The sequence below is a fragment of the Mustelus asterias genome, chromosome 5 (genome assembly GCF_964213995.1).
Source record: "Mustelus asterias chromosome 5, sMusAst1.hap1.1, whole genome shotgun sequence".
NCBI lineage: Eukaryota > Metazoa > Chordata > Chondrichthyes > Carcharhiniformes > Triakidae > Mustelus > Mustelus asterias.
The window spans coordinates 137,697,754-137,821,835 of NC_135805.1; the positions used below are offsets into that span (position 1 = coordinate 137,697,754).

At 44.8% G+C, this 124,082-nt stretch overlaps 3 protein-coding genes across 6 annotated transcripts in view; 2 read left to right on the plus strand and 1 right to left on the minus strand.

The window, feature by feature from the left end:
• Nucleotides 1-17,138, plus strand: part of LOC144493810 (katanin p60 ATPase-containing subunit A1-like) — a 29,405-nt gene extending 12,267 nt beyond the window's left edge. For all 4 annotated transcript variants that reach the window (XM_078213341.1, XM_078213340.1, XM_078213343.1 and 1 more), the window contains 8 exons: nucleotides 415-604; nucleotides 1,639-1,757; nucleotides 2,014-2,119; nucleotides 4,491-4,649; nucleotides 7,858-7,984; nucleotides 11,006-11,140; nucleotides 11,658-11,784; nucleotides 13,546-17,138. In XM_078213341.1, coding sequence (XP_078069467.1) covers nucleotides 415-604; nucleotides 1,639-1,757; nucleotides 2,014-2,119; nucleotides 4,491-4,649; nucleotides 7,858-7,984; nucleotides 11,006-11,140; nucleotides 11,658-11,784; nucleotides 13,546-13,744 — 1,162 coding nt within the window. In that variant the 3' untranslated portion in view covers nucleotides 13,745-17,138. The remainder of the gene's footprint in view (nucleotides 1-414; nucleotides 605-1,638; nucleotides 1,758-2,013; nucleotides 2,120-4,490; nucleotides 4,650-7,857; nucleotides 7,985-11,005; nucleotides 11,141-11,657; nucleotides 11,785-13,545) is intronic.
• Nucleotides 17,139-18,690: 1,552 nt separating this feature from the next.
• capn9 (calpain 9) lies at nucleotides 18,691-90,003 on the minus strand. The gene is made up of 20 exons (XM_078213354.1): nucleotides 89,717-90,003; nucleotides 68,256-68,325; nucleotides 66,648-66,766; nucleotides 64,348-64,481; nucleotides 61,911-62,079; nucleotides 61,028-61,111; nucleotides 56,373-56,458; nucleotides 54,597-54,674; nucleotides 49,568-49,728; nucleotides 46,315-46,484; nucleotides 45,203-45,411; nucleotides 44,529-44,565; nucleotides 42,521-42,604; nucleotides 40,830-40,887; nucleotides 37,748-37,812; nucleotides 35,621-35,689; nucleotides 35,451-35,529; nucleotides 27,440-27,556; nucleotides 23,468-23,526; nucleotides 18,691-21,331 (listed from the first exon to the last, which is right to left on the minus strand). Exons 1-20 carry the CDS (start codon nucleotides 89,939-89,941, stop codon nucleotides 21,305-21,307), a joined length of 2,100 nt encoding a protein of 699 aa, XP_078069480.1. The 5' UTR covers nucleotides 89,942-90,003; the 3' UTR covers nucleotides 18,691-21,304.
• Nucleotides 90,004-94,537: 4,534 nt separating this feature from the next.
• Nucleotides 94,538-115,846, plus strand: LOC144493821 (angiotensinogen-like). The gene is made up of 5 exons (XM_078213360.1): nucleotides 94,538-94,659; nucleotides 96,949-97,708; nucleotides 109,193-109,445; nucleotides 112,582-112,729; nucleotides 114,833-115,846. Exons 2-5 carry the CDS (start codon nucleotides 96,973-96,975, stop codon nucleotides 115,013-115,015), a joined length of 1,320 nt encoding a protein of 439 aa, XP_078069486.1. The 5' UTR covers nucleotides 94,538-94,659; nucleotides 96,949-96,972; the 3' UTR covers nucleotides 115,016-115,846.
• The last annotated feature ends 8,236 nt before the right edge of the window (nucleotides 115,847-124,082 follow it).

A 124,082-nucleotide genomic window follows, 5' to 3' on the forward strand; every position in this document is an offset into this window, starting at 1 on the left:
GTTTGCCAGTTTGATTGAGCCAGTCTGTATGAAAACCCCCAAAATATTATTACGTTGCCTTTGGTCCAAACTCCAATAATTTCTTGTTGAATGTACCGACCAATTGTACAACCATTATTAGGGGGCCTACAAACATGCTTTTTCTAATTTCCCATCTATACTGAACCATGGCCTTTCTTTTGTCCTTATGTCATCCTGTCTTCCTTCATTATCAGGATCCTTTCCCATTCTGCCGTACTTTCTTTTCCAGACTTGGTCACCTTGTAACCATATCTCTGTAATGGCAATTGGATCTAAACCATTTATCTTTGTCTATAACTGTGCAAAAAAATACAATGAAATGCAGCTGAACATTTGTAGAGATCATTATCTAGCTTAGTCTAAACAGATTGATTTGTATTTCCCTGAATGTAGACCATCACCACATCCGAGAAAACGACAGTCAACTCCTTGTAATGACCTCAGAGCTCCTCAGAAAGACCGTATCGGAGCTCCAGTTAGAGGTTCTAGCCGTCCTGTGCCCCGAGCAGGAAACAGTGACAGAGCCAGAGCGAACAAAGGAAAGGAAAAGAAAGAAAATCAAAACAAAGGAAAGGAAGACAAGGTAGGTTTTATTCCATTCAAATAAGTAATTCTTAAGGATTAAATACAAAAAATAAATTGCTGTGACTAAGAGTCTTTACTCCTTTAGGTATTTCTAAATGAGTTAAGATTTCTGCCACAGAAGTGTTTGCTGTCAGAATAATAAGCTGCAACCCTGATTGTCATTAGCATTCTCGACTTTCCTACTAGAGTTTGTCTAGTAAACCTACAGGGGAATTGATGATTTATGGAAAATCAAATGGTACTAGGTACATGATCGACAAAGATGACTTTGTTGTGATATTACTGTACATTATTTTTCACTAACCATACAAGCCCTGATGCATATTTTCTATATACATAACACATGCGGTATTTGGTGAGGTTTTCTAAAGTAAGAATAGAATTTGAAATTCAGCTGAAGTGCTATCACTGTTATGCAAGTAAAAATAGCAACCAACATACACCCAGCAAGATCAGACAAACAGCTGTTAGATGAATGATCAGTCAATCTGCTTTTGTTGAGGGGGCAGGGAGGGGGGGGTGGGATTTTGGCAAGGAGAAGTTCGTCTTGTACTTCATGAAGCTTCATGGGATCAGTTGTGCTCAAGTCCCTCTAGTAGGGCTTGAATCTATAATGTTCTGACTAAGGCCAGATTGCAGCAAGTATGTTAAGCTGACACTTTTGGCAGTTTAAGGTTTGTGTTGGTTATTGCAGGTCTTTATGGTTTATTTTGTGTTTCACACCTCTTCTTGCACTTCATTTGATAATTCACAAACTACAATATATTCTTACATGCATTTTATTGCTAAATATTATTACAGATATCTTAAAGATGGGAAAGCTTATTCCGTTCCCTCAATTCAGCCCTACTCCATGTACATTTCTAATAGGAATTGCTTTTGTTTTATGAAAACTTGGATAGAAATATATTCCCAATAATTTATGTTGAGCTCTAGATTTTTGCCAAATAATTTTTTCAGTGAGATGGTAAAAGTCAGAGAATCTCTCTGAGATTATGAAGTAATCAAATATGTTCATCTAAATTACTCTAGATAAGACCAATTGATGCCTCTGAAAGTGAGCCAAAAAAATTTGATGGTTCTGGAAATGATCGCGATTTAGTAGAAGCTTTGGAGCGAGACATAATATCACAAAATCCAAATGTTCGATGGTAAGTAAAATCATTACTGTCTGATTCTTTTTAAATCTGATATAACTACTGAAACTGTTCATATACCACTTCTGATTTGAAATAATGAACTGAGACCTTTTTTAATAGCTAGGTCAAAGATGAAAGTTATACTTGTTTAATTGTTTTTTGTGCAATGTTACCAAAGACCAATTTTGTTTTCTAGTCCTAAAGGTAAACAAGAGTAACAATTGTGAAATACTGTGTCAGCAAGTAACTCAACCTATTTTGTGTTTAGGGATGATATAGCAGACTTGGCAACAGCAAAGAAATTACTGGAAGAAGCAGTAGTTCTTCCCATGTGGATGCCAGATTTCTTTAAAGGAATCAGACGACCTTGGAAAGTAAGATCATATTCAACATGTCCTGTTAAAGGTTATCCAGATGTCTCTGGGTAATACTCTTACCCCATTGACAAACATCACTACTTAAATTATGGAATAGCAAAAGTTTACAAGGCCATTCGGCAGGTTTAATGCATCTTGTACTGCCAGGAATTATTATTACCGGTTTACTTGCTCACCTTGCACAGCAATATAACCACAGTGAATAATAAAGTAAAACCTCTATAAAAAGTCAATCTTAACATTACTATCCAAACACTCTACTTTTAACTTTTACTTTTTAAGCTTAAAACTCGGTCCCATACTTAATCCTATTATCCTTTTGTAAGCTCCCAATATGCTTATGAAAGTTGACTGGCCAAAACTGCACCCTCCGTATGTGGCGACACTGATAAATTACACAGAATTAACATAAACTAGTACAGCTTGTAATAAAATTCCTCAAGGCATTACAATGCCAATGGCATTCTTAACAATTTTACATGACTTATTTCTTTGAGTGAATAATTGTTAATCACAAATTAAACTTTACTTTTTCCACATCTGCAAATCAAAAACCAACCACTATGTTTGTGTTTCATGTGCAAATGTATTTTTTTATTCATTCATGGGATGTGGACATCACTGCAGCAGCATTTGTTGCCCATCTCTAATTGTCCGTGAATTGAAAGGCTTGCTAGGCTATTTCAGAGGACAGTTAAGAGTCAACCACATTGCTGTGGCTCTGGAGTCACATGTAGGCCAGACCAGGTAAGGTCGGCAGATTTCCTTCCCTGAAGCACATTAGTGAACCAGATGGGTTTTTACGACTATCGACAACGGTTTCGCGATCATCGTTAGATTTTTAATTCCAGGTTTTTATTGAATTCAGATTTCACCTTCTGCCATGGTGGGATTCGAAACCAGGTTCCCAGGGCGTTACTCTGGGTCTCTGGATTGTTGCTCCAGTGACAATACCATCACACCACTGCCTCCCCTTATTGATTCAAATTGTACTTCATATAACATTCCTTTCCATCTACTTCCCCCAGAATGCTATCAAATATAGAAGGCTCCAGTAAGAATTAAATGGTCTAGAAGTTTCTAGGTAAAATTAGAATTATATATAGTTAAACAGACATTTTTATTCTACTACTAATTGTTCTATCTTGCCAAATAAACCAATCTTGAGTGTTTTTGTAGTTGAAAAGTTTTCTTTGAGCTCTTCATGTATGGGGTATATGTGATCAACTAGGTTACTTGTAGTCACAACTATGAATGAAAATGAAACCATCCTTATTCTGCACATTGTGTATTAGGTACTGTGTTTGTTCAGCAGAGTAAGATTTGCAAATTTGAGACTAGAGTTACTTTTGGATGAATTTTAACTTGGGGAAGCACCTAAATTTTCGAGAGGGAGATGTTAAGCACAGGACTATTAACAATATTTATGTTGCTGGGTTACTTTTACAGCTGGCAATTTAAATGTCTGATCTCCATTTTGGAGCTGTGATCAGCATGGGTGCCACTTACGCTCCAGAAGTTGCTCCTCTTGCTGTTGATGATACTGGTCGCCTTGGTCCTCATCTGAGGCTCAAAATAGAACAGCATAATTGTCACTTTGATATTATGTATTTAGTTTGATTGGCAAGCACAATATTGGCCACATAGTTCCATGAATTTGGACTTAAATCAAATGACGCAAAGAAGAAGGATGTGTAGGACAGGATATTTAAGCTTAGTAGAGAACAAGCAAGAAAGATTCCGAAGGACAATGAGAAAATTATTTTTTAAAAAGAATGCAATGAAGAGGGAGGACAATTAAAGGCTGGAGGTATTCAAATGGCTTGCTTATCAAATAATCAGGCTGCTTTTTTGTGCCTTGTCCAGACGTGCGAGAGAGGTGTGAGAACAACCCTCAATATGTTGGAGCAGTATTCAACTTTTGGATGTGACTACTTTTCCGATCCCAGAATTCCTACATCATGTTGACTTTGTTTTTTCCTAGTTTTGTGGTTGCAGTCGAGACAGATGTAACTTGTTCCATCTCTGTGATGAAAACCTTTAACAGGTTTTGCTGTTTGAATCTAAATTTGAGATAGGGATAATAAATTTTGCCGGGCCAGAGTAGAGACCTGGCCACTTTTGTCTGCTCGGGACTATATTGGCTCCCTTCTGGACTCTTATCAGCTCCCCTTCTGCACTTGAATTTGGGATTCCTTTGCTAAAATTGTTTTTTTTGCAACTGTTGGCACTCTTTGTGCCATTTAACTGCATCACATAGCAAAATAAGTTGGACTTTGAACAGGTAGAGGAGAGAGTAATGCTCTTCTAGGTTATTAGACACTATCGTCATGGATTAGAGTTTGAGAATATATACACTTGTTTACAGGGAGTACTGATGGTTGGCCCCCCAGGAACTGGAAAAACAATGCTGGCTAAAGCTGTAGCAACTGAATGCGGAACAACATTTTTCAATATTTCTTCATCAACACTTACTTCCAAGTATAGAGGAGAATCTGAGAAACTTGTCCGTCTTCTGTTTGAAATGGTAGGTATTTGTACAGGTATTTGTGTGTGACACGTGATATTGATCAATGGCGGGTTAATTTTCAGTTTGCAGCTTGGGAAAGTAGCTCAAGAAGCAGGCCCTAAATCTCAAAATAATGCCTCCTCCTTGCTAACTCCTGCACAAAACTTTAGAGTAGCTGATGAAGTAAAATACTGTCTTAACAGGCAAGAGCCGAAAAAGAGCTGTCACCCAAAGGACCTAATCCTTCATCACTTTGCATAAGTGGGAAAGCTCCTGTCCTGGCACCTGACACCCTCAGTAAACATGGAACCATTATTGAAGAGTAAATATTTGTTATTCTGTCCCACTGACAAATACATTTCCTGCACTCTCGGTTGACTCACGTTGTTCTGTGGCATGGCTGTACATTTTCCTCCCAACGTCCAACGAAAAGTTTCTTGTTCCCAATGAATTGCAACACACAGCAAACCCTAGGTCCTGGCTCTTGCAAATGTGCCCTTCCTTACACTAGGACTTTTGTGGGATACCAATACTTCGGTCTCAGCAGAGACTGACTCAAGATGTACAAGGCTGTTGAAGAAGAACTTCAATAACTAGAACCGCCTTCCCTCTAAGGAAATGTGCTAATGTGTGGTATGACCACCTTTCAACAGCTTCATCAGTTTCTAGGGTAGATAAACCCCAGTTACATTAGCTAGTGCCTTACTATCAATACCCCAATAAGCACAAAATGCAGCAGGATGCACTGCCCCGAAACACAACACAAACAAATGTTGAAGTGGCAAAGATGATATAGGAAAGATGGAACAAGAGGGGAGTTGCGTTTTTGATTAGGGAAAACATTACGGCAGTACTGAGAGGGGATATTTCTGAGGGTTTGCCCACTAAGTCTATATGGGCAGAACTGAGAAATAAGAAAGGGGAAATCACTTTGATAGGATTGTACTATAGGCCCCCAAATAGTCAGCAGGAAATTGTAGAGCAAATGTGCAGATTACAGATAGCTCCAAGAAAAATAGGGGCTAATAGTAGAGGACTTTAACTTTAGAGTGAAGGGATAAGGTTGGTAGAAGTAGGAAACCCTGGATGACTCAGGATATGGAGGCCCTGGTCAAGAAGGTGGCACATGACCTGCATAGGCAGCTGGGATCAAGTGGATCTCTTGAAGAGTATAGAGGGTGTAGGAGTAGAATTAAGAGAGAAATCAGGAGGGCAAAAAGGGGACACGAGATTGCTTTGGCAGATAAGGCAAAGGAGAATCCAAAGAGCTTCTACAAATATATAACGGGCAAAAGAGTAACAAGAGAGAGAGTAGGGCCTCTTAAGGATCAACAAGGTCATCTATGTGCAGATCCACAAGAAATGGGTGAGATCCTAAATGAATATTTCTCATCAGTATTTACTGTTGAGAAAGGCATGGGTGTTCGGGAACTTGGGGAAATGATTAGTGATGTCTTGTGAAGTGTACATATTACAGAGAAGGAGGTGCTGGAAGTCTTAATCCCCAAGACCTGAAGAAGTGTACCCCGGGACGTTGTGGGAGGCTAGGGAGGAAATTGCGGGTCCCCTCGCAGAGATATTTGAATCACCGGCAGCCACAGGTGAGGTGCCTGAAGATTGGAGGGTGGCAAATGTTGTGCCTTTGTTTAGAAGCTGCAGGGAAAAACCTGGGAGCTACAGGCCTGAGCGCCTAACATCTGTAGTAGGTAAGTTGTTGGAAGGTATTCTGAAAGACAGGATCTGCAGGCATTTAGAGACGCAAGGACTGATTAGGGACAGTCAGCATGGCTTTGTGAGTGGAAAATCATGTCTCTCAAATTTGATTGCGCTTTTTGAAGAGGTAACCAAGAAAGTAGATGAGGGCAGTGCAGTTGATGTTGTCAACATGGATTTTAGCAAGGCCTTTGACAAGGTACTGCATGGTAGGTTGTTGCATAAGGTTAAGCTCACAGGATCCAGGGTGAGGTAGTCAAATGGATACAAAATTGTTTTGACGACAGAAGTCAGAGGGTTGTTTTTCAAATTGGAAGCCTGTGACCAGCGGTGTGTCTCAGGGATTGGTGCTGAGTCCACTGTTATTTGTTATTTAGATTAATGATTTGGATGAGAATTTAGGAGGCGTGGTTAGTAAGTTTGCAGGTGACACCAAGATTGGTGGCATAGTGGACAGTGAAGAAGGTTATCTAGGATTGCAACAGGATCTCGATCAATTGGACCAGTGGGCTGACGAATGGCAGATGGAGTTTAATTTAGAGATGATGCATTTTGGTAGATCGAACCAGGGCAGGACTTATTCTGTTAATGGTAGGGTGTTGGGGAGAGTTATAGAACAAAGAGATCTAGGGGAACAGGTTCACACAGCTCCTTGAAAATGGAGTCACAGATGGACAGAGTGGTGAAGAAGGCATTGGGCATGCTTGGTTTCATTGGTCAGAATACAGGAGTTGGGACGTCTTGTTGAAGCTGTGCAAGACATTGGTTAGGCCACACTTGGAATACTGTGTACAATTCTGGTCACCCTATTATAGAAAGGATATTATTAAACTAGAAAGAATGCAGAAAAGATTTACTGGGATGCTACCGGGATTTGATGGTTTTGAGTTATAAGGAGAGGCTGGATAGACTGGGACTTTTTTCCCTGGAGCATAGGAGACTTAAGGGTGATCTTATAGAGGTCTATAAAATAATGAGGGGCATAGATCAGTTAGATAATCAATATCTTTTCCCAAAGGTAGGGGAGTCTAAAACTAGAGGGCATAGGCTTACGGTGAGAGGGGAAACAAATGGGTCCAGAGGGGCAACGTTTTCACACAGGGTGGCAAGTGTCTGGAACAAGCTGTCAGAGGTAGTAGAGGTGGGTACAATTTTGTCTTTTAAAAAGCATTTACATGGGTAAGATGGGTATAGGGGGATATGGGCCAAACGCGGACAATTGGGACTAGCTTAGTGGTTAAAAGAAAAGGGACAAGTTGGGCCAAAGGGCCCGTTTCCATGCTGTAAACCTCTATGATTATAAGGTATTCTGAATTATGATAAAGTGGGTCGGTGTTACCTCTGACAAATTATCTGGGCTTTCCCTATTCAAACCATTGTTCATTGCTCTCTTAAAATGACTATGAAGGTTTTTCATTGCTGAATGAAGTAATCTGAAAAGATGTGGAGTGAAATTACTGGAAGTGATGCTAAGGTGTAACCTGACGGTGCATTCCTGTTTCTTGTTTTCGAGGCCAGATTTTATGCCCCAACAACCATTTTCATTGACGAAATTGACTCCATTTGCAGTCGTAGGGGGACAGCTGAGGAGCATGAAGCTAGCAGACGAGTGAAGGCAGAGCTACTTGTTCAGATGGATGGTAAGTGCATTCTTCTATTGGTGATGGGACCTTGCACAAATGTTAGCTGGTTATTTAACCATGGAAAATATCATAACCAGCCTTTGTTCAGCATCCACATTATCAACACTTTCCAAAGGAGACTTTGAATTAGTTCATATCTTTTTTTCGTTTGTTAGCCCCGGTCCAGGTGAACTGAGGCCAATTGTGGCACAGAAACTGTTGCCCTAACTAAAAACAGAAAATGCTGGAAATTCTCAGCAGGTCGACACACGGTTAATGTTTCAGGTCAATTGACCTTTCATCGGTGCAAAAAGGTGGAGATGCTATCAGTTTTAAGCAAGTGCAGAGGCAGGGAATGGGAGAGGGAAAGTCTAGGGTGGAAGACAGGAGAGATTGAAATACAAAAGGGATGAGAGTACATGGTAAAAACAGTTGGTATTTAGACAAGTAAACATTTAGGTCCAGAGGCAGCGTAAGTGGGAATAGAAAAATAGACAGTTATCTGAAAAATGGGGTCAGAAGTTATGATCTGAAATTATTTAAATTCATTGTTGCCTCCAGATCACTATCAAAGGCCTAATCACAAGCTGAGGTGCTGTTTCTTACTTATGCTGAGCTGAATTGGAACATTGTAGGAGGCTGAGAACAGAGTGTTTGCAGTGAATGTGGGGCAGAGAATTAAAATGACAAGCGAGCAGAAGCTCAGGATTACACTTGTGGACTGAGTGGAGGTTTTCTGCAAAGCAATAACCTAATCTATCTTTGGTGTCTCCAGAATGGAGAGGACTACATTTGAGTATGAGTAAAAGTACAAGTTAATCGCTATTTCACTGGAAAGAGTATTTGAGACGCTTGAACATTGATGAGGTAAAAAGGTGGATGTCGCTGTTGCATGGGAAGAAGAGGGGGTGTTGGCAATGAGGAGTGGACCAGGGTGTCACAGTAGGATCAGTCTCTTCCGTTGGCCGAAAAGGGAGGGGAAGAAGTATTTGTTGGTGGCATCATGCTGGATGTGGCAGAACTGGCAGGGGACCATTACTGAAAGACAGAGACATGTCAAAGCCTTTCATCTTGCACTCAGGATGCTTCACAGGAGTACTAATATAAGGGGAAAACAGCAATTTGTACTGTATGAAAAGAATGTGCTGATTGATTTAAGGGCAGAACGGTGGCACAGCAGTTAGCAGTGCTGCCTCACAGCGTCAGGGACCCGGGTTCGATTCCTGGCTTAGGTCACTGTCTGTAGGGAGTTTGCACATTCTCCCCGTGTCTGTGTGGGCTTTCTACGGGTTCTCCGGTTTCCTCCCACAGTCCAAAGATGTGCGGGTTAGGTGATTGGCCATGCTAAACTTGCCTCTTAGTGTCAAGGGAACTAGCCAGGGTAAATGCATGGGGTTATGGGGATAGGGCCTGGGTGGGATTGTGGTCAGTGCAGATTTATGGGCCGAATGGCCTCCTTCTGCACTGTAGGATTCTATGATTGGCAAATAGACTCTGATTAGTAGAGACATTATGTGGAGATGCCGGCGTTGGACTGGGGTAAGCACAGTAAGAAGTCTCACAACACCAGGTTAAAGTCCAACAGGTTTATTTGGTAGCAAATACCATAAGCTTTCGGAGCACAGCTCCTTCGTCAGATGGAGTGGATATCTGTTCTCAAACAGTGCAAACAGACACACAAATCAAATTACAGAATACTGATTAGAATGCAAATCTCTACAGCCAGCCAGGTCTTAAATGTACAGACAATGTGGGTGGAGGGAGCATTCAACACAGGTTAAAGAGATGTGTATTGTCTCCAGACAGAACAGCTCGTGAGATTCTGCAAGATCAGGGGGAAAGCTGTGGGGGTTACTGATAATGTGACATAAATCCAACATCCCGGTTTAGGCCATCCTCATGTGTGCAGAACTTGGCTATCAGTTTCTGCTCAGCGACTCTGCGCTGTCGTGTGTCGTGAAGGCCGCCTTGGAGAACGCTTACCTGAAGATCCAAGGCTGAATGCCCGTGACTGCTGAAGTGCTCCCCCACAGGAAGAGAACAGTCTTGCCTGGTGATTGTCGAGCGGTGTTCATTCATCCGTTGTCGTAGCATCTGCATGGTTTCCCCAATGTACCATGTCCCGAGGCATGGTACATTGGGGAAACCATGCAGACGCTACGACAACGGATGAATGAACACCGCTCGACAATCACCAGGCAAGACTGTTCTCTTCCTGTGGGGGAGCACTTCAGCAGTCACGGGCATTCAGCCTTGGATCTTCAGGTAAGCGTTCTCCAAGGCGGCCTTCACGACACACGACAGCGCAGAGTCGCTGAGCAGAAACTGATAGCCAAGTTCTGCACACATGAGGACGGCCTAAACCGGGATGTTGGATTTATGTCACATTATCAGTAACCCCCACAGCTTTCCCCCTGATCTTGCAGAATCTCACGAGCTGTTCTGTCTGGAGACAATACACATCTCTTTAACCTGTGTTGAATGCTCCCTCCACCTACATTGTCTGTACTTTTAAGACCTGGCTGGCTGTAGAGATTTGCATTCTAATTAGTATTCTGTAACTTGATTTCTGTGTCTGTGCACTGTTGGAGAACAGATATCCACTCCATCTGACGAAGGAGCTGTGCTCCGAAAGCTTATGGTATTTGCTACCAAATAAACCTGTTGGACTTTAACCTGGTGTTGTGAGACTTCTTACTGTAGTAGAGACATTGCCATGGAAAATGCACCAAATAACTAACAGTTAAATATTAAGCAGTGTTTGAAATTTAAACCAGGCAGTTTGACCCTGATTGGTCAGAGCATTGCTTGTGAGGGATGAACCAGCAAATGGCTGTCACTTATTTTATTTAGCTTTATTTACTTTGTTTCTCTTTTTAGTTATAACTCTTTCTCATTTTGCTTCTGTTCTTTCTCCCATTTTCTTTATTGGTTCTCTGCAGCATAAACCAAATTGAACTTGAAACGGTGTGGAAGTTTTAATTTGATGTCATTTACCGGTTATATGAAATAAATTGCTTGTTTATTTCCCTGTATTAGGTGTTGGAGGTGCATCAGAAAGTGACGATCCTTCCAAGATGGTAATGGTTCTAGCAGCTACAAATTTCCCATGGGATATTGATGAAGCTCTAAGGAGGCGTCTAGAAAAACGAATTTACATTCCTTTACCTTCAGGTATTGATAGTTTAATTATGCTGAAGTGTTAATGCAACCAGTTGATATGAGACATAAAAATTGAAGCCTGTATGTGCAATATAAGCTTGGCCATTCTAATCTTTGTTGGAAGAAGTTGTGACTAGATTATCATTCAGCTTTATGGATATTGCATTCAAAATTTGTAGAGGGAAGGAATCATAATTTAACATAAAATATTTTTGATTCTAAGGAATTACAGATTCCTTGATACATTTGTCATCGAATACTATCACATAAATCTTATTCCGGTTTTATTTAAGACTACAGAGTGAACCCTGATTAATGCTGTTTACATTATCTATAATCGATGCAAAGCAAATGTGAAAAGGAGCAGCGGGAAAATCTTGACATTTTTACAGTGTAAATTCAGTACTTTGACACTGTTGGCGCTAGGATTGAATAAAGACTCCATTAGGTGTCACCATTTGTATGTAATAGCACTTGTCTGGCAATATATACCAAAATAAGTTGAATACAAATTCAATTTTTATTTCAGCAACAGGCAGAGAGGAGCTGCTGCGGATAAACCTCCGAGAATTGGAGGTGGCAGATGATGTGGATGTCAAAAAAATAGCTGAACAAATGAATGGGTATTCCGGAGCAGACATTACCAATGTTTGCAGGTTTGTTTCAGTGCCAAGTACTGGATTCTTATCTCTTGATGCTTTCTTAACCAAAAAAGAAATTGATGCCTTAAAAATTACATGAAAACCAAAGACATTTATTACCTCGGGCAAGTTCTGTGTGATGGTAAATGTTGCAATGAATATGCAAAAAAGACCAACTGCTCACATTTCACTTGCTGTTTGTGGAATCTTGGGATGTGCAAATTGGACTCCCTTTCACTTGCAGAACGACAAATACTCTGCCAGTTTTGAGCAGCATTGGGATAGCTTGAGATGTGAAATGCAAGCTTTTTTCTTATACTTATACCCCCCCCCCATCTACTTATTCTGCACTGATGCTCATACTATCCCTTCCACACTCAGTCATTTGCTTACACTCCTCTCCCATGCTCGTACCTCGTATTTAAATATAATTTATTTATATGGATCCTGTTCCTATACTGATACACAACATCTTGCATTTATCTAGCACATTAAAGTCTTGAAGCATTTCAGAAATGGAAATAGACAGCAAACCTCTCTTCCAAATTTTAGTGATCATTTTGAATTGATGACCCCACTTTATTGACTCCCCAAGTACTGGAAATAATCTTTCCCTAATTTCTCCTATCAAACTTTTGTATATTAAAACAGCTGGATCAAATTTATTCTTTATTTCTACTGGATTGGAGAAGATTGTCTAAACATCGCAAGTATATTCTCATCACTAGTTTCTATGACATTCTTAAATGACCAGATCTGGAAGCTTTGGGCGGCACGGTAGCACAGTGGTTAGCACTGCTGCTTCACAACTCCAGGGATCCGGGTTCAATTCCCAGCTTGGGTCACTGTCTGTGTGGAGTTTGCACATTCTCCTCGTGTCTGCGTGGGTTTTCTCCGGGTGCACCAGTTTCCTCCCACAGTCCAAAGATGTGCGGGTTAGGTTGATTGACCATGCTAAAATTGCCCTTCGTGTCCTGAGATGCGTAGGTTAGAGAGATTAGCGGGTAAAATGTATGGGGGTAGGGCCTGGGTGGGATTGTGGTCGGTGCAGACTCGATGGGCCAAATGGCCTCTTTCTGCACTGTAGGGTTTCTATGATTTCTATGAAACTAATTTTGCTGAATCGATGAAGATATGAAACTGCATCTTCTGGAAGAGAATATCTGCAATCAGCTGTGGCTCTAGATGTTAGATGGAACAGGCTCTGCTCAGAGATGGAACTGGCCTCTCTGAAGATTCTGGCCTGCCTGACTGTTAGTTCGAAAACTAGCCTCTCGGGCTGTGAAACTACCCTGCTTCCCAGAGAGGATGCTAGCAATTATACCATTTAGTTGCTTTTATGTGCTACACTGTGGATTAAGATATATATCTCTCATATTCCTTGCATTTCGAAATCATCCATTGTATAGCTCCACTGATCTCTGATAAACAGTATTTTATTGATATAGCAATTCATACCTCAAGTTCTCTGAACGCTTGCTAATCTAGTTACTGGGTAAATCACATCTCTAGACGCCTGCTAGTTTTGTTACTTGCCTGTTATGTTTTCGTCAAGTCCGGCTGTTAATCTCTAACTTCCCCAAATTCTTGACATTACAAATGGAGAATTTAAAGGCTCTTTGCATTGGTATTAGATGTGAAGGTGGAGTGGGCAGGTAAAATTATTTTGATACCATTTGTTTATCGATGCTTCACTCTCGGGAGTCATAGCCTTTTCCTGTGCTCATACCCCACTCTTGCTCTCTCTAATTATATTCAGTTTTTAATTTTCTGCAGGGATGCCTCCATGATGGCCATGCGACGTCGCATCCAAGGACTTACTCCTGAGGAAATAAGAAACATCTCCAGGGATGAGTTGCAAATGCCGACAACCATGGAAGATTTTGGAATGGCCTTAAAAAAAGTTTCTAAGTCTGTTTCTGCTGCAGACCTTGAGAAGTATGAGAACTGGATTGCAGAGTTTGGTTCCTATTAATCCATGTGAGACACATTTAGTTAGTACCAGCTAAATACTATTGAGTTCACTCAGGTAAGGTAAAAGATTGACTTCTTAAACCTCAGGCCAAAAATTGTTGCCTACAGTGCCCTATTTAAAAGTGACTTGCTGTCAAATCCTTACTTCTGTCCATCTTTCATTTCCTACTCTCTAGAATGTTTTTATTTAAACAGGGGATATTGAGAAACCAAAGTAAAGATGTGGAATCTGTTTTTAAAAAAAACAAATCCGAGCAAAGAATTCTGTTTAATTCTAACATTTTGTTTTTCTTTACCTATGTAAGTTTATTTTTGTTAGCATTGTTTTATTTAATATCTTCTGGAAATTTTTGAATCTGCCAGTATGAGTTAACATTTATAGCTGATGTTGAAGCAAGGATTACTGATGACTATCTATTGTAACTGTATAAATACAACTGTTGGGATGCTTCAACATCAAGCATTCCCAAACTTCATTCAGGTGAGTCAATTGTGTTCACTTCCGAAGAGAATTGCAAGTAAGCATTAATCAGAATTCTTTGAATTAATATTTTAATTGCATTTTGATGATGGGATTCCCTCTTATTTTTGTAATGGGTTAATTTCTAATAGGCACCATAAAACACATTCTTAAAATGCAAGCTACCTGCAAAATGAACACAATGAGAAGTTGAAATCATGTTCTCCTTTTCTCTGTATTCTTGTTCTTATTCATTTCAACTTTGTTTATTTTCTTTGTGCCTCTTTATTTTACGCTCTACCTTGCCCTTTCCTCTTTCCATCTTATCTCGGTGTTGCCTCGATCCTTTATTTATGTGAAGTTGCTCCATAAAGTACAAAAAAGCAATCTTAAAAATGCCAAAAAACTTGAGCACAGCAATGTTAGTAAAGCAGTCGGACCCACTGCATTTCATGCACACTTTTGTGACCCGGTTGGATTTTATTAGCACGTTATACAATCCATAAAAGTGATCTCAGAATATTTTAATAAATAGTCACTAGTTGCAATCCTAACTCTGTACCTACATGTGCTAACTGAATAAACAATGTGTGTTATTCTAAGGGGCGGAATAGCATTCGACACACCTGCCTGGGCAATCATCTGATTTCTCCCCATCTGTGTGAGACGGCTAATTTTTAGTTCTTTACTTTTACTCCTGTCAGATCTTTTTGTTGTTTCCCACATAGCAAATGTTTGATTTACCTATTGGTTTCTGTTTATTTCTCAGTTTAAATGCTGAAGAAAATCTTACTCGAAGATTGAGAGGGTGATTTTGTACATTTTTACTTTAATTGCTGATTGGGTCCTTAATGTCAATTGTGCAAATCAACAACGTGCTCTGCCCATTTTTCGTTAAATTAAAAGGTTGGAAATCCATGTAGGAGTGAACTGATGCCAGCTTCTGGTTTTAAAATAAGTCAAATGCTTCTGTAGAAGACATCCCACCATTTGTTCTTGCAGCTTTTAAATTGTTGCACCACTTCACTACTCCAGAATCAGCACAAGGATTTACTGGATCCGTCATCCTGCAGAAAATGATGTTGGCTACAAGAACAGTTAAACATGAATGATTCTTCTGGGTACAAAAAAATCCTAGATTGACACCAACCCTATTCCCAGGTTGAGGACCAATGTGCTATAGTGTTGCCACTGGTCTCATTTGGCATGGCTAGCATATGGTTCACCTGGATTGTAATCCAATTTCTTGACCTCCATGCTTGAAGGCATATAGGCCAAATGGAAAAACTTCATCCTTGTGTTTCCACAATTGCCGCTTAGATCCATTGAAATGTTCTTGTTCGTTCTTACCTTAAGTTTTCTCCAGTAATCCTAATGTAATAGTATGGTCCACCAATTCTTGTTTCTTCCATTTAGTTTGTGTTCAGATAGGCCAAAATAATTAAATTAACTTGGGTAGTTTGATTTAATTGGGAACAAGACTTTAGACAAATCAGCTTGATATTTTGTGTGGTTCAGTGAATGTGTCTCTTTAGCTTGCTCCTCAATAGATCAGCATCCTTTCAAGAAATGTTTGATTTGAACTCATTTTACCTATGCATTTGCCACTTATTGGGTTTGCGAAATTCTCTGTAGTTTAACTAAGAATGAATGTCTGACCCTCCATGTCGGTACTTCAAACTGACCTGAAATTTATGGCCTTAGAATCCTGCCTTTGGTACACTTGTCATTGTATGTGGAAATGGGAAGAATGTCCTTTTGCCTTTTCATTTATCTCCACTCTTGGTTTAGCAAAACAAGATACACTCCACAGAGCTGCCTTATTTGAAATATTTACTTAGAAGGAACTATGTCAGTTATCTTTCCACCAGGGCAGAATGGTACGACTAACTAGAGACCAAAGTTAATACATGTTCTTATTCATTTTTTATTGATTAGAAACTGAATTGAGGATTTTAAATTATGTCCTTGGATACATAACCAATTGTGCAAGATGATTACAAAATGGAATCTGGGGATTAGAGATCACTCGATGCTGAACCATTTTCATATCAAGCCTATAAAGAGAAAGATGGAGAATCCTGGTGGGATATAAACCAAGCGTAAGCTGAAAGAATGGCCAAACACTTCTAAAATCAATTTTTTCTGCATACTTGATAGTCCAGTACAATAAATTGTTGATTTGCTAACCACCATTTCTCTGTAGCAGTTAAATATTCAAACTCAGCACTTGAAGCATCAATAACTTTCCATTTTCCCTCTCTAAAATAAATTGAGATGTACTCACTGGAGTACAGTATTTTTATTATAGATTTTATACAAAATTAAATATTTGTACTTCAACACTCGAAATACATTTTACTGTTTGTATAAGGACCTGCCTTCAATAAAAGGACACTGCTGCAAGCATTTTGATGTGCATTTAGTTCTGCAATTGACGATTTGAGTATTTTTGAATATATCCTTTTACACTGCAATTCCACTACTTGGAAGTGATGTCCTCAAAACTGGAACTAGCAAAACCAGTGCTCACAAAATACACTGCTGTTCAAACAATGAAGAAACAAATGGTGCAATCAAAAGAAGTCATCTAGTCCCAACAAAACCGAATGGAACCATGTCAGCTGAATCAGAGCAGTATAGAGGCTCCAGAAGACAAATTATAGTCTTGAAGATCCAATAAAGAAATGCAACCTGCTGCAACCAATCTAAACAATGTAATTTGTCCATAAAGAAATGGAAATGAACTTTCAACTTTGCTAGTCCTGACTGACAACGAGGAAAATCTTGAGTCCAGGCTGGTAACTGCACCAAGTGGTGACTTTATACTGTCACAGATGAAGGAGCTCTGGTTTTTCAGTCATGGATGCAGGAGTCCTGACTATGCAACTAAGTGCAAATGCTTGAAGAGCTATCATTAAAATTTTGTACTCCTGCTATTAGTCACTTGTTTTGTTTCTGTTTAATAACTTGGTTTGGCAGTTGAAAACACACACCATATTATTCTGCAGCTCTTTGAAGATTAAGTAGGTCAGTGGAAGCAAAGGATTGAAATCCCAGCTGCGATCCAGAAAGGGTGCTTTAGTCACTCGTGAAGAATGCTGCGGTATTTTTCCTAGCTCTCTGGGCAAGCAAAAGCCTTTCCAGTGATTGAGAGAGCTGGGATTTTCAAATATCTGATCCACACAAGGAGCCCCAGAAATTTAACAATTCCCTTCATGGGTGCTAACGATCACCATGTCAACTACATGAAGGCAGCTTGGAAAACCCAGCCAGTCATACTCCGACACCCCACAGGTTGTACCTAGCACCAAATCTGGGGTGGAAAGGAGAGGTTACAAAATTAAATAGCACAGAAACAGGCCATTTAGCTCAGCTGGTCTGCCATTGTTTCTGCTCCACATGAGTTTCATCCCATCTTTTCATATCATCATATCCTATTTTATCAAATGCTCATCGGGTTTCTCCTATAATGTACCTATAATACTTTCTCCAACCACTCCATGCAGTAGCAAGTTCAACATTCTACAAATATTCCCAAGGAGAAACAGCAATTTGCTTGTATTTTCAATTTAGTTTACTGTATTCGCTGCTCACAATGTCTACACTGGAGAGAGAAAATGCAGGCTGGATGACTGCTTTGTAGAATGTGTCTGTTTAGTCCACAAACATAACATGCGACAAGAAGCTTGGGGTTATTTTGATTGTCCACCTTGATCCCACTCCTCTGCAGTGTTCCAACTCAGTGAATGCATCGCAGTCTTGACGACCAGTACCTCACCTTTCAGCTAGGCACTTTAAGGCATTCTAGACTCGACAAGTTCAGACCGCCATTCCTGTCCCATTTTGATTACTTTTACTTCATTTTCATCCCCTCCTTGTTTCTCTTATTTCCTTTCAAATGGCAGTGATTCGGGATATTGTCAGTTACACCTCTTCTAGACACATTGTTTCTTTACTTTTCCCATAACCCTCAGACCATGAAACCTTTTGTCATTTAATCTTTCCTGTCCTCCACCCTATCACATACCATCCCTTTTGTACTTTTAAGCACCACCCTTCCCTTCACTTGCTGAAAACCTATTACGTTTCAGAACTGGAGCATTAACTTTGTTTCTCTCTTTACAACTCCTGCTGAATATTTCCACCACTTTATGTTCTCATTCTATGTTCTATCACTGGGTAAAGAGGTTTTCCCTGAACTCTATATTTTTAATAAAAGCAAATTACTGCGGATGCTGGAATCCGAAACCAAAAGAGAAAATGCTTTGTCAGAGTCATCTGGACTCAACATCAACTCTTTTCTCTCCTTACAGATGCTGACAGACCTGCTGAAATTTTCCAGCATTTTCTCTTTTGGGTTCTGTGACTATCATATTAATGGGCCCTGATCTTACATTCCTCCTTCCTCCCTCCCCCCAGTATTGAGAAAATGATGCAGGAGTTCTTTATAAGGAAATAATTGAAATGCAAACAATGCAGAGGCAGGAAACAAACATGGTATTGGCTGTAGACTTTATTTCCATTATCTCCACATCAATATAAAATTGATTTAAACAATATAAAATGCAGAGTAGAATCAAAACTAAAGGTTAAAAATGACATGGAAGCTCTTTCGCATCTTTGGGTGAATGGGAGTTGATTTTTTTTATTGGATTTAACTGGCAATTCAGTAACATCTTGTAGTAAAACAATGGAACGAACATTGCACAAGGAAATGTGAGAAACTAAAACTCTTCTGGTGGAGACAAACAGGTTAGAGAGAGACTATCAATTTATAATGATTGAAATATATATTCATTTTCAAGCCATCACTGATGTACTGTAAGAATAATGCAGTATTGGCACAGCACTTATAGACACTGGGACAGTGCCTGATACCAACAGGAAGAGTGCTGGCTCAGTCTGGGCCAGTATTGACACAAACTGGGACAGTCTTGAGTCAAGGAAGCATCACCCTGTGATTAGATTAAGTGGGAATATATTGGGTGAGATGGGAGGGGGAGAGAAAGGAGTGGATATATTTAGGTTATCCATTAAAATTCTTCAGGTCTTCTCATTATTTATAAAGAGAATTTTCATTCTTTCTCTTCACGTGCTATACTTTTTATGCAGAGTAGCACAGTGGTTAGCACTGCTGCTTCACAGCTCCAGGGACCTGGGTTCAATTCCCGGCTTGGGTCACTGTGGAGTTTGCACATTCTCTTCGTGTCTGCGTGGGTTTCCTCCGGGTGCTCCGGTTCCCTCCCACAGTCCAAAGATGTGTGGGTTAGGTTGATTGGCCATGCTAAAATTGCCCTTAGTGTCCTGGGATGCGTAGGTTAGAGGGATTAATGGGTAAATATGTAGGGATATGGGGATAGGGCCTGGGTGGGATTGTGGTCGGTGCAGACTCGATGGGCCGAATGGCCTCTCTCTGTGCTGTAGGGTTTCTAAGATACTGGTCTTGCAGTTTATGGCAGTGTGCAGCTAAATGCAGTCTTGCTTCAAATGGTTTAAAGGCACATTATAGTTCTGATGGAAATTTCCTCTCCACCAACATAAGATGGTGGGATCAGCTTTCATCTTTTAAATAAATACTGTGGTTTTTGAACTCCCACTCATTTTTTCTGTTGAGTATTGTGACAGTATAAACTGGCAGTATGTCAGTGCGATGAATGTGGTGAGGTACGGAGAAGATGTTGCAAGGCATGAGATCTGTACTGTACCTTCACAAAAAACTTGAGGTCAATTAAACAGAAACCAAGTTGTGTGTCCAGTGAATGTTATAAGACATTGTACAGCATCAACACAGTCCTTGTACACTCTTATCCTAACAGTTAAACTGTGATTCTCAACTTAGAAAACCATATTGATGTGCCAGTCCAAATTTGCCATTAAAAGGCTAAATTCTTTAAATTAAAAAGCCCTCAGAAATGACAAAGAATTACCCAAATAGTGTTAACGAGTGTTGAATAGCTGTGTATATACTACTGTTTATGCCCAATAGACTGCCACTCATCTTACTTCATCCAACCATATCAATATATTATCTATTCCTTTCATGTACTGATCTAGCTTCCTCTTAAATGCATCTATGCTATTCACCTCAGCCACTCATAAATGGTTTCTTCCCTCGAACTTTCAACACGGTTATCTTGGTTTTTGGTGAGATGACAATGATAAAATAATCCATGTTCTTAGCAAGAGTGAAAAATGGGGAAAATAACTAATTCAGGTAAATAAAATTGCCTTCAGTGGGAGAGTTAATATAATTGTAGGGCAGCCTTTAATTGGTGAGTTAAGGTACTAGATGGATGACTTTCAATGGGAGAAAACTGCAAAACTGATGGACTGAATGGGAAAGTACAATGCAGGAAAGAAACAAGTATTTGGCCCAACCAATCTGCATCATGTTTCTCCACCCAACAAAAGAATTATAATCATATTTAACCAACCAGTGCTCATATTCCTTTGTATACTTTTCCTTCATCCAATATAATCTTGAGTATTGGCAGTTTCTGCCCAAACCACTGACCCTGGAGGTGTATTCCACAGCCTAAACGTGGAGGGCCTCAATGACAGAGCTGATATTCTGGAGGGATGGATACAATGGGAGATTTCATATTCCTGATCCTTGGAGTTCAAAGGGAGTGTTAATATACCAGAGGGATGGGTTTTGATGAAAGTATTAGAAGAATCAATATAGAACAATTAATGTACTAGTTAGATGAGCTTCAGTGGAAGATTTAATGTAAAAGTCAGGGGAGTTTAGATGCAAGGGATGAGATTCAATGACCTGTTTTTTTCTCATCTCATGAAGAGGTTGCAATGATGGTATGAATTGTTCTAGTCTCAGAACACAAAATACATGTGAAATGCATGTAAATGTTGGTCTCAGAATGGAGGAATAGCAGAGCAGATAAATCCCTAAAGCAACACCATCAAGTAATAGGAATGTTCTTCAAAACACTTACAGCAAGGACAAGCAGACATACTGAAGTACAATACAAAGTAAACAATAAGACCTCATTCTGTTACACAAAGTACCCCTGATAATGCTGAAATCAAGATCTTTGTGATGGCAGAATGCACAAAGTGCAAGGATTTCCAATTCCATCTTCAAATGCCCATGGTCATGTAGAGCCACTGTTGAAAAAAACACAGCAACATGGGTTAAACAGAATGAAATAGGTCCTGATTTTGTATCCACCATGTAAAATATCAGCAGCTGAAATTAACAAAGTTAAGAAAAGCCCAGATATTAAGGAAAGGGCATTTTTTTAAAGTGTATTTATTAGTGTCACAAGTAGGCTGACATTAACACTACAATGAAGCCACTGTGAAAGTCCCCAAGTCACCACACTCCGGCACCTGTTTGGGTACACTGAGGGAGAATTTAGCCTGGCCAATGCACCTAATCAGCACGTCTTTCAGACTGTGGGAGGAAACCGGAGCACCCGGAAGAAACCCCACGCAAACACAGGGAAAAGGTCAGTCCCCAAGCCAGGAATCGAATCCGGGTCCCTGGTGCTGTAGGACAGTAATGCTAACCACTGTGCCACCGTGCATTCCCTGACTCAAACTGTTCCACTTTGTGTCAATACTGTCCCAGAGCGGGAGGACAGTGGGTACAAGGGCAGTACACTGACTGGGCACAGGAGCAGGGTGCTGATGAATAAAACTGGGGAACTGACTGGATACATTATGGAAAGAATATCATCTGTGCAACAGAGCAATAAAAGTGCAACGGCACATAGCATAGTTCCTGTACAGTGGGATCCTGCTGTTGGTTGAGGTGGGGATTTTGGGGAGGGGGGTGGTTAGTGATAGTGACTGAAAAGAACTCCCACCTCACGCAATCCCCCAAGAGGGAGAAAGTAAAGTAGTGACAGAATTCAACTCGGTCAGTGATCTTCAAACACCCACCAAGATTGGCTTTTTTTTCACAGAATGATCAGTAATCTTCTTGAAAAGGGAACCTTAAGAAAACAGCAACTTAATGAATAGCTTTGTGCAACCTTTCTCACCTTAGCTGTAATTGAAAATGGTGTCACTGCCCATGACAATGAGATCTCATGTCAGATGGTAATACTGTGGCTCAGTAAGGCTCACCTCTGAATCAGCAGGGGATAGGTTCAAATCCCACAGCACATAGACTTAAGTACAAAATCTGGGCTGATTCTCTAGTACTGAAGTGTGCTGCACTGTTGGGTGTCCTGTCTTTTGGGTAAATTGTTAAACCAACATTTATTAAAGACAGGACGCCAAATGAGAAGTGCAAATATAGTAGAATTTAAAAAAAAGTTATGTTGCAAAATTGATTTCAGAGGACAAAGTATCTGACTGGAAATAAACTGATTTTGTTGGAATCTGTTACTCAAATAAAATGACTTCTCTTTCCACTTGATGATGCCATGGTCAAGTATATCACTGATGTGGAGATGCCAGTGTTGGACTGGGGTGGGCACAGTAAGAACTCTCACAACACCAGTTTAAAGGATGAAGGAGCAGCACTCCAAAAGTTCATGATTCCAAATAAACCTGTTACAAGTATATCCCAACATTCGCCTGGAATGTTAACCCTATGGGTTTTTGGACATGTGGTTTTTGTGGTTTCCATTCCCATGTACATGCAAATGGCCTGATATTGTTTGTGTTTGGGGCAGTGGTTCACAACTGGTGGGCTGTGGCACACAGGTGTGCTTTGAAGACTTCCTCCTCCACCCCCCCACCCCCCCCCCACCCCCTCTCCAAGTGTTCTGCAAAAAAAGATTCAAAATGATACAAAATGTATGTACTTAAACTAAAGCTAACCTCCGTCTTCAGCTCTGGGGTCAGTGATCTTGGGCCTGCCGCACATGCGCCGGTTGGGAAAGAACCACACGTGCGTGGTTCAGATATTTTACACTGGTCAGGCCCATGCACATGACCAGCAGGATTTGGAGCTGAAGAGAAAGGCCCCATGTGCCCGCACAAACTGCAAAAACTCAACAAGGGTGCAAAAACGTTGGGAGAAATGGGAGAGATTGAGGCTAAAAAACACAGGCTAGGGGACAGGGAGAAGTTAAAAACTAAGTTCTCAATAAGAAAGAAGAGAAAATAGATTTTTTTAATAGTATAGAGGTGTGCCATGACATATAAAAGGTTGGGAACCACTGATTTAGGGGCATTCATCCCGGTGTAGGTGTGTGTGGCCGGGTATAAGGATTTGCACTAAAAACTGGAAGTGCCCATCCCAGAGTTAAATTCGGACAAAGTGTTGATTGAAGCGTCATTTCTTACCTGCATCAAGTTCATTGTCACCTCACCAGTCTGCCGGGAGTCAAATGACTTAAACAGCCCTGTTTTTAAAATAAAATCCACAATGAATACAATGGCACATAACACACGACTGCTTTCGTTTCAATGATTTATTCATAAAGGCATGAGAAATTTGCCTTTTGATTTAACGAAAGACAAATCTGGGTGGCACAGTGATTAGCACTGCTGACTCACAGCACCAGGGACCTGGGTTCGATTCCCAGCTTGGGTCACTGTTTGTGCAGAGTCTGCATGTTCTCCCCGTGTCTGCGTGGGCTTTCTCCGGGCACTCCGGTTTCCTCCCACAGTCCAAAAGACGTGCTGGTTAGGTGCATTAGCCAGGCTAAGTTCTTCCTCAGTGTACCCGAACAGGCACCAGAGTGTGGCGACTCGGGGATTTTCACAGTAACTTCATTGCAGTGTTAATGCAAGCCTTCTTATGACACTAATTAATAAACTTAAAAGAAATACTTAACTACAAGTAGTTGGATTTAAAGGTCAGTAAATAAGCTTATCCGCTCCCTGGGATTAAATTGTAGTTGGTAAATGCCTGAGCCCACACAGCGCAGCCTTGGTCTCTTTGTTACAGACCAATGAGCTGTGATTGTCCTGCTGATTTGAGTGGAATCAGAGTTTGGGCCTTTATCCACTTTGTGGACCACAGAACAACAAAGAGGACAGACACAGATCTGATGGGACTGGACAAAATATGGACAAGAGTATATCCAAATTACATGCAGATTGACCTGACCAATACCTGTTTGTGTTTCTGCATTGGTCCAACATTCCTCCCTGTTCGGTGAAATCCCAATTGATAATTTTCCTCCTTATTCAAGGTCTCCCATTAATGAAATACTCCCTCATTACTCAAAATCCCAATTCCTGCTATCCTATTGTTTTCCCTGAACTATAAGTTGCACCAGCTGTGTTAAGAAAAGCTTCAAATCAGCACTCCAGTTTTGGTTAAATATATAACAGACATGGAATCAGCATAGCATAGAAGGAAAATATTTTGTTCATTATTCCCGTGCCTGCTCTTTGTCAGAGTTATTCAATTAGCCCTACTATCCCTACTCTATCCCAATAGCCCTCCACGTCTTTGCTCTTCAATATACAATACTGTTTTGAAAGTTACTGTTGAATCTGCTTCCACCGCCCTCTCTTAAAGTTTATTTATTAGTGTCACAAGTAGGCTTACATTAACACTGCAATGAAGTTACTGTGAAAATCCCCTAGTCGCCACACTCCGGCGCCTGTTCGGATACATTGAGGGAGAATTTAGCATGGCCAATGCACCTAACCAGCACTTCTTTCAGACTGTGAGATGAAACCAGGGCGCCCAGAGGAAACCCACACAGACATGGGGAGAATTGCAGACTCCGCACAGACAGTGACCCAAGCCAGGAATCGAACCTGGGCCCCTGGTGCTGTAAGGCAGCAGTGCTAACCATTGTGCCAACCACAGAGAGCCATTTGCGATCATAACAACTTGCTCTATGAAAAACCTCCCATCACACTTCTGGATCTTTTGCCAATTATCTTAAATCTTAATGGGCGACACAGTGCCTCATAGTACCAGGGACCCAAGTTCAATTCCAGGCTTGGATCACTGTCTGTGGGGAGTTTGCACATTCTCCCCTTGGCTGCATTGGTTTCCTCTGGGTGCTCCAGTTTCCTTCCATAGTCCAAAGATATGCAGGTTAGTGGATTAGCCATAGTAAATGAATGGAGTTATGGAGACAAGGCAGAGTGGCTGGCCTAGGTGGCATGCTCTTTCGGAGAGTCACTGCAGATTCAATGGGCCGAATGGTCTCTTTCTGCACTGTAGAGATTTTATAGATTCCTCTGGGTACCAATCCTCATGCCAATGAAAATAGTTCCTCCTTATTTATTCTATCAAGACCCTTCACAATTTTTGAATACTTCTATTAAATCTCCCCCTAACCTCCACAATCCCAGTTTCTCTAGCCTCTTCACGTTTCTGAAGTTCTTCATGCCTGGTACCACTCTGGTATGTCTCTCTCTCTCCTAGACTTTGATGTATATACGCTTATATTAGTATTTATTAGTGTCACAAGTAGGCTTACATTAATACTGCCATGAAGTTACTGTGAAAATCCCCTACATGTACTGCAGAAAGCGCAAAGCAATGGAATAAGACTGATTCTTGTGTAAAAAGGATGGGATACAAGGAAAGCAGCTCGATGGCTTAAATGCATGGCTGGATTAGTCCTTTACAGTGGCAATGGTTCTTTCGTTTAGGTTAGCAGGCACGGTGGCACAGTAGTTAGCACTGCTGCCTCACAGCTCCAGGGACCTGGGTTCGATTCCTGACTTGGGTCATTGTCTATGTGGCGTTTGCACATTCTCCTCATGTCTGTGTGGGTTTTTTCCGGGTGCTCTGGCTTCCTCCCACAGTCCAAAGGTTTGTGGGTTAGGTTGATTGGTCACGCCAAAATTGCCCCTTAGTATCCTGGGACGCATAAGTTAGAGGGATTAGCAGGGTATAAATGTAGGGTCATGGGGATAGGGCCTGGGTGGGATTGTTGTCGGTGCAGATTTGATGGGCCGAATGGCCTCCTTCTGCACTGTAGGAATTCTATGATTCTATGACTTGCAGTAAGCTTTGAGCCTGCAGCAGCAAGATCACCACAAGGTGGCAGTACATTGCTACCTCTGCAGACTTTGGTGCCTTCAGCAACCTTAAGCAGGTCAAAACAGCCCAGGTCACCTCACAATGTTGTCAGCCAAAATTTGGCAGGCGCACAGCAGGTAATATTAGGACAGGTGACCAAATGCTTGGTCAAAGAGGTGTATTTTTAGGAGTGTCTGAAAGGAGAGAGGGAAAGGTGGAGCGATTTAGGGAAATAACTCAAGAGGCTAGAGCCTAGGCAGCTGAAGGCACGGCTGTCAGTGGTGAAGTGATGGACATGGGAAATGCTCACGAGGCCAGAATTGGAGGAAGGCCGAGATAGTGGATGGTTAAGTGGCTGGAGAAATAGCGAGGATTAAGGCTGTGGAGGGACTTTTAACACAAGGATGGGAATTTTAATTTGGAGGTGTTGTCTGGCCAGGAATTAGTGCAGGACAGTGAATGGGTGTGATGGATGGAAGTTAGTGCCAGTTAGGATAGGGGCAACAGAGTTTTGTAAGATCTGAAATTTATGGAGAGCAAGAGGTGTGAGCCTGGTTAGGAAATTATTGGAATAAAGTCCAGTCTTTCACTGTCACTGGGTCAAAAACCAGGAAGGCCCTCCTGAACAGCACTGTGGGTGTACCTACACCAGACAGACTGCAGCAATTCATGAAGGCAGCTCACCAATTCTTCTCAAGGACAATTATGGATGGGCAATAAATGCTGACCTAACCAGTGATGCTCACACCCTGAGAAAATATTATAACATTTTCTGTCAGGGGTACTGTTTATCACTAGCCAATAGCCAACCTCAGCTAAAAAAATACAGATTATATAAACATAGAATACCTACAGTGCAGAAGGAGGCCATTCGGCCCATCGAGTCTGCACCGACCACAATCCCACCCAGGCCCTATTCCCGTAACCCCTCATATTTATCCTGCTAATCCCCCTGACACTAGGGTTAATTTAGCATGGCCAATTAACCTAACCCTAACATCTTTGAACTGTGGGAGGAAACTGGAACACCCGGAGGAAACCCACGCAGATACGGGGAGAACGTGCAAACTCCATACAGATCTGCATGATCACATTGCTGTTTGTGGGAGCTTGCTGAGCTCAAATTAACTGCCATGTTTTCCACATTACAACAGTGATCAAGCTTCAGAAAGTAATTCATTGGCTGAAAAGTAGGATGTCCAGAGGTCGTGAATGGTGCTATACAAATGCAAGCATTTCCATTGAAAGATCAGGAGGTTGTCTTGGTCAGTGAGGGACTGCAAGTATCTTTTTCTGATAGTTAACAAATTAATACTCACTGAATGAAGTCTCCAATCGAACCATGCAACGGAGGAAGTTATCAAAATCAACTTGTAGGTACTCGTCTGTGTATCGGAGGACCAACAGCTGCAGTAACTGGTTGTTGATGTGAAACCCTGGGGACCAACAATTGCAGTTTAATTACAATCAGAGCTGAATTGGAAACCAAACCGTTGAGAGACCTGACACCTGGAATTTCACCCCAGCACATTGGACAGAAGCCAGGAGACACAGATCTTGTGACCACTTTCCTCTGATGCACATTCACTCCACATTTCTCATTACACAAAGCCCCCTTCATGTATCTTCTGTGGCTGCAGCCATGTTGTTTTACTCCTGTTGGTCACTCTAAACCTCTCCAGTCACGAACACTGAGCTTAGAATGTCTGAATAATTACTACCACTAATAATGATGATATAGGATTCTGGAATGTTTATCTTTTACATTTTCTGTTAAGGCACTGACCTGGAATCCAGTTACACTTGGGTCACTATTCGTAATCCCAGTAACACTGGGATCACTATTCCTGATCCCAGTAATGATGGGATCACTATTCCTAATCCCAGTAACACTGGGATCACTATTCCTAATCCCAGTAATGCTGGGATCACTATTCCTAATCCCAGTAACACTGGGATCACTATTCCTAATTCCAGTAACGATGGGATCACTATTCCTAATCCCAGTAACACTGGGATCACTATTCCTAATCCCAGTAATGATGGGATCACTATTCCTAATCCCAGTAATGCTGGGATCACTATTCCTAATCCCAGTAACACTGGGATCACTATTCCTAATCCCAGTAACACTGGGATCACTATTCCTAATCCCAGTAACACTGGGATCACTATTCCTAATCCCAGTAATGCTGGGATCACTATTCCTGATCCCAGTAACACTGGGATCACTATTCCTAATCCCAGTAATGCTGGGATCACTATTCCTAATCCCAGTAATGCTGGGATCAGAACTCCAGATCCCAGTAATCCTGAGATCACTATTCCTAATCCCAGTAATGCTGGGATCACTATTCCTAATCCCAGTAATGCTGGGATCACTATTCCTAATCGCAGTAATGCTGGGATCACTATTCCTAATCCCAGTAATGCTGGGATCACTATTCCTAATCCCAGTAATGCTGGATCACTATTCCTAATCCCAGTCATGCTGGGATCACTATTCCTAATCCCAGTAATGCTGGGATCACTATTCCTAATCCTAGTAACACTGGGATCACTATTCCTAATCCCAGTAACACTGGGATCACTATTCCTAATCCCAGTAACACTGGGATCACTATTCCTAATCCCAGTAATGCTAGGATCACTATTCCTGATCCCAGTAACACTGGGATCACTATTCCTAATCCCAGTAATGCTGGGATCACTATTCCTTATCCCAGTAATGCTGGGATCAGAACTCCAGATCCCAGTAATCCTGAGATCACTATTCCTAATCCCAGTAATGCTGGGATCACTATTCCTAATCCCAGTAATGCTGGGATCACTACTCCTAATCCCAGTAATACTGGGATCACTATTCCTAATCCCAGTAATGCTGGGATCACTATTCCTAATCCCAGTAATGCTGGATCACTATTCCTAATCCCAGTCATCCTGGGATCACTATTCCTAATCCCAGTCATGCTGGGATCACTATTCCTAATCCCAGTAATGCTGGGATCACTATTCCTAATCCCAGTAATGCTGGGATCACTATTCCTAATCCCAGTAATGATGGGATCATTATTCCTAATCCCAGTAATGCTGGGATCACTATTCCTAATCCCAGTAATGCTGGGATCACTATTCCTAATCCCAGTAATGCTGGGATCACTATTCCTGATTTCAGTAATCCTGAGATCACTATTCCTAATCCCAGTAATGCTGGGATCACTATTCCTAATCCCAATAATGCTGGGATCATTATTCCAGATCCCGGTAATTCTGGGATCAGAACTCCAGCTCCCAGTAATCCTTGGATCATTATTCCAGACCTTAGCAATGCTGGGATCACAGCTCCTTGTGTTTTTGCTTCAAGCCCCAATCTCTTTCATTATTCAACCTGTCCAATGTATTTCAGCACTGAAACACCAACTCCAACTAAAAGTTGGAATTTACCATCCTTGTTGATGGTATCAGCTGTGGCTATGTCTGTAGCAATCTTGTCTCGGAGTCAAAGATCATGTGCTCATTGTATAGTCATATTAACAGTAAGGGGATAGGAACTAAGTATAATGAGGATGTACTTTCCGGGTACCACAATCCACTGCTGCCCTGCAGTAAATTTTGGCACTAACAATGTACCTGCCTATCTGATCCTATCTCGTCTGATGTTCTGACCCAGGCTGGGCGAGATCCAGGCAGCACAGCTGGTCCCGAGGGCCAGTAACAAAGCCCAGTTCCGTCAAAGTGAGGGAGGACACTTGAGGGAGTGAGGGATGGGGGAGGAGGTCAGGTCAGAGGGAGCTAATCCTCGGGCAGTTGTGGGGGGTAAGAGTCGCGCCCACAGGGAGATGTGGTGGGTGAAGTCCCATGTGGATGGGGGAAATCCCACGTGGGTTGGGGACGGGAGTGGGGAATACTGTTGAGGGTGTGAGGGGGGGGGAAACAGTCCTGTTGGTGGGGAAGGGGTTGGTGGGCTTGGGGGTTGGAGGTAGCCTGTGTCTTTACAATAGTTACCCAGAAGTTAGAGGAGGATTATATTCTTTTAACTTTTCCACAGCAACTTGGTGTAACCCTGTCGGAACCACCCAAAGTTTGCAGTTTAAATCGCAGGCCAATTGCCCAGGGAAAGTCTGAACTTGCTGGCAATTGCCATGCAAACCCTTGCCTGGGACATTCTGAGAGGGGTTCCCCACCAATCTGACACTGGGGAACTCAGAGGTTACAGCCCAATGTCCCGAGTACCACTCCAGAGTTACAAGTACATAATTGATGCGCGATATAACTCACGAGGCTAGAGGTACTCGGGGAAATAAAGGCTTTTATTGACTACAACAATAGAGCTACCATATATAATACACGATCCCAGACTAAAGGCTCCCAGACAGAGTAGTGACCTTTATACCTCTCCCAGGAGGCGGAGCCCGACTGGGATGTACCATAAGAACTATATTACAGGTAGAACAGCCCAACCCTAACCCCAACAGTAACATGTAGAACAGCCCAACCCTAACCCCAACAGTAACATATATACAGACTCATAGTACTGGCCAGACCCTGGCTCAGCACTACCTGGTGGGAACCAACAATGGTTCACCACATTCACCCCTCCTTTGAAAACAAAGGCCGGCGGGGTACAAAACACAGAACAATTGTTCATCAGTCTATAAGTTCAGACAGTCTGGGGGACCGCACCGTCGTTGTGACCTCCTCAACACCGGCGATGACACCGGTGTAGGCACTCGCGGTGGCGTTCTCCCCAAGGCGGTATCCAACGGCTCCTCCAATGTCTCACGGGCCGGTAGACCCCGAGGTGGTGACAATCCGCTGAACTCGTGCACGCCTTGAAGTGGCGACCATCTCCTGGACTCAGGCAAGCTGTACACGGGAGTAAAAGGGTTAAGTGATGGTCCCAATGCTGCCCGCGCCATGTCAGGAGGGGAAACAATAGTTGGGGGGTCTCTAACAGGAGGTATGGGAGCGACAGGGGTTTCCAAGCCCCCTGCTGGCGCCAGGTCTCGAATCGAGACCGTGTCCTCTCGCCCGTCAGGGTATGCCACATAGGCATACTGAGGGTTGGCCTGGAGGAGATGGACCTGTTCAACCAAAGGGTCGGACTTGCGGGTCCTAACATGTCGCCGCAGGAGGACAGGTCCTGAGTACGTCATCCAAGACGGTAATGAGGTCCCAGAGGAAGACTTCCGAGGGAATGAAAACAGTCTCTCATGGGGAGTAGCGTTGGTTGCCGTACACAGGAGTGAGCGTATGGAGTGGAGCGCATCAGGGAGTACCTCTTGCCAACAGGAGACTGGAAGGCCTTTAGACTTCAATGCCAGTAAGACAGCCTTCCAGACGTTACCATTCTCACGTTCAACCTGTCCGTTACCCCTAGGGTTGTAGCTCGTGGTTCTACTAGAGGCAATTCCGTATGAGAGCAGGAATTGCCTCAAGTCATCGCTAATGAACGACGAGCCCCTATCGCTATGGATGTAACAGGGGTACCCGAACAGGGTGAAAAGATCACGAAATGCCTTGATAACCGTGGCAGCGGTCATATCGGAACAAGGAATGACAAAGGGGAATCGTGAGTACTCATCAACCACATTAAGGAAGTACACGTTCCGATCTGTCAAGGGAAGGGGGCCCTTAAAATCTACACTCAGTCTTTCGAATGGACGAGTGGCCTTAACGAGTTGTGCCCTGTCAGGTCAGTAGAAGTGCGGTTTGCATTCCGCGCATACCCGGCAGCGTCTGGTTATAGACCTGACATCCTCCACCGAGTAGGGTAGATTCCGGGCTTTTATGAAGTGGAAGAGCCGAGTGACCCCCGGATGGCAGAGGTCATTGTGGAGAGCCTGCAATCGATTCTCCTGCATACTAGCGCATGTTCCACGCGACAGGGCATCCGAGGGCTCGTTGAGTTTCCCTGGACGATACATGATGTCGTAATTATAGGTGGAGAGTTCGATTCTCCACCTCAAGATCTTATCGTTCTTGATCTTGCCCCGTAACGTGTTATTGAACATGAACGCCACGGACCACTGGTCCGTGAGCAGGGTGAACCGTTTTCCAGCCAAGTAATGGCGCCAATGCCGGACGGCCTCCACAATGGCCTGGGCCTCCTTTTCCACCGCCGAATGTCGAATTTCGGGGCCTTGGAGGGTGCGAGAGAAAAAGGCGATGAGTCTGCCCGCCTGGTTAAGTGTGGCGGCCAGGGCGAAATCCGATGCATCACTCTCCACCTGGAAAGGGATGGACTCATCGATAGCGTGCATCGTGGCTTTCGCGATGTCGGCTTTTAGTTTTTCAAAGGCCAAACGAGCCTCTGGTGCTAGGGGAAAAGAGGTAGACTTGATGAGCGGACGGGCTTTGTCCGCGTAGTTGGGAACCCACTGTGCGTAGTAAGAGAAGAAGCCTAAGCATCTTCTCAGTGCTTTTACGCTAGTGGGCAGGGGAAGTTCGAGGAGGGGACGCATACGGTCTGGATCAGGGCCAATGACCCCGTTTTCCACCACGTATCCGAGGATAGCTAGGCGGCGCGTGTGAAATACACACTTCTCCCTATTGTAGGTCAGATTCAGGCGAGATGCAGTGCGTAGGAATCTAAGAAGGTTGGCATCGTGGTCCTGCTGGTCATGGCCGCAGATGGTGACGTTATCCAGGTACGGGAAGGTAGCCCGCAGTCCGTTATGGTCCACCATTCGGTCCATAGCACGCTGGAAGACCGAGACCCCATTTGTGACACCAAAAGGAACCCTTAGAAAATGGTACAAGTGACCATCCGCCTCAAAAGCCGTGTATTGTCGGTCCTCTGGGCGAATGGGGAGCTGGTGGTAAGCAGACTTTAGGTCGATGGTGGAGAACACCCGGTACTGCGCAATCTGGTTGACCATGTCAGATATGCGCGGGAGGGGATACGCATCCAGCTGCATGTATCTGTTAATGGTCTGACTATAGTCTATGACCATCCGGGGTTTGTTCCCACTCTTGACCACCACGACCTGCGCTCTCCAAGGACTAGCGCTAGGTTGTATGATCCCTTCCTTGAGGAGCCGCTGAACCTCAGATCGAATGAAGATCCGATCCTCAGCGCTGTAACGCCTGCTCTTAGTCGCGATGGGCTTGCAGCCTGGCACGAGATTCTGGAATAAAGAGGGTGTGGTAATCTTAAGCGTCGAGAGGCTACAGATGGAGCGCGTTGGGCAATTTAGAGGCTGCGAGTCTCCCACTGAAAGCGGAGGGAGTGGCCCACCGTACTGTAGGGTTACACTCTTCAAGTGGACCATGAAATTTAGTCCTAGGAGTATTGGCGCGCAAAGGTGCGGTAACACCAGGAGCTTGAAGCTCTCGTAAACCGTGCCATGCACCGTCAGATTTACCACGCAACTCCCTAGCACGGTGACAGACCGGGACCTTGACGCCATCGAAATTGTCTGCTTGACAGGCTGGATCCAGAGGCCACACCGCTTCACGGCGTCTGGGTGAATGAAGCTCTCCGTGCTCCCGCTGTCAAACAGACAATAAATCGTGCGTTTGTTTACCTGTATGTCCATCATGGACTTGTCGAGTCTGTGAGGCTTTGCCTGGTCCAGGATGATCAACGCCACCGTTGGTTCGTGGGCGCCACTGCAGGCAGCTGAGATGGATGATGACGACCCCTGCTGGTCATTCGTGGTCGGTGCCGACCAAAATGGCTGCCCCCATAGGTCGCACGTGGGCGATGGTGCCAAAACCAGCGGCCCCTGGTGGTCGCGCGTCTCTTGCGACTCCGTCGTCTGGAATGGCGACGTCCTGGCCTCGCACGTGGAAGAAGCCCTTGATGATGCCGACGACGAGGAAACCGGCTCCGGGGAGTCACACGCCGCACTGCTGTTCCTGGATGAAAGTTTGGATCGGCATACCTTCGAATAATGCCCCTTCTTGCCGCAGGCGGAGCACAACACCGCTTTAGCGGGACATCGCTGCCGAGTGTGTTTCACTCCCCAACAGAAGTAACACCACGGGCCGCCTGGAGCTGCTGCCGTCGTCAGGCCCAAGGGTGGGAAAGCAATCATGCAGTTTTTCGGTCCCGCTGAATGAAGTGGGGTCTGTGACTGCCCCTGACACGCTGTCTCCACGTGGTCGTCGGGGTACATCGCCAGACTTTTGGAGGCCGTTTCTAGCGCATCCGCTAGCTCTATGGACTTAGTGAGATCGAGATTACCTTGCTCCAACAGCCGAAGGCGGATGTAAGACGAGCCGATTCCCGCCACAAACGCATCTCGAGCGAGGTCGTTCATGTTCTGGTCTGCCGACACTGCTTTGCAGTTACAGCCCCTGGCTAGCTGTAGGAGCGCGTACGCGTACTGTTCCGTCATTTCGCCGGGCTGCCGCCGTCAAGTGGCTAAGAGATATTGAGCATGCATCTCGTTCGGTGGTTTAATGTAGCGCTTCTTAAGAAGCTCGAGGGCCCCTTTGTAGTCGGTGGCCCCACGGATCGCTAAATATACAGCGTCGCTTACCCTCGCGTGGAGGACCCGGAGTCTGTCGGCGTCGGTGGTGACCGCTGTGGAGGCTTCGAGGTAATCCTGAAAGCATTTCAACCAGTGGTCAAAGGTGTTCGAGGCGCCCGCCGCACGTGGGTCCAACGTAAGCCGTTCGGGTTTAAGCATTTGCTCCATGTTCTCTGTGTTGTTTTTTTTTCAACGAAGAGAGTTCAATTGTAGTCAATAAAATTGATGCGCGATATAACTCACGAGGCTAGAGGTACTCGGGGAAATAAAGGCTTTTATTGACTACAACAATAGAGCTACCATATATAATACACGATCCCAGACTAAAGGGTCCCAGACAGAGCAGTGACCTTTATACCTCACCCAGGAGCCCGACTGGGATGTACCATAAGAACTATATTGCAGGTAGAACAGCCCAACCCTAACCCCAACAGTAACATGTAGAACAGCCCAACCCTAACCCCAACAGTAACATATATACCGACTCATAGTACTGGCCAGACCCTGGCTCAGCACTACCTGGTGGGAACCAACAATGGTTCACCACAATAATCAAGGCTGAAATTCCAGTGCAGCATTGAGGGAGAGCTGCACTGTTGAGGGTACTCAAATGGCCTGAGCAATACATATTCTCCAGTCAACAATACTGAAAGACGATTTGGTCATTAATACAGTTCTGTTTCTGGGAGCTTGCTGTGCACAAACTGGTTGTTGCGTTTCCTTCAAAAACTGTACAAAACCCCCTTGGCTCTAAAGTGCTTTGGGATGTCCTGGGCTTTGAAAGCCGCGATATAAATGCAAGTTCTTTCTCTTGGCTCTCCTTTTTGACGTGTGCGCCCCAGTTCCTTACCTGAGTTTTTGGCAGCAATTCGGAGCTCATGGGCTGATATGGTCCCTGATCTGTCATGGTCGCAACTCAGGAAAGCACTCTGCAAATGGAGGAAATTGGGAAGCAAAGTGAGACCTGACAGATTAACCAGATGGGAATCGATAAAGGCTGACACATCAATGCTTCCTTACCTTCCACTGCTTCATTCGATTCCAGAATATCTTAAATTCATCAAACCCAAGTCCTTCAGCATTGTTCCTCTGTGTTTGAGGAGCAGTCAAGGAATAACTCTCGATTTTGTAATTCTTTACACTTTTTCTGCTAACACGTCTCTCTCAGCCAAGAACAAAAACTCAGATTGGAGTCTGGTTGAGTCTGACCAGCCTGTGAAACATTTTCTACATTAAATGTATCTAAGATATGTCAAGCATTCCCAACGGCAAATAAACTTGTTAGCAGACAATTTAAGAATTTGACGTATGCTCCACACTCGATATACTATTTGCCTGGTGTTGGTGCATCAATACGCTGACATTTGGATGGTAGTTATACATTTGATGGGGGCAGTGCATCCATGAGGTTCCAATCAATTGGTTTTGGTCATCAGGAAGCTGAATGTGTGGCCACCATGTGGTAGCACTCTTGCCTCTGAGACAGAAAATTGTGGCTTCACTTAGTCCCACTCCAGAGATTTAAATACCAAACCCAAGCTTATACTTGTGTACAGTACCAAGAGAGTGCCACACTGCTGTCTTCTTGTGCATGTTATATGTACAGCACTTATGCAGGCATTTAGTATGTTTCCAAACATTACATCTACAGTATTTCAAATGTGTTTAAAATAATTCTAAACATTATGGGTGCGATCTTTCCGCCCGCTGTGCTCGTCGATTAGCTTGGCAGGCGGGAAATTTAAGCTGAAGTCCAATAACGCAGATCGCACCCAGGGGCGAGACGTTCGCAATCCTCCCAGGCCATTCTTGCTGACGTAATCAGAGGCTGATTTAAATATTTATAAAATAATTTAAATGTGATCAGTGAGCCCGGGACACAATAGCCCAGGCTCACTTAGCTTAACGGCCTCGCCGGTGGAGGTTCTCACTGGCGGGGATCACGTACGGTCCCCACCAACGGGGGACCTGATGTGATGGCCTCGCCAGTAGGACCGGAGGCCATTGAGGCAGCCCCCAGGAGGTTGGGGGCAAGGCCAACACTGCCTGCCTGGGATCCTGGTACTGCCAGCCTGGCACCCTGGCACTGTCATTGAGGTATGGCCTCATGGGGTGGAGCAAGACAGGGAGTGGTGGGAGAGGTCCGAGGAGGGGAGGGAAGAGGGGAAATCTGCATTGTGAGGTGGGGTGCTGATGGTGTGGCAAGCAACCAGGGGTCAGGGCAGGCAATCGGGGGTAGGTAGGGGCCGCATGTACACAGTATATGAGAGATCAGGATGCATGCCTGGCAGTCTACAGCCGGCTTCCCTAGTGTGCTTAGGCTCTGCCCCCTCTACCAGCATGAAACTCCCGGCTACCAAACAAACTCACAGAGCATGGGAAAATATTGGAGTGAAACATTCCGGCTTCCAGACTTTTGTGACACTTTTGGGAAAATTCCACCCTATAGAGGGTGCAGAGGAGATTTACCAGGATGCTGCCTGGTTTGGAGGGTAGGTCTTATGAGGAAAGGTTGAGGGAGGTAGGGCTGTTCTCTCTGGAGCGGAGGAGGCTGAGGGGAGACTTAATAGAGGTTTATAAAATGATGAAGGGGATAGATAGAGTGAACGTTCAAAGACTATTTCCTCGGGTGGATGGAGCTATTACAAGGGGGCATAACTATAGGGTTCGTGGTGGGAGATATAGGAAGGATATCAGAGGTAGGTTCTTTACGCAGAGAGTGGTTGGGGTGTGGAATGGACTGCCTGCAGTGATAGTGGAGTCAGACACTTCAGGAACATTTAAGCGGTTATTGGATAGGCACATGGAGCACACCAGGATGATAGGGGGTGGGATAGCTTGATCTTGGTTTCAGATAAAGCTCAGCACAACATCGTGGGCCGAAGGGCCTGTTCTATGCTGTACTGTTCTATGTTCTATATCTACAGTATTTTGTGCGTGTTTAGAATGTTTCTAAATATTACATCTACAGTATTTTAAATGTTCAGAACATTTCCATATGTTTAGATACAGAATTTTCAGATATTTGCCTTGTACAGTTTTTTAGTAAATGAGCCCTAATTTTGTAAGAAATATTATTTTGATGATCGTGCTTTGCGGGTCACTAAATATTGACCAGGTTGAAGAAGGAAAGAAATTCCAGGATACATTGTAAAGAGACACAATACTGCGGCAAGTCTCAATGTCAAAACCATCGGGCGCCATTTCCTTTTCTGTAAAACAAAGGTAAATGATGAAACCAAAAGAGAAAATGCTGGAAAATCTCAGCAGGTCTGGCAGCATCTGTAAGGAGAGAAAAGAGCTGACGTTTCTAGCCCAAATGACCTTTTGTCAAAGCTAAAAGGCACAGAAAATGGGAGATATTTATATTGCAGGGGGAAGGAATGAAAGATGAGTCATAGCCACAGAAACCAGGGCAATCAGTTAATAGCTGTCCACAGAGAGAATAAAGGGTGCGAATGGCCAAACGGCAGAGAAGCTAAAATGAAGATGTTGGGGGAGGGGGGAGAAAAATGGATGGGACAGAGGTAAGATTTAGAAAAGGAGAAGCAAAGGGGGAGAAAAGGTAAGGGAAGGGGCGTAATGCAGGGGAAAAGAGTGTGAAGAAAATTGAAGAAAGACAATAAAGAAATAAAAGATAGAGAGCAGTAAAAAATTAAATAAAATAGAATTAAAATAAAGGGGTCGAGGTGGGGTAGAGCAAATCATCTGAAGTTGTTGAATTCGATGTTGAGACCGGAAGGCTGTAAAGTGCCCAGCCGGAAGAGGAGATGCTGTTCCTCCAGTTTGCGTTGAGCTTCACTGGAACATTGCAGCAGGCCAAGGACAGACATGTGGGCATGGGAGCAGGGTCGTGTGTTAAAATGGCGAGCAACCAGAAGGTCAGGGTCCTGATTGCGCACAAACCGAAGGTGCTCAGCAAAGCGATCACCCAGTCTATGCTTGGTGTCTCCGATATGGAGGAGACCACATTGGGAGCAGCGGATACAATTCACCAAATTGAAAGAGGTGCAAGTGAAACGCTGCTTAACCTGGAATGAGTGTTTTGGACCTTGGACGGTGAGAATGGAAGAGGTAAAGGGACAGGTGTTACACCTTCTGTGATTGCATGGGAAGGTGCCATGAGTGACGGGAGAGGTGTTGGGTATAGTGGAGGAGTGGACTCGGTTATCCCGGAGGGGACGGTCTCTGCGGAATGCTGACAGAGGGAGTGAAGGGAAGATGTGTTTGGTGGTGGTATCATGCTGGAGTTGGCAAAAATGGCAGAGGATTATGCTTTGCATGTGGAGGCTGGTGGGGTGAAATATGAGAACAAGGGGACTCTATCCTTGTTCTGGGGGGGAGGGGAGGGGGTGCGGGAGATGGACCGCACGCTGTTGATGGCCCTGTCGACAACTGTAGTTGGGAATCCACAGTTGAGGAAAAAGGAGCACATATTAGAAGCACCACTTTGGAATGTGGCATCATCGGAACAAATGCGATGGAGGCGAAGGAACTAAGAGAAAGGGATGGAGTCCTTACAGGATGTAGGGTGTGAAGAGCTGTAGACCAGATAGCTGTGGAAGTTAGTGGTTTTTGTAATGGATATTGGTAGATAGTCTATTGTCAGAAATGGAGACAGAAAGGTCAAGGAAGGGAAGGGAAGGAAAGTTTCTGAGATGGACCAGGTGAAGGCGATGGAGGGGTGGAAACTGGAAGTGAAGTTGATGAATTTTTCGAGGTCTGGACGAGAGCATGAAGCGGCACCAAAATAGTCATTGATGTACCGGTAAAGGAGTTGTGGGAGGGGACCCAGGTAGGCTTGGAACAAGGAATGTTCCACATAGCCCATAAAAAGACAAGCGTAGCTAGGACCCATGCGGGTACCCATTGCTACTCCTTTGATTTGGAGAAAGTGGGATGAGTTAAAGGAGAGGTTGTTGAGAGAGAGAACGAGTTCAGCCAGGCGGAGGAGAGTGGTGATGGATGGGAATTGTTCAGGCCTCTTTTCAAGAAAGAAGCGAAGAGGTCTCAGGCAATCCTGGTGTGGGATGGAGGTGGAGAGAGATTGCACATCCATGGTGAATAGGAGGCGGTTAGGGCCTGCGAACTGGAAGCTGTCAATATGATGCAGGGCATCAGAGGAATCCCAGATGTAGGTGGGGAGGGAATGGACCAGGGGAGTGAGGATGGAGTCAAAGTAAGAGGAAATAAGTTCAGTGGGGCAGGAGCATGCTGACACAATGGGCCTACCAGGATAGTCCTTTTTGTGGATTTTGGGAAGTAGGTAGAAGTTGGCTGTCCGGGGTTGGGAGACTATGAGGTTGGAAGCTGTGGGGAGAAGGCATCTGGAGGAAATTAGGTCGGTGATGGTGTTGGAGATAATGGCTTGATGTTCAGTGGTGTGGTCATAGTCCAGGGGGAGATAGGAGGAAGTATCTGATAGTTGGCACTCAGCCTCTACGAGGGAAATGATGAATACCACTGCCCCCCTACGGATGGGCAACATTCAGTTCCTGTAGAGACACCTCCTTAGCACACATAATCCATCAACTACGACTCCCTCTTATGGGGGAATATGACCAAGCTTAGCCATTTTAGGCAGATCCTGTACCCCATTGTGATAACCCCCCATGGCCTGCACAGGGAACCACTGAGTGACCTCCCTGTAGGATTTGTTGAATATGAGGTCCCTGGGGATTGGTAATTAACTCATCGGCTGGAGCTCATATACCGAGCCCTGTATAAAGCAGGACCTTGAGTGGGTCCATTATTCGATTGTCCGGATTGGGACCTGTTTGTGTTCACCATGGGCTTGTGACTTTGCTTTACTTTATTTTGTGCAATAAAAGCACTATTTCTTCACAGCTGATTCCTGGAGTTATTATACCCATGGGTGATGAAATTGATAAGAATTGAATTATTTTTGTACAGACCCCAAAGGAACAGGGACTCCCACCCAAGTTCCGCACAAGTAATTTGGGAACCCTGCCTCAACACACTTAGCTGGACTCCCACCCACCCCCGCAACCTACTCAACTCTGACCACACCTGCCCAAACCGCACCTAGTGTGGCTCCTGTCAATTTATTTATACTGTGGCCCCTCGATATGGGAGGGGGTTGGGCACATTTACCACAGGAAATGGCTGCATAGCCAGTAGCCTCCTAAAATAGACCCCAATGCAGCATTAAACTTCCACACAAACAAGAAGAACTCCTGTTAGTCAAAGCTGTAGGTGGTGAACTCACGTTTAGAGAACACGGTATTTAAAACATCCTGCAGTTCGTAAGCATTGATTTCCAAATCCTGAAAGAGAAGAGTGCGAAGGATAAGGTGAGGCATTGGATGTTATGTCACAACAAGGCATCTTCAGAAGGATCCATTTTATTCTATAGAACGTTACACCTGACAGACCATTCAGCTTGACCTTTCTATAACAACTATTATGATCCACTCTTGCCTACTCTCACTCTTCTTCATTGATTAACACATCACAAAGAAAGACCATCGCCACTTTCTAGATTTAAACGTTAGGAAGTAAAATGCAGGGAAATGGACTAAACACCCCATAGAACATATTTCCAACTCCGAGTGTTTCCTGAGCAGCTCCTTCGAAATCCACATGCTCCACTCCTGAGATTGTAAGTACACAGGCTCAAGGCACCACATCTGCCCCAGATTCCAGGATTAGGAATGATTGGTGCAAGTCCATCACCACTTCCAAAAAAGGAGCATTGACCTCTGCTGGGTCAGTCTCCTGAATCTTCCGTGTTCCCACTCCTGAATCTCCCGTGTTCTCGCTCCTGAATCTCCCGTCTCCCCCTCCTGAATCTCCCGTCTTCCCACTCCTGAATCTTCTGTGTTCCCACTCCTGAATCTTCCGTGTTCCCACTCCTGAATCTCCCGTGTTCTCGCTCCTGAATCTCCCGTGTTCCCACTCCTGAATCTCCCGTGTTCTCGCTCCTGAATCTCCCGTCTCCCCCCTCCTGAATCTCCCGTCTTCCCACTCCTGAATCTCCGGTGTTCCCATTCCTGAACCTGCTGTGAACTGGTGAACATTTCCCCCTCAAGCCTGCTCCACTGTTCAATAAGATGATGGCTGATCTGTTGTGGCCTTCACTCCACTATGCTGCCCGATAACCTTTGATTTCCTGGTTTGTCAAGAATCTACCTGCCTCTGCGTTAAAAATATTTAATGGCCCAGGCTCCACCAGTCTCCGGAGAAGAGTGTTGGAGAGACTCACGACCCTCAGAGAAAAAATTTCTCCTAATGTCTATCTTATATGGGAGCGCCTTTATTTGCAAATGATAACACCTTGTTCTAGTCTCTCCCACAAGGGGAAACATCCTTTCAGCATCCACTCTACAGATCACCTCTCAAACTCCAGTGAATTCTGGAGTTTGATACGGCCGGTCCAACTGTTTCTCATAAGATAACTCCTTCATCTCAGGAATCAATTGAATGAACCTTTTCTGAACTGGCTCTAGGCAACTCATTTCTTTCTTAAATAAGAAGACCAAAACTGTGCACAGCACCAAGATGAGGTCACACCAATGTCAGTGTACAAATGCAGAAAAACATCCCTGCTTTTATATTCCACTCCCCTTGCAATTAAGAACATTCTATTTGCCTTCTTCACTTACTGTACCTGCATACTAACCTCTCATATACCAGGACACCCAGATCCCTCTGCACCCCAATCTTCCTCCATTTAAATAATATGCTACTTTTCTATTCTTCCTGCTTAAGTTGACAAGTTCATATTTTTCCACATTATATTTCATTGCCAAATGTTTTTCCACTCACTTAACCTGCCTAACTCTCTGTGTGGACTCCTTATGCCCTCTTCCATCCCACTCCCGACTCCACGTGTTCTCACTGCTAAATTTCCTGTGCTCTGCGTCACTCTGAGATTATTTAACGATAGTTGCTGCTCACCTTCCCCGAGATTTGTTCGAACAGAGAGCGGAACTGCTTTTCCTCTTGGCTTTCCTGCTGGGGGTTGGCTGCTGATTTTGGCGGCTGCAAGAAGCAAGTTTCCTTTTAGATTCCAACATCAGAAAACATCTTTATTTTCTTGTTTTCGAAGTCTCAATGTCCTTTCTGAGCAGCGAAGAGTGACCCAGAGCGAGAACGCTGAATATTTATATTTAGATATCTGCTGCCGCTCAGCAAGTCACCCTCTTGTCTCCAAGTCATTAGTTTGGGGACAAGACCCACTCCAGACACTGGAGGGCAAAAATATAAAAAGGCAATACTGAGGGAGTGCTGCACTGTAGGAGGTGCTGCCTTTCAAATTAGATGTTAAAATGAGGACCAATCTGCCCTGTATGTTAAATAAAATGTCACTTTTTTGAGGGGAAGCAACAGAATTCTCCCCAGTATCATGGGCCAATGTTTATCCCTCAACCACAGGCAGTAAAGCTATTAGGGTCAATGCCTCATGTTTATGGAAGTTTGCTTTGCCCAAATTGGCTGCCACATTTTCTGCATTAAAATGGTGACCACATCCCATAAAGCACCATTGGCTGGAAAGTGCATTGGGACCCCGAGGTCATAAAAGATGCTACATAAATACAAGTTCTCTCTCTTTCTCACAGAGGTTAGAATAGAATCCTACAGTACAGAAGGAGGCCACTTGGCCCATCGAGTCTGCACCGACCACAATCCCACCCAGGTCCTATCCCCATAACTCCATGCATTTACCCTAGCTAGTCCCCCTGACACTAAGGGGTAATTTAGCATGGCCAATCTTCCTAACCCGCACACCTTTGGACTGTGGAAGGAAATCGGAGCACCCGGAGGAAATCCAGGCAGAAACGGGGAGAATGTGCAAACTCCACACAGATGGTGATCCAAGCCGGGAATTGAACCTGGGACCCTGGCGCTCTGAGGCAGCAGTGCTAACCACTGTGCCACTCTGGTTCTAGATATTGTAACTAGGCGAAGAGAAGTGATCCAGGTTAACCCAATGTGGTGAACATTTTAACCACTTGCTAAGGTGGTATGGTGGCACAGTGGTTAGCACTGCAGCCTCAAAGCGCCAAGGACCCAGGTTCGATTCCTGGCTTGGGTCACTGTCTGTGTGGAGTCTGCACGTTCTCCCCGTGTCTGCGTGGGTTTCCTCCGAGTGCTCCGGTTTCCACCCATAGTCCGAAAGATGCGCTGGTTAGGTGCATTGGCCATGCTAAATTCTCCCTCAGTGTACCCGAACAGGCACTGGAGTGTGGGGATTTTCACAGAAACTTCATTACAGTGTTAATGTAAGCATACATTAACTGCAGTTACTTGTTTTATACAAAAGCCATTGATACCAACGTACATCCGCAGGCCAAATAATCAGCTTCAGAAGCAGATCATAGAATCTACAGTACAGAAGGAGGCCATTCAGCCCATCAAGCCTGCAGTGACAACAACCACACCAAGGTCCTATCCCCGTAACCCATATATTTCCCTCCTAATTCCCCTGACACTAAGGGGCAATTTAGCATGGCCAATCCACCTAACCTGCACATTTTTGGACTGTGGGAGGAAACCAGAGCACCCAGAGGGAACCCACGCAGACACGGGGAAATGTGCAAACTTCACACAGTCACCCCGAGGCCGGAATTGAACCCGGGTCTCTGGCGCTGTGAGGCAGCAATGCTAACCACTGTGCCTTTCACAACTTAAGGATGGCACCCAATCTCGAGGAGGAGAGAGAAAATTTTTAAGGACACCCTGAAGGCCTTGTTGCAAAGGAGACAAATTGACATCAGTGTGTTGAAGGACCTTGCCACAAAGCATTCCGTGTGGCAGCCTCTCATCCAACACGCTGCAACACAGTCTGAAACACGGCACATAAAGTCTGCTACAGAGAAGTGACAAAAGCCACAGGAGAGAAAGCAGGTGACCCTAACATTTTACTCCAAAGTTAGACGTTACTAAGTTTAAAGAAAACACTCACCTCTGGTAGATCCGCACCAATTTTATCTCCCATTTCACTGCAAATAATAAATAAATATTAATAAGAGCTTAACCACTCTGCATTAAATGTTGTCCATATGAACGTCATGAGAAATATGATACCGTAAACTAGGCTCTGGTTGTTGGAGAGATAATTGGTGATAAATTGGAGGGGCGTTGGTGGTTGGTGGGGTGGTTAGAGGGACAATTGGAGGGATGGTTGATAATGGTTGGAGGGGCAATTGATGGGATATTTGTTGATGATTGGAGGGGTAATTGATGGAATAGTTGTTGATGGTTGGGCAGATAGTTGGTGATGAAATGGGGTGCAATGGTGATTGGTGATGGTTTGTGATGGTTAGAAGGAGCAATTGATGATGGACAGATGGATAATTTGAGGGAGGGTTTGAGTGACAGTTGGATGGAAAGGAAAGATGTTAGTTTGCAATTCAGGAGCGAAGTGGCAAACTTGCAGTTATTCTCACTACCTGAGCAGTGAATGAGAGTAAATGCAACAATAACTTTTAAAAGGAAATTGGATAAATACTTGAAAAGGAAAAGTTGCAGGCCTATGGGAAAAGAGTAGAGGAGTGGGACAAATTGGTTAGGGCTAGTACATGCACGATGGGCCAAATGATCTCCTCAAAACCAACAAGAACTTATTTCTAATCTTACAGACTTAAAGCTTTCTTCTCCGAAATAAATCGAACGATGAATTCAGCCTCCTCTTCCGGTTGGAAAGTAGTAGGGACAATAACATATTCTCCTGGTGGAAGTTTAAACCTTTGGGAGTTTTCCCGTACGTTAATGTACGTCTTACTCTTCGCTTTTGAAGCATGAAATCGGAAGAACTCTTTCGGCAGATGATTAACGTCATTTTCCGCCTGGAAAACAAATCCAGCATCAGCATAGCAAAACCCCACACTATCCATTACATAAATACGTAATGAAAAATATCATCGAGGAAATAGCTTCAATCCACTGAGGACAAACCTTCGCATATTCTAAACCTCCAATAAACTTATTCCTCTTGTACTCCTACTGTTCCATTGAAGCCCACCCACTAGTGGGTGGCACTGGGTGGCACAGTAGTTAGCACTGCTGCCTCACAGTGTCAGGGACCCGGGTTCAATTCCCAGCTTGGGTCACTGTCTGTGCAGAGTTTGCACGTTCTCCCCGTGTCTATGTGGGTTTCCTCTGGGTGCTCCGGTTTCCTCCCACAGTCCAAAAGACGTGCTGGTTAGGTACATTAGCCAGGCTAAATTCTCCCTCAATGTACCCGAACAGGCGCCGGAGTGTGGCGACTAGGGGATTTTCACAGTAATTTCATTGCAGTGTTAATGTAAGCCTACTTGTACACTAATAGACTGTAACTTTCAGTACCCTAACCAATTGAAGCTCAGCCTTCTAGTAGCACAACTAACCAACTGAAGTACATCTTAATGTGCTTTCCATCACAATGAAGTCCATCCCACTAGTACCCTAACTCACTCACTGAAGCCCATCATTCTCACACCCAAACTCACCCAATGATGTCCATCCTCTAATCCCTTAACATCCTCATTGAATCCTGTATAGGAGACTGCTCAGTTGGTACTCTTGCCTTGGTATCAGAATGTTGGGTGTTCAATTCTCACTCCAGGGACTCTCTCCTACAACATGCCCTATGTTGTCCTTTTCAGTGTAACCCTCTGGGCGTTTAACTCAGAGATTAACAGAAAAATGACTGAGGAGTTACTCAAAATTTCTGAACTCTGAACAAACCAGAACTAAAACATGAAATGTACCTCATAAATGGCGAACCCAACAGTCAGCAACTCGACTCCTTCCTTCCGCAGTTTGCGCCTGTTTTTTTGCATGAGAGCTACAATAAACGTGCATTCATCTTTGCCATCTTCTTGCTCATCATCTGCCTCCAGCAGCTTTACTTTATACTGCGGATTGGTCCAGAAAGTGTCTGCCAACAAAATGGCCACAATATGTAAAAATACAAACCTTTGACACCTCCAGGAACTTCTTTATTCCATGGAATCAATTGTGATGACACAATTTTGATATATTTTATGTTTAAAGTGGGGCTGCTTTAAAAGGCAGTGTTTTGTTACAAGAGTCCATTTGTCTGGGAAAACATGCAGCTTAAATGCTGAGAATGCAGGATAATAACTGATTTTAGCTAGGAAAGTGTTTCTTTATAGAGTTAATGGACCTTTTGTTTACTTACATGCTGGGATTTTACACTAGGTATGCAGAGTCATGTGGTTAATGGGAGGAGCAAAGCTTGCAGGAAAAGAATTTTCATTTTAAAATAGAGGAGTTGCTGCCTGGAGCTGGTCGAAGAAAGAAGTGTCTCTCTCTCTCTCTCTCCCCACAGGCTTTCTGAAAGCTCCAAGACTGTTAACCTAAGTCACAAGCAAGTATGCCTGTGTTCTGCTAACTAAATTTAAAGAGGGGTTTAATTCTATAAGAGAAATATTGCTTAATTGGAACTAATAGTGATGGGTTAGCAGCTAAGAATTGGATCTTGTCATGTTTAAGTATTGTTCAGTTATTAAAAGTTAAGTTATAATTAAACTGTGTTGTTAAATGAAGTTTGGTTTGATAAAAACTCCCTAATTTGTCAGAATCGCACCGTGAAACACCCTATCCTCACACTAATGCCAAAATAGAAAAATTGATGGGGTCTAGTCTGGCCTACTGGTATACCTTAGGGTTTCTGATCTGGTACCCTAACAGGATTAACTTTCCAAACCATGGCATACTTTAACTAAAAGAAGAGCTGAACCATTTTGTTTTAATGCTTCCTCTGGTTTGTGAAGGAAGTACAATTTTGCATCTATGTAGCACAAATCTCAACCTTGGAAAATCCCAAAGCATTTTACAGTCAATTAAGTTTGAAATGGAGTCACTGTTGTAAGGTAGAGAATACAGCCGCCAATCTATAAACAGCAAGATCCCACAAAGGACAAAGACAGGTTGGTGGAATGGTGGTAGATGAAGTTCAATACGGAGAAATGTGAGGTGATGCATTTTGATGGGAAGAACATGGAGAGACAATAAGGGGTAAAATTCTTAAAAGGGTGCAGGAGCAGAGGGACCTGGGTGTATATGCGCATAGATCATTGAAGGTGGCAGGACAGGTGGCGAGAGCAGTTAATAAAGCATACAGTATCCTGGGATTTATTTATAGGAGCATAGAATACAAAAGCAAGGAGGTTATGCTGAACTTATACAAGTCACTAGTTAGACCTCAGCTGGAGTATTACGTACAGTTCTTGGCACCACACATTAGGACTGATGTGAATGCTTTGGAGAGAGTGCAGAATTGGTTTACAAGAATGGTTCCGGGGATGAGAAACTTCAGTTATGAGGATAGATTGGAGAGGTTGGGACTGTTCTCCTCGGAGAGAAGAAGGCTAAGAGGAGATTTGATAGAGATGTTTAAAATCATGAGGGGGCTGGGCAGAGTAGAGAGGGAGAAACTGTACCCACTGGTAAAAGGATCAAGAACAAGAGGGCACAGAATTAAAGTGATTTGCAAAAGAAGCAAATGTGAGGAAATTTTTTTCACACAGCGAGTAGTTCGGGTCTGGAATGCTCTGCATGGAAGTGTAGCGGAGGCAGGTCCAATTGAGACATTCAAGAGGGCATGAGATGATTATTTGAATAGAAACAATGTGCAGGGATACGGAAAAAAGACCGGGGAATGGCACTAAGCCATGGTACTCGTTTGGAGAGCCGGTGCAAACACAATGGGCCAAATGGTCTTTTTCAGTGTGGTAACAATTTTCTGATTCTTTGAACCAACATTCACATTTCTTTAGTTTTTCAGTAACTTTGTTTAGTCTGACAACTCTCTGTTTTCTCTGCGCTCCTCCAATAATTCTCATCCTTCACTTCTTAATACCCATTTCTTACAGCAAGCCTCTTCTAAATCTTTATTTGCCCTGGTGTCAAATTTTGTTCGATAACACTCCAGTCAAGTGCTATATAAATGTAAGATGTTGTTACAAACACTTCACATTCAGCCATGACACTTCCTGTCTTCCAGAAAGTAAGGTAATTAGCTATAATCCATGAGGAGCCCACAGGCATCTCTCTGTTACAGAGGGACAACTGGTTATATAGCTTGAAGGGCACCACTCAGATCAAGCTTGGGGCAAGGAAAGGAGGCAGCCCCGCGTGAACTATCACTACCCCTTCCGGTTTAACCAACAGGTACCAGACAAAAACTCTTGATCATAATGAAGTTGGGACAGACAAAAGATGACACTGAAGATAATGAAACAGGATATTGTAATTATATAAGGTAAGGTAAAGTCGTCATAGTCTTAGATGATGCTAGGCCTCAAAGGGGAGAGCTGACTGGCGGTGACTTACCTGAGGATCAGGTGAGGGGATTGAGAAAGTGGGGCCTTCATGAATAACCTCAGCCAGTACGGGAATTGAACCCACATTGCTCTGTATCACAAACTAGCCATCCAGCCAACTTAGCTAAATCAACACCATTATATATAGTTAAAGGGAAGCTAGATAAGCACATAAGGAAGAAAGGAATTTTAAAAATGATTATTTATTCGTTCATGGGATATGGGCATCGCTGGCTAGACCAACATTTATTGCCCACCCTCATTTGCCCTTGAGAAGGTAGTGGTGAGCTGCTTTCTTGAACTGCTGCAGTCCATATAGTGTCAGTAATGCCCACAGCATGTTAGGGAAAGAGTTCCAGGATTTGGACCCAGCGACAGTGAAGGAACGGCGATATATTTCCAAGTCAGGATGCTGTGTGGCTTGGAGGGGAACTTGCAGATGATGGTGTTCCCATACATCTGCTTATCCTTCAAAGTGGTAGAGGTCATGAGTTAGGAAGATACTGTCAAAGGGCAGGGTGAGAGGGTGAGATGAAAAGGGATGGGAGGAGGTTTGCTGGGAGCATAAATACTGGTGCAGACCAGCTGGGCTGAATGGTCTGTTTCAGTGCTTTGCACTCGATGGAGCTGAACAGTCTTTCTTCATCTACTGCTTCTTGTGAGCTTCCAGTACCTTGGAAGTTCCTGCAGCCTCCAGCTGTGCAGCCTTTGGTCCAAGCCCCTTCGAAAACTGTCACTTCCCATTTGTGAAAGGCATCAGCGTCCAGTGAGTCCGGAGTAAGATTACAGATCTCTACCGTGTCATAATTGTTCTTAAAATCATCAAAGGACATCCTATGGAAAATGGAGGAAATGCATAAACAAGTGAATTGTCACTGTCTGAAAGGGCAGTGAAAGTAGATTCAAGAGCAGCTTTCAAAAGGGAATTGGTAAATATTTAAAATGGAAAGGCTTGGGGGAGGAAAGGGCTGGAGCAGTCGGACTAATTGGATAACTTTTTCAAAGAGTCATCACAGGCGCAAATGTCATACAATTCTGTGAAATCGTGGGTGGTATTCTCCAAGCTCGACAGTGCTGCCCCCGCTGCAAGTGAGAATGGAGGGGTGTATTGACACGACTGGGCGCCGGAGTGTGGCAACTAGGGGAATTTCACAGTAACTTCACTGCAGTGTTAATGTAAGGCTTACTTGTGACTAATAAATAAACTTTTAAAACTTTATTTAAAAAATTGGCATTCCAGCCAAAAATCCATCCATTTTCAGTAGCAGCGAAGAATCCCAATGGCGAACAAGGACAGAGGTTTTCGGTGTGTGGGAAAATAAAGCATTAGAATAATGGGAATAATGGAAGAGAATTGTTTAAACTCTCATCACTGGCATAATTCTTGCATTAGGAATTTACCAAAACTATCTCAATGACATGAAGGAAACAGACATCAAAACAAAGGCAGCTTGGACTGTAAGATAGACTTCAATCACACAGCTTATGACTGTGAAAAGGCAAGAATCATAGAAATTACAACACAGGAGAAGTCTGTTTGGCTTATCGTGCTGGTGCCGGCTCCTAAACTGGAACTCTCTGCTCCAATCTAATATTTCTGTTTCAGAGTGCAGTTACCTTTCCCAAACAATGTGGAATTTTGGGGGTTCTCAGGAGAAAAGGGACAGTGTTGTGGCACCTTTCCCAGGAACATTCAAGAAAACCCTTTCCTCACACGTCTGGTTCATTGTCCAATTCCCTGTTAACTGGCTTTATAGTCTCTGCCTCAACAGCGACTGGTAGTCAAGACTTCCCTGTCCCAAGCTCTGTACTCTTCCAATTCTGGCCTCCTGCGCACCCACTATTTCCAATGCTCCATCAACCAGAGCTCTGCATTCAGGTGTCTAGGCCCTAAGCATTCGCATTCTCACCATACATTTTTCTTTGTCTGTCTGCCTCATTTAATTTAAGATACTGCTTGAAATCTTCCTCGAGCAAGCTTTTGGTCATCTCTTCAAATATCTCTTTCTGTGGCACAGTGTCAAATTTGTCTGATAAATGCTCCTATGAAGCATCGTGGGACGTTTTACCAAGTTAAAAAGCAACAGGCTAGTGATCTGATCCAGATAATATCACGAAAATAGATGAAAGTCTACCTTGTGCATCACAGGAAGAGAAGCAACAAACAACCAAGTGCTATATAAATACAACTTATTGTTGTTCTATTGACACACTGGGTGAAAAGATTTTTCTAATGTATTCCTCAAGCCATATTCCCCAGGTCCATGCCCCTTCGTTACCAATGCACCAGCTAATGGATACAATGGGCGGGATTTTGCAACCTCACTTGGGCGAGGCTCGTAAAATCCTGTCTGAGGCCAACGGAGAATTCTGTTCTGCGAGCCTCGCCCACCCTGTAAAATTCCAGCCAATATCACTATCATTGTGAAATTTCAGTCTTCTGGAAACCTGACTCAAGGACAGCTTCTTGCCTGCGGCCATCAGATTTTTGAATGGACCGACCATATATTAAGCTGATCTTTCTTTATTCTGCACCTTTCCTGCTCCTCTATGTACTCTATGAACTGTATGTTTTGTCTGTATTGCGTGCAAGAAACAATGGGTGAGATTCTCTGGCCTCCCAGCCGCGTGTTTCCCGTTGTTTGCTACTGGCGGGATTCTCTGGTCCCGCCGCTGTCAATGGAAATTCTCATTGACGTCACCCCATGCCAGCAAGAAACCCGCAGACGCCGATGCGCTGCCTGTGGGAACCGGAGAATCCCGCCTGCATGAATGGCCATCGAATTCTGGCCAATACGTTTCACTGTATGCCAATACATGTGACAAGAATAAATCAAATTAAAATCAAAACCAAAACCTGTATTGAATCTTTCTTTAACCTTCTCCAATCCAGTCACTTTGCTGCTATCAGCCTTACAAATCTTTGCTTTCCATGGCTCTAGTATCTTTCCTATAATGAGGTAGCCAGAAATCTAATATGGGCCAAATGGATGTCCTGTATAAATTCAACGTCAGTTTACTTGATCAATAATCCATTAGATTGAATTAAATCCGTAAATTCACAAAATGTATACCTATCTAAATTCTAGCCCAGTTTCTCTATTACCATTGGGTCACATCTCCCAAAAGGGTGAAGAGAAAGACCCATTCCAAAGCATTTTTAAACTTAATGAAGAACTTTTGCATCATAGTCACTGTTGTAACATAGGAAACAGGGCAGCCAATTTGCCCACAGCAAGATCCCACTGACAAGGCACGGTGGCACCGTGGTTAGCACCGCTGCCTCACAGTGCCAGGGACCCGGGTTCAATTCCCGGCTTGGGTCACTGTCTCTTTGGAGTCTGCATGTTCTCCCCGTGTCTGCATGAGTTTCCTCTGGGTGCTCCAGTTTCCTCCCATAGTCCGAAAGACATGCTGGTTAGGTGCATTCGCCATGCTAAATTCTCCCTCAGTGTACCATTAGATTCCCAGCTTGGTTCACTGTCTGTGTGGAGTTTGCACGTTCTCCCTATATCTGCGTAGGTTTCCTCCAGGTGTTCCGGTTTCCTCCCACACTCCAAAGATGTGCGCGTTAGGTATATTGGCCATGCTAAATTGCCCCTTAGTGTCCCAGGATGTATAGGTTAGAGGGATTAGAGGAGTAAATATGTGGGGTTACAGGGATAGGGGCTAGGTGGGTTTGTTGTCGGGGCAGGCTCAGTGGGCTGAATGGCCTCCTTCTGCACTGTAGGGATTCTATGATGATTCTATGATTACCGGAACAGGCATCGGAGTGTGGCGACGAGGGGATTTTCACAGTAACTTCATTGCCGTGTTAACGTAACCCTACTTATGACACTAATAAGTAAACTTTTAACAATTGATGATAACTAAGTGATCTGTATTTTTAGTGATGTTGGTTGAGGGATAAATACTGGCCAGAACACCGGGAATACTCCCCGTCTTTTCTTCAAAATAGTTCAGTGGGATCTTTAACATCCACCTGAGACGGTAGACAGTTTAACGTCTGATCTGAAAGGCAGCATCCCCATCAGTGTGACCTTCCCTCAGCATTGCACTAAAGCATCAACCTGAATTACATTCTCAAGTCTTGGAGTGGGACTTGAGCCCACAGCCTTCTGATTCATAGATAAGAGTCATAGTGCAGAATCCTATCCGCCTGGGATATGAGTCCAATGCCAGTCGAATTTAGAAGGCTGTGGGGGGGATCTTATAGAGACCTATAAGATAATGAAGGGGCTGGATAGGGTAGAGATGGAGAGATTCTTTCCACTTAGAAAGGAAGCTAGAACTAGAGGGCACAGCCTCAAAATAAAGGGGGCTCAGTTTAGGACAGAGTTGAGGAGGAACTTCTTCTCTCAGAGGGTGGTGAATCTCTGGAATTCTCTGCCCACTGAAGTGCTGGAGACTACCTCGTTGAATATGTTTAAATCACGGATAGATGGATTCCTGATCAGTAAGGGAATTAGGGGTTATAGGGATCAGGCAGGTAAGTGGAACTGATCCACTTCAGATCAGCCATGATCTTATTGAATAGCGGGGCAGGCTCGAGGGGCTAGATGGCCTACTCCTGCTCCTATTTCTTATGTTCTTATATTCTTATGATTCTCCAATTCAGCATGAGTAAGATAGCAGTGATAGATTTCCCAAGTCAGCTCTTGTAGGCCGGAGGCCTGCTGTAACGCCTATGTGTTGCAACCTATAAGCCCCTTAAAATAATTTGGGGTCCTGGGCAAACTAGGCTCTCTTGAGATGGTTACACAGGCCCACCTATCACTGGAAACCAAAATCCAGGGGACTAATCCCACAATCCTCAAAGTAACACAGAGCTCAACCTTGAAAATACACAGACGACAACAAATGCATTAGAAGACACTTATCTTCTGTTGGCATATCATTGGCACTTGCCTGCGCACAATTAGGAAAACCAATCCTCTGGCATAGACCCTGGGAAATGCAGGATAAGGTTGGGTGGGAAGGTGCAAGGCAATGGGTAACTCGGCAGAATGCATTCCTCTAACATATTTCTGCTTTCACAATACCCCACACCAGATTCACCTAAAAGGTCTAACATTTTCCAGGTAAATTCTGGAGCTAGAGTACACTGTGCCGCTCTCGTCACTGCCACAGAGGGAAGACATGATTCCACTTGGGAAGGGACAGAGGAGATTTACCAGGATGTTGCCTTTACTGGAGAATTTTAGTTGTTCAGAAAGATTAGATATGGGTAGGGTTGTATATTTTGAAACACAGGAGGCTGAGGGGGGATCTAAGCATGTAACATGATGAGGGGTTTAGATAGACCAGATAGAAAGGTCCTGTTCCCCTTAGTTGAGGGACCCATAACCAGGGGCATAGATTTAGGGTAGGTGGGAGGAGGTGTCGGGATTAGAGAGGAAATTCATGCAGATGGTGATTGGGGATCTGGAACTCACTGCTTGAAAGAGCGGTAGAGGCAAAAAGCTCTTGAATTACTGTAACCTATAAGGCTATGGACCCAAGAACTGGGAAGTGGGATGAAGCAGGGTGGCTGCTGGTCAGCTGGCATAAAAATAATGGGCAGAATGGCCTCCTCCCTGGCTATACATTTCTATGATTCTAACTACAAGATTGACAAAGTATCACACGGAACATTACATGAATATACCAACTAATTCTCAATGGGTATTCAAACTGCTTCCTAGGCATCAGCTATACTTTACCAGAACTCTCCATCATTTTTGGAGACCATGTTCAATCTTCGATATTCAGTGTCATCCACTGTCTTCCATTCAGGAGAGCTGCAAAGCAGAGAAAGGAAGTTAGCTACAGTCGTACTTTACAGTCTAAGCACCGTGAGGGCTGCACTGTGGGATATCAGAGGTGTAACCATGCCCAATGTGGGAATCGATGACAGTGCAGCATGTGAGGCAGACTCAGAGGCTCCTTCAGAGATGTGGATAGGGGATAAAGCAGATATGAAAGGTAAAAGGTTATTATATTCCCCTAGTTGGAGTGGTCTCAGTGCTTGACCAGTTGAGTTTCAGCTACAACATTAGTCAAGAAGCTCGATACAATTAGGGATAGAAGAGTTCGGGTGACCAACACCCCAGACCCTCAAACAGCAACTCAACCATGTTATTTTTTGACAACACTTTGCTCCGCTCTGATCTCTACCATCAAAAAAGACAAGAGCATTAATGTCTAGGGAATACCATCACCTCCAAGATTTTCTCCTAGTCACACACCACACCGACTTTAGTAGAAATTACCTCAGTGCTAAATCAGTCTAGAAACCCATTAACTAACATCCCAGTGGGAGCACCTACACCACACGGACTGCGGTGGATCAAGGAGGAGTCCCATCGTCACCTTCTCAGGGAAACAGAGAAACTCTATCACTTGGTGGGATAGTTCAGGGCGAGGGGAGAATGTTTTTTTAATATTAGAGTGAGACTATTCAGGGATTACGTCAGGAAGCACTTCTTTACACAAAGGAGATTGAAAACGTCAGACTCTCTCTCCACAGAACACTATTGAAGCTGAAGATCAATTGAAAATTTCCAGACTGAGATAGATGTATTTTTATTAGATAAGGGTATTACGGGTTAGGAGGGAACCAAGGCAGGTAGATGGAGCTAAGGTACACATTAACCAGGATCTAACTGAATAATGGGACAGGTTTGAGGGGCTGAATGGCCTCCTTTTTTTAAAAATAAGGAATAAGCTATAAATACTAACTTGTCAGCATTGCAAGAACAAACCATAAAAGCTATGATAACTGCTTATGTCATGAAATTCAATGATAAGTGTTTATCTCAGGAATGTCAACAGCAGGAAGTGATGTTTATGAATAGGAAGTAGATACAAGCTTTTTTGGATCATACTCATTAATCGCCCTGGGGGATCCTATATCGTATTGGACTGCGTGTTCGCCTCAAGTGCGAAGACCTTTTTCTCCAACCGCAGGTTGGAGTGAAATCTTTAGTTTACTCCTAGAGACAAAAATTAATATGGACGTGCCTGTTTTTCAGGCATAAAGCAGGTACCAGTTTAACAGTGGGCTGGCTAAATAAATGCACCCAACCCACCACTCAAGCAGTCAGCATGCACCTCACTTCACTTGCCCTTGCTTTACATGCTTGGGACTTCAGTCATACCGGTAGGTACAAAGCTACGTAGATAGAAATCAGCGGAATGTGCCAACCGTGTGCGTGGGCAATGAGGAACAAAATGTGGGCCGCACTCAGATGGGCTGCACATGGCTCCCAGGCTGCAGGTCACCACTGGCTTATATCGTGAGATAGATAGAGGTGGGAAGAAACTCATGTGGACCAGAAACACCAGCCGAGAGTAGATGTGCCACAATGGTCTCTCTCAATGCTACAAATTCAACGTAATCTTAACTCTTGGTGATTAAAATCACCAGTAAATCGAAGATGTACTGGATTGTGTTGTGCTTGCTTCCTATTCTGCTCTATGGTTAATCTGTCACCTACTCGTCACTCCAAGATCCGTTCCACTCCACTTGACCCCAAGGATTTCTTACACGGATCAATTGTACTGGTCGACCTCTGGAGTTCACCTACAAAAGAGATAAGAGAGAGATCAGAGAACCAATTCGTATTCAAAGTGGGCCGCAAGTTTCAAAAAATAGCACCTGGAAAGACAAAAGATTTAATCTAATACGCCGAGTGGGGAGCTGTGTTAAAGGGACACCCAGCTTGAAAACAATTTGCAAAGCTCTGGCCTTGCCGTCTCCATTTGAAGATTCCCCCTGTCCCCCTCACCCCACCCCGCGCCATCCCACATTACTCCCTTGCCCCTCCTCCCCGGAGAGTACAGTAAGAGATTGGGACGTAAGTAGATAAAGGGGTTATAACTCTGCGCAGATATATTTCTGAGTAAGCATTAGATGAAGCAGGAGTGGGCAAGCTACAGCCCGCAGGAGCTTTTGGTCAGACAAGACCATCCGGAGGGAGGGAGGGGGTCCAACAACCACAACAAGTCATTTCAGGTAAGTTAGCCAATGAGCGATGGCCGGGGTTGGGTGTGGAGGTTGGTGTATTTCTTGAGGAGTGTGACCACATGTGAGAGAAGGGCCGCACACATTTAAAGTTTTAAAGTTTACTTATTAGTATCACAAGTAAGCTTACATTAACACTGCAATGAAGTTACTGTGAAAATCCCTTAGTCGCTCCACTCCGGTGCCTGTTCGGGTACACTTAGGGAGAATTTAGCAAGGCCAATGCACCCAACCAGTACGTCTTTCGGACTGTAGGAGGAAACCAGAGCATCCGGAGAAAACCCACGCAGACACGGGGAGAACATGCAGACTCCACACAGACAGTCACCCAAGCCAGGAATTGAACCCGGGTCCCTGGTGCTGTGAGGCAGCAGTGCCAACCACTGTGCCACCGTGCTGCCCCATGGAAGAGCACTGAGAGCATCACAATAATGTTTGACAGTCCAGGAAGAGCAGTCATATGGATGGATTCTGTTTTTTGGACTTTAGAATGTGAAGACAGACTGGCAGAGATAAGATAAGAAAAAGGCAAAGTCGAAGGAGCTGTTGAGATCATAGTGCTAATGATTATAGCATAATCTCCATTCATTTCTAGCCCGAGCTTATAGAAAGAGGAGTTTTACTCATTGGGATGTAGAAGGAAAGAGGAATATCTGCCTGGCTACATGTCTTGTGCTGAATTAAGTAATAACAGGACATTTGGAAAGTCAAATCACAAGGGGTGGCACGATGGCACAGTGGTTAGCACTGCTGCCTCACAGTGCCAGGGAGCCGGGTTTGATTCCCGGCTTGGGTCACTGTCTGTGTGGAGTCTGCATGTTCTCCCTGTGTCTGGGTGGGTTTCCTCCGGGTGCTCCGGTTTCCTCCCACTGTCCAAAGATGTGCGGGCGAGGTGGTTTGGCCGTACTAAATTGGCCCTTAGTGTCAGGGGGATTAGCACGGTAAATGGATGGGGCTATGGGGATAGGGCCTGGGTGGGTTTGTGGTCGGTGCAGACTTGATGGACCGAATGGCCTCCTTCTGCACTGTAGGATTTTATGATTCAATCCATCAGTCAGAATGGTTTTATGAAGGGTAAGTCATGTTTGACTAATTCGCTAGTGTTCTTCGAAGATGTAACAAGCCATGTGGATAATGGGGGTCCTGTAGATGTAGTGGACCTGTACTTCAGGAACATGTTTGATAAGGTGCCACACAGAGGGTTAATACACAGGGTAAGATCACATGGGGTTAAGGGTAATTTATTAGCTTGGATAGAAGACTGGCTAACTGACAGAAGACAAAGAGTCGGGATAAATGGGTCCTTTACTGGTTGGCAACATGTAACTAGTGGGATGCAACAGGGCTTGGTCCTCGAGCCCCAACTATTTACAATGTATATTAATGACTTAGATACAGGGATAGTAGGTACCATAGCCAAAGTTGCAGATGATACTAAAATAGGTGGGATAGTAAGTTGCAATGAGGAAATAAGGAATTTATAAATGGATGTAGATAGGTTAGGAGAGTGGGCCAAAATGTAGCAGATGGAGTTTAATGTGGATAAGTGTGAGGTTATCCATTTTGATTGGAAAAATGGAAAGGCAACTCATTATCTAAATGGAGAGAGACTTTGGGGGTGCTTCAGCACAGAGGGATCTGGGTGTCCTTGTGCATGAGTCGCAGAAAACTAGTATGGAGGTGCAACAGGTAATAAGGAAAGCAAATGGAATGTTGGCATTTATAGCTAAAGAAATAGAGTATAAAAGTAAGGAAGTGTTGCTGCAACTGTAGAAGGCATTGATGATGGTAGAGGTTGTTGTGGGTTTGGAAGGTGCTGCCTAAGGAGCCTTGGTGAATTTGTACAGTGCATCTTGTAGATGGTACACACAGCTGGCACTAGGCATCTCTGGTGGAAGGAGTGAATATTTATGGAGGGGGTGTTAATCAAATGAGCTGCTTTGTCCTGAATGGTGTTAAGTTTCTTGAGTGTTGTTGGAGATGCACTCATCCAGGTAAGTGGAGAATGTTGTACCACATTCCTGACTTGTGTCTTGTGGATGGTGGATGGGCCGTGGGGAGTCAGGAAGGGAGTTACTCGCCGCAGGATTCCTAGCCTCTGACCTACTCCGGTAGCCACAGTATTTATATGGCTGGTCCAGTTCAGTTTCTGGTCAATGGTAACCCTGGGATGTTGCTAGTGGGGGATTCAGTGATGGTCATGCCATTGAATGTCAAGGGGAGATGTTTAGATTCTCTCTTGTTGTCATTGTTTGGCACCTGTGTGGTGTGAATGTTACTTGTCACTTGTCAGTCCAAGCCTGGATATTGCCCAGGTCTTGCTGCATTTGGACACAGACTGCTTCAATATCTGAGGAGTCGTGAATAGTGCTGAACACTGTGCTATCATCGGCGAACATCTCCACTTCTGACCTTATGATGGAAGGAAGATCATTGATGAAGTAGCTGAAGGTGGTTGGACCTAGGACACTCTCTTGAGGAATAAATAAACTTTTAACTTTGCAGTGATGTTCTGGGACTGAGATCACTGACATCAAACAACCACAATCATCTTTCTTTGTGCTAAGTATGACTCCAACCTGCAGTAAGTTTTCCCCTGATTCCCATTGACTCCAGTTTTGCAAGGGCTCCTTGAAGCCACACTTGGTCAAACACTGCCTTGATGTCAAGGACAGTCAGTCTCACCTCACCAGGATTGGGAGCAGCACCCATGGAGAAGCACTGAGAGCAGCATAATGTGTATGTAAACTCTCTGATTTTTGCCGACTTGGTACAGTTTAAAGATGACAGTGGCCAATGGAGGTGTTTGGCTGCTGGACTGGACATGATGGTCTGCATTATCAGATAATGTGGACTTATTAGCACCTCTTTGAAAATATGTCCAAGGGTGTAATGGCCTTTCATATAAGTTCCATATTTAGACGTAACCTCGGGCTGAAATGTTTGCCCACCCCTGAGATAAAGTGTTCCGAACCTCCCGATATTTCTCTACGTCCCAACACAGGGGCCGAGTGACACAATCTAGTGAGGTCCCCAACTGTATCCCTGGATTTGTGGTCAGTCAGACCTGGGGTGGCGGCATGAATGTTACAATTAGGCTCAGTACCCCTGAGCAAGGAAAGGGGTAACCAGCCTGTGTTGTGGTTCCTGGCCACCCTTTAGCTGCCCCTGCTGGAAGTAGCACCCGTTAAAGACAGGAGTGGGCTCACCTTTGGGACAGATATTAGCCCACTAGTCCTCAAAGGCAAGACTGATACCTGAGGAATGTTTGTTGAGGTAAGATGCCTTAATTATGTCCACAGCCTTAACCAGGGCAAGGATGAAAGAATGTGGTCAAGAGAAGAAGGGATACACACAATTCAAGGAAGCAACATAGTGATTAGCATCTTATAATAAGTCCTTGCAGGTGGATGGCTCTTCACCGAAATTCCGTTATTTACAAGTTCCAACAATACTATACAGAATGCTCTCAGTCTGCAGCCTACACCCGGAGTGCCAGAGGAACTGACACTCCTGGTTAAGTACAGAGCATGGGGCTCCCGGATTCGACCATCAATTTTGCCCTTAATCAGGGACCTATTTTATGGTGCAAACAATTACACTAACTCAAATTAACTCAGGGACAAATTAAAAGAGACAGCTCCCAAAAGGAGGGGAGATGCCCAAAACAAAAGACAAAGTGTAAAGGAAACTTAAACCATCAAATTAAAATGTGATTAAAGGGGTCAATAATGCACCCAGTCCCTGTGGTGCCCAGCGGGCATGGAAGGCATTAACAGTGCCCTCGGACACCACATGCTCCCTCTCCAGGGACACCCGGCCGCAAATATACCCTCGGTAGAAGGGCAGACAGTCAGATTGGACGACCCCTTGGTGGCCCGCTGCTTGGACCTGTAGAAGGCACACCTTGCCAGGCCCAGGAGAAGGTTCATGAGGAGGTCTTCCTCCTTCCCCGCCCCACTTCGCATCAGATTTCCGTAGATCAGGAACGTGGGGCTGAAGGCTCTTAATCAGGGCACCTTTTGTTGGTTCATGTTCAAGCAAGCCAACCTCAATTGCCTGATTAAAATTGTTACACATCTATTAGCACAATTAACAAGAAATACAAGCTTCTTTCAGAGAACTCACCTGATCCAAACCAGTTACAGAATATGCATGACCTTTGACTAGTCCTGTTGTGGTGCGAGCTTCTGTCTCTGTCGAATTCGTGATCTTTAAAAATGAAAAGATATGCATCATGTGTTAACATGGTTAATGGGTTAGGTTTACAGGACTCACCACATGTACTGGGCCCTTTGAGGCCAACACGATATAGGCAGATTTTTAAAACAATTTTTCTACAAAGAAAAACTATTTTCCCTTCCCAGAAGTTGGTGAAATACAAGAAGATTCCACCATTGTAAATTCATCATTCTGCCTTCCAGGATCAAGTTCAGATGAACACCCAACCCTGCTGGCAATAATCCGTGCACCGAAATTTTGCAATCAGCAATAGTTCGGACAGATGGTCCATGCCCCGATTACAATATGGTTTAAACAATGGGTGGTTAAGCAGTAGGGACGATATTACAAAATCATTTTGAATGGAAATTCTCACATGCGGGGGGAATTTTCCATTCCTGTTCTTGGCAGGAAGGAATTGTGGAGAAGGCGGACAATCTAGCTGGAGTCCCAAAACGGCTTTTATGTTGGTGGGATTTCCCATTGAGCTTGTCCGTACAACCCCGGGATTATAATGGGGCTCCCACCAATGAAAGATTGGGGGCCCCATTAGCATACTTTGGAATATGCTTAGCGGGCGGCCCTGCTGTATCCTCCCCCCCCCCCCATGTTGGGAATTCCTCCCTGTCGGCATGACATCATTTTGGTGGTGTTTACAACAGGTCTTGACGAACGGGGACCTGGCAAACGGAACCCACAAGGGGTGCACAGATAAGTACAGCCCCCTGGAGGGTAGAGGGTCATGCTCAGGCTTTGCCCTGACACTGCTCCCTGAATTTTGAATACTCACATCAATGGAACATCCCAACATGGAGCCGCGTTTCAATGCCTTTTGAAGGAGGGTATACAGGTTTGGGGGAGGCTGTTTCAACTTAAATGTCTCTCCCATGCCACCGGTAAAATCTTCCATTGCCTCTAATGTGTTGCCTCCTTTCAGCGATTCATAACCACCATATAACCTGTTAATACACAGTTAGATTAACACCATCAAGATGTTTGTTTTGCTCATTCTGTTTGTGAAAAAGTAATCCAGTCTCATTTTGTGTTCAGCTTTCACAATTCTTAAATATCCTCGATAACAGGGATAAAAATGTCAGGGCCTCGGATCTTCATCCGATCAGTTGGACATACTCTAGTAAGACTAAGGACCCCCTGCTTTGGCTGTGTGTGATTGTCCCTTTAAGGGCAACACAGCAGAGTATAGGTCACCTGGCCTGGGTGACAAATCAGGACTCAGAGTGGTGAATCACTCCAGGGGGAGGAGTTCTCTTTGGCAGAAGCTTTCATTGTCCCTCTTGTGCAGAATATTTCTATAGCTTTTCACAACTTCAGAATGTCCCAAAGTACCTTATAGCCAATGAAATATTTTAGAAATGCAGCCACTGTTGTAACATAGGAATCATGGCAGCCAATTTGTACACAGCAAACTCCCATAAACAGCAACAAGCAATTAATCTGTTTTTATGGAGTTGATGGATGGATCAATATTGGCCAAGACACTGGGGAGAGTTTCTTTGTTCTCCTTTCAAATGGTACCATGGGCTTTCTTAAGTCTGCCTAAGACGGAAGACGCTTTAATGTCTCATCTGAAAGACGGCACCTCTGACACCTCAACACTCTCTCAGTACTGCAATGGGAATGTGAATCTGCAGGATGTCTTTATACTGTACCGTTAAAGTATCCCCTTCTGACTCAAAGGGTGAGAGGTCGTATCCACTGAGCAACAGCTGACACCGAGAACAACCTCTCTGAAAACGTCCATTAATAAAGTTGTTCCATTATTCACTCAATCCTTCTAATTTTGGAGGATACTCAGTTGTAAAACAGCAAGTACATCCATTATTCCTAAGAATATTCCCGATGGTGGGGGAGTCCAGAACTTGGGGTCATAGTTTGAGGATAAGGGGTAAACCTTTTAGACCTGAGGTGAGGAGAAATTTCTTCACCCGAAGGATGGTGAATGTGTGGAATTCACTACCACAGAAAGTAGTTGAGGCCAAAACATTGTGTGATTTCAAGAAGAAATTAGATATAGCTCTTGGGGCTAAAGGGATCAAGGAATATGGGGGGAATGGGCGATCAGGATATTGCATTCGATGATCAGCCATGATCAAAATGAATGGCAGAGCAGGCTTGAAGGGTCAAATGGCCTCCTCCTGCTTCTAGTTTCTATGTTACAATAAAAAAGCTACAGAGCGAGAACACGATGGGACAAGGAGGAAAACTGGTGGATCCAATAAATGGGAAACATGCATACGGCACTAAATGCTACACCCTAGTTCAAGTCTATGACTTGACTATTAGGGTGAATCTTGCATTTAGAGGTTTATGTTACTGGACTGGTAAACGGGGCAATCTATGAGAACAGAACTCCGTTATAGCAGTTTGCAAAATTTAAACTCAATTTAAACAAACTCAGGTTCAAAAAGCTGTTTTCAGTAAAAGTGATCATGGAGTTGTCAAATGGTGATGAAAATCCCAGCTGCTCCTCTGATATCCTTTCCGGATTGAAATCTGCCCATAAGTGACTCCAGTCCCACATTGTTACCAAGTCTCCGAGATTGTCCTCGAATCTCCAGAATATTTTTGCCAGCAATGCAGGGGGAGACTCATCGGGGCATTAAGAATAAATGAAGTTTGTTCATTGTCCTTGAACATTTTAGTTTATTAGTTACAAGAATGTTGGGTATGGGAGGACTAAAAGGCTACCTGACCAGCTGGATTGTCAGGAATCCTCCAGGAATGCCGCCAACCAGTTGGTAGGTATGGCATTATTGACTTCTATCTGCCAACAAAGGAGCTCACCACCAGCTCTTAGGGAAACAAGGAATGAGCATCAAATTCTGGCCATGCCAACAATGCCCTGTTCCAAAAACGAAATTAGATGGCATCTGAAAAAGCTTTGAAATCTCAGAAGCTGAAGGGGGGTGCCGATAAGAGAAAAGAAAATGTCATAAAGGCACATTAGAGTCTCCATTGTTTGAGTCTCTTGGTTGCAGTTCAGTAAAGGAGACATGAGTTCTGTTTCTCCATAAACTACCTTTATTTCTTTGGTCCAACTCCACATACAATTCCCCACCAACATCCTGTGCCACCTGTAGCCCTTTTATATTTCTATTGACTTCTATTGGAGAATTGACATCAAATTAGGACTTAATTGGAAGATCCGAGAACCCATTCCTAACATCCGTGAAGAGATTGTAGGCAACGATAGTGTCTGTACTCACTTAGCATAGGCCTTTTCCAGCAGAGCACTCCAGAACTCATCATTACTGGCAGAGTGCAAAAACACCAGACGGTTTCTAAAGGTTGGCAAACGGTCATCAACTATGACATCCACCCACTCGTTATATTGCCAAAACTAGGGGAAATTAGAAAAATGTTACTGATTTTACAAGGCAACATAATAAACACAAAAATAAAATTCCTTAAACACTTCAAGTTATTGGCATTAAAACAGGGATTTCAGTTCTGTGGAAAGACTCTTTATTCTTTAATGGGATGTAGGAGTCACTGGTTAGGCCAGCATTTATTGCCCATCCCTAAATACCCTCGAGAAGGCGGTGGTGAGCTGCCTTCTTGTACATATGGTGTAAGTACACACACAGTGCTGTTAGTCCAAATTAGGAAGGTGAGTGCTTTTGAGGGGAACTTCCAGGTGGTGGCATGCCCATGTATCTACTGCCCTTGTCCTTCTAGGTGCTAGAGGTTGCGGGTTTGGAAGGTAATGTCTAAGGAGCCTTGGTAAGTTCCTGCAGTGCATCTTGTAGATAGTACACACGGCTGCTACTGTGCGTTGGTGGTGGAGGGAGTGAATGCTTAACTTGGTGGATAGGGTGGTGATAGGGCAGTTTTATCCTGGATGGTGTTGAGTTTCTTGAATGTTGTTGGAGCTGTACTCATTCAGGCAAGTGGAGAGTATTCCATCACACTCCTGACTTCAGCCCCTTGTAGATGATGGAAAGCTTTGGAAGTTATACTCTCGACATAATTCCCAATCATTGGCCTGCTCTTGTAGGCACAGTGTTTATTTGGCTAGCCCCGTTCAATGGTAACCCGCAGGATGTTAATAGTGGGGGAACTCAGTGATGGTGATGCCATTGAATGTCAAGGGGAGATGGTTAGAACCTTTCATATTGGAGATCAGTCATTATCTGCTACTCATGTGATGCGAATGTTATTTGCCACTTATCAGCCCAAGCCCAATGTTGTCCTGGTTTTGCTGCTTCCGGACATGAACTGCTTCATATTTGAGGAAGTAGGAGAATCTGGGCTTAATAAAGATGTTGAAAATTAATGGGTGTTTTGATAGCTGTTTTATATAAGGAGAAATTATTTCCAATCGTAGAGGGGTTCGAAAACAGAAGACACATTTAGATAATGGATGCAAAGAATTGTTTTGCTTACACCCCTCCCCATCCCTCACTCAGAGACTGCAGAAGGTCAAGAAGGCAGCTCACTATCACCTTCTCAAGGGCAACAAGGGATGGGCAGTAAATGCTGGCCTAAACAGGGACACCTACAGCCCATAAAAATGAATTTTAAAAATGCTTCCCTCCGCTTTTTCACCTCTTCCTCCCTATTTTCATCCCTCATTCTTTTTCTGTTGTGTGTATGATGATGACCTGCTCTCCTCAATCTCATTGGTTCCATTCCATTTCTGTTCTTGAAGCTTGGTCAGTATTAATCTAAGGTATCACTGTCACTTGGCAAGATCCCTTGTTAAAATTGCTGCTAAACTATCTGGTATTTATCTCATTGCGAGTGGCAAGATTTATGTGTAAATTAGCTGCTTCTTTGCCAACATTCCCAAATAATTAACTGGCTACTGCTTTGACACAGCCTTGAAATCTATTAATAATTGCAAGATCTTCTTTATCCTTTCACTTTTCCTTTAATTTTCATCTTTATGATTTCCTTCATTCTCTTCCCGGTCCTCTCTTCTTCAGCTCTTGTTGTCCTCCTTCCTGGACCTTATTGCTTCTTTCATTTCTCTTTTCTGCCAGTCTCTCTTCTCTAATTTTCTCTTTCTCCTGCCCCTCTCATTCAGATACCTCCTACAGTGTAGAAGAAGACCATCAGCCCATTGAGTCTGCACTTACATGAACATCTTACCCAGGCACGCCACCCCGTCCCATCCCTGTAACCTCATTCATTTACCATGGCCAACCCACCTAACCTACGCATCCTTTGGACACTTAGGGGCAATTTAGCATGGCCAATCCACCTAACCTGCACAATTTGGACTGTGGGAGGAAACCGGAGCACCCGGAGGAAATCCACGCAAATACGGGGAGAACGTGCAAACTCCACACAGAGTCTCCACACAAAGCTCCACTCCCGAGCCGGAATCGAACCCGGGTCCTTGGCACTGTGCTAACCACTGTGCCACCCATCGTCTCTTCCACTTCCTCCTTCCTGACAGCAAGGTTCATCTCATGCTTAAATCCTACTTGGCACAATTTGCAAAGGAGATTAATTATCGACATTGGCCACAGCTCTTTCTTCAGAACTTCAAATTCCATACCCGAAAGTGAAAGATTCCAGCATAATTGCGGTCAAAGGTCTGATCCAGAGGAACGACCTGGCCCATTATCTTCTGATTAAGAGTCAGTGAAGCAACAGCAGCAAGAAACCAGCAGTCCCCTAGTGAGAGAAGACAGAACAAGAGTTAAAAAGTTGGACTGCAGGTCAGAGTCAGAATTACTTTTGGCCACAAAGGCACATGACAGTTTTGACGGATAGATATGTGAAGCATTAGCTTCAATTGTAATAAAGGCCCCACTACCTGTCGGCAGGTCGCGGGTTTGAGTCCCATTCCAGGAACCTGAGCCCATAATCCAACATCAGTGCAACACTGAAGGAGTGCTGCACCGTTAGAGATGCGATCATTTTGTATGAGATATTAAATTAGGTGGGTGTAACTAATCCCACGACAGTACATTCAAAGTGATTTTACCTGGTGTCCTCGTCAATATTTAACCACTGTGCCACTGTGCCGCCCCAGGAGGAGAATTTAGCATGGCCAATGCACCTAGCCAGCACGTCTTTCAGACTGTGGGAGGAAACCGGAGGAAACACATGCAGACACGGGGAGAACATGCAAACTCCATACAGGTAGTGACCCAAGCCGGGAATCAAACCCAGGTCCCTGGCGCTGTGAGGCAGCAGTGCTAACCACTGTGCCAGCTGCAGAAGGGAGAGTGGCTAGGGAAAGAAACTTTTATTCATGATGCTCCAGCCATCATTAACCCCTGGGGCAGGCTGGGTCGATCAAATGATGTTTTCCTGTTTGACAATTCTGTATGAAAGACGATTATCACCCATTTGTTTCACTGGCTGTGGGTTCTCTGTCGTGATCTGTCATTTTCTAAGGCACTCAGGGAGACAGACACCCGCCTCTCAGGGTTGACCTGCTGTTTGTGCCACATCACCACTGGATGCCAGTGATGCACCTTGTCTCCAGCGTTGCTGTAGTTACCAATGCAGGGATGTTGGCACATGTGACAGAATTCCCAAATTACTGAGCGCCATGGCAGACCGTGAGGCCACATTACCCAGCAGCTTTGACAGAGGCAGCAGTCCAGGGTCTGAATAATAGGGCATCATGTGGGACTTTCTTGGGTATCATGCCAATTAGATGTCACCCTACTAACCCCAAATATGCCATGCCAAGGCAGCACAGCGGCATAGCACTGCTGCCTCACAGCGCCGGGGACCCAGGTTCAATTCTGGCCTCGGGTCATTGTTTGTATGGAGTTTGCACGTTCTCCCCATGTCTGCGTGGGTTTCCTCCGGGTGCTCCGGTTTCCTCCCACTCCGAAAGATGTGCGGGTTAGGTGGATTGGCCATGCTAAATTGACCCTAGTGTCAGGGGGATTAGCAGGATAAATGTGTGGGGTTATGGGAATAGGGCCTGAGTGGGATGTGGTCGGTAAAGACTCAATGGGCTGAATGGCCTCCTTCTGTACTGTAGGGATTCTATGATTCGTGCCCCAAATGCTCAGATCACAACCTGTGAAGGGTTGGAGCCATTTCTCCCCCAGCCCCTGGAGATAACAACTGCACCCTCCATCACAAATTCATTCTTTTTATAAGGGCCCCTTTGTGGAAGTTACTCATTAAAATCCCTTACCCAAGTCTCCTTGGCATATATCTGTCCTCGACGCTCCATCAATAATAAACTTTGGATCTTTTGAAATCTCCTGCAAGCAAACCAAAACAGTAAATGAGTTTTTTTTTTCAAAAGAGCTATCCAATTAGTCCCCACCCAGTCCTGTTCTTCCTCATAACCCTGAAATATTTTGCGATAGTTGCTATTCAGTCTGCTTCCACCACCCTTTCAGCCCATGCATTCCAGATCATAAAAACTCTCCGTTTTGAAAATGTATTTATTAGAGTCACAGTAGGCTTACATTAACACTGCAATGAAGTTACTGTGGAAGCCCCCTAGTCGCCACACTCCGGGGCCTGTTCAGGTACACTGAGGGAGAATTTAGCACGGCCAATGCACTGTGAGGCAGCACTGCTAACCACTGTGCCACCGTGCCACCCACTGTGCAAGCAAAATAAAGTTCTTTGCATCATTTTTCTGGTTACATAAAATTACATTGAATTTACAGCGCGGAAACAGGCCATTCATCCATCAGGGTCATGCTGGTGTTTAGGAGTTAAACGTTTATCTAGCATCCCCTTAAATGCATCTTCGCTACTCACCTCAATCACACCTTGGGCTGGATGTTACACTGAGGGTGGACTCCCTGCATCGCAGAGTAAATTTGAGCTCCAGCGAGCCAGTTTAATTTTTCAGGCGATGGCCCTTCAATTCAGGCAGGAGCGGTGGCCACTGCTGGTACTACAGGTAGGGCAGGAGATGGTGTTCAACAACGGACCGAGGCATTGAGATAAATTTGATATCTCTCCTGGACCAGGCTGACAGGCCCCAGCGAGGAGGGGGTGGAGATATGTTGAACAGGGCAGCATGGAGATGTAAAACTAAATGTAAGTTGTAACTTGCACGTTTCGTAGTAAACCTCAAATGTTTAGAGGGATTTGCTTCCCCGGTTAAGTGTACATTAAGTTACTTGCCTGTTAAAGGGGTGATGGGAGGGGGTGGGGTGTACAATTGGATGTCTAAATTTAGCCCATTGTTTACCTGTAACAGCTTGGTGTTTTCATTTGTATTCATCTTGTGGGGTTGACTTTGGGCTATTAACAGTAACATACATGGAAACTGATGTAACATTAATTTTAGACTATATTGTAGAGACTGACCATTGTTCCTTGTTGTTGTACAAAATAAAATATACAGATACTAGAAATCAAAGTGATACAAGTCAAGCAGCATGTGTGGAAACAAAAACACTTGTTTCAGGTTGATGGTCTTTCATCAGTACCTGTGTACTATGGTTAGGATGGGTAATGTTTTCTGGTGTTAGTTTGAATATGAAGCATGATTGCACCTTGCATTGGGTGATGAAACAGGCCATTCATCTACAGGGCATTTACAGGTTGGTGTCCGAGAAGCAAGTTGGACTCTGCAGCCCAACTGATCTCTGGTGATCGATGCTAATGAGGTGGGTGGGTGGGGGGAGTGCTTGTATTGCTGAACCTTGGTGTATGTTCACAGTGATTGGGGTTTACCATATCTGCAGGATTTGGTTAGTCTTCAGGACATTCCAGAGGAGCATTTGCATGTCTCAAGAAGGTCAACACTTGTGAAAGAAAGACCACATTCTGAATCGAGAGAATTGAGTTGGTCTTCACCGACAGTAACCCCACTAGCTGACTGCGTCACATCAGGTGCTTGGGGCTGGAGAGTCGCTTCAACGTTATGTAGAACAAAATGCTTGCATGACTAAAATTGGATACATTTTCAGTGGAATAGGTATAAGGCCATTGTCTTTAACTAAGGTGAAGACTGAATTGCAAAAGGATCTTGATCAATGGACGAAAAGAAATTGGTTTAGGTTGGAGGGTCACAGTTTTTTTTTTTTTTAACTGGTCGGTGCAACATCGTGGGCCGAAGGGCCTGTTCTGCGCTGTAATGTTCTATGTTCTATGTTCTATGGGTGGTAGAGGGGTCTCTGATTGGCACAGGAAGGAGGTATACCCCTTCTTTCACTGACCAGCAGCCCCCAAGGTTAAGCCGACAAGGCTACAAGTTGGGTGAAGGCCTCTCCTGCTGCCCGTTTTATCAGAGCAGCTCATAATTGGGATTAATTAGCCACTTAAGGGCCTCAATTGCGTCATGGTTGGATGACCCATCTGACACCTCCCCACCACTGATAAAATTGTGTCAGGAGCAGAGTTGGATGGGCCGGCAGTGGGTACGGCACCAATGGTATGGCACCCTAATTTATACCTCCCAACCATGGGAGGCCTGTAAAATTCAGCCCCATGTGTTGGTGAGCTCCATATTCTCACCGCTCTCTGGATAAAGATGTTTCTGCTGAATTTTTATTGGATTTATTAGTGCCTATCTTATATTTATGATCCCTAGCTTTTGATTTCCAACGGAAACATTTTCTGTACATTCAATCTATCGAACTCCCTCTTGTGATGATACTGTGCTATTGAGATATTTTATGTTTAAGAGGGACTGTTTTAAAATTCAGTGTTTTTTTACAGGCAGTCAGTGTGGCTGGAAAAACATGCAGCTCAGATGCTGAACAGCAGGATAATTGCTCATTTTAGCCATGTAGTGTTTATTTAGGATCGAGCTAATAGATTTTTGTTTATAGATTGACAGGTCCCCTGGGGTATTTTCATTAAAGGAATGGAAGGTGAGTTTTAGAATACAGAGTCATATGATCATGAGATTGAAACAAAGAGTTAGTTTTCTAGCAGAAAGAAAACCAGCTTCTGTTTAGTTGCTGACTGGAGCTGTTTAAAGCCAGAAGTCTGCTCTCTCTCTCTCTCTGCAAAGTCTCTCTGACAGCTTCAAGACTTTCTACCCTAATTTAAAATAAGGGGGCGGCATGGTGGCACAGTGGTTAGCACTGCTGCCTCATAACGCCAGGGACCCAGGTTCATTTCTGGTCTCAGTCACTGTCTGTGTGGAGTTTGCATATTCTCTCTGTGTCTGCGTGGGTTTCCTCCGGGTGCTCCAGTTTCCTCCCACAATCCAAAGATGTGCGGGTTAGGTTGATTGGCCATGCTAAATTGCCCCTTCGTATCCAAAGATATGTAGGTTAGAGGGATTAGCACTGGGTCACAGGATAGGGTGGAGGGGAGGGCCTGGGTGGGGAGTTCTTTCAGATAGTTGGTGCAGACTCGAAAGGCTGAATGGCTTCTTTCCTGCACTGTAGGGTTTCTATGTTACTCCAAGTTTGGCCCAAATGAGGTTCTGTACAAGTTTAACATCATTTCTCGGCCTTCCCTCAGTGCCTTGTCTACAATTTTTCATAGTTTGTGTATTTTTATTGTCTTGCTACTTTTAACAATTTATGAAACTGTGGTCTATGCTTCTCTACCCCGGTGTTTTGTCAATCACCTTAAGTTTATGTCCCCTGTTCACCAATCCTCCTACCAATGGGAACACTTACAACATTTCTTCTTCTCAACGTGTGTCAACCTTTTCTTTGATGTTGGTACCACACCCCTTCATTTCACTGCTCTTTCCGAAATATGGGCTGGAATTCTCCGATGTTGTTCGCCTTGCTACCGCTGCCAGCGAGAATGGAGAATTTGGCACTCAGCCAAACCTCCATTCACTACAGCGGGACCGGAAAATCCCAGCCACAGGGAGGTCAGAGGATTCCAGCCATATTTACCTTTTCTCTTCTTCAAATATTTATCCAAATCCCTTTCAACCGATGATATATTTTGGCATCAATAATCTCACAGAATCCGACATGACAGAAGGATGCCAAACAACCCATCATGCCTTTGGAAGAACTATCCACTTATAGCCCTGCTCATTCCCCATGGCTCTGCAAACTCTCTCCTTTTCAAGGGTTTATCCAGTTCCCAACTGGAAGAAACGTTTGGATTTGCTTCCCCAGCGCTTTCAGACATAGGAGTTGCCAACCCTCCTGGATTGGCCTGGAGTCTCCAGGAATTGAAGATCAATTGCCTGGACTCTTGCTGTGTGCGACTCTGGAGAAAAATCCTTGGGGCATTGAGAAGATGCGATTTTCTTTCGACGTTTCTCTCTCCCAGATATAAAAATATTGCAAAGGTGGGGTGAGTGGCGGAGGCAGTTTGACTGACAGCCAAACGTCATCCGGTTGGGGACTGAGTCTTGTGACTTTCCAATTGGTGTAGGGAGACAGTGCGTCACATGATGGATGTGCTGATTGATGACTGGCTGGAGCCTGGGGGCAAGTCATGTGGTGAAACCTCCAGCAGTACGTTTGATCACAGTTGGCAACCCTACTCAGGCAGAACATTCTGGATTACAATGACTCGCTGCATGAAAGGATTCTTCTGAACTCCTTTCAGGCTCTTTTACAAATAATCTTAAATTAGTGTCACCAAAACAGTTTCTTCATGTTTACTCGATCAAACCCTTCATAATTTTAAATTTCTTTATTGAATCTCCTCTTATTCTCCTCTGTTCCAAGGGGAACAATCCATGAATGCGCGATTCATTGCAGATGTTTTCTTTGGAATATTGCCACTCTCAACAGCAGGAACACAGAGACTTTCACCCTTTACTCTATAAATATTTGTACAGTGGCACAGCCATTGGCTGCAAAGACTCAGTGATCACTTGTCAACCCGTGGTCCCAAAAGGAAGGCGCATCTTTCTAGATCTGGTGGGTAAGCAACATCTCATGATCCCAAGCTTCAACAGGTCCTCCCCCACCCCAAACCAAGGTCAAAGGTTAGCCCCTCTAGGTACACCAGCAGGATGAGGTCAATGTGAAACTTGAAGTGAGATTCCATGTTGGATCACATTGAATGTATTCAAGAGGCGGCTAGATATAGAACTTGGGGCGAATGGGATCAAAGGTTATGGGGAGAAAGCAGGATTAGGCTATTGAGTTGGACAATCAGTCATGGTCGTAATGAATGGTTAAGCAGGCTCGAAGGGCCAAATGGCCTCCTCCTGTTCCTATCTTCTATGTTTCTATCATGTGTGCTCATCTCCCCGGTGCTTGTATTATTCATGTTGACGAGAATGATTTGAGGGATCAAAGACTTTGGTTATATGGAGGGACCAGTAAGATGGGATTGTTCTCCTCAGAGCATAGGTTGAGGGAAAATTTACTGGAAGGAAGCCATGGGCCTCGGACTGGAGAAGTTGTGATTGTTTTCCAATTTTGGCTGAACAATATTGTGTTGACAATTAATAAAAGGTACATGACTCTACAGGGAATGTACATCACCCATTGGACCTGGCCAACTAACAAACTCAATAAAGTCAAATGTATATCTCAGAGCTTTGCTACTTAGAATCATAGAATCCCTAGAGTGCAGAAGGAGGACATTCGGCCCAACGAGCCGACAACAATCCCACCCAGGCCCTATCCCTGCAACCCCATGCATTTACCCCACTAATCCCCCTGACATTAAGGAGCAATTTAGCATGGCCAATCAACCTAATTCCCACATCTTTGGAGTGTGGGAGGAAACCGAAGCACCCGGAGGAAACCCACGCAGACACAGGGAGAATGTGCAGACTCCACACAGACAGCGACCCGAGGCCAGAATTGAAACCGCGTCCCTGGCGCTGTGAGGCAGCAGTGCTAACCACTGTGCCACCATTACTTGGGGCAAGAGAAACATTTCCCTGAATCACACTGCCTTGCGTTTGTAATAAGAAAGTTTCTTATCTCATAAAACTGTTCAAAGCTTCCTCATGACCACGTTTCCATTGTCAGTAGCAGAATTACTCACACTCCCAAACAATGAGCAGGCTCCTTCACACATCATCCTCTCTGCTCCCTGACCTATAATGGCTCCTGGTTCAGTAGTGCCTCAAATTTAAATTTCTCATCCTCAGTCACAGGTCCATCTATGGCCTCACCTTTTCCTATCTTTGTAACCCACCCCAGCCTCTGAGAACCCAGTGAGATCTCTGCACTCCTCCAATTCTGCCCTCTTGTCCATCTCAGAATCCCTGCACTCCACCATGGGTGGCTGTGCCTTCAGCTGCCTGGGGCCCGAGTTTTGGAATTCTCTCGTTAAGAACCTCTCCCACTTTCTACCTCACTCCATTGAGACGATTCTTAGAGCCTGCTGCTTAAAACTTCCCTTGACCCCCTCCTCTGTCCCTGCAAAACTGCTGCCCCATCTCCAGCCTTCCTGTCCTCTCCAAAAGCGTAGAACATTGATTCCCAAATCTGTGCCCATCTTTCCCAGAACCTCCCCAATCAGGTTTCCGCCCCTGCCACAGAACCGAAACAACTCTCATCAAAGTCACACCGTGACATCCGATGTGCCGAAGATAAATTTTCTCAAACTACCTGCAACCTTTGTTAAGTTGAGTGCACCATCCTCCTCCAACGCTTCCCCACTTTTGTTCAGCTGGGTGGGACTGTTCTCACCCGACCCATTCTTATCTATTTAATCGCAGCCAGAGTCACTGGCAATGGCTTCTCTTCCAGCTCCCGGACTGTTGTGTCTGGTGTTTCCTCTTGAATCCCTACTACTTCTTATCGGCATGCTGCCTCGCAGCAACATTGTCCAAAGGCATTTGCATTTTCACTCCCAGCTTTACCTCACCACAATCAGCCTCAACCCCTCCACGGTATCTAAATTGTCAAATTGTGTTTCCAGTCATCAAAATTTTCCTCCAAATAAACTTTGGGAATACTGAAGGCACATTGTCTTTGGTCCACCACACAAACTCTGTTTTCCAACTACCGACTCCGAATCTTTGTCTTGGAAAGTTCCTGAGACTAAACCAACCTTGCTGAAATATTTAACCTCAAATGAGCTTCACATCGCCTGACTTTGTTCTTGCCTCCACTCTTCTGTTGCTGAATCCCTCATCAATGCCTCTGTCACTTGCAGACTAGACTATTCCAAGGCATTCCTGCCCGGTCTTCCCCATTCTACCCTCTGTAAATTTGATTTTTTTCAAAGTTTTGCCGCCTGTCCTCACTCGCATCAAATCCTGTTCACCAATCATCCATGTATCTGCTGACATCCAGTTAAGCAACACCACGATTTTCACATTCTCATTGTTTTTCAAATTTCTCCATGGCTTTTCCCCTCACTATCTCTGTAATCTCCTCTATGACTCTCTGAGATATCCTCCAATTCCGGCCTCTTGAGCATCTTTGATTGTAATTGTTCCACCACTGATCTGAATTGATTTGATTTATCATTGTACATGTATTAGTATATGGTGAAAAGTATTGTTTCTTGCACGTTATACAGACAAAGCATACTGTTCATAGAGAAGGAAAGGAGAGTGTAGAGCATAGTTATAGCTAGGGTGTAGAGAAAGATCAACTTAATGCGAGTTAGGTACATTCAAAAGTCTGATGGCAGTAGGGAAGAAGCTGTTTTTGAGTCAGTTGGTACATGATCTCAGACTTGTGTATCTTTTTCCCAATGGAAGAAGATGGAAGAGAGTATGTCCGGGGTGCGTGGGGTCCTTGATCAGGCTGGCAGCTTTTCCGAGGCAACGGAAAATGTAGACAGTGTCAATGGATGGGAGATTGGTTTAAGTGATGGTCTGGGCTTCATTCACGACCCTTTGTAGTTTCTTGTGGTCTTGGACAGAGCAGGAGCCAAACTAAGCTGTGATACAATCGGAAACATTGCTATCTATGGTGCATCTGTAGAAGTTGGTGAGAGCTGTAGCGGACATGCCAAATTTCCTTAGTCTCCTGAAAAAGTAGAGACGTTAGTGGGCTTTCTCAACTATAGAGTCCCCATGGGGGGACAAGGACAGGTTGTTGGTGATCTGTACACCTAAAAACTAGAAGCTCTCAACCATTTCTACTTCATCCCCATTGATGTTGGCAGGGGCATGTCCTCCACTACGCTTCCTGAAGTCGATGATAATCTCCTCCGTTTTCTTGACATTGAGGGAGAGATTCTTGTTGTCACACCAGTTCACCAGATTCTCTATCTCTTTCCTGTATTGTGTCTTGTCATTGTTTGAGATCCAACCCACTATGGTGATGTGATCAGCAAACTTGAAAATTGAGTTGGAGGAGAATTTAGCCACACAGTCATAGGTGTATAAGGAGTATGGTAAGGGGCTGAGAACACAGGCCATGAAGTTTGGAGATGAGTCTCTAAGAGGCCATGTCTTCAGATGTCAATGTCCAGAGCTTTGGATTTCCCTCTCTACACCTCTCCATCTCTCTCTCCTTTAAGTCGCTCCGTAAAACTTGCCTCTGCAATAAAGTTGCTGGTTTTCTGCACTAATCTTTATTTTTATGGCTCAGTGGCCATTTTGTTTTATATGCTTCTCTGAAGCGCCTTGAGACAACATGAATTAAAGCGGCTATATAAATGCGATATATTGTTGTTCAGCATGATTGGTCTATTTTTGTACCTTTTGGGACTTCATTCCCAATCAAAAATCAAATTTGGCCCAGAGTCCCCACAAGAGAGACAAACCAGATCCAAGCTGAGACAAGACAAGATGAACATCCCATCTTGGGCTCGATCAAACAAGAGCCAAGCTGACAGGATGAGGCATTCCACCGCATCGAGTCTGCACTGACCACAATGCCACCCCGGCCCCATCCCCACAACTCTATGCATTTACCTTAGCTAGTCCCCATGACACAAAGGGGCAATTTAGCATAACCAATGCACCTAACCAGCACGTCTTTCGGACTGTGGGAGAAAACCCACACAGACACGGGGAACACCTCATCCGTGATCATCCTCGACACCAGTGCTCCGCAAGGCTGTGTCCTTAGCCCCTTAGCCTCCTTATACACCTATTACTGTGTGGCTAAATTCCCCTCCAACTCCATTTTCAAGTTTGCTGATCACACCACCATAGTGGGTCGGATCTCAAACAATGACAAGACACAATACAGGAAAGAGATAGAGAATCTGGTGAACTGGTGTGACCTCAGGACGAGGCATTCCACCCCTCCCAGGCTTGATCTGAGCTTTATCTTCATAGAATCATAGAATCCTACAGTGCAGTAGGAGGCTGTTGGGCCCATCGAGTCTGCACTGACCACAATCCCACCCAGGCCCCATACCCACAATCCCATGCATTTACCTTAGCTAGTCCCCATGACACAAAGGGGCAATTTAGCATGGCCAATCCACCTTTTGGACTGTGGGAGGAAACCAGAGCACCCGGAGGAAACCCACACAGACACAGGGAGAATGTGCAGACTCTACACAGACAGGGGTCGAACCTGGGTCCCTGGCACTGTAAGGCAGCAGTGCTAACCACTATGCCACCTTGCCGATCCAATAGCATGTGGCTTTAAAAAATTGCTTCAGGTGAAGCCTCAGTGTAACCTCATTGGCCAAGACCAATTGCAAGGCCAGATACTACACTTGAACTTAGCCAAAAGGTTGGCCTCTTAGTTTATTTCCGGGTGATATTCCGAGGACTAGAAATAGGACTGAATTTGGCAGCAGATGTTCACATAATACCCAGAACCTAAGGATAAAATTACTGCTAAACTGGTTCTCAAACAAGCAAGGACTGGCTATGATAGCTCAGCTGATTAGTCACCAACTCCACCCAGAAAGTAACTCACTACTTGTTTCCATAGCAACAGGTTGGACTATTTCTGCATCTTAACTTCTTCCCCTCCCCAAAAGGCCCACCACCCGACCCCACCCTTGCCACCCACACCCACAGTAAATTTGGCTGGAACATTACATCTCACAAAGGGAGACCTATTGCACAATATGTGGCCTGAATAGGGCAGTTATGAAGCACAATGGACTTTATTATCTCCTCACCCACCACAAAACAAATGCGTTTTATTCACATACCTGAACGAATAGGAAAGATAAAGAAAGAACTTGCTTTTCTGTCACAACTTTCACCATCTCCCAGGACACACCAAAGCACTTCACAGCCGACAAAGTACTTTTAAAATGTAGTCACAGGCGGAGACAGCCAATTTGCATACAGCAAGGTTTCATAAACAGCAGTGAGAAAATGCCCAAGGATTCTGCCTTTCAGGGGGGCAAAGTGTATTGGTGGGCATGGTGATACAGTGGTTAGCACTGTTGCCTCACAGCACCAGGGATCTGGGTTCGATTCCCGGCTTGGGTCACTGTCAGTGCGGAGTCTGCACGTTCTCCCCGTGTCTGCGTGGGTTTCCTCTGGGTGCTCCAGTTACCTTCCACATTCCAAAGATGTGCGAGTTAGGTGGATTGGCCATGCTAAATTGCCCCTTAGTGTCCAAAAATGTGCAGACTCAGTGAATTGGTCATGCTAAATTGCCCCTTGGTGTGCCAAGATGTGTAGGTTAGGGGGATTAGTGGAGTAAATACATGGGGTTATGGGGATAGGGCCTGAGTGGGTGCTCTGTTGGAGAGTCACTGCAGACTTGATGGGCTGAATGGTCTCCTTCTGCACTGGAGGGATTCTATGACTCTTCTATGAAGTTCGGGGGGTGGGGAGGTGTTGACTTCCAGTGGTGCCACCCCCACCCCCTCACCTCTTTACACAATAGTTCCCTCAATCAGGCACTGAGTGCCTTTAAACGAGGGATCCTCACCCTGGGAGCCCGCGAGCAACCACACTAAAGTTTGCGTGCCACGCTCCCAGCTTGATGAGTGCCCCTGCCTACTGTTGGATTCGTAACAGCAGTGCTGGGATAAGGCCCTTAGGTGCACATTAATTTCCCACTTTAGAGCCTCAGCTGGTGACGGGATGAGAAGGCTGTCCACTGGCCCTCCCACCATAGACTTCATTGTGTCTGGAGGAGACAAGATGGCGTTACGCCAAGCTTGAGGAACTAAAACTGACACTCAAGTGCCGCACTGAGGGAGTGCTGCACTGTCGGAGATTCCAACTTTCGGATGAGGCCCTATCTGCTCTGGTGGATGTAAAAGATCCCATGGCACTATTTCAAAGGAGAGCAGGGGAGTTCTCCCCAGTATCCCAGCCAATATTTACCCCTCAGCCAACTTCACACAAAAATAACAAGATGATCTGGTCATTGCTGTTTGTGGGAGTTTTGTTGTGCGCAAATTGGTGGCTGCACTTTTAACATGACAGCAGTGACTACTCTTGAGCACCTTTGACCAAGTGAAGACTTCCCAAAGTGCTTTGCAAGCAACTAAGCAGTTTTTTTTAAGGATAATCACTGCTGTACCAGTCACAGCAGCCAATTTGTGCACAGCAAGCTCCCACCGATACAAATGATCAGATAATCTGTTTTAGCTGCATAGAAGGAGATTCTAAGTTAGCTAAGAGGATAACATAGGTTTAGTTTCAGTAACACATGGGGAGGGAAGAGTTAAAATGATTTTTACTCAATATTAGATATCAGTGGTTTTTAGTCATGTGTGAATGCATTTAATTGAAGTGAAAATATATATTATGACTGTGAAGTATTTTTATTCAACTGAGAAAACATAGAATCATAGAATCCTACAGTGCAGAAGGAGGCCATTCAGCCCATCGAGCCTGCACCGACAACAATCCCACCCAGGCCCTATCCCCATAACCCCACATATTTACCCCACTAATCCCTCTAACCTACGCATCCAGGACACTAAGGGGCAATTTAGCATGGCCAATCAACCTAACCCGCACATTTTGTAAATAACATATATTAACTAAAATTTAACATGTCTGTGCCACTCAGTAAAAATGCTAACACTGCAAATATTCCAGGCATTTAGTTAAAGAATGCAGAAGCGGCAGTTATGGAATTTAAATGTTCATGATCTGCTTAACATAATGGTTCAATATAAGAACAAACAATGCAACATTGAATTTAGAATATAATAGAGTTAATTAACAAGCATAAGATAGCGTCAGATCCAAGGGCCCTGGATTTGATATTATCAAGACGCTTTGGTATTTATGTCACAGGTAATACAAGAAAGGAGTGGCATCTTCCGATTGTGCCAAATAGGTGGGAATCAGATATCGGGATGGACCAATAGAAATGTCACTATGTTGGGTGGCGTATTGCAATTGACTAAGACATGATAAAGACTGACAATTTAACATGCAATGAAATTGAATTAAGCTAAAGACTTAGATAAGAAAGAAAGGTATAATTATGTTTGAATTTTGGCACAAGGTTGGGATCTTTGGAAGACTTAGTAGTACTCTGGCAATCTGACTGAAGTATTGTATCTGTCTAATGTATGTCTTTGTTCTTTGTACTGTTTATATGTTTTATAACAAAACTAGTTTTGGAAAATAAATTTATTACGTTTTAAACCTGAATTTCATTTACCTTCGCGAAAAATATTAAATAGAGTTACTTTTTAATCTTTTCGAAAAACATGCCGGCCACCGAGTACAGAATTCCCCACTTCAAGCTGGTTAAGGGATACATATTGACCTGGAGAGAACTCCCCTGCTCTTCTTCAATATACAGCCATAGGCCTCGAACAGGGCCTTTGTATTAGAGCTCACCTGGCCCCTGAATCCTGGCTCAGAGGTGAGGGTGCTCTGCACTGAGCTACAGCTGATCAAACTGCTCGGAGCCTGTTTAGTTAGCTGATTCAGTGCTATAGAATGAAGATTTGGTAGAAATACTGACTGTGCCCCAGTCCCTCCCTCACTCCACCCATGAATCTCGGCTAAGGAATGCAGTGATACCGGACCGGTGTAAATTCCATAGATAACTAAATCACACCCGCCATTCATTCTGCTTTACAGACCAAAGCTGCGTTTATACAGGAGCTCTGGAATCAAGCAGGGCACAGGACATAGAAACATAGAAACATGAGAGCAGGAGGAGGCCATTCGGCCCTTTGAGCCTGCTCCACCATTCATCATGATCATGGCTGATCGTCTAACTCAATAGCCTAATTCTGCTTCCTCCCAGTAACCTTTGATCCCATTTGCCCCAAGTGCTATATCTAGCCGACCCTATGAGCTGCCCTTAGTGTTTCTGGTTTCACCCTGTGACTGCCTGACTAATGCTGCAGAATCTAGTGTCCAGTTGCTGGGACCACCTTGCCTTTTACCAGTGTGCCCCATTTTGCTCTGAATTTTGGAACTTTACTCCATCCACAATTGGCCTGATTATGGATTCCAGTCAGGATAATGGGATTCCTATTCCGGAGAGATAAATAGAATTCCCAATCCTTTGGGATTGACCTGGAGTCTCTAGGAATCAATGATTGATCTCTCGCACCTCTGCGACAAAAATACCCATGGGAAAACCAGTTGGGGAAAGAGGAGCGAGGGCCTTGATGGTGAGGCCGAGGTGGGGGTCAGAGTGGCGAGGGGGCTAGGGGTGAGGGGAGGAATCATCCATAGCAGCAGAGCTTGGAAGAGGCATGCAATATGGAAGGCTTTAAGAGAGGCTCCCCCCTGTCCCCCACCCCACTTCTCCTGTCCAAGGCCTTAGCAGGGTTACATGTCAGACCTCTCCACTCCCCCTGAACTGCCCCCATCATCTGAATATTGGTATGCAGCTCCTAACAGAGCCTCAATTTGGGCTCTGACAGGCCTAGACCTCACACGCCCCCATGAAAAATTATGGGCCGTTAGAGGGCGGATGGGAGAGCGGTGGGAAGGCCAGCCAGGGAATTTTACAGCCTCAAAACTCACCCCACAAAAATCTGCCAGAGATTCTGTTCCCATTCCAATGGAAGGGACGGGAGGTCACAAGGTGAAACCTCCTAGAGAAACATCCAACCAGAACTGGCAAGTTTCAGAGTGAGGCTATCACCCAAACCTCACGTCAAGCAAAGAGGTACGAGTGTCCTTGAACCAAGTGCTGGCCCCTGGGCTGGTGATTATACAGCGGCTGACAGGAATTTTAACTTAACTCCACCCCACACCCTGCTGGTGGAACGCCGATGTGATCAGACTGCTTTCTCCATCTTGTGCATGGAGATAGGGTGGGTGGAGAGGGGAGGTGGTACGATGCTGTTTCGGAGAGTCAATGGGCCAAATGGCCTCCTTCTGCACTGTAGGGATTCTATTTCCTTAAACATGAGTTGTAACAACCACAAAATCAGATCCTTGTCTCTAACAAGCTCATGTTACACAATCCAACTCGTCAAATCATAGAATCATAGAAACCCTACAGTGCAGAAGGAGGCCATTCGGCCCATCGAGTCTGCACCGACAACAATCCCAGCCAGGCCCTATTCACAACCCCACAGATTTACCCCGCTAATCCCTCTAACCTACACATCCCGGGACATTATGGACAAACTGGCATGTCCAATCAACCTAACCCTCACACCTTTGGACTGTGGGAGGAAACCAGAGTATCCGGAGGAAACCCACATAGACACGAGGAGAATGTACAAACTCCACACAGATAGTGATCCAAGCCAGGAATCGAACCCAGGTCCCTGGAGCTGTGAGGCAGCAGTGCTAACCACTGTGCCACCATGCTGCCCCGGAATTTCTTTCAACACAATTCCATTTATAGAATTCTTCACTATTGAGTTCAAAATTCATTCCAAAACTCGAGGGGGGGAGATGGCAGTTTTGTGGTAATGTCATTGACTAGTGATCCAGGCTAATGCTCTGGGGACACTGGTTCAAACCCCACCACAGCAGTTAGTCTCAGTAATGGTAACTGTGAAACCAGTATAGATGATCAAAAACCTATCTGGTTCACTCATGTCCTTTAGGGAAGAAATCTGCCGTCCTTACCTGGTCTGGCCTACATGCGACTCCAGAGCCACAGCAATGCACAGAAAAGACTACTCAATGGAGAGGCAACAAATGTTGTCCTTGTTAGTGAAGCCCACATCAGTGGATGGGAAATTAGGGATGGACAACAAGTGCTGGCCCACATCCCATCAAAGAATAAAAAGAAACTCAGGCACCAAGCTTCACATTCCTCCCGACTAGAGCAGACACTAGCTTCTTCAAAGGACTTGTACCAATTTTAACTTTTGATTCCTACATTCCCTGCACAATAACACTTATTTACAACACATTAAAAGGTACACAAAGCGGACTTCAGTTCTACCAGACCTGGAAGAGTTCCCCCTTTTCCAGCATCTATCTCCTGTGACTCCAGTCCCACAGCAATGTGGTTAACTACTCATTGCTCCCTCAAATGGCCAAACAAGTTATTCAGTTGTGGCAATTAGGGATGGATAACAAATACTGGCCTCGTCAGCAATAACCACATCCCATGAAATCTTTTTTTCAAAACTTGTCCACTCTATCGAGGTCCTTCATAATTTTATGCGCTGGGGAGAGTATTCCATCATACTCTTAGCTTGTGCCTTGTAGGTGTTGGGCAGGCTTTGGGGAGTCAGGAGGTGAGCTACTCACCACAAGATTCCTAGCTCCTGATCTGCTCTGGTAGCCACAGTATTTATATGGCTTGTCCAGTTCAGTTTCTGGTCAATGGTAACCCCCTCAGCATGTTCATTGTGGGGGATGCAGTGATGGCAATGCCATTGAATGTCAAGAAACGATGCTTAGATCCTCTCTTCCTGGGTTGCTTCTCGCTTGAAACAAATGGCCGAGAGGTGACCTGGAAGTCTTTAAGGCTATGAAAGATTTTGAAAAGTGGATACAGAACTCCAGACCATCAATGTAAGTTAGTCACCAAGAAATCCAGTGGGAATTCTTTACCCAGAGAGTGGTGAGATTATGGAACTCACTTACCATAGAGTGTAGTTGAGGCAAATATTATAGGTACTATACTATAGGTTTATAGGTACTATAGCTTTCCCATATCTAAGGAAGGTGTGTTGGCTCTGAAGAGGGTCCAGAGGAGTTTCATGAGAATGATCCCAGGAGTGAAAAGCTTGATGTATGAGGAGCATCTGAAGACTCTGGGCCTGTACTCAATGGAGTTTAGAAGGATGTGAAGAGGGGATCTCATTGAAACTTACAGAATACTGAAAGGGCTGGATAGAGTGGACATGGAGAAGATGTTTCTATTAGCAGGAGGGACTAAGAGCTGAGGGCACAGCCTCAGAGTAAAGGGACGACCCTTTAGAACTGAGATGAAGAGGAGTTTCTTCAGCCAGAGGGTGGTGAATCTGTGGAATTCATTGCCACAGAAGGCTGTGCAGGACAGGTCATTGGGTGTATTTAAGACAGAGATAGGTCCTTGATTGGTAAGGGGATCAAAGGTTAGGGGAACAGGCGGTAGAATGTGGTTGAGAAATTTATCAGCCAAGATTGAATGGCTGAGCAGACTCGATGGGCCGAATGGCCTAATTCTACTCCAACATCTGATGGTTTTATGATCTACATTAGAGAGAGGGAACAACAAGAACAGATGTGTATGATGGAAATGGGAAAAGAAGAATAAGGTTGGATGGGAAAGGCTTGAAGGAGACTTGTTGAAGCCAGAAGGACCGGTTTGGCTGAATATTCTATGTAATTTAATTTACAAACTTGCGTAACAGCCAGAAGGGTGAAAGTTTGGCCAGCTGCTGACAAAATCTACAATATCATTGCTTATGGATGCCAAATCATTTTGACTCACCCATTTCGAGCTTGCACAATATGAATTTCATCAATTCAAGTGGGGTGAGGCTGGAGTTGTTGATTTGAGCTGCATGTAGATTTATTTAATAATGTCTAATAAAGCTAACACCAGAGCTGAGAGGTTTATGTCGAGCAGGAAAGATCGTACAGGCTGGAGCTCTTTTCTCTACTAGAGGAGGCTGAGGGGGAGGACCTGATGGGAGTCTTTCAAATTATGAAGTGATTTGATCAGCTAGATGTGGAGAAAGTGTTTCTATCTGTCTGATGGGCCATGAATATTAGTTGGTCTCTAATAAACTTAATAGTGAATTCAGGAGAAACTTATTTACCCAGAGAGTGATAGGAGTGTGGAGTTTGGAATAGTTGAAACAAATATCAGATGTATTTAAGGGGAAACTAGATACGTACACAAGGGAAAAATGGAATAGATGATATGTTGATAGGGTGAGACGGGGGGGGGGGGGGGGGGGGGGGTGCGCGGGGGGAGACTCATGTGGAGCATAAACACCCAGAATTGACCAGTTGGGCTGAATGGACTCTTTTTGAGCTCTTAATTCCATTTAATTTCACGTAATCAATCTAATTAACATATCCTATCTGACCAACCATATGAATGTCTTCCTTTTTTTAAAAGTTTATTTATTAGTGTCACAAGTAGGCTTACATTAACACTGCAATTAAGTTACTGTGAAAATCCCCTAGCCACCACACTCCGGCACCTGTTCGGGTACACTGAGGGAGAATTTAGCATGGTCAATGCACCTAACTAGCACGTCTTTTGGACTGTGGAAGGAAACCAGAGCTCCCAAAGGAAACACACACAGACAACGTGCAAACACTGCACAGACGGTGACCCAAGCCGGGAATCGAACCCGGGTCCTTGGCGCTGTGAGGCAGCAGTGCTAACCACTGCGCCACCGTGTCGCAGGGACAGTCCAATAGAATACAAGTTCTGAATAAATTATTTTGCTTACCCAAAATAGGCTATTACTATCAATTAAATCATCAACGTGAAAAACAGAACCTCCCTTACCAGAGGATGGTCACACCCTACAATTGGCTGGGTGGCGCACCTCTGCATGTGTGCTATTGTTTGCGAATGCAAAGTTTGTGTGTACTTAATATTATATTCACAATGTTCGTGATTCATACAGAGCCTAGTCTGTTTGTTACAAGTCAGTATTGCACATAGTCAGGGAGAGAAGCTAACCAAAGAGCCCACACCGTAAAAGGCCAGCTAAGGAGTGAATGGACCTGTAGTGGTGTAAAAATCACTGTTCATTATTTGTATTGTAGGAGGTCTGTTGTTTGCAGACTAATCAAGATCAAGAGCAGTATACAGATGATACTGGGTTAAAGGGAAGGGTTTGTGGAATTAAACCTGAGGTGGATGAGGGGGTGAAGGATAGGGGGATAGTGGGAGATATAGATGGGGAGGTGGAGGCATAGCGGTAACCCAGATCTCAGGGCAATAAAAACAGAATGCTGGAAAATCTCAGCAGTCTGACAGCATCTGTGGAGAGAGAATAGAGCCAACGTTTCGAGTCTGGATGACCTTTTGTCAGAGCAGAGCTGTCAGATCTGCTGAGATTTTCCAGCATTTTCTCTTTTTGTTTCCGATTCCAGCATCCAGAGTATTTTGCTTTTAGTCAGGGTAATGCTCTGGGGACCCAGGTTCAAATCCCACCACAGCAGATGGTGAAATTTGAATTCAATAAAAATCTGGAATTAAAAGTCCAATGATGACTGTGAAACCATTCTTGATTGTCATTAAAAACCCACGTGGTTTGCACATGTTCTTTAGGGAAGGAAATCTGTCGTTTTTACCTGGTCTGGCGTACATGTGACTCCATAGCCACAGCAATGTGGCTGACTCTTAACTGCCCCCTGAAATGGCCGAGCAAGCCACTCAGTTGTATCAAACAGTTACAAAATCAATAGCGCCATAGGTGTAACCACATGGAGCACAGCGATTCAAGAAGGCAACTCACCACCACCTTCTCAAGGGCAATTAGGGATGAGTAATAAATACTGACCTAGCCAGCGATGCCTACATCCTGTAAATGAATGGGTTTGGGGGTGGTGGGGTTGGAGGAAAGAGAATGATTGAGGAGAGTCACATGGGAAGGGCACATGGAAAAGGGAAGAGGATTTGAATCAGGCTGGAGAGGATGGCTATCATGGGTAGGGAGAGAAAATGGCCTCAACAGGACTGTGGCCCAGAACATAGATGTTTCAGCAGAGGACAGTGTTGGAGAGGGGTTTTTGCCTCAATGGGAAAGGGATTTAATTTGGAGAGGAGGGAGAATGGGGGATTGCAGGGGGACAGAACATAAGGGAAATGTCTCGATAAGAGGGAGACTGTATTAGTTTTGTATCCTGGTTACTTTTCCAAGACTGCCTTTTCCTTTTTCCCTCTTCTATAATCTTTCAGTCAGCCTCCTCCAGTCGTAACCAGCAGAGGGGAATTTCCTTACTCATCAACTGACCTTCACATTTGATCAGCATGACTGTCCTTTTAAAGGGTCTTTTTAAAAGCTTTTTCTTCCCATCCACCAGCCTTCCCAAATCACTACTACCCTCCCCAACCCCCACCTCCACCCAGTCACCCATCCCACAGGGTTTGAATAGTTCTTTCCTTTAGGTCACCTGTAATGTCATTTTTTTTTTAATTCATGGGCATCCCTCTATGCAGAGTATGCGGGATAAACTGGGCTGGATGTGCCTTTGTCATTTCCGGATCTGGTCCCCAGTTCAATGCCAGGTAACCCATTCAGTTTTATTCTGCAGTGGTTTGGTACAATTTAATGATCTGATGAGCGGTGAAGAATTAACCACCTTGCTATGTGTCTGCAATCACAGTAAAAAACGCGGCCACATGTGTCAGTGGATTGAATGGAGAACATGTACACGCCCAGCTCCTAGAAACCAATGCAGACAGCGCCCAGCGACCTGTACACAGAGGATATTCCCCTACTCCCTCACACCTCCTGATGTGTACGCACAGTGGCCAAATCAATGCACACCCCTAATAGATGTTAACACGTGGTTTTGAATGACAAATACACATGGAGACTTCATTCTCTTGTAAACTCCGTTCCCATGTTTTCGACACCGAGTTTCTTTAAATTTATTCCGCAGACATGTGATTCCAGACAGATAATAATGTGGTTAACTCTTCATTCTAGTAAATCACAAAGCTGTCATGGGGTATTTTGCTCATCTCCAGTTGCCCTCGAGAAGGTGAGCTGCCTGTTTGATTCACTGCAGTGTATCTGGTATAGGTACAGCCACAGTGTTGTTAAGGAGAGAATTTCAGGATATTTCCCCAGCGATGCTGAAGATAATTAGCCATAATCCACCATAGGGACCATAGGTATCTCTCTCTGTTACAGGGAGAAGTGTTTACACAGCTTGAAGGGCATCACTTTGCATCACACACAGGGCAGGCAAGGAGGTAGCCCTTCAGAAACCAGCACAGCCAGCAGCCAGTGCAAGGATTAAACCCATGCCGTTGCATTATTCTCCACCACGCTCCAACCTTCTAGCCAACTGAGCGAACTGACCCACCCCCCTGCCCTTCCCCCAGCAAGAGTTGCAGCTCAGGATGTTGTGTAGCTTACAGAGGAACTTGCAGGTGGTGGTGTTCCCATCTGTCTGTTGTGCTTGTTTGATATAGTAAGAAGTCTCACAACACCAGATTAAAGTCCAACAGGTTTATTTAGAATCACGAACTTTCAGAGTGCTGCTCCTGCACTCACTTGATGAAGGAGCAGAGCTCCGAAAGCTCATGATTCCAAATAAACCTGTTGGACTTTAACCTGATGTTGTGAGACTTCTTACTGTACCCATCCCAGTCCAATGCCGGCATCTCCACATCTTGCCAAATAGAGGTTGCAGGCTTGAAATGTGCTTCTAAGGAGCCTTGGTGTGTTTCTGCAGTGCACCTTATAGATGATACACACTGCTGCTACTGAGCGTCAGTGGTGGAGGGAGTGAATGTTGAAGGTAGTGGATGGGGTGTCAATCAAGCGGGGATGCTTTGTCCTAGATGGTGTTGAGTTTCTTGAGTGTTGTTGGAGCTACACCGGTCTAGGCTAGTGGGGTATATTCCATCACACTCCTGACTTGTGTCATGTAGGTGGTGGACAGGCTTTGGGGAATCTGCAGAATTCTCAGCCTCTGACTTGCTCTGGTAGCCACAGCATTTCTATGGTTTGCCCAGTTCAGTTTCTGGTTAATGGTAACCCCGATGTGGAGATGTCGGCATTGGACTGGGGTGGGCACAGTAAGAAGTCTCACAACACCGGGTTAAAGTCCAACAGGTTTATTTGGCAGCACAAGCTTTCGGAGTCTCGCTCCTTCATCAAGTGAGTGAGGCGTTGTGTTCACCATCAGGGCATATATGGACACAAACTCAATTTACAAGATAATGGTTGGAATGCGAGTCTTTACAGGTAATCAAGTCTTAAAGGTAACCCCCCCCCCCCTCCTCCCCCAAGGATGTCGATGGTGGAGGTTTGTTATGTGCGGAGCCCTCAGTCACTGTGTAAATTAATTTCAGTTTCGATATACCTGGCTCTCAGTCCTCATGTACACAGCTCCCAGTCCCCATGTACACAGCTCCCAGTCCCCAAGAACACAGCTCCCAGTCCCCAAGAACACAGCTCCCAGTCCCCATGAACACAGCTCTTCACATGTGTGCAACACTCAGACCCCATATATGTGGCACATAGTCTCCATACACACAGCCCTCAGTTCTCCATGTACACAACTCTCCTTCCCTGTGTACACAGCTCTACGTCCCCGTGTACACAGCTCCCAATCCCCTTGTACACAGCTCCCAGTCCCCATGTACACAGCTCCCAGTCCCCAGTACACAGCTTCCAGTCCCCATGTACACAGCTCTCAGATCTCACGTACACAAGCTCACAGATCTCATGTACACAGCTCTCAGATCTCATGTACACAGCTCTCATGTACACAGCTCTCATGTACACAGCTCTCAGATCTCATGTACACAGCTCTCAGATCTCATGTACACAGCTCTCAGTCCCCATGTACAAAAAAGAAGCACTCACTTTTGGCCGTTTCCACTCGAAAGTGACTGCGGGTTTCTCGCTGTAAAAAAGAGATGATTCATCCGCTGGGAACTCCGGGTCCTCATATAAGACCCCCTGTTGCAGACACTGATTTTTCAGCTCCTGGTAGGTGAGTTTTCTGGGCTTCACCCCCATGGTGCCGCGGTCTTTCACCGCTCTCTTCTTCTGGGACCCCCCGCTGGCCGAAGTGAACACATAGGACATGTTGGGCAGATCAGGAGCGAGTCCCCGAGCAGACAGTACAAAGTTTCACCTGTCCCGGAATGTGCTACCTGTTCCTGGAGCGCTCCACCTCCCTCTCCCCTGACCACACCTCTCCTCCTAACCTGGCTTCCCCTCCCACTGTCATTGCTAATCCTAAAACTGGCACTCCTTCCACAAAACCTCTGCCCCTCTCACACCCATCTCCACAGAACTCGAAACCAGAGACTCACAACATAAAGAGATGTCACACAACCTCAGATCTGCACCATTGAATCCTTACAGTGCAGAAAGAGGCCATTCTGCCCATCGAGCTTGTACCCACAACACTCTCTGTAACCCCACGTTTTAACCTGCTATTCCCCCTGACACTAAGGGGCAATTTAGCATGGCCAGTGCACCTAACCTGCACGTCTTTTGGACTGTGGGAGGAAACCAGAGCACCCGGAGGAAACCCACGCAGACACGGGGAGAACATGCAGACTCCACACAGACAGTGACACAAACCGGGAATCGAACCCGGTCCCTGGAACTGTGAGGCAGCAGTGCTCACCACCCATCAATTCTCCCTGCTACCTCAAGGGGAGGGGGAAGAGGGGACCTGAGTAAGTTGCTCTGTCAGAGAGCCAGCGCAGACTGGATGAGCTGAATGGCTGCCTTCTGCACTGTAAGGATTCTATGTTCTTTATCTCCAGATCTGGGACCTACCTCATGTTCCCCACTGCCCGGTTTCCTGTTGCTAAGCATTGTCAAGTCTGCCTCACTCCTCCTTATCACCTTAGGACCACAGTAATAACACATTTATTTCTCTAAAGTCATATTGGTCTCGAATAATGAACTCTGCTTCTCACTCCACTGCCAGACCTGCTAAGTTTTTCCAAGATTTCACATTTCTGGCATTTTGCTTCTACTTAAGACATTCCCCTATAAACCTAGTGGTATTTCCCTGTACCCCAAGTACAAGGAAAGGCGCAGTGGTTAGCACTGCTGCCTCACAGCGCCAGGGACCCAGGTTCAATTCCCGTCTTGGGTCACTGTCCGTACAGAGTCTGCACACTCTCCCCGTGTCTGCATGGGTTTCCTTCCACAGTCCTAAAGACGTGCTGGTTAGGTGCATTGGCTGTGCTAAATTTTCCCTCAGTGTACCCAAACAGGCGCCGGAGTGTGACGACTAGGGGATTTTCACAGTAACTTCATTGCAGTGTTAATGTAAGCCTACTTGGGACTAATAAATAAACTTTACTTAAGTGTGTGTATGTGACTGAAATATACAGACGCTGAAATTCTACTGAGTAGGTTAATGATATGCAAATGCCTCCGGTGTTCATATGAGTCTGCTTTCCTCTGCTACTTACAGCAGAGATGTTGGCCAGATTTTAATAAGTGGGTTAGTGCTTCTGGTCTGGGAAACATGAATGTCCCATGTAAATGCAATGGAGTGAGTAGGCTATTATCTCACAACACAGGTTAAAGGGAATCCTGCGGAATGATTCAGAAACACGGTATGGGAGGGAGGGCCTGAGATTATATCTTACTCACCTCAAATACACCTAAGAAACAAAAAAACCAGCAGAACTGGGCCGACAGAGCCATCCGCTATGTCCCTCAGATGTGGGAGTGCCTGGAATTGCGAGAAAGCTGAACTCACTGCGACTGTGAAACTGCTTTGTCCTCAACACCCCGAAACTATTTATTCACTTCATTCCTCTCTCTCCTCTAGTATTTCTGATGCAGCAAGAAAAAAGATAATTTGGATTTGATTTATTATTGTCACATGCATTGGGATACAGTGAAAAGTATTGTTTCTTACATTCTATACAATCAAAGCATACTGTTCATAAAGTATTTGGGAGAAGGAAATCCCCTTCCACCCACTTACTCACTCACTCACTCACTCACTTACTCACTCACTCACTCACCCACTTACTCACTCACTCACTCACTCACTCACTCACTCACTCACTCACTCACTCACCCACTTACTCACTCACTCACCCACTTACTCACTCACTCACTTACTCACTCACTCACTCACCCACTCACTCACTCACTCACTCACTCACTCACTCACCCACTTACTCACTCACTCACCCACTTACTCACTCACTCACTTACTCACTCACTCACTCACTCACCCACTTACTCACTCACTCACTCACTCACTCACTCACTCACCCACTTACTCACTCACTCACTCACTTACTCACTCACTCACCCACTTACTCACTCACTCACCCACTTACTCACTCACTCACTCACTTACTCACTCACTCACTCACTCACTCACTCACCCACTTACTCACTCACTCACTCACTCACTCACTCACTCACTCAGCTGCCCTTCCTCCCAAACCCCCTGCCCCCACTTGCCCCTTTCTACCTTTGTGAGACAAGCTCCACCAGGGTGTTGGCCATGTCTGCCCAGAGATCACTGACCCCCAGGTCAAGGAGTCGCCTCTCCCACTTTGTGTTTGGGACAGCAACAGCACCCCTCCCCACCCCCACACCAGCACTGAGGCCCCGGCACCGCCAGTCACCTTCCCACTGCTCCTCCAATCACAGGCCCTGTATCTCCGGCACTTGACGCCAATAGGCATAACTTCACCCGATGAGTGGGCCTATTAGCAGCAAGCATGGGAAAGGAACAGCTTGTGATTGGAGGGGATGTGAATGGTGGGAAGGTAAGTGGTTGCACACTAGCCTGAACACTTGTGTTTCGGAACCCCTGGCCCACAGATAGGGGGAGGCAGGAAAAAAAACTTCATCCCTGAAAGTCCGCCATTATACAATTAAGAGTAAAGTTCCCCCGAGAGAAATCTGCCATACCCCCAGGGGTAAGTACACCACACTTTGGGAATCACTGTGCAGGCACTCTTATATCTGGGTTCAAGTTCCATTCCAGGGCTTGAGAACAAAACGAAGTCTGATATTCCAGTGCAGTGCTGAGGGAGTGCTGCACTGTTGGAGGCACTATTTTTGGATGAGGCATTAAACTGAGGCCTCCTCTGCCTATTCTATTGGATGGTAAAGATTCCAGGGCACTATTTAAAGAAGAGAGGGGGAGATCTCCTTAGCGTCCTAGCCAACATTCACCCCTTAACCAAAAATCACAAAAACAGGTTATCTGTTCATTATCACGTCACTGTTTGTTGGGAGTTTGCTGCGTGCATATTGAGGGCCCCATTCCCTACATTATAACAGTGACAAGACTTCAAAAGTACTTCATTGGCTATAAAGTGTTTTGAGACATCATGAAAAGCAGCAAGTCTTTCTTTCTTTTACCTTTTTATGTCTACCCGAGAGAGTAGGGAGAGCCTCAGTTTAACATCTCATTTGACAGATGGCTCTTCCAACAGTGCTGCATTCCCTCAGTACTGCTTCCGAATCATGCAATCGCTTGACAAGCAAATGTTCCACAGCCCCATCTAAGCTTCACATCGCTGCGTCCAAGTCGGATTGTGAATGGTTGGCCGATTCACAGATTAAAACCTCTGATCTATGTACTATCTATGAACCAAACCTGTCCCCACAGCGCCAGGGGCCCAGGTTCAATTCCCGGCTTGGGTCACTGTCTGTGCAGAGTCTGTACGTTCTCCCCGTGTCTGCATGGGTTTCCTCCGGGTGCTCCGGTTTCCTCCCACAGTCCAAAAGACGTGCTGGTTAGATGCATTGGCCATGCTAAATTCTCCCTCAGTGTACCAGAACAGGCGCCGGAGTGTGGTGACTAGGGGATTTTCACAGTAACTTCATTGCAGTATTAATGTAAGCCTACTTGCTTCACTAATAAATAAACTTAAACTTTTATTCATTCTCACGAATGCGTTTCTGGTCACAGTTGCCTTCCCTTCAATCTTTCCCATGTTAAGTCACAGAGGTGGACAAAGATGAACACGGGAATTCTCCCTGGGTGTCTTGGCCAGTATTTATCCCTTAAACTTATAAAATTATAACAGAGTTAGACAGAATTCATTCAGAAAGAAGTTCCCATTGGTGGGGGAGCCTAGAACTAGGGGTGATAGTTTGAGGATAAGGGGTAAACATTTTAGAACTGAGGTGAGGAGGAATTTCTTCACCCAGAGAGCAGTGAATGTGTGGAATTCACTACCACAGAAAGTAGTTGAGGCCAAAACATTGTCTGATTTCAAGAAGAAATTAGATATAGCTCTTGGGGCCAAAGGGATCAAGGGATATGGGGGGGGGGGGGGGCGGAAGAGGGGATCAGGATATTTAATTCGATGATCAGCCATGATCAAGATGAATGGTGGAGCAGGCTCGAAGGGTCGAATGGCCTATTCCTGCTTCTAGTTTCTGTGTTTCTATAGAAACAACATCACAGAAGTACAGATTATCTGCTTATTTATCTCACTGCTGCTTTTAGGAGCTTACTGTGCACAAATTGAATGTTGTGTTTCCTCCATTACAACCGTGACTACATCTGGAACATCTTGAAATTGAGAAAGGTGCCATATAAATGCAAGTTGTCTTTCGATGGGCCGAATGGCCTCCTTCTGCACTGTAGGGATTCTGTGATGATTCTATGAAAGAAAGGAGTGCTTAGGGTTAACAAAATGACCCTCAAAAACTGTCCTGGCGTTTTGTGACCAATTGGGAATCCAAATATAAGCAAGTGGAGAGCTGACTAGTTAATGATTACCAAAACAAAAACATTTTATAACAGACTTTCCTGGACTGATCAAATCAAGCACACTATTCCAAAAAAGGTAAGTGAGTCTCCAAACCCAAAACTAAGCTGAATGTACAGGTGCAGTTCTTGCAAAGTTAGAGTGAGATTCTGTTGTGATCAGAGATCCCAGTAAATTCTAATGAGATGCATTAAGTTAATGAACTGAGACATTTCCTTTGGCTTGTTTCTGATCTGTAAGCAAAGACGCAGACTTGTTCAACCTGTTGTGGAAGAGATAATTCCAGACACTAGTTAATCTTGACTGCCACAAATTCCGGCCTACCCAGAACAAGAGAAATGAGCATCTGGCTCAGTGACAGCTTTCCTTCCTCTGAGTCTGAAAGGTTGCATACTCAATCCCCATTCTGGTCAGTCCCAATGTGTGTTGACTCAGGTTTAGCTCAGTTGGCTGGATGGCTGGTTCATGATGCAGAGCGATGCCAACAGTGCGGGTTCAATTCCCGTACCGGCTGAGGTTATTCATGAAGGCCCTGACTTCTCAACATTGCCCCTCGCCTGAGGTCAAATCACCACCAGTCAGCTCTCCCCTATGGTCATCTGGGACTATGGAGCCTGAGGCTTACCTCTGAATTCCAGTTTGAAATCCACTGGGATACTTGCATCTGGTGAATGATCCACAACCCTCCTGCTCCTGCTCCTGCTCCCCCTCACCGACTGGGATAAAAGGTTTCAGAACTGCCATTCACATTGTGGACTCTCAGCTTGTGAAACCTTCCACTAACTACTTCACTCTCCAAGCAAAGACTCTGACGGTAGAATTGAAGGCAATAACTGAAGTGAAGAGGATATTTCAGAATTGTGCATGGGTCTTGAGAGCTTTTTCATTCCAACGGCTGAGGAATTGGTGTCGACGTGGACAATCTGTTCAATGGCTTCAGCTGATGCACTGTGAATGGTTGTGATGCCACCAGGAATGGTTGCTCTCAGGGCAGGAGTTCAGTACATGGCCGATGGGCAGAATAGCCTTTTACTGTGTTATACAATTCTATTTTATCCTGCACAAGTTAACTTTCTTGAGCTTTCAAAGTTACTAGCCGCTTGAGAGGCAGTGGCTTTTTGTGTACAGGGGGACTGAGAGCCTGTGTACATGGGGATTAAGAGCTGTGTACTTGGGGATTGAGAGTTGTGTACATGGGGACTGAAAGCTACGTATATAAGGACCGAGACCTGTGTAAACGGGGACTGAGAGCTGTGTATGTGGGGACCAAGAGCTGTGTATATGGGGACTGAGAGTTGTGTACATGGGGACTGAAAGCTGTGTACATGGGGACTGAGAGCTGTGTACATGGGGACTGAGAGCTGTGTACATGAGGACAGAGCTGTGTACATGAGGATGGAGAGTGGTGTACATGGGTACTGAGAACTGTGTATGTGAGGACTGGGGCTGTGTGCAGAGGAACTTAAAGCTGCATACACAGCAAACTGAGAGCTGTGTACACAGGGGACTGGGGGCTGTGTACGTGTGTATGCATTAATTTAGATTCTTCATCCTCCTGTTCAAATCCCTCCATAGGTCTCAAGTCCTCCCTATCTCTGTAACCATTTCCAGCACAAAAACCTTCTGAGAAAGCTTCGCACTAAATCTGAACACCCCCCCCCCCCCAACTCCACCCCCCCGCCCCCACTGCACCATAAGCCTTGACTCCCTTGCAGTTGAAAAGTTTGCCTATCCCAGCCTGAAATCTATTCCGTGACCCTTCTCTGTGGACGAGAATTCCAAAGAATAATGACGCTCTGACAGAGAGAATTCCTCCTCATCCCTATCTTAAATAGAACATTTGAAACTGTGCCTCCTAATTCTAGATTCCCCTCCCCCCACCCCGCAGGAAAAATGTCCTCTTAGCGTTGACTCTGCACCGCCCCCTTGGAATCTTATACGTTTCAATCAGATAGCCACTCATTAATGACGCTTCTTAAAACCTAGCTCTTTATTTTGCCACCTGTCCCAATATCTCCTAATGTGGTTCAGTTTCAAATTTTGCTTCATGATGTTCCTATGACACATCCTGGGAAGTTTTACTCCATTAAAGAATTAATATAAATACACGTTTCCTCCAGGTGCTCCGGTTTCCTCCCAGAGTCCATGGATGTGCGGGTTAGGTTGATTGGCCATGCTAAACTGCCCCTTAGTGTCAGGTGGATTAGCTAGGGTAAATGCATGGGGCTATGGGGATAGGGCCTGGGGGGGATTGTTGTTGATGGGCCGAATGGCCTTCTGCTTCATTGTAGGGATTGTATCTATCCAAGTTGTTGCAAGGTAGTGAGTTGTCAGTTAACTGATGGTTGTCTCCCTCTCTCATTCCAGTGCTGAGCTGAGAAGTGGCTGGGCATGAGGTGGATCTTCTCTCTTCTCTGGGCGGGAGCACTCCTGGAATGGGGTACAACAAACCGGCCCTACATTCATCCTTTCCAGCTGTTCACCTGCAACCAAACAGAGTTCCAGGAGGAAATGGACCAAAACAACAGCTTCCTTCCTGAACAGAGTCCGGTCAACATGTCTGAGGAATGGTGGGAGAATGAGCTGTGGAAAGTCAGCCCTACCAAGATGTTCACCTTAACCTGTCTCCAGATGTCTCTGGCCAAAATCTGGTTCGCCAAGCTGGGCTCGCTGGAGGAGTCAGGGGTCACACTGCTGTCCCCTGTCCACCTGTATGAGAGCCTGGCCGCGCTATCCCTGGGGGCCGGGGGCGCCACCGCCAAAAGCTTCCGCGAGCACCTGGGACTCATGGACTACAGATGCGTAGGCGACCAGCACTCCTGGGTCATGCGCTGGCAAGGCAGGCTGCTCCACCATGACATCCTCACTCGGCAGGAAGGTTCGGTCTCCACCGGCGCCTGGTTAATTTTCCGAAAGGGTCTGCAGCTCCGTCGAGCCTTCAGCTGGGAGCTGCGGTGGTTCTATCCCCAGGTGCAGCTGAGAGCCGCCGACTTCAACCAACCCCGCGTGGCCGAAAAGACAATCAACAGCCTGGTCCTCAATGCCACTGGCGGCAGGGTGAGCAACCTGGTGACTGGCTTGAGCCCCAGCACCAATCTGGTGTTGGCCAGTTACATTCACTTCACAGGTAAGAGCCTCGTCAATGAGAAGAAACCTGTAAAAGATCAAGGAAGTGAAATTATCCCTCAGGAAACTTGCTCTATATTCCCAATAAATACCAATAAAAGCGGCGTGGGTAAAACGGTGGCATAGTGGTTAGCACTGTTGCCTCACAGCGCCAGGGACCCGGGTTCAATTCCAGCCTCGGGTGACTGTCTGTGTGGAGTTTGAATGTTCTCCCCGTGTCTGCGTGGGTTTCCTCCGGGTGCTCCGGTTTCCTCCCACAGTCCAAAGATGTGCGGATTAGTTAATTTATGAGGACAGGTGGCATTGTCCAGGCTTCCTTCTGAGTGATCCAACTGAGATCAGAGGGCTGAAAATTCCTGCTTTGTGTGCAATTGGAGGTCAAGGCGTGACTTCCCCTCACAATCACACCAGTTCTGAGAAGCATTTCCTTATATCCCGTTTTGTGGTCGGTGCAGGCTTGATGGGCCGAATGGCCTCTTTCTGCACTGTAGGGATTCTATGATTCTATGGTAACCAATCATACAGTCATAGAATGGGTGCTTTTCTGGTTGGCAGTTGGTGACTAGTGGCGTGCCGCAGGGATCGGTGCTGGGGCCTCAACTGTTTACCATTTACATAGACGATCTGGAGGAGGGGACCGAGTGCAGGGTAACAAAGTTTGCGGATGACACAAAGATGAGTGGGAAAGCGAATTGCTTGGAGGATGCGGAAAGTCTGCAGAGAGATTTGGATAGGCTAAGTGAGTGGGTGAGGATCTGGCAGATGGAGTATAAGGTTGGTAAGTGTGAGGTTATCCACTTTGGAAGGAATAATAGTAAAATGGACTTTTATTTAAATGGTGAAAAATTACAACATGCTACTGTGCAAAGGGACCTGGGGGTCCTTGTGCATGAATCGCAAAAACTCAGTTTGCAGGTGCAGCAGGTAACCAAGAAGGCAAATGGAATGTTGGCCTTTATCGTGAAGGGGATGGAGTATAAAAGCAGAGAGGTCTTGCTGCAATTGTACAAGGGATTGGTGAGGCCGCAACTAGAGTACTGTGTGCAGTTTTGGTCCCCTTATTTGTGAAAGGATATATTGGCCTTGGAGGGAGTACAGAGAAGGTTCACCAGGTTGATACCGGAGATGAGGGGGTTAGCTTATGAGGAGAGATTGAGTAGATTGAGCCTGTACTCGTTGGAGTTTAGAAGGCTGAGGGGAGATCTTATAGAGACATATAAGATAATGAAGGGGCTCGACAGGGTCGAGGCAGAGAGATTCTTTCCACTTAGAAAGGAAACAAGAACTAGAGGACACAGCCTCAAAATAAGGGAGAGTCAGTTTAGAACAGAGTTGAGGAGGAACTTCTTCTCCCAGAGGATAGTGAATCTCTGGAATTCTCTGCCCATTGAAGCAGTGGAGGCTACCTCGTTAAATATGTTTAAGTCACAGGTAGATAGATTTCTGATCAATAAGGGAATTAAGAGTTATGGGGAGCGGGCGGGTAAGTGGAACTAAACCACTATCAGATCAAAGAACAAAGAACAAAGAACAATACAGCACAGGAACAGGCCCTTCGGCCCTCCAAGCCCGCGCCGCTCCCTGGTCCAAACTAGACCATTCTTTTGTATCCCTCCATTCCCACTCCGTTCATATGGCTGTCTAGATAAGTCTTAAACGTTCCCAGTGTGTCCGCCTCTACCACCTTGCCTGGCAGCGCATTCCAGGCCCCCACCACCCTCTGTGTAAAATATGTCCGTCTGATATCTGTGTTAAACCTCCCCCCCCTTCACCTTGAACCTATGACCCCTCGTGAACGTCACCACCGACCTGGGGAAAAGCTTCCCGCCGTTCACCCTATCTATGCCTTTCATAATTTTATACACCTCTATCAAGTCTCCCCTCATCCTCCGTCTTTCCAGGGAGAACAACCCCAGTTTACCCAATCTCTCCTCATAACTAAGCCCCTCCATACTGATCAATAAGATCAGCCATGATCTTATTGAATGGCGGGGCAGGCTCGAGGGACTAGATGGTCTACTCCTGATCCTATTTCTTATGTTCTTATGTAGAATCTCTACAGTGCAAAATGAGGCCATTAGGCCTATCAAGCCTGCACTGACAACAATCCCACCTGCGCCCTATCCCCGTAACCCCACTTATTTACCCTGCTAATCCCCCTGACACTAAGGGTCAATTTAGTATGGCCAAGCCACCTAACCAGCACATCTTTGGAGTGTGAAAGCCAGAGCACCCGAGGAAAACCCACGCAGACACAGGGAGAACATGCAAACTCCACACAGACAGTGACCCGAGGCTGGAATTGAACCCGGGTCCCTGGTGCTGTGAGGCAGGGTGCTAACCACTGTGCCACTGTGCCGCCCCTATGTTCACACTTATTTCCTTATCCCTGAATGTAAACCTGCAATGAAGCAATACAATTGGCCTGTGCTGTGGAATGTGCTTTATCTAAAATTTGCATTTAAAATGAGTGCTTGACTATATTTTATTGAGGTGACCTGGTGCAGCTTCATTAACGCAACTGAAGATGGACTTATCACATGGAAAATTCCAATTTTAAATAACGGAAATAGATGTGAACTTATTACAGAGTTGGTCCTAATATGGACAAAAGAGCTTTGTTTCAGAGGTGAGGTGAGAGTGACAGCCCTCGATATCAAGGCCGCATTTGACCGAATGTGGTATCAAGGAACGCAAGCAAAACTGAAGTCAGTGAGAAACTCGGGGAAAGCCCTCCGCTGGTTGGAGTCATACTTGGTACAAGGGAAGATGGTTGTGGTTGTTGGAGGTCAATCATCTCAGCTCCAAGATATCTCTGTAGGAGTTCCTCAGGGTCGTGTCCTGGGCCCAACCATCTTCAGCTGCTTCATCAGTGATCTTCCCTCTATCATAAGCTTAGAAGTGGGGATGTTCGCTGATGACTGCACAATGTTCAGTACCATTCATGACTTCTCAGATGCTGAAACAGTCCATGTCCAAATGCAGCAAGACCTGGACAAAAGTGAGGCTTGGACTGATAAGTGGCAAGTAACATTTATGCCACAGAAGTGCCATGCAATTACCATCTTCCCCTGACATTCAACAGCATTACCATCACTGAACCCCTCACCCTCCTGGGAGCTTACCATTATCCAGAAACTTAATTGGACCAGCCTTGTAAATACCGTATCTGTAAGAGCAGGTCAGAGGCCGGGAATTCTGTGGTGAGTAACTCACCTCCTGTCTCCCCACAATCAAGTCAGGAGTATAATGGAAGACTCTCCACTTGCCTGGATGAGTGCAGCTCCACTGAAGAGGGTTTACACTATCCAGGACAAAGCAGCCTGCTTGGTTAGCACCGCTTCCACCAATGATGCACAATGACACAGTGCGTACTATCTACAAGATGAACAGTAGCAAATCATCAAGGCTTCTTTGACAGCACCTTCCAAACCCACAACCTCTACCATCTAGAAGGACAAGGGCAGCAACACATAGGAACACCACCACCTGCAAGTTCTGTTCTAAGCCACACACTCTTCCTGGGTTAGAAATATCATCGTCATTGGATCAAAATTGTGGAACTCCCTCCCTAACTGCACTATGAGTATACCTACACCACATGGATTACAGTGGTTAAAGAAGGCAGCTCACCACCACTTCTCCGCGGCTATTAGGGATGGGCAATAAATGCTGGCCTCGTCAGCAATGCTTCTACCCCATGAATAAATAAAAGAAAGAGCTTAATGTCTACATTAATTTGATAAAGTATCATGTTAGGTTTGCTATCAAAGTGAATTTCTTAGCACATCATGTCATATGTCAAACTGGATTTGAAGCCCAAAATCAGCCATGATGTTACTGAACGGCAGTGCCAGCTAGATTGGTCATATGGTCTACTTCTGCTCCTATCTCTTTTGTTCTCATAATCCAGAATCCGGGTAATCCGGGTTGTTTTATGGGGAAAATTGGATCTATTCTCATTGGGATTTAGAAGAATGAGAAGCAATCGTATTGAAACATTTACGATTCGGAAGGAGCTTGACTGATAGATGCTGGTGGGAGGGGCATAATTTCAAAATTAGAGGTCTCCCACGTGAGATGAAGATGAGGAGGAATTTTTTCTCTCAGAGAGTTGGAATTTTCCACCCCAGAGTGCAGTATCTTTTTATTCATTTGTGGGACATGGGCGTCGCTGGGCCAGCATTTATTACCCATCCCTGGTTGCACTTAGAGGGCAGTTGAGAGTCAACCACATTGCTGCGGCTCTGGAGTCACATGTAGGCCAGACCAGGTAAGGACGGCAGATTTCCTTCCCTAAAGACATGAGTGAACCAGATGGGTTTTTCCAACAATTGACAATGGTTTCATGGTCATCAATAGATTCTTAATTCCAGATATTTTTTGTTGAATTCAAATTCCACCAGCTGCCGTGGCGGGATTTGAACCCGGGTCCCCAGAACATTAGCTGGGTTTCTGGGTTAACAGTCTAGTGATAACACCACTAGGCCATCACCTCCTTGGGGCTGGGTCATTGAATACATTCAAGGCTGAGTGCGGCAGATTTTTGAGCTCGAAGGGAGTTGAAAATTAACCGGGTGAGTGGGGGAGTGGGAGTGGGGGGGGAGGCGGGCAGGCGGGGGGTGGCCAGGAATGGGACTTCAGGCAGCAATTAGATTGGCCATGATCTTATTGAATAGTCATGATGTGGAGATGCCAGCATTGGACTGGGGTAAGCACAGTAAGAAGTCTCACAACACCAGGTTAAAGTCCAACAGGTTTATTTGGTAGCAAAAGCCACTAGCTTTTGGAGCGCTTGTTGCTCCTTCACCAGGTCACAAGGACACTAAGAGGCAATTTAGCTTGGCCAATCAACCTAACCTGCACATCTTTGGGAGGAAACCGGAAACCCGGAGGAAACCCACGCAGACATGGGGAGAACGTGCAAACTCTGCACAGACAGTGACTCGAGCCAGGAATCGAACCCAGGTCCCTGGAGCTGTGAAGCAGCAGTGCTAACCACTGTGCTACCGTGCCGCCCAGTCCACTGCTTCGGAAAAACTTACCTTTAATTAATAAATCTGGAATTGAAATTTGTCTCTGCAATGCCGACATAAAGACCCACTCACAGTTCACTCATGCCCTTAGCAGTATGGCCTACATGTGTCTCCGGATCCATAGCAAGGTGGCTGACTCTTAATTGTCCTCTGAAATGGCCGAGCAAGCCATTCAAGGGCAATTAGGGATGGGCAATGAATGCTGGCCTAAGCAGCCACATAAAAAAGCCCATACAAATCACTACATTGGCCCCAGCTGGAGTACAATTGCCCAGTAAATAAATGGTATAATGTTGGGATCTTATATCAATGAGTGCTGGGAACCTATGATGATGCATCTTTTGGATGTGACACTAATCTAAGGTCCCTCCTGCCCCTTGATACATTTGTAAAAGTTCTCTCGGAATTATTCAAGGAGAGCCAGTGAGTTTTCCCAGTGACCGAGCAATTGATGCACCTTTCATTCAAGGAATGAAAGGTGCCTCAGAAATGCAATTTTTTTCTTTCCAATTATTTATATGACCTAAAGGGTTAGCTTAAAGCTTGGAGTCATAGAGTCATAGAGGTTTACAGCATGGAAACATGCCCTTCAGCCCAACTTGTCCATGCCGCTTTTTTTTTAAACCCCTAAGCTAATCCCAATTGCCCGCATTTGGCCCGTATCCCTCTATACCCATCTTACCCATGTAACTAACTGCTTTTTAAAAGACAAAATTGTACCCGCCTCTACTACTACCTCTGGCGACTTGTTCCAGACACTCACCACCCTCTGTGTGAAAAAATTGCCCCTCTGGACACTTTTGTATCTCTCCCCTCTCATCTTTAAACCCATGCCCTCTAGTTTTAGACTCTCCTACCTTTGGGAAAAGATATTGACTATCTATCTGATCTATGCCCCTCATTATTTTATAGACCTCTATAAGATCACCCCTCAGCCTTCTACGCTCCAAAGAAAAAAGTCCCAGTCTACCCAACCTCTCCTTATAACCCAAACCATTAAGTCCCGGTAGCATCCTGGTAAATCTTTTCTGCACTCTTTCTAGTTTAATAACATCCTTTCTATAATAGGGTGACCAGAACTACACACAGTACTCCAAGTGTGGCCTTACCAATGTCTTGTACAACTTCAACAAGACATCCCAATTCCTGTATTCAATGTTCTGACCAATGAAACCAAGCATGCTGAATGCCTTCTTCACCACTCTATCCACCTGTGACTCCACTTTCAAGGAGCTATGAACATGTTCCCCATGATCTCTTTGTTCTGTAACTCTCCCCAACGCCCTACCATTAACTGAGTAAGTCCTGCCCTGGTTCAATCTACCAAAATGCATCACCTCGCATTTGTCTAAATTAAACTCCATCTGCCATTCATCAGCCCACTGGCCCAATTGATCAAGATCCCGTTGCAATCAGAGATAACTTTCTTCACTATCCACTACGCCACCAATCTTGGTGTCATCTGCAAACTTACTAACCATGCCTCCTATATTCTCATCCAAATCATTAATATAAATGACAAATAACAGTGGACCCAGCACTGACCCTGAGACACACCGCTGGTCACAGGCCCCCAGGTTGAAAAACAATCCTATACAACCACCCTCTGGCTTCTGTCAAGAAGCCAATTTTGTATCCATTTAGACACCTCACTCTGGATCCCGTGAGATTTAACCTTACGCAATAACCTACCATGCGTTGGCTTGTCAAAGGCCTTGCTAAAGTCCATGTAGACAACATCAACTGCACTGCCCTCATCTACCTTCTTGGTTACCCCTTCAAAAAACTCAATCAAATTTGTGAGACATGATTTTCCACTCAAAAAGCCATGCTGACTGTCCCTAATCAGTCCTTGCATCTCTGAATGCCTGTAGATCCTGTCTCTCAAAATACCTTCCAACAACTTACCCACCACAGATGTGAGGCTCACTGGCCTGTAGTTCCCAGGCTTTTCCCTGCAGCCCTTTTTAAACAAAGGCACAACATTTGCCACCCTCCAATCTTTAGGATTCACTCGTGACTATCGATGATTCAAATATCTCTGCCAGGTGACCAGCAATTTCCTCCCTAGCCTCCCACAATGTCCTGGGATTCACTTCATCAGGTCCCGGGGATTATCTACTTTGATGTGCTTTAAGACTTCCAGCACCTCTTTCTCTGTAATATGTACACTCCTCAAGACATCACTATTTATTTCCCCAAGTTCCCTAACATAAGAACATAAGAAATAGGAGCAGGAGTAGGCCATCTGGCCCTTCGAGCCTGCCCCGCCATTCAACAAGATCATGGCTGATCTGAAGCGAATCAGTTCCACTTACCCGCCTGCTCCCCATAACCCCTAATTCCCTTATCGATCAGAAAACTATCTACCCGTGATTTAAACATATTCAACGAGGAAGCCTCCACCACTTCAATGGGCAGAGAATTCCAGAGATTCACTACCTTCTGAGAGAAGAAGTTCCCCCTCAACTCTGTTCTGAACCGGCCCCCCCCTTATTTTGAGGCTGTGCCCTCTAGTTCTGGTTTCCCTTCTAAGTGGAAAGAATCTCTCCACCTCTACCCTATCCAGCCCCTTCATTATCTTATATGTCTCTATAAGATCACCCCTCATCCTTCTAAACTCCAACGAGTACAGACCCAATCTGTTTAATCTCTCCTCATAAGCCACACCCCTCATCTCCGGTATCAACCTGGTGAACCTTCTCTGCACTCCCTCCAAGGCCAATATATCCTTTCGCAAATAAGGGGACCAAAACTGCACACAGTACTCCAGTTGCGGCCTCACCAGTGCCTTGTACAGTTGCAGCAAGACCCCCCTGCTTTTATATTCTATCCCCCTCGCGATAAGGGCCAACATTCCATTCGCCTTCTTGATCACCTGCTGCACCTGCAGACTGAGTTTTTGCGATTCGTGCACAAGGACCCCCAGGTCCCTCTGCACAGTCGCACGATGTAATTTTTCTCCATTTAAATAATATTCCAATTTACTATTATTTCTTCCAAAGTGGATAACCTCACATTTGCTAACGTTATATTCCATCTGCCAGATCCTCGCCCACTCGCTCAGCCTATCCAAATCTCTCTGCAGACTTTCCGCGTCCTCCACGCAATTCGCTTTCCCACTCACCTTCGTGTCATCAGCAAACTTGAATACCCTACATTCAGTCCCCTCCTCCAGATCATCTATGTAAATGGTAAACAATTGAGGCCCCAGCACCAATCCCTGCGGCATGCCACTGGTCACCAACTGCCAACCAGAAAAGCACCCATTTATCCCAACTCTCTGCTTCCTGTTAGATAGCCAATCCCCAATCCACGCCTACACCTTACCCCTAACTCCGTGTACCCCAATCTTCTGCAGCAACCTTTTGTGAGGCACCTTATCGAACGCCTTCTGGAAATCTAAAAACACCACATCCACCGGTTCCCCTCTGTCAACCGCACTAGTGACATCTTCATAAAAGTCCAGTAGATTCGTCAAACACGACTTTCCCTTCATGAATCCATGCTGCGTCTGCTTGATCGAACTATTCTTATTCAGGTGCTCTGTTATTTCCCCTTTAATAATGGACTCTAGCATCTTCCCAACTACGGACGTTAAGCTAACCGGCCTGTAGTTACTCGCCTTTTGTCTACTTCCTTTTTTAAACAGCGGCGTAACAGTAGCTGTTTTCCAGTCAGCCGGCACTACCCCAGATTCCAGCGAATTTTGATAAATTACTACTCACGCATCTGCTATTACCTCAGCCATTTCTTTCAGTACCCTGGGATGCATTCCATCCGGGCCCGGGGACTTGTCTACCTTCAGTCCCATTAGTCTACCAAGCACTACCTCTTTAGTAACAGTAATTGTATTAAGGACCTCCCCTCCCACCAACTCTCGATCTCTAATATTCGGCAAACTATTTGTGTCTTCCACCGTGAAGACCGACACAAAGAACTTATTTAAAGTCTCAGCCATTTCCTTGTTTTCCACTATTAAATCCCACCTCTCATCTTCCAAGGGTCCAACATTCACTCTAGCCACTCTATTCCTTTTTATATACTTGTAAAAACTTTTACTATCATTTTTTATATTTTGAGCTAGTTTAGTTTCATAATCTATCTTTCCTTTCTTAATCGCTTTCTTAGTCGTTCTTTGTTTTTCTTTAAAGCTTTCCCAATCCACTAATTCTCCACTATTTTTGGCCACTCTGTACGCCTCTGATTTTATTTTAATATTCTCCTTTATTTCCTTCGTTATCCACGTCCGGTTATCCTTTTTCTTACAGTCCTTCTTTATCACCAGAATATATTTTTGCTGAGTACTTTAAAAAATCTCCTTAAAAATCCTCCACTGTTCCTCAGCTGTCCTACCTACCAGTCTGCTCGCCCAGTCTACATTAGCCAATTCCACCCTCATCCTATCGTACTCCCCTCTGTTCAAGCAGAGGACACTGGTTTGGGATCCTACTTTCTCACCCTCCATCTGTATCAGAAATTCCACCATATTATGATCACTCATCCCAAGAGGATCCTTCACAAGAAGATCCTTAATCCTACCTGTCTCATTGCACAGAACCAGATCCAAGATAGCTCGCTCTCTCGTAGGTTCTGTAACATACTGTTCAATGAAACAATCCCGACAGCATTCCAAGAACTCTTCCTCAAGCCCTCCACGTCCAATTTGAGTCGACCAATCAATATGTAGGTTAAAATCCCCCATGATAATTGCCGTTCCACTTTTGCACGCATCCATGCTTTTCTCAACAGTAAATACTGATGAGAAATATTCATTTAGGATCTCACCCATTTCTTGTGGATCTGCACATAGATGACCTTGTTGATCCTTAAGAGGCCCTACTCTCTCCCTAGTTACTCTTTTGCCCTTTATGTATTTGTAGACGTTCATTGGATTCTCCTTTGCCTTATCTGCTAAAACAATCTTGTGTCCCTTTTTCCCCCCCTGATTTCTCTCTTAACTCTACTCCTACACCCCCTATACTCTTTGTTGTGGGAAATTCACTACTTCGGAGTCAGACTTGGAGGTTCAACAAACAGTTTTATTCGGACAAAGCTTTGGGAGAAGCGCTGGCACTCCGCAGTACAGGCGTCACCTTCTCAACTACACAATGGTAGTTGAGCATCTTTTATACATTGTTAGATAATAGACAGTACGGACATTAGCTGTTAGCACATCGTTACAAGTTGAGTAGACAGATACGGACATCGACGTTATACATAGACAAGTATGGACATTGACAGTTATCACATCATTGTACATAGAGTAGATACATTTATGCAGTTATGTCCTCTATCAATGGCTGCTCTTGTTATATATATTTATGCATTTATGTCCCCATCAGTGGCTGATCTCGTTATCAAACTCATTGTTCTGGGTCTGCTTTTATCTTAAGTTTAAGGTGCCTCAAGGTCTGACCTGTTTTCTGCAGTAATTTAAACACTACAGGTTTTAACTCTTTGTGTAATGCCTGTGCCCAAAGTCAGTGCCTCTTAATGTCCTTTCCCAGAGTCCACTTTGTGTGCCAGGTAACCATTTTGTGTCCATTACTTTGATTTCACCCTAACACTCTTCAGGGGACTCACTTGTTCCCAGCTGCTATGCATGTCATGTGCCTCCTTCTTCTTCTTGACCAGGGCCTCAATATCCCGAGTCATTCAAGGTTCCCTACTTCTGTCAGCCTTGTCACTCTAAGAGGAATGTGCTTCCCCTGAACCCTGGTTAACACACTTTTGGAAGCCGCCCCCTTACCAGACGTCCCTTTGCCTTCCCACAGACTCCCCCAATTAACTTTTGAAAGTTCCTGCCTGATGCCATCAAAATTGGCCTTGCCCCAATTTAGAATTTTAACTTTTGGGCCAGACCTATCATTCTCCATAGTTATCTTAAAAATAATGGAATTATGGTCACTGATCCCAAAGTGATCCCTCGCTAACACTTCTGTCACCTGCCCTTATTTCCCAAGAGGAGGTCAAGTTTTGTCCCCTTTCTAGTCGGGCCATCCACATACTGAATGAGAAATTCCTCCTGAACACACAACAAATTTCTCTCCAGCCAACCCTCTAATAGTATGGCTGTCCCCGTCAATGTTGGAGTCTTGGGTAAGACTCTGTGAGGTAGAAACCTAATGGGAGATCCTACCAATTTTGCGGAAAAGTGAGAAAATCAGGCTGTAAATTGTTGCGATGTAAAAAGCAAAATACTGTGGGATGCTGGGGCCTGAAACAAAAACAGAACAATACTGGAAAATCTCAGCAGGTCTGACTGTGGACAGAGAACAGAGCCAACGTTTCGAGTCTGGATGACTCTTCCAAATTGTTAGTTCTGTTCCCTCTCCACAGATGCTGTCAGACCTGCTGAGATTTTCCAGCATTTTCTGTTTCTGCATTGTAAATTGTTGCGTTTCTTTCACAAGCTGTGTGAGGAAATTTCCTTTTCTTCCTCTTAGGAAAATGGCAGTCCAGATCTCAATGCCAAGGGTCAGAACTTCAGGATTTCTTCAACGACGGCAAGGACAAAGTCCAGGTCCCCATGATGACCTGGTGTGGAAAATTGTGGTATTACGTTGATCCTGAGTACACTTTGATTAAACTCCCGATGAATGGAACAGTGTACATGATGCTTGTCCAGCCTGTCCAATCCAACTTGCTGCAGAAGATTGAATCCACCCTTGATGTTAACGATATCATGCTTAAAACTGGGTATATATAAATAATTATACAGTTATTTAGATACATTGAATCTATAGAACAGAAATAGGCCATTGGCCCAAATGGTCTTTATCAGTTTTATGCTTCATACAGTCCTGCTCGCACCCTTCTTCACTTCAACCTATCAGCATATCCCTCTGTCTTTTCTCCCTCAAGTATTTATCCAGCTTCCCCTTAAATGTATCTACTGCTAGATACCCCATTGAAAGAGAACGTCAAAGAATGTTATTCATATGGACACATAGAAGACATTTGACAAAGTCCCTTCTTTAACTAAATTTGAAGCTAGTGCAATTGAAACCAAAGTACTGACGTGCTTAGAAAATTAGCTGAGTGGCAGTTGCAGAGAGTAATGGGTGGGAATTAGCAGCGTGTAGCTAGTGGTGTCCCACAAGGGTCTGTGGTGGACCTCAACTAATCACTGTGTTTATTTATTAACAACTTGGATGATGCAATCAAAAGCCACATATACAATTTGTGATTACAATGACACCAAGATAAGCGATATTGTAAGCAGTGTCAATGGCAGCATAAATCTAGAAAGAAATATGAATCAATTAAGTGAACGGACAAAACTGGAACTCACTGTCCATGAGGGTGGTGAAAGCAGAGACAGTCAATGATTTCAAAAGGAAATTGGATGATTTGATTTGATTTATTATTGTCACATGTATTGGTATACAGTGAAAGGTATTGTTTCTTGCACGCTATACAGACAAGCATACCGTTCATAGAGTATATATGGGAGAAGGAAAGGAGAGGGCGCAGAATGTAGTGTTACAGTCATAGCTAAGGTGTAGAGAATGATCAGCTTAATATAAGATAGGTCCATTCAAAAGTCTGATGGCAACAGGGAAAGAGCTGTTCTTGAGTCAGTTGGTACGTGACCTCAGATTTTTGTGTCTTTTTCCCGACGGGTGAAAGTGGAAGAGAGAATGTCCGGGGTGCGTGGGGTCCTTAATTATACTGGCTGCTTTGCCGAGGCAGCGGGAAGTGTAGACAGAGTCAATGGATGGGAGGCTGGTTTGTGTGATGGACTGGGCTACATTCACAACCCTTTGTAGTTTGTTGTGGTCATGATCAGAGCAGGAGCCAGACCAAGCTGTGATACAAGCAGAAAAAATGGTTTCTATGGTGCATCTAGTACTTGAAGGAAATAAATTGAAGGAAATAGGCTACGAGAATAGTGGGGGAATGGGATGACTGGATTGCTGCATGAAGATCCAGTATTGACCTGAAGGCTGAACGGCCTCCTTGCGTGTCATAAATGACCCTGTCTCTAAAACTGAGGCAAAGAGATTTTAATGTCGGAAAATGTGAAGTCACCCACTCTGGACCGAAAGAGAATAGAGTGGGGGACTTTCTAAACAATGAAAAACTAGAATTCACAAAAGGCTGGTACAGGTAGTCCCGGCCAGGTAAGGACGACAGATTTCCTTCCCTAAAGGGCATTAGTGAACAAAATGCATTTTTACAATGATCAATGGCAGTTTCAAAGTAGTCACTGTTACTGAGACTAACTTTATATTCCAGATGTTTTTTTAAAAATTGAAGTTAAATCCCACCAGCTGCCACAGTGGGACTTGAACCCATGTCTGCAAAGCATAAGCCTGGCCAGTGACATTAATAGTACAGCTTCTCCCCATAATTTCAAAACTGAGATTTATAGATTTTGTATTATGGGGCAGCACAGTGGTTAGCATCGCTGCCTCACAGCACCAGGGACCCGGATTCGATTCCCAGCTAAGGTCACTGTCAGTGTGGAGTTTGCATATTCTCCTCGTGTCTGTGTGGGTTTCCTCCGGGTGCTCCAGTTTCCTCCCACAGTCCAAAGATGTGCGGGTTAGGTGCCTTGGCTATGCTAAATTGCCCCTTAGTATCAGGGGGACTAGCTAGTGTAAATGCATGGGGTTATAGGGATAGGGCTGGGTGAGATTGTGGTCGGTGCAGTCTCGATGGGCCGAATGGCCTCCTTCTGCACTGTAGGATTTTATGATTCTATGGAATATGGGGGTAACGGCAGACATATGGAGTTAGTTTGCAAATCAGCCATGGCATCATTGAATGCCGAAACAGGTCCAAAGGGCTGAATGACTGACTCTGTTCCAATGATCTATAATGGATGCCCAGTCTGTTCTATCCTGATCACTGTAACCTCCCAGTTCTGGTATCAACATTATGAATATCTTTTTTCTTTCTCGATTTCCTCAACATCTTCCTCAATATGGAGACCAAAACTGTTCAGAACACCCCAAGTATATCTTAGCAAGGTTCTGCAGAAGCTCAATACAGCTTCTTCGTTTTTCAATCCAATACATCCAGAAATTAACCCCATTATTTGATTTCCATTTTTATTGCTTGAATTTGTATTGTTACTCTTTGTGTTTATCTGTACCCTCAAATAAGTTTCTCTGTGCCCTTTTACCCTTTTAAAGAATGTAAGGCCTCTTGGCTTTCCACCAAAATACTCATAATATTTATGTTAAAAAAAAGTTGTACAAAGAGAGTGCTCGTTACAAAAGGGGAAGAAATCTGGACATGGGTGGGGGAGGGGCACAAAAAAGTCAGCATCTCATTTGCTGTCCACATCACGACAGGGCCTGATTTTGATTTGATTTATTATTGTCACATGTATTGGGATACAGTGAAAAGTATTGTTTCTTGCGCCCTATACAGACAAAGTATACCTTTCATAGAGAAGGAAAGGAGAGGGTGCAGAATGTAGTATTACCCTACATAGCTAGGGTTTAAAGAAAGATCAACTTAATATAAGGTAAGTCCATTCAAAAGTCTGACGGCAGCAGGGAAGAAGCTGTTCTTGAGTCGGTTGGTACGTGATCTCAGACTTTTGTATCTTTTTCCCGACGGAAGAAGGTGGAAGAGAGAATGTCCAGGGTGCGTGATTATGCTGGCTGCTTTTCCGAGGCAGTGGGAAATTTAGATGGAGCCAATCTGTTGAAGTTGGGTTGAGTTGAATATTAAGTGAGCTGTATAACGAGCAACTGTCTTGCTTTCTGACCCATATCCAATTTCACTGCCAGAATGGTTTTTCAATGCATTGCAACCCTCTCATCTCTTCTTGGTAATGGGGGGGAAATATTATTTTCTTCTTATAATCACCCCACAGACTTGTGAGGCTGACCTTGCCGCATTTCAAATGGGACAGTACATATGATGCAAAAGAACTTTACCGCAGGATGAAGCTGCCAGATATGTTGGGTGGTCAAGCCAACTTCTCCAGATTAAACGATGTCCAGGAGCTGACACCAGACAAGGTAGGGGAGCAGCCTGACTAACAACAGTCATTGGCATTCCTTTGATTTGATTTATTATTGTCACATGTATTGGTACATAGTGAAAAATATTGTTTCTTGCACGCTATACAAAGCATACCGTTCATAGAGTACATGGGGAGAAGAAAAGGAAAGGGTGCAGAATGTAGTGTTACAGTCATAGCTAGGGTGCAGAGAAAGATCAATTTAATCCAAGGTAACTCCATTCAAATATCTGACAGCAGCAGGGAAGAAGCTGTTCGAGTCAGTTGGTACATGTCCTCAGACCTTTGTATCTTTTTCCCGATGGAAGAAGGTGGAAGAGAGAATGTCCGGGGTGCATGGGGTCCTTGATTATGTTGGCTACTTTTCTGAGGCAGCGGCAAGTGTGGAAGGAGTCAAAGGATGGGAGGCTGGTTTGTGCGATGGACTGGGCTACATTCACGACCCTTTGTAGTTTCTTGCAGTCTTAGGCAGAGCAAGAGCCATACCAAGCTGTGGTACATCCGGAAAGGATGCTTTCTATGGTGCATCTGTAAAAATTGGAGCGTCGTAGCTGACATGCCAAATTTACTTAGCCTCCTGAGAAAGTAGAGGCACCAGTTCGTGACCCCAGAACAGACTAAAACACAAAGTCACTCCCAGACTTTATAACCTGGTATGCTAAATCCCCCTCCCTAGCCAGTCTGTCAGACTGAAAGGTTCCCAATATTGGTGGTCTATCTGACCCCATCGTCTCTCCATTTTCAAGACAGGCTACCTTTTAACTGCATAACTCTGTCCCTCTCAACACATACATCCATGCTGCCGTTACCTTCAGACCAACATTTGCAATAAGCTGTGCAGGTGAATGGTCATGCAGCAATCAGGGATGTACCACACAGGGAACAAACAGGCCATGTTCCCCTTTAAGGTATATATACGCACATATCTATGTGTTAGTCTTAAAGGAGCCACACAGTGCAACAAGTCAATGGCACACTGCAAACAGAAATTAGAAGGAGCATTGTTCCAGACCTGACTACTCCAATGCTCTCCTGGCTGACCAGCCACCTTCCAAAACTCTGCTGCCCTAATCCTAACTTGTACCAAGTTCAGTTTATGCTCACTGATCTACATTGGCTCCATGTCTGACACAGCTTAAATTTAAAATTCTCAATCTTGTGTTAAAATCATTCCATGGCCACACCCCTTCCGATCTCTGTAACCTCCTCCAGCCCTACAAGCCGATGAGATCTCGGAATTCCTTTCATTCTGGCCTTTTGATCTCTGATATTCAGTGCTCCACTACTGGTGGCTGGGCCTTCAGCTGGCGAGGTCCTAAATTCTGGAATTCCCTCCCAAAATATCTGTGCCTCTGTCACTGCTTTTAATAGATTCATACACCACCCTAACTTGGAAATATATCTCCGTTCCTTCACTGTTGCTGGGTCCAAACCCTGGTATTCCCTCCCAAACAGCATCAAGGATGTAGCTACATCAGGCAGCACAGTGGCACAGAGGTTAACGCTGCTGCCTCACAGTGCCAGGGTCCAAGGTTCAATTCCAGCCTTGGATTACTGTCTGTTTGCACGCTCTCCCCATGTCTGTGTGGGTTTCCTCCGGGTGCTCCAGTTTCCTCCCACAGTCCAAAGATGTGCAGGTTAGGTTGAATGGCTATGCTAAATTGATCCTAGTGTCAGGGGGATTAGCAGGGTAAATGCATTGGGTTACAGGAGCAGGGCCTGGGTGGATTGTGGTCGGTACAGACTCGATGAGCCGAATGGTCTCCTTCTGTGCTGTAGGGATTCTATGATTCTATTCTAAATGGACTGTAACAGTTCAAGAAAGCAGCTCACCATCACCTTCTCAAGGGCAATTAGGGATGGGCAATAAATGCTGGTCTGAGCAGTGATGTCCACACTATGAATGAATAAAGAAAAACTTTTAAAAATCTACCTCCTTAAACCATCCTTTTGGTAACCTGTTGCTTGGTGTCAAGTGTGGTTTTCTGACGCTACAATGAAGCAACTTGGGGGCAAACATTATAGAAATGCAACTTGTTTTTAGAGTTTCTGTGAGTTTTCTTTCTTTGTTAAATGTCCTGCTTTTGTATGTTTGCTTTAGGTCAAACAGCACGTTATTTTCGAAGTGTTGGAAGATGAGGAGAAGCCGACGTCTGCAGATGTTCCCTTCAGTAACACAACCTTCACAACGGAGATTGGGATAGACAAACCTTTCTTTTTCCAAGTTTACGATAAAATATTGAGTCAGTTGCTCTTTCTTGGCAGAGTAAAGAAGCTTCACTGAAAACAAGAATTAACAATATTACTGAAGAAAGACATGCTCTCGAAGCGTTTCATCTTGCACTCATCAGGACAGATCTACAAGAATACAAATTGTGTAGGGAACAGTTCATACTGCATGAGAAGAGAGTGCTGATTAGTTGGCAAGTGGACTCTTGATTCGTGGAGGCATTACCATGGAGAATTATCAAGGGAACAGTTAACTGTCAAGGTTTTGTTTAAATTCAAACCATGCAGATTGACTCTGACTGGTCAAGGCATTGCCCTGGGATAGAACCAGGGAATGGCTGTCCCCCAAGCTTTTGTTTAGTTAAAATGGTACAATGCATGGACATGCTCCTTCTGCCTGCAAAGAACAGGGCCTGGTGAGTGAATGTACATAACTTCTAGCATGTGTAAGTGAGCCACAATGCGAGCATGACTGATAAACCTAAATTGGTTGTTGTTGTAATTAACAGGATGTTGCCATCGAGCCAAAAAGATGCTCCGTCTGTCACACACAGGAGTAACATAATACATGAATTTCAGTGTATGGAGATCGTATCAAACAGCATGTACCATCAGCCGTCCACAATAGACAAGGCTCTAATCGGACCCGACCCTAGCCCATGCTTGCAAAACTCAAAACAGATTAGTGCCGACATTAGATATGATTCCGTGATTGGACAGTACTTGCTAAACAATCCTGATTGTGTAAAGAATTACACTGACAACCAGTTTAAGATTATCATTCGGCTCACAGTATGGTTCATTTTCTTTCTTCATTGGTGGAACATGGGTGTCGCTGGCTGGCCAGCATTTATTACCCATCCCTAGTTGCCCTTGAGAAGGTGGTGGTGAGCTGCCGCCTTGAATATCTGCAGTCGTTGCGCTGTGGGTTGACCCACAATGCCGTTAGGGCGGGAATTCCAGAATTTTGACCCAGCGACTGAGAAGGAACGGCGATATATTTCCAAGTTAGGATGGTGAGTGGCTTGGAGGGGAACTTGCAGGTAGTGGTGTTCACATGTATCTGCTGCCCTTGTCCTTCTAGATAGAAGTGGTCGAGGGTTTGCAAGGTGCTGTCTGAGGATCTTTGGTGATTTGCTGCAGTGCATCTTGTAGATTCTGCACATTGCTGCTACTGAAGGTCGTTGGTGGAGGGAGTGGATGTTTGTAGATGTGGCGCCAATCAAACGGGCTGTTTTGTCCTACTTGGTGTCAAGTTTCTTAAGTGTTGTTGGAGCTGCACCCATCCAGGCAAGTGGGGAGTATTCCATCACACTCCCGACTTGTGCCTTGTAGATGGTGGATAGGTTTTGGGGAGTCAGAAGGTGAGTTACTCACTGCAGTTTTGCAGTATTCCTAGCCTCTGACCTGCTCTTGTAGCCGCTGTGTTTATGTGGCGAGTCCAGTTGAGTTTCTGGTCAATGGTAACCCGTTGACAGTGTGCTAGAAGCTACATATATTCACACACAGGGCCATGTCCTTTGCAAACAGAAGGAAAATGTCCATACTCTTTACGCCTTTTTCAGCTAAACGAAAGTTTGGGGACAGCCATTTCTTGATTCATTCCCCAGGGTAATGCCTCGACCGGAGTAAACCTGCCTGGTTTTGAATTTAAACAAATGTTTGGCAGTTAACTGTTCCCTTGTGCATTCGCCATGGCAATACTTCTACCAATCAGCATTCTTTTCTCTTGCAGCATAAATTCTCGTTCCATGTACAACTAATATTCTTGCGAATCTGTCCTGATGAGTGCAAGATGAAAAGCTTCGGCAGCAATTATCAGCAATACTCAAGTTCTGTACTACCAACTAATTAAAAATATTTTAATGTACATTCATGTAAAGACTTACTGAAAAATGTAACCTTAGTTTAAAGTTCCTGGGAAAGGGTAGGGATAGGAGAAAATGGAAATGGAGTAGACAGGAAATTCCTGTAGAAGGGTTAGAAGCAGAAACAGCACAAACCTGATGGGCCAAGTGGCCTCCTTCTCGGAACGTATGTTCCATTATTGTATTTTTGGACCAAACCAGTTAAAGCTACTGAACGTATCATTATATAAATAACAAAAAATTGTTCCATTTAGGAAGTAATGTTAACAGTTCCCCGAAAATTATATCATGTAGTATATACAGTACCTTAAACAATACTATATGGTGTGCACATTACCTAGAACAGTATACCATGTAGAGTATACAGCATCTCAAACAGTCTAAAATAGTATACCATGTAAAATATTCAGTACCTAGAGCAGTATACCATGTAGAGTATATAGTACCTGGAACAGTCTGAAACAATATACCATGTATACGGTACCTAGAGCAGTCTGAATCAGTTTACTGCACAGACTGCTAATTCAGCATAGTCTGAATCAGTATACATTGCAGTATACCAACCCAGCACAGTCTGAATCAGTATGCATTGTGGTATTACTAACCCAGCACAGAGCGAATCAGTATATCACATAGTATACTAACTCAGCAGTCTGAAACAGTATACCATGCTGCATGTTCTACTCTAGTCAATCACCTGAACTTGTGGCAGAAGTCCCATTAAGTTAGGTGAAGTTGATTGCCATTTTCAGTGGTTGTATCTCTCGGGCGGGAACAATACTTCCTGGGATTGCTGGCTGCTCCTGAATGAACCGTAGTCCCTGCATCCAACTGGAGTTGAAACGGGTTGTATCTGCACAATGACCATCTCCCCAATGGTGTGTTAGATCATGGGAGTACCGGCCAAGAACATATGTAAACACAAATGATACCAAGCTTGTCTAAGTGTGTTCTGATGTAAACGGCATGTGTTGCCAGTCACATAATTTGTTCAAAAAGAATTTGAAGTGTTCTGAAAAATAAACTTTCCATTTTCGAAAGAGTTGACAAAGTAATTCTGCATAATGACATAATCCTTACTTATTGATTCAGTTCTTCAGATCAACTATTGCTTGTCAGTTTGCAATGGAGACATTTTTAATAACTCATTTATGAGATGTGGGCATTATGATTTATTGGCTGCCCCTAGAATTTTTTTAATTTGTTTTTTGGGATGCGAGTGTTGTTAATGAGGACAGTTTCATTGGCCATCACCAATTTTGTTGCTAATGACTCTCAAGAAGGTGATGGTGAACTGCCTTGAACCATTGCAGTCCTTGTGGTGTAGGTATCCACAGTGGTTTTAGGGAGAGTTACAGTGAAGGAGATTGCCCTGGGGAAGATGATGTTGGACTGTCTTCTTGCAACATTGATAGTGGTTTGGCCTTTTCAGAGGTAATTTAAGGGGTGACCATGTTGGGGGCAGGACAGCAGGCACATACAGGCTCAGCCAGGATAAAGGCCACAGGTTTCCTTTGCTAAAGGACATTAGTGAATCAGTTAGGTTTCAATGGCAACCGGACAGCTTCATGATCACTTCTAGCGACACCAGTTTTTAAGAAATCTTTGACATCCTCCCAAGAAGGGGCAGCATAGTGGTTAGCCCTGCTACCTCACAGGGACCCAGGTTTCATTCCAGCCTCGGGCGACTGTATGGAGTCTGCACGTTCTCCCCATGTCTGCGTGGGTTTCCTCCCACAGTCCAAAGATATGCAAATTAGGTTGATTGGCTATGCTAAATTGCCCCTCAATGTCAGGGGAATGAGTAAATATGTGGGGTTACGGGGACAGAGCCTGGTTGAGTTTGTTGTTGGTGCAGGTTCAATGGGACAAATGGCCTCCTTCTTCACTATTGGGATTCTGTGAAAGCAGATGGGGCCCAAGTTTAAAATTTCACCTGGAAGTCAGCACCACTGACAGTGCAGCATTCCCTCAGCCTGGGTTATGTGCTCAAGTCTCTGGAGAAGATTGAACTCACAACATTCTGACATGGAGGCCAGAGTGTTACTCACTGAAACTGATATATTGTCTGTTGTCTCTGTCCGGGTATTTTGCACTTCTGGTTCATTAAAAGAACATGGAGTTTGACCCTTTTGTGATCAGTCTGGTTTTGAGTTACTGGATCTGGAGCTCAGTTTAAAACACCCTGATGTAGGTAAACTCCACCTGAGTTTGAGGGCTTTCACCTGAGCTCACTGCTATTCAAACAGAAACATTCAGAGTCAACAATGCTTTCTTCAGTGTACAAACAATCTGTTGGTTACGTTAACGTTCAAAGGCTAACAGTAATTTAGCTGGAGTATATGGATTTTATTCATCTTTAAAAATTAAAATCTTTGAAAGGTTTGAACAAATTGAATCCAGGATTTTCCATCATCTGCAGAATGAATGCACAAGTGGTCAAACTCACAAATTAAAAACACCAAAAGAATAAAGAAATGCAGGAGGTACTTTCATTAAAGTGTGTGGATCGGATGGGTGGTGGGGCAAAAACTCTATAAAGTTTCAAGGAAAGGAAAGGAATAAACTCTTAATAACAAAAAATGCACCAAGGGATTATACAGTGAACAGTGAATGTGGTGATGCAGTGGTATTGTCACTGAACAGCGACCCACAGTGATGTTCTGGAGACCAGGGTTCGAATCCCACCATGGCAGATGGTGAAATTTGAATTCTATATAAAAAACTCTGGAATGGAAAGTCTAATGATGAAATCATAGTTGTTGTAAAAAAAAACTCATCTGGTTCACTAATGTCCTTTAGGGAAGGAAATCTGCCTTCCTTAACTGGTCTAGCCTACATGTGACCCCACATCCAATGTATTATCCTTTTAAATACCCTCTGAAATCCTCAGTTTAAGGGCAAATAGGGATGGGCAATAAAAGCTGGCGATGCCCACATCCCATCAATGAATAACAAAATAAAAGGGCCAAAGATCTCTTCTTGTCTGAGACTTTGTTACTTCCTGTTATGGCATGAAATTTCCTGAAATGGTGGAACCAGAAGGTTGCACAGATCTCCTCATCGACAGATTAGGCCAGAATCTCCTGGTACACGTAGCCTCAAAACTACACCAAACCTCCCAGCAGTGAGTTATAGCGGAATTTAAAACAATTGGAAATTGGTGTAAATAAGCAGGGCCTTAGGAAAACACTGAAACAAGGCCATTCTTGAGACTTGCTTTTTGTATGAAAAGTTAAGTTTGGGGCCTTCAGACCATCACCATCAATATTAGGCAAAGAAAGTGAAATCCTGGAGGTTTTTAGATTTAAAAACCAATGTTTTAAAAGTGCATTCAAAAATTAGGGAGGGAGAGAACTTTGACTTTGGGGCCTATTTGGGGAGAGGTCGCTGGATGGTCTCTTCAAGTGGATTCAGGCAGATTAGCTGTGGGGGGTGGGCAAAGTGATATTTGGGCATCGTTTTTCAAACTGCAGTCTGAGAATGGAGATAGAGCTGTGTGTTTTGAGGTGTGATGTGGTGATGCCGGTGTCGGACTGGGGTGGGCACAATAAGTCTCACAACACCAGGTTAAAATCCAACAGGTTTATTTGGAATCACGAGCTTTCGGAGCGCTGTTCCTTCATCAGGTGAGTGGAGAGTTGGGTTCACAAACACGGCATATATAGACACAGACTCAATTGCAAGATAATGGTTGAAATGCGAGTCTTAACAGGTTATCAAGACTTTACAGATACAGACAATGTGAGTGGAGAGAGGGATAATCACAGGGTGTTTATTGTCTCCAGCCAGGACAGTTAGTGAGATTTTGCAAGCCCAGGCCAAATGGTGGGGGTTACAGGGAGTGTGACATGAACCCAAGATCCGGTTGAGGCCGTCCTCACGTGTGTGGAACTTGGCTATCAGTTTCTGCTCAGCGATTATGCGTTGTCATGTGTCTTGAAGGCCGCCTTAGAGAATGTTTACCTGAAGATCAGAAGCTGAATGCCCTTGACTGCTGAAGTGTTCCCCAATAGGAAGAGAACACTCCTGCCTGGTGATTGTCGAGCAGTGTTCATTCATTCATTGTCGTAGCATCTGCATGGTCTCCCCAATGTACCATGCCTTGGGACATCCTTTCCTGCAGCGTATCAGGTAGACAACGTTGGCTGAGTCACAAGAGTATGTACCATGTACTGGATGGGTGTTCTCATGTGAGATGATGGCATCCATGTCGATGATCCGGCATGTCTTGCAGAGATTGCTGTGGCAGGGTTGTGTGGCGTTGTGGTCACTGTTCTCCTGAAGGCTGGGTAGTTTACTCAATTGTCTGTTTGAGGTGCGCAGTTGTTTGAAGGCAAGTAGTGGCGGTGTGGGGATGGCCTTGGCGAGATGTTCGTCTTCATTGATGACATATTGAAGGCTCTGAAGATGTCGTAGCTTCTCTGCTCCGGGGAAGTACTGGATGACAAAGGGTACTCTGTCCGCCGTGTCCTGTGTTTTTCTTCTGAGGAGGTCGGTGTGATTTTTCGCGGTGGTGCGTTGGAACTGTCGATCGATGAGTCGAACGCCCTTCATTTTGAGGTGGGGGAGCAAGGGTCCTGCAGAAGACCAAATCCTTGCTATGAATGCTAAGAGGAGTACTTTAGACTCCAGGCAATAAGCCCCTTTCTCATTGCAGCTGATGTTAAAAGGCCAAGGAAGGCCTTTGAACCCCAATTTGAGGACGTTAACACTCCACTAATCACAGGGAAGGCCCATTCATTAGTGAGCCCGGTGAGGACAAATGTTTTTAAGTGCTGAATAAAATCAGAATAAAATGCCAGAAATACAAGCCTGTGACCTCTGCCACCTAGAAGGACAAGGGCAGGGCAAAGATGCTCAGGTAATGCTTACCTGGAACTAGACTGCCGTTCCTTCACAGTCCCTGGGTCAGAATTTTGCAACTCCGTATCCGGCAGCATTGTGGTTGTATCTACACCATATGGACAGCAGTGGTTCAAGAAACCGACACCTCACCACCTTTTTAAGGGTAGTTAGGGACAGGCAATAAATGCCACAGATGACCACATTCCATGAATAAACGAGTTAAAAATATGACTTTGGTTCCTGTGGCACCTTTAACGTTAACTATAAATATTAAGCACTTTCACAAGTGGCATCAAGTGGAAATAAATGAGCAGTGTTTTTAGCAGGGATCAGAATTGTATCACATAATTTACAACACAAAAAAAAAGGCCATTAGGTTCAACTGGTCTCTCCTTTGTGTGTTAATGCATCACATGAGCCTTCTCCCAATGTATGTCATCTCACCATATCAACATATTATGTTTCTATCTCATGTATTTTTCTAGCTTCCCATTAAATGTCCCGAAGCTATTTGCTTCATCCGCTCCTTACGGTAGCAAGTTTTAATCACTCTCTGGTCAGAATCAATCACCTCAATTCCAGAACATTGCTGCAGGAGTTCCTCAGGATAGTGTCATCGGACTAACCAGCTTCAGCTGCTTCACCAATGATGCGGCACGGTGGCACAGTGGTTAGCACCGCTGCCTCACAGCGCCAGAGACCCGGGTTCAATTCCAGCCTCGGGTCACTGACTGTGTGGAGTCTGCACATTCTCCCCGTGTCTGCGTGGGTTTCCTCCGGGTGCTCCAGTTTCCAAAGATGTGCGGGTTAGGTGAATTGCCTATGCTAAATTGCCTCTTAGTGTCAGGGGATTAGCAGGGAAAATATGTGGGGTTACAGGAATAGGGCCTGGGTGGGATAGTGGTTGGTGCTGACCCGATGGGCCGAACGGCCTCCTTCTGCACTGTAGGGATTCTAGGATTCTATGACCTTCCTGCCACCATGGCTGACAGCTGCTCCCATTTTCTATGTTTCTCTAAGGTCAGAAGTGGGGATGTTCGCTGATGATCGCACAATGTTCAGCACCATTCACAACTCCTCAGATACTGAAACAGTCCATGTTGAAATGGAGAAAGACCTGAACAATATCCAGGCTTCGGCTGACAAGTGGCGAATAACATTTGTGCCACACTTGTGCCAGGCTGTCTCCAACAAGAGAGAATCTCACCATTGCCCCTTGACTTTCAATGGCATTACCATCGCTGAACCCCAACGATATCAACATTCTGGGGGGGGGGTTACCATTAACCAGAAACTTAACTGTTTTGAGCCATATATATAATACTGTGGTTACAAGAGCAGGTCAAAGGCTAGAAATCCTGCAGCGAGTAACTCACTTCCACAGATCTTGCTAGACGTGCTGAGATTTGTCCAGCATTTTCTACTCTTATCTCAGTCTAACTCCAGTGGTGTCAGGTGAAGTGTGTATTATTTCACATACTGCCCTATCTAGTTTCAAAACAGCTTTGAGTCACCTGATTTGGGAGTGTACCCGTAGTCCTTGTATCGAATTACACAATGAACAGCACAGAAAGAGGCCATTCAGCCAATATGTCTATGCAAGTGTTTATGCACCACTTCATCATCCTCGTTTCTTTCCTCTTCATCTCATTATATCAACAGATTCTTCTATTCCTCTCTCCCTCGTAGGCTGGTCTATACACGGTACCTGCCAAGTGGAACACTGGTTGTCCCACAGTCATTTATTGGCCAGTAATAGGCTGGAGGTAGGACTTCTGCCCTACAGGAAAAGGAAGTCTCACCCCAGAGACTTGCAGCCAGAGGCACTCAAGCATATGCGGACTGAAGGCTCGCAACGCTGGATCAGGATTTGTAATTGGGGATCTTGCCAGTGCCAAGAAGGCAGGCCCTGGCAAGGGGTGTTTAAGAGGCTAATGGAGGAAGGACAACCTAGTTGTAGAAGGTGGGTTTACACCCTAAGGAGGAAGCCCCCGTGTCATAGGAAACCTGTTGAGCTGGTCACTCGAAGGGGGCATCTGCCATCATTGGCTAAATTCTGGCACTGGTGGGTAAGGCCTTTAAGTGGGAATTAACTGCCCACTTAAGGGCCTCAACTGATCCTCTGATGGATAAGCCGTCCAAATCCACCCTCGCACTGGTGTAATAGTAGTACGGGCAGGGGCCTGAGGGTAGTCAGTCAGGGGGCCACTCATTGGATTTAACAAGCCCCTCACCTGCAAACGTTTTAAGGGCAGCACAGTGGCTAGCACTGCTGCCTCTCAGTGCCAGGGACCCAGGTTCAATTCCAGCCTTGGATCACTGTCTGTGTGGAGTTTGCACGTTCTCCTCATGTCTGTGTGGGTTTCCTCCAGGTGCTCTGGTTTCCTCCCACAGGTGTGCGGGTTG

Bases quoted from the DNA above. Each gene is read 5' to 3' on its own strand.
- capn9 (XM_078213354.1), bottom strand. From the start codon at position 89,941: ATGTCCTATGTGTTCACTTCGGCCAGCGGGGGGTCCCAGAAGAAGAGA. The intron at 54,675-56,372 runs GTAGGTGACAGA...TCTGCTTTGCAG, and splicing joins AACGGATCTTGGAGTGACGA to CTCTCCTGAATGGAAGACAG. The intron at 42,605-44,528 runs GTGAGTGTTTTC...TGCTTCTTGCAG, and splicing joins TTGGTGCGGATCTACCAGAG to CCGCCAAAATCAGCAGCCAA.
- LOC144493821 (XM_078213360.1), top strand. From the start codon at position 96,973: ATGAGGTGGATCTTCTCTCTTCTCTGGGCGGGAGCACTCCTGGAATGG. The intron at 109,446-112,581 runs GTATATATAAAT...ATCACCCCACAG, and splicing joins GATATCATGCTTAAAACTGG to ACTTGTGAGGCTGACCTTGC. The intron at 112,730-114,832 runs GTAGGGGAGCAG...TGTTTGCTTTAG, and splicing joins AGGAGCTGACACCAGACAAG to GTCAAACAGCACGTTATTTT.